Consider the following 136,248-nt stretch of genomic DNA (forward strand, 5'->3'; position numbering starts at 1 on the left):
TAAGTTATATATGTTTACCTTTGGAGTTCCTACCAGATTTATCATCCGGTTCTTTTGGATGGCGAGTTTATTAGATTGGTAAATTAAATAAATAGAAAAAATAAAAAAAAATTGGATAAAACAACTCCATCTTTTGGTATGGAGTCGTTTGGTTCGCGGTAATGTAGAAAGATTACCACGTATTACATGGTAATATAAAAATATTATCATGTTTGGCATTGCACCGGTGGTAATGTGGATGGTAATATCACATTACTAACTTATAAATATTACCAAGAAAGTGATAATCCTATTATCACCAAATTTGGTGTCTATCTTGGATAATACTTTTTATATTTTAACAAATTGATTACCATGACAACTAAACACAGTAATGAACTATTCCCGGTAATAAGAGTTCCTAACCAAACATGGTTATATTAAATTACCGCAATATTCCCAACCATATAACATTCTCACTAATATTATTATAGTAATCTCGTTACGTGGTAATATGTTATTACCACGAACAAACGACCTCTAAGTGCCATCCGCCCAAACACTCACGCACTAAAACTTAACCAGAGAGGGCATTTTTAAATTTTAAAAATATTACTTTGTTTTTCATCTTAATTATAATTATAACATAATTAAAATATAAGTATGAAATAGGTCATTTGATCTTTGTGTCACCCTCATGAGCCACGTAGCACAAATAAAGTTAGCTTTTTGACGCATATTATCACTAATAAAATAGTAATTTTATGGATGTATTATTCAAGGGTATGGCCACAAAATTATCTTGAAAAGCTTGCAAAATCATGTTTGAGTTGTAAAGTTATCTCAAATATAATGCAAGCTTTACAATAATGAGACCACTTCAACAAAGCTAGAGACTGACATGCAAGCTTTTTTAATTACCCGGTCAGTGATATTTGGGGTTGGTGAACAATAAAGGTCATGTGATTTTAATATGAACTTAAACTTAATGACATTTTCTCTTAAATGTTTTTTTTATCAGATTAATACACCATAATTAACTCTAGTGCTATTTTGAGAATGAGGGCTACGTGATTATCATATAATTTACTAATCTTTAGTTCAAGCCTCTCAACTTATAAATTCATATTAAATCATTTGTGAAAGTTATGCACTGTTTCTTTTCAAGCTTGTATCATAAAGAATTAATTTCTAGGAGGTCGTTAAAGCAAACAGTAACTAGTGTATTTTTGTATTTAAAAAAACTATAGTATTATTTTTTTAATAAATACTTTAAACTTATGCAAATATATAAATATATAACACGAGAATTATTTTTATTCTCTCGATTTTATATTTTATATCTTGAAACTAGTAACTGTATTATCAAAAGAGTAGTTAAAAAGACAACTTTTTCATGCAAGGCTTTTTCTTAATAGTTGTACATTTAGGATTGCCTTTTAAGGCTTTTATGCATGTGTCTGAGTGTCTCCTATCATAAGAAAAACTATTTTTATTCAGGGCCCGTTTGGATCAAAGAATAGGAATGGTAATGGTAATGGTAATGGGAAAAGTAATGGTAATGGGAATGGGAATGAGAAAAGTAATGGTAATGAAAAAGGTGTTTGGTTGAAAAGAATAAATATTGGGAATGGGAAAAGTGTGATAGAGATTATATGCAAATTACTTTAATGCCCCTAATATATAAAATAATTACATATAAATAAATATCTAGTCTCGGTAATTATTATAATTAAATTCTTTTATTAATTATTTTATTTAGTTAAATCTAAAAGGGCAAAAATGTCATTTTAATTTAATTATTATAATATAATAATTTTTTTTGTTAATTATTATTTTTAATTATTATAATATTTAAATGACACATTTTATGTTAAATATAATTTACTTTAATTATTATAATTAGTTATTTAAATTAATGATTATTATTTAATTAAATCTCAACTATGAGTAAAATTGTCATTTCCCAGTAATTTATTTAATTAAATATATACTGGGTAAAAGTGTCATTTCACTTTAATTACCATAATGAAATACTTTTATTGACTATTTTATTTAATTAAATCTTTATAAGGGCAAAAATGTCATTTCAATTTAATTATTATAATGTAATATGTATATTAAATAATTATTGTTAATTATTATTTATTTTAATTATTATAGTAATTAAATTACGTTAATTATAATTTATTTTAATTATTATGATTAGTTATATAAATTAATTATTATTATTTAACTAAATCTTATCTAGGGGCAAAAGTGTCAATTCACATTCAATAGTATTTATTCCCCTCCATTACCCCCAATTTTGGAGGTAATGAAAAACCTTTATTATATAGAATGATATTACCTATAGTACTCATTACCAAGTTAATAGTAATATATCCAAACATGGTTATAAATCACTATTTATAATCATTCCCATTCTAATAGTTTTCTAACCCCTAATCCAAACGCCTCCTCAGTTCGGTTTTGAGTTGTTATAACTCTTAATTTGTAATTACATTTTTTTTTAAGGTATACTTGTGATTTATCCACTTTAATACAATTTTTTTAAAAAAATATATATTTGTTAATATGCATATGTAAATAAACCCACGGTAAACTATATATATATTTTTCAAGACACTCTATGTTATTATACGAGATTAAATATAAAGATATAGTGGCATATTTTTAAAGTTTTCGTTGAATTTTTTTTTTTCCGAAAGCAATAAGGGCTAATAATGAATTAACAGCTATAAAAGTGCACCCGTAGTTTAATAATCTCCTGAGATGTACCATAAGTAATTTAAAAGATCATCTAGCTATATAATTATAGAAGGGATGGATGCGCCCGGAACTTATCCGAATCTAATAAACAGTACATAAGCCTGGAGCAATACATCAAAAGCACTACATCTAGCCAGTGTTTTTTTTTTTTAAATACAAATTAAATTCACCAATATTAGTATTTTGTTGGGTAATATTGTATAAGCTTTTGTTTTTGTGAAGGATTTAATTACGAGGGTTTTCAGGGTATGCATGCAAAACAGTCAAACCTTTTTGCGAAAAAAATTACAAAACAGTCCCTGGTTTAAAGAAGTCACACAGAGCTTGTCGTTTCTCGCTCTGCTCACGATTCCTCAACTTCCCCCCCCCAAATTTTTAGGGCGTCTTTCTCGCCATTTGCTCCCGATCCGCGAGCCCGAGGAAGCGATTCCGATTTCTCGAATTGGGTCTTCAACGGAGCTGGATCGGAGGAGGATTCGAAGGGTTTCGATCTATTTCGTCTAGATCCGGATGCGTCCTTCGCGTTTGGATTTCCAGGCCTTGTAATCGAGCTGAAGAGACGCCGGAGTTTGAGGCCTTCTTTGAAGGCTTCTCGGGCTCTGGGTGGGAGTTTTGGGATTTTGCTGCATTTTATGTGAAGAATGATGTTTTTTGGGTGTAATTTAGGTTTTGTAGGAGCTGAAACAGTGAAAATGTCGGTGCTTGTGTCATTTTTTCTGGTTCTAGGGTCTGGTCCGTAGCGGTTGGGTTTCTCTGGAGTAGTTTTAGGTCGGAGGGGAAATTTTTTTGGGAATTTGACGTTTTTGGGTGGGTTTGAAGGATTGGAGCTAGGTTATAGAACAGTTGTTGTAGGGCGGGGATTTTCTACATTGTAATGTTTAGCTTCGGTGGAGGTTTGAGATCTTCATGCTGCCGGAGGCTCTGCTCATCTGTAGCTTGTTGAGGCCTGTTGGTTCAGAGGAGTGCAAGAAGGAAAGATGATAGATCAGTTCATCAATTTTGTGATCCGACCTCCTAGGTATTGTTTTGTAATTTCTTTGTTTATGAAATATATTGTGGGGTTTTATTTCCTTTTTGAGGTGTTTTCTCCATTTTTTTGTATTTATGTATTTATTGAAGATAAAAAAAAAGTGAGTTTTGAAGATTTATTTTCTCTTAGATAGTTATTTTCATTTGAAATAGGAGTAAATAGAGGAAAGGAGATGAAAGTTTTGTGAATGCATCTAGTTTCATTGATTGTGATTTTTCATACAGTAAACAATAGCTTTAGATTGCCTTTTGATCTTAGTGTTACAGAACTCTAACCTTCCTATGTTGTGTGTGCACGTTTGTCTGGCTGTAATGGGCTCTATGAAGATTGGTTATTTCCTCCTTTTTTTTGTTTCCTCTGTATTTGGCTAGTGTCATGCTGTTAGTTTGGACATGTAGTTGGTCGCTGTGTACGGTGTACCTATTCAGTTGGTTATACAAATTGGTTATACACGTTACTCTCTCCGTTCCTTTTTATCTGTCGTGAATAACAGAATTTCACATACCTTAGGGGCCGTTTAGTTCGCGGTAATGTAGTAATCTGAAAATATTACCACGTTTGGCATTGCACCGGTGGTAATGTGGATTGTAATATCACATTACCAACTTATAAATATTACCAAGAAAGTAGTAATCCTATTACCATCAAATTTGGTGTCTATCTTGGATTACCATGGTAATCTTATAACTTTTTATATTTTAACAAATTGATTACCATGACAACCAAACACGGTAATGAACTATTCCCGGTAATAAGAGTTTTTAACCAAACATGGTTATATTAAATTACCGCAATATTCCCAACCATATAACATTCCCACTCATATTACCATGGTAATCTCGTTACGTGGTAATATGTCATTACTACGAACCAAACGACCCCTAAATTTAATTATTTCACAAACTTTTATAAAAAAATTTGTTCTCTTTTTAAAATTACCCCAAATTTATATTTTCACATTTATCTCTCATATTTAATTCCAAAAAGAAAATTGAATAAAGTGTTAGGGTAATTTTGGAAAAAAAATAACAAATACTTCTTGATATTAGAAAATGACAGATAAAAAAGAACATGGGTTTAAGACAGATAAAAAGGAAAGGAGGGAGTATTTATTACTCCCTATATTTTATATTAATTATCACATTTGAGCTTTGCACAAATATTAAGACTGTCATTAAAACTCTTTTAAAAAAATGTATGAAAAGACACTTCTATCCTTGTTAGAGTTATTTTCTCTTATTAATGTACACATCTCTTTTTAAACAAAAAGAAGAGCAAAATTGGAAAAAAAAAAAGATAATTAATGCTTATAGAACTCTTAAAGGTGACAAATAATTTGAAAAATGAAAATTTTCCAAATGTGACCGTTAATATGAGACGGAGGGAGTAGTTTATGAAGGATTCTTTAGCTGGTTGGGGTATTTAATGGGCAAAGTTAATTAGTTTGATGCACACTTTCCTTTCTCTTAATCATAAATTGTCAGTAAATTCATTTAAACTTTAAGGGTTTCTGGTCTATGCATGTTGTGCCACCTCATAGCTGGTTTGCAAAAATACTTTGCATAAACCTTATCTTTCCCGACTTAATGTACTTTTAGTGTATCCTGTTATATTCCATTTATTATTAAATCTATTTTTGTATTTAACAGAATGCGTTGCAAGATTGTATACCATGAGACTGCTATACTTTATTGGTACAAAACTACTGTTCAAACTCTTCTGAGACTAAAATTTTTAATTTATGAGCTACTTTAAAGGCATGGTCATTATACACTGTTAGTCTGTTACTTGCAATGTCTAGTAAACAAATTTTGTGTATTTCATTTTTTATCATGTCCTGCTTTCTTTTTCACAAGTATTTTGTGCACTATTTAACTTTTCATGCATATATGTCATGTTTATGTGGTGATTTACAGGGCTGAATATAATCCAGACCAGTATTTATGGGAATCAGAATTCACTCTTGCAGGCAGGAAATACAAACGTCAAGACCTGGAGGCAAGTAAGGAGATTAGTTATCGAGGTTTCTTCTGCTTTCTGGTCCTTCATAAGAATAGCAGATTTTTCTCTCCTAATATTTGCTGACTATGGGAATTGCTTTGTTGTTTTTAACAGCTCACAAATGGAAGGGGACATACCTTACAGTGTAGTCACTATGTTCCTTCCGTAATCCCAGAAAATACCACACTTCCTTGTGTTATTTATTGTCATGGGAATAGGTCTGCCATTCTTGCTTTGTATTTATTTATTATGACATCTTAAATTGCGTTATCATTTCTTCTTGTTTTCAAATGCATTCAATGCATAAACAGTATGCATTGTATTTCTTATGCTTGTCATCCTTTTTTCCATGAAGCTGAAACAACAATTTCTTTGTCAAATACAAATGCAGTGGATGTAGAGCTGATGCAAATGAAGCAGCTGTCATCCTTCTTCCTACAAATATTACTGTCTTTACACTTGACTTTTCAGGCTCAGGATTATCTGGTGGTGATTATGTTAGCCTTGGGTGGCATGAGGTATTTTGGTCTGTTGTTATGTGTGGTTTCACATAGTGCTACTAGAAATTTGACAGCTCGATGTTTCTAATGATGTGTTTTCCAGAAAGACGATCTTAAAATTGTGGTGTCTCATCTGCGAAGTAATAAGCAAGTTTCCTGCATTGGACTTTGGGGTCGATCGATGGGTGCTGTTACCAGGTATAACTTTAATGGCACACAGGCCACCTAATTAAACTCATCTTTTCCCTGATTGCTTCTTTATCATTTGTAATTTTCCTTTTCTTATTTGATATTCATTATTTTGTTTGGATCTCTATGTCCGCACTTTTTGACAGTTTAGGAAATATTCATGTATGTGTCTTTTATTAATCATATATAATTGAAAAGGTGGTTGCATTTTTGTAAAGTCATGTGCTGAATTTTAGTTGCATGATTTTCTTTATGTATTTGAGCTGATATGACCTAATTTGTTGACTGCTAACTCTTGTTTGTGCTGTAAAAGTAAGCTATAAGGATATTGGAAACTCGGGCAGTTATTTAGATGTTTGAGCCTTGCTCTTTCCTAATATTGCAGTGAGGTGGGGCTTATGGAATTTTTATGTTTCCAGTAGGAACTCCCGTCTTTGTATTACCTTGCATCTAGGTTGCTATTTTCCTCCTAGGGGATATTTTATTTTGTGCATTTAACTAGAATCTTAACATTATTTTACTTTTTAACTACATATAAAGTGCTAATTTATTGTGAAATAACAAAAATGCGTGCCCTTAATTTTTCAGGATATTTTCGTAAGAGGTTTTCTCCTGGCATTATAAAACTATTCCAATTGATGCTGTTCTTTGAAGAAGTGTCATGTTTCTGTAAGACTGTAATTGGAAACATGGTGTGGAACATTTCCCCATTTTAAAATTAACAATAGACGGATGTAGACATGTCATCTTTTTGTTATTTCTGTATTGTCAGAAGACTACATGTTGGACATCATTGTTTGTTGCAAGCATAACTGGATGTTTTCTCTTTATGAACACCACCTGCAGTGACCAACATTGATGTTTTTTGTTTGTAGTGCATAAAGTAATGTAGAAAATTAGTCTGTCACTCGAATTAGTTAATTTCTGTTCTTTACTGATGCTTTGCTTGTGAATTTTTCTCTTGATTATCAGTCTTCTTTATGGAGCAGAAGACCCTTCCATCGCAGGCATGGTGTTGGATAGTGCTTTCTCAAACTTATTTGATCTCATGATGGAGCTTGTTGATGTTTACAAAATCCGACTGCCAAAATTTACGGTATATAGCATTTGGTTTTTTGTTTTTCACTTTTCATGTATTATTGGTTCTGTCTCGCCCTGCCAAAATTGACAGTATACTGTTGAAGTAGTGGTCCTTTCATGTGCCTGCTAAATTTCACTTGTACTTTCTTAGTTTAAAAAGTGTATGATATATACACTTGGAACTAAAAAGGCTACCCTTTTTTAATATCTACTAAGACTCAGGAAGAAGCCCTTTAGAATAATGTTTCACATATGTTTATAATCTTAATGGTGTCTACGAAACTTATTTCTCAACAGGTCAAAATGGCTGTTCAATATATGCGCAGGGTCATCCAAAAGAAGGCTAAATTTGACATTATGGATCTTAATGTTATACAGGTTTATTCTTTCATCTATGCTTTTCTCATTCAACCATTTTCTGAAATATTAAGTTTTGTCACATCACTTGCTTTTGTTGATGTTGGAATATGAATATGAAAATTTTCCACTTATCACTGATAGAAGTGTGCCTGATCAAGGAAGAGTAAAGCTTAGACTTGTGGTAGCTCTCTAGTTATAATCATTTACCAAAATTTGCGAATTTTCTTTTATGCCTGCAGTTTTCACCAAAGACCTTTATTCCAGCTTTATTTGGACATGGTTCTGAGGACATATTTATTCAGCCTCATCACTCTGATCGAATTTTCAAGCTTTATGCGGTAAAGAAGCATTTTATTTCTGAATAATTAAACTCTTTGGCTTATCCTTGTTATTTTCTTCCGTGCATGTTTAATATTCTTAATTTTACTTGGAATAGCGTTTGGAATATATGAAATTGTACTATACATTAACCTGTATTTATTGTTTCATTTTTTTTAATCACACAGGGTGATAAGAACATTATCAAATTTGACGGTGATCACAACTCCCCAAGACCACAGTTTTATTATGATTCTGTTTCAATTTTCTTCTACAATGTCCTTCATCCTCCCCAAATTTCTTCAACGGTTCCAAGTAGGATAGAAAAATACTACGATTTGGGAGACCTGAAGGTTGGCAGTGGTATGGATGAGGTGATTTCCCAAAAACTTGATTGAATATTTTTGAGTGAAGTGGGCTTCTTAGTTCTTGGAAGTTTGAAAGACTTTTATTGATTCTGTGCTCTTTTTGACTATATATCTTTAATGTCTGTTCTGTCAGAGTTCTATATGATATATGTCTGTTTACCATAAGGTCCATACCACATAGAGGTCATGCAAGGTAAACTCAAGTTGTTCGGAATAATGTGTTGACATCTTTTGTCATCTGGTTTCAGAGTTTGTTATATGAGATCATTACTGGTATGCGGGCAAATGGTTCTGACACAGCGAGTTCCTCATCGGCTCCTCCTACTATTTCAAATGGTAAAGGAACCAGTTCTATGTGTTCTCTTGCTGGTATCTTTTTCAATATGTTCATAATTGTGGTTGGTTTCACAATAGGCCCTACTACAAAATCAGTAGTTGAATTGCTTTCTGAAAGTGTGGCTCAGATATCATTGGAGAATGATATGGTATGTTTGGCTAGTCCTTTTTTTTCCCTTGTTAAAAATTAATACTAATACCCCTGTTCTTTTCTGAAGTTGCAGGATTTCTTGCTTGATCATGACATTGCTGAAAAGGGTGGGAATGATAAGGAATTCCTTGTTCAGGTGAAATGTCTGTTTACTAGTACCTATTATTCATATCTAGTTTGACCTTCCCAATTAGCTAAATACTAATTCTATGATTATACATCTCTTCTCTACATTAAATTTTCATCCATGCTCCATGCAAGAGCATCTCAAAAGTCAATCCTCTCTTGACGAAGAAATAATTACAAACATCTTGGAACATTTAAGGATTTCCATCTTTAAGCTTCTAGTTATACGTGACCATGAATAAAGAACAAAATGAAGATGTATAAATATTTTGAAGGATGATGTGGGATAGGGTCTTGTTCAGCAGTGGAAATCAATGATGATATGTGGTAGGTCTTGGTCAGGGTGGAAATCAATGATGATGTGTGATGTGGTCTTGGTCAGTAGTTCAAATCAAAGATGGTGTTGGTGTGTGCAAACAGTTGTAACTTGTCTGTAAATGTATGTAGGGATTCAAATGTTGCTTGGCTAGCTGCCACTAACATTTTTTCCCCCTTAACTTCACCATCTAGTTTTATCCTATCAGAGGCTATAAGAAAGATAACAGATGTATGATAGTCTTCAGATTTATAGCACACATGAATAATTCTTCCATCTGTTTCTGGAAGACTATTTAGATGTAAATATTAGAATAAGTGGTTACTAGGAAATGGATACAGGTGTCGAGTATCAAAGTATTAATAAGCATCTGACATTTGAATTCAATGAAAACTATGGCCACAGCTGGCTATACGTATATGTATGTGTGTGTATAGATTTGTGAATCACCTTGTTTTCTAGAAGGGTGGTGAACATAGGACATGAGATTTAAAGCATTTTAAAATTTGAATTGAAGTAAAATAAAATTCTTAAAGTCATGAAAATTAATGAAAATCAGTATTAAAAAGATTAAGGAGATAAGAATCAATTTATAGAGATAAAAAAGGATAAGAAAAAAATTATGGAGTTTAAACAGATATGAAACAGAAAAGGTAATTCTAAAAAAAATGAACATTGAAATTGGAAATTAAAGAGATTCAGATGAAAAGTGGAATAAAAAAGGTGATAAGCTAAATCAAACCAAAGAACATGGAACTGGACAAGGGTATTATGGTGTATACGAAAAATTTCCTGAGATGGTAATGCTAAGGATAATTGTTTAATTTTCCATTTGGCAGTTTCAGCTTCTCTTGGATCACCTTTCAAAATTCTTATGTTTAATTTATTATACTTCTGCATTTTGTGCGCAAGTATTTGGCCTGTGAAGCTAAAGAGCTGATCACAGAAAAATTCAGTAACATTGAAACTTAGAATAAACAAATCCCCCTTGTTGTACCTAATTCTCAGATGTCATCTGCTTCTATATGCCATCCAGTGTGAATCTATGTTGGCTCTGAACCCATCTTAATTTCCAGGAAAAAGCAAATGCGCAGAATGAGGAATTCAACTCTTATTCAAGCTCAAACCGGGAGAGTTGGGGACGGTGTTCCTCTTTAGGTGCCAGCGAGGAATCATCCTCGGCAGAGTGCACTGTGACTTCCAAAAGCAAACACCAGGTCGCCTATTTTATTCACTAGTCATCACAGTAACCTATTACTCTTTCCGTCTTCTTTCTTCTGTCTCTCGGGTGGATCTTGATTAATCACTTCGTCTATGATTGCTAGATTACACACCGTGATCCATTAAGCCAAAATTTCTCCATTTTATACTTATAGCTATCTCTAGAATGCTAGTTTTTGCTAAAGGAGAAGCTTCAACTAATCCACAGATGACATTGAGAGCCCTAGCTACCCCACTGAGGCGGATACATCGACGATCCACAGCTCATACAAAGGACAAGAAGAAAGGTTTATCAATATCAAAGAAACCGGTGAATAATGACAAGGTGGAGAAAGCAGAGACACTCAGTCAGCGGTTGCGACGCAGCATTCTCAGGCGAGTCAACCACAAACGGCACCGATCATCTTAAACCTCAATCCAATTGCTCAACACATTTTCAATTCTCTACTGTGGCTGAAAACATGAGTCACAACTAAGCTAATCTAAACAATCTGATGGAGTGGAAGCAGCTCTGGCAGACATGCAAAAACTGGATTCTTGTCTGCTGATCTTATTTTGTTATCATGATGTATATTAGAACTTTCAGAACAGAAGAAAAATACTTTAATTCATGTAAAATGTTGGATTTTTTCATCCTATGATATTTCTTCGAGTTGTTCCTTTTTAACCTAAATTCACATTATTCACTCTTGGCAGGCTATTGGTAGTACTTTGTTGAGGAGGTTATTGTTTCTTTTTGTTTCTTTGTTCTCGTTGTGCTAAGGTGAAATTAATGGAAAAGGGGAAAAAAAATCTATTATCATAAATTTTCTTGTGTTTATCATTATTTTGGAATATATTTTGGAATATAATTTGGTAGACCATAATGAATTTAATAATGCATGAGTTATAACTCGTGTAATTATAAACGGTTAATTTTTAAATCACTAGGTCACCGATGGATTAACATCTTCATTGTATAATACATTTTTCTTTAAGTAAACTCAAAATTTCGATAACATAAGAAATAATGAAATACTAAATACAATCATCAGTTTTATGTATAGTTTCCATAGATTTCATTTTAATTTCGTAAAATGTTATTGGTTCAACTAACCTACATTTTTATATAAACATTAATTAACTGAAAAATCACATGCAATTTTTAGAAATGAAAAGTTGGCATCATCAATTAAATTAGTTTTTTAACTGAATCATGCATATATAAAAAGAGATTGTATATGTAATTATAAATTGAAATAAAATAAAATTTCAAAGTTCATCCTAGAAATCCGGAGTACACCACAGCACAATGCCATCTCTCAGCAAATTTTTCTAACTTTAGAAAATTAAATTAACAGAAAAAAAAATGAAAAATAAAAAATAAAAACAAACTCATTTCTCTCCCTTTCTGTTGGCTTCCCAATGCAATCTTGATTGAGAGAAAGAGAGAGATCAAAGAAAAACAGGCATGTCTTTCAATTCTTTCATTCATTTATTTATTTAGATTTAGATTTATTTATCTTTTATTTGCCACATTAAATTGAAAGCAATCTAGATTCTGTTTGTATTGAATTTGTGAAAAAAATTTTAGTGTATTATTGATGTTGTTATTATCATGGTTGATCCTGTTTTGTTCATCATCTTTTATCTGGTTTTCATATCTCATTGGACATTATTGATTGTAGAATAGAAAAAAAGTGTGTGTGTGTGTGTGTTCTTAAGATTGATGGAAAACAGATGAGGAATAAGAAGGAAAACAAATTGATAAGATTTCCTTTTTCCTTTTCCTTGTCATTAATTTTCATCCATTTCTTTTGTTAATCAGCTAAAGTTGTGATTTTGTTTTGTCATTTTCAGGGAAAAAATATTCATACATTGGAATTTTCTTGTTTAATTGAAAAGGAAAAATGGGTGGAGTATTGGGAAAGAGTGAATCACCAAGGCATAGTTTGCCAGAAACAAAGCTGGAGGCTAAGATGGTTGCAGCTGTGAGAAAAAGGGCATCACAAGGATGTGCAATGAAATCATTCAATAGCATCATCTTGAAATTTCCCAAGATTGATGAAAGTTTTACAAATTGCAAGACTATTTTCAAGCAATTTGGTCAGACATTTCTCTTCTTCATCTTCTTCATCTTCTTGAAATGCATGATAGAATAGCAATAAAAGGTTTAAAATTTTTCCAACTTTTATGGAAAATTTTTCATGGCTTTTTCATTCTGTATTATCTACAAACCATGTAGGATTTCAAGCAGTACTGAATTGAATTTCTGAAGTAGCTCTGTATGTTCTACTCTCTATTTTGTTACCCTTGTTTTGAATCTGTACATTGATTCCAAACAAGAATATCAATATATATTTGACCATGAAAACTCTTTCATTTTTCGTAGTCTCACCGAAGCTAGAGTTAATCTGTGTGCAACTCATGAGTGATTTTTTTTTTTCCTTCTCAGATGAGGATGCAAATGGGGCAATTGATCATGAAGAATTAAAGCGATGTTTCAATAAACTGGAAGTATCTTGTACAGAGGAAGAGTTCAATGATCTGTTTGAGGCCTGTGACATCAATGAGAATATGGGCATCAAATTTAATGAGTTCATAGTTCTTCTCTGCCTCGTTTATCTTCTTAAAGTGCCTGAACCTTCTCATGCAGTATCCTTACATCACTTGATTACTGTTGTTCATTAAGCTTTACTATTATTATCTTGATAGCATTGCCATGCTTTTTATACCTGTTAATTAATATAGCTAATCTATTAATTAATTTTGATTTCTGATGAATGAAGGTATTCGATCTAATATTATCTATATGTACTTACTGATATCATTTATCCATTCTATTCTCATAGTTTAATGTGTTATTCTCCATATCATAGTTGATTAATTTCAGTTGCTGATTAATTTTAAAATTATAATGATCGATATCACTATTTTTAGTCTCTTAGTCTAATGTCAATTGTAAGTCATTCTGTTTTGCATTGCATGAATGATCCATTTTGATTGGTGTCTAATGCTGTAATTTATTTCTTCGTACTGTCATGAATCAAACTTCATCAAACACTAGTAATTGATCAATAAACTCAAATGTATATATACATTGATTCATAGGATTGTGTTAAAAGTTCGAAAATGTTCCTTTTTTCCTTGATCTGGTTTTTAGAAATCACGAATCGGGTTACCGCACATTGAGTCAACTTTTGAGACTTTGGTTGATGCTTTTGTTTTTCTGGACAAGAACAAGGATGGATATGTCAGCAAAACTGAGATGATTCAAGCCATAAACGAGACGAGTAGCGGTGAACGCTCTTCCGGACGCATAGCCATGAAAAGATTTGGTTCAATTCTCTTATTCTCTTATACTTAATTTCCATATCATGTTCAAGAAATGATTTTTATCTGCTTATATAGATTACTTCTTGGAACAATTACTTCAACTGCAACAGAATTGATGTTTCAATGTATTTCATGCATCATTTTCTGTTGTTTTATAATGTCATGAACTCATCATGTTCTTGATGAAGATAAATAAAACTAATTAAATCTAATCGGGTCATCTGTTCTTATGAAAACATTAAGAAGAAAAACAAAATTTTAGGTGTAAGTTTGCAAGATTATGACAAAAGAGAACTTAAAATCATATGCTTGATATGATTGTTGCAGTACTTAATTCTTTACTGAAGTTTCTTCACATCATCTCATATTTATTATTTATATATATATTTATATCACACTATCAAATTTAAGTTGCCCTTTGTTACCTTTATTTCTTTTTATTTTAATTTATAATGTAGTTATGTATAGATCCTAAGATGATTTAGTGATCATTATTAGTATGTATCATAAGATGTGAATATTTTCCTGTTTTTCACCACCGGTGGATCTTGTACTTCTTCTGTTGTTTCTTGTTTTCTGTTTCGACTTGTTTTATTAAAATTATGGTTAATTCATTTTTTTTTAAAATGTAAATATTGAGAGTAATTTCTTTTTGGTGATTTTTGTGTGCATAAATGCAGAAGAGATGGACTGGGATAGAAATGGAACTGTGACTTTCAAAGAGTTTCTGTTTGCATTCACAAGTTGGGTTGGAATAGATGACAATGAAGAAGAAGAAGAAGAAGAAGAAGAAGAAGCTGGTGATAAGTGAATCAAATGTAATTTTTAATCTTTCATTTCATCATCCTTTTCCAAATTGGTATAAAGAACTCAAATGTGATATGGGTCTCTTTTTTTTTTATTGAATTTATTGTCATGTAAATAGAATATTTGTTGAGGAGGCATGGACATATAAACTTATTCATCTCTGTATGTTTTTCCAATTCTCTTCTGTTTGTTGTATAAAAATAAATTTACCATTTTGCCCCTTGAATAGAAAAGATAAAATCAACAACATAGAAAAGATAGAATGTGTCTACAGGCATTTCTGTTCATCAGAAGTGAAGTAAACAAGGGAAAATGGTACAAACCCAAACTTACTACAAACATACATTACTACATTGGTGAAGCATCATATATGCATCAGAAATTAACAAGCAAAGATAGGAAGTTGATGATCCTCTAAACGGGTGTACAGTATCTAAACTCTTCATCATCATATATCACTACCTGAAGCATTGGCAAACCGATCATCATCACCAGCCGATGTTCCTGATGAGTATATCGAGCATGGTTGGAGGAAATCCGAGGCTGAACTTGATTCAAATATGTGGTGTGCTAGTACCAACTCTGGTTTAGTTGGCTCGGAGCCGGTAGTTGCTCGTTGTCTCTTGGTTGGCCTGTTGTGGTTTGGGCTGTTGGACGGAGATGCATTGCGGCCACCGGAATCTGGTGTTAGCGGCTCACGACGGGAGGAGAAAGACTCGTCGTGAGAAAGGGACTTGAATAGGGTACTTGCACCTCCGGGGTCACTTGTAGCCTTGTCGGGAAGTGGAGATTCTGACGTTGGAGCAGGAGTTGATGGGTCAGTCTTGTCTGAGTCCTGGCATCGATCACCAGAACTGGGATCGCGGATACTAAGGCCAGGTGCATCAGCAAGCACGCCACTTAGCCTCTGCTGCTCCTCGATGATTTTCTTCAGATATTTGCCTTGAGCTTCAATCCTTAGTTGCAACTGCCTTTGGACCTATAAGATGCGAAAGAACAATTTCATTTAAGCTAAAACAGAGATAACTAACCACTGTACAAAGGATAAATTCCTCAAACAAGCAGCAAAGGTTAAGAGTAAATTGCCTCTAACTGTTCATGAAGTCGTTTTTGCACTTCCATTTGCAACTTAATTGCCTCAGTAATTTGCATACCCCTGCCAAACAAGAGTAAAGCTGTTCATAGAAGTCTTGTTGCATAGATTGTCTTTAATTCTTTCTTAACATCATAAGAAAAATACAGTTTTGCATCCACATCTCATAGTTATTTTCACTGGAGCCTTAGCAGATGACATCCTCAGTATAAGAAATCAACCCACATGCCCAATCCCATTAATAAAGCTAATGGGAATGCAAATTTGAAAAGAGTATGCATAACTATCAAAGAATCTGATAGAATAACATGATGCTGTCCTAGTCAAGGCTGGAGCCAGCTTAGTATTTTTGTGCATTGGACAACTTCATTCTAAATAAAAATAAATTCAAACCAAGGGGTAACAGAGAGCTGTGCTGGTGCTACCAACTTTGACAACACGTGTTAGGGATTGGCAATGTTTCTGGGGCAGGAGTGAGAAACGAGATGAAAAAGAAGAAAAAAACCAATAACAATAAACACTCATCATTTAGACCTTTGTCATTATTCAACAACCTAACCTATAATCACAGCATATTTAAAAACTGCTTCAAAAGAATCCAATAAGTTCTTGACAGATTTTAGCTTTCCTACATGTAAACAGTAATATCTTCTGAACAACAACAAGCAATTCCAGATTGTCAGACAATTTCTAAAACCAATCTTTGAAGACATTGTCCATCCTCTATTAACTATATTTTGGGTTAAGAACCATCTTTGCAAGCATTCCTGTCTCTATCATTTAACACAGGTCGTCTTAAATGTTTAAAGACTAGTTGCCCAGCAAACAAGAAATAAAACAATAATCACCACAATAGCTAAGCCAAAGAACTGACACTGTAAACATGCAAACAGAGAGCACTATTTAAAAAGTTTGATACTGCACTAATATTCATATAGTGAAAAGGGGTTTATTTGTTCTTACGAAGAGTTCTCAAGGCCTGAAAGGATGTCTCCTGAATCTTTCTTTTCAGCTTTTACACCTAAAAATGAGATTGTGTTAGTTTTTAGTTGCATGAAGTAGGTAAACATTTAGTAGTAATAGTGTATGAATTGTAATTTAAAAATAAAATAAAATTGAGACTTCAATCTTTCATAAAGCACACAAATGTCCCACCATCAGATGAAGAATCTGGAATATACTTTGCCAATCGATACTTCTGTAGGGAACAAATAGCATATTATATCAGGGTAGGAACAAAAGATAAAACAATATGAAACAATAACATAGAAAAATGTAACATGAGAGAAAATAGGTAGTTTTGACAAATCACCTGCAAGTGGCTTTTGACATGGTATATAGTCAGACCTTGTACACCCATGACTCTAAGGACACCTTTAGGGGTGGCTCCTGAAACATAGGAAATTATATTGAACAACATACATATACACTTTCAGGGGAAGATAAAAGTTTGCCTATATAAACCAAATACAGCTATTCTCAAATACTACATATGGAGTTCTTATGCTACAACAGTACTGAGGTTAAAAAGGGAAAAATTCTACACAGAGGACACATGGATCTAATAGAACCCTGACAAAATCAGCCCTTCCAACTTGCTGAGAAAGCCACATGAAGGCCACTCAAGCAAATTCCACCCAAAGCTAACATTCAATATTTTTGGAAATAACAATAAATAGGAGTGCCAATGCATACTGGAACTTATATAAGTTCTCCACGAGCTCACAAATTGCACGTCACTATAAAAAAGAAAAAAAGAAAAGAAAAATAAGACTACTCACTGTCTGGCCCACCAAGTTGTGTCACAGCATCCACAAATCGTTCATGAAGCTCATGTGTCCATCGCAAGCGTTGCCTTGAGGACACATTAGAATTAGAGTTGTTCAATCCATTATCAGGACCCAAGCTATTTCCACCCATTTCTAGGTGCTGATCATGAGGCATCAAGCTACTGTGTGCCGAATTCAAGCTAGAAATAGGCTTTGATTGATACATTTTTCATATCTGTAGAAGTAATTAACAGAAAAAATACACTTAGATGTCCTGCGTGATTGATGAGTTGATTCGTAGGAATAGTATTGATAATAACATACCAAACAAATATGATAAAAGCAGAGATGTATAGTTTTGAATTTAAAAACATGCCCTACACCTACCAAAAAGAAATTAAAGTTTGTATATCCGATCAGCCCTTTAAATACAGAATGTCTTAGCTTCATTTTTCTGGAATTCAAAATGTTTATCACCACCTACGCTAACAGCCTAACAGAGGTTCAGGATGGCAATTTTACAACAAATTTTATCAAACCTTCTCAAGTTTTAGCTTTTATCATCACAAATTACAACAAATAAGATATCTTTAAAAATTTCACATAGTAAAACTGTAAATTTCTATAAACTCAAACATTGCGGGGTACAAAACTACAACTCCGCAAGTAAAAACAACTAGGAAAAAAAATTATATCCGGTATCTGCATCCTCTCAAGTTGAACTAAAAAAATTTATAATTGCTGGAATAATCTTTTAAGATGTACAACACTAGAAGCAGGAACGGCCTTCCAAGGTTGGTGTCCTCTAAAAATGCAAACTTTCCAAGGACTCAAAAACATGACGATATCAGACAATATCTTGCATAGAGTCTGATCTAAAGTAACAGCAGCTACCATTGTGATAACCATTCTATGCCAACAACATGACAAATTCAACAATCACCAAGGAAGAAAAACCACAAATTCTAAAACTTAGATCAAGAGACTAACTGTGTTACTCAAAAAACTGGGCTGCCTAGCTAATATCATATATGAACAACAACCACTTAAAATGGTGATGAATATCAAATCAACACATAAAAGTCACTCAGGAACCATTAAATCCCTTAAAGCAACATACAAATTAAGAGCGCCCTAGCAAGAAAGGAATGTCAGAGTCTTCACTCAAAGCACCTAAGAAAACCCCAGTTCTAGGTTCCAATCTACATACTTCGGTTTTAGAATTCGTCGTCCGCGTGGATTTCTCTTCCCCTCCGCTTATCCAACTTCAAGTGTAACTCCTATAAAGAATGACCTAGGTTTCCTAAACGCAAGCTCTCGAGCCTCTAATCAAACACCATTTTCCTCAAACTAACACGAAAACACCAACAGGAACAAAATCAAGCCTCCAATTCCTCAAAAACATAACAAAATCAAGGCCAAGGAAGGAAAACCCATCCCAACACCAAAACTAGATAACCACGCAAACTCCAAACCTCATCCCATGGCAGCAAATTTACGTCGATTCAACCCCAGTGAATTGAACCCTTCAAAGGAACCAACTTTCAGATAGAATCCATAAAAACTCCAAAAATCATCAAAAAAACAACAAAAAGACATGAAATTGAACAAAAATACAAAGGGTCAAAGAAGAAGGGATTAGGTAAACGCAGATAGAGAAAACCCTAGAAACGTTTACTGCCAATTCGAGCTGATTCCCAGATCCAAAGGAACAAAGAGCGACAGTGACGAACCTGAGAAGCCCGGGAATCCAACGCGCTGGAGATTTCTCAGAAGAAATACCTGGAAAAAAAATGTGATTTTTCGGGGGGTTTTATTGCTAAAATTCCAAGGGATTCGTCGGAAGCCGCAGGCGATTCAGCCAATAAGAGAGAGAAAGAGAAGGACATAATTGCAAACACTCACAAACAAACGTAAGCACGTGGAGACGCATGTATCCACCGCATGATTGCCTCGAGATCTGTTCTTATCTGATCTCGAAGGAAATAGACGATTATTAGTTACTCAACGGTAGGTCCCACGGACTAGTGACGGAATATTAGCTGTAAGGATTCCGTCACCGTTAGTTGATATGCACGACCCTTCGAACTCGCGTGGAGATCTTCACGTCTCTTCGGTTTGTTCCGGACCGAACCGAACCGAACCAAATTTTTGGTTTAATTACTTATAGAAATTATCAAATTAATATGATAAAATGGTACTTAGATATACATCTTAAATTCACTTTTATTGTGAATCTGTGATGATTATCGACTGTTAATTTGTACTAAATTATTATTATTTTGGTTTGAAAATTGGCGGTTTAATTTTCAATTACATCTCATGACCTATCAGTATCACTCTTTGGCATGGCGGAGTAATTAATACTAATTAATTATGTTATCTTAATCCTTAGCATCTTCAGTTTGTCATTTATGTTAAATCAAATGTTTGTAGTAACATATTTATATAAAATTGTTTTGCATTTATACCCCTTAAGAATCACATAATACAAACACATCCCAGCCAGAAGTGTGGTTCTTATTTCTTCCACACAAAAAACAACAACAACAACAACAACAACAACAACAGTTTTCAGTGAAACAATGATGAAGACACAGTTAAATAGACACAATGGAATAGAATGGTGGTTCTAGATTACAATGTGGAAAGCTTTCTCAGGTGCATTTCCATCAATTTTAGAGTGATGAGGAAAATCAAGTGGCATTTCATCGGCACGAAGATTTGCCTCAGAGAAAACTCGCACAACTTCTTCATGAAGGACAGCATTGCCTTCCTGGGTCGGGTGCAAACCATCTCTATAAAAATATGAAGATAAAATGAAGTACATCATCAAATAACTGATAAATCTAGTCACTCAAAGCTGAGTTATTGAACAATTGAACCGAAACTTTTGATGTTGTTTGAAAATTCATGTTATTACTAACCTGAGGAACTTCTTCTGCCAACCTTCAGTTTCTTGCATTTTAGACCACAAATCAATGTATGGGAGGTGTAGTTCTTTAGCCAAATAAATAACCTCTTTTGCGTAGATCCCTGTGTTTTCATTTGTTCTTTCAGGAAGCTCTATCGGTTTGTTTTGAGATCTGGAAAACAAAATGAACAGTTGGTACTTATCATATAAAGATCAATGATTTACAAATAGGCCAAAATTGATAAATTTAACTTCATAAGTCTATTGGGTTAATACTAATCAGAGTTTAAGGAAGTACTAGACCGTGCAAATTCTAATCGGCCATCCTCATCAATAGGAGGTGGAGTGATCAAGACAATCAATACGCCGGGAAAAGAAACCTGCCAAATATATACAATGCATGATGTTGGACTAGAAGAAAACGGCGAGAAAATTTTGAAAATAAAAAATGAAGAAATTCTTAAAAACAGAACTGAATAGCATAATATCTTCATTGGATAATTACCGGTTAGCCAAATTAGTAATGCTCTTAGGGAAACTGCAATATTTTTATCATATTAAGAAGATAGAAAACATTTGAGTTCAATGACATTTGAATTGATCTTTAAAAGAAAAATTGTTGTGGAAATATTTGGATAAATTTTGATGGTTCTGGTTGTTTAATCCTCATCTGCCACAAAATCATTGAATTGAAATATGTAACAGGGGAGAAGGCCATGCAATGATAATAGATACTCTTAATATGTGCACAAGAAATATAGTTTTATTTTTCTTTTGAGAATTGTAAATAGAAGTGAGAAATAAGCCTAAGTGCATGAAAGCTGATATATTACAAGTCATTTTCTTCCTTCCAAATTGTTTTCTCTAAAATATTAGTTCTAATGATACAAGATAATATATGCAAGATAATTGCGACATTAGTTCTAATGAAATATTAGTTCTAAAATATATACAAGATAATTCTTATGTTGCCAAAGCAACAACAAGCATATGCTTTAGGTATTAGAGGGGAAGTTTTCACCATCAAAGCCGGTTATATTAGCAGTATCATTAGATGTAAATTTCAATAATCTTAATTTTGCCGAAAGTTATTAATAAGAGAAATTAATGCAGACATAATCATGGTCATACCAAGCTAACAAACATAATTTTGCCCAATCTTCTTAGCAAGAAGAGGGACAGTTTACCTTCATCTGATGAACTATTTTTTCCAGGTTACTCCTGAACTCTTCAATAGGAACATATTGTCGCTCACTTGTCCTTCCCGAGAGGGCTGCATCATTAGCACCAAAGAAAATTGTTGCAGCAGTAATTTGCATCGAAGAATTCTGAAAAAAAATAAAATCAAATGAAATAAAGGTGCATTAAATAATACCTGCAAAGATTTTGTAAAGATCCATAGACATGGATACACATCCGTACACTTCAATATGATTTATGTTAGCATAAGATTAGACAGATTAATTTTCAATACTAATAATGTAAATCTCACAGGAATACTTCATATAAGTATAACTCAAAATGTGTACAAGATTGATGAACTTCCCAAAAGAAAATTTCCAAACAAAAATCATCAACAGGGAAATGTAAATTAGATGATTATAAACATTTAACATCAAAATTCAAGATATGAAATAAATATCAAAAGATAATAGTTATTAATGATTAAACATCAATCAGGACACACATTTGTTCTTGCTTGATAGTCATACTGGGTGCATCAGTAAGTGATTAATCCAGAAGTACGTTGCATGATAATGTGAAGAATGGTGGTGATTTTGACATTATTCATGAAGAGGTTTATCTTTATGCTGTGGCACTCGTCTGTTAAATGTCACCTACAACAGCGAAAACCACAATATGGATGCTGAAGTTCAAAGTACACCATAATTCAGTGATAATTTCCTCGTTAGTCCAGACATCCGTGATATTTTGTAAATGGCTCCATGACACTAAAAGAAAAACAAAGAAATAACTTTGAACAATAACAAAGTGCAAAGAAAACCACAATTCAGTGGTAATTGCTCATTTCTCCAGAAGAACAGAAGCATACGGTATAAATTGCTGAAAAAACACTCTCAAAATAAAAAAGAAAGACATCATTTCGTGTAATAATAAAGCTGATCTATTGAATGCCAACAAAAACAGTAAAAAAATCACAGATATGGGTGGTAAAATGCACAAACAAAACCATAAAACCATGCTACAGTCTTAATTGCTCAGTTTCCAATTGATCAGAACGTACATTGTGTAAATTAATGCGTGACACTGGGAAACAAAATAAAAAAACCACTTTGAGCAAGAACAAAGCCCATGTAGAGAAGATCGACCATAACTCAGTAGTGATGATCGCTAATTTTATTTTGGATGCATGATCAGAATGTACTTCATATAAACTTTTCCATGAAACTTGAAAGGGAAAAGGATTAAAATTAAAAACAAAAAAGATCATTTTGAACAGAATCTAACCGGAGGAAAGAGCTCATCCAGCAAGAACAAGGCCCAGCGAGTGTTATACCCACCATAACCTCTCACAAGCACATCAGCCTGCAAAACAAAATCAAGCACTGAGCTCAGCTCAATCTACCACGAAATAAAACCACAAAAATAAAAAAATAAAAGAAAAGAAAAACTTTTCCACAAAATTAGGATAAAAAAACTGCAAATTAGGCACTGAAAATGAAGGAAATGGAGAAGAAACCTTGCGGGAATAGGTTTCGGCGAGTGCGGCAGCCCATCCGCCGTTCCTAAAGCCTTGCTCCGTGATTGAATCTCCAAAAAGAAGGAACCTTGGCCTGCTCATCGTCTCCCCGGCGACAACAAACGAACAGAGATACAGATCGATGCAAAAAAGACGCAACCTTTGTTAATCATTAGCTGTTTTAGTCCTTTTCTTTTTTCTTTTCTTTTTTCCATTTTAATTAAAAATAAAACTAGAAGTTTTTAACACGTGAAAATGATTTTTTTTGAGAAAAACGACAAAGTCACGGAACCTGCGGGCGAACACGTGAGAGAACGCCACCACCGAATCGCAGACTCACCTGCGCGAGATGGGAATCGAACTCGGGGAGCCCACGCTCGACACGCCGAGCGCGAACACCCCACGCTAGGTGACTCGATCGCCAATGACTCAAAATGGTCGTTGGCAAAATGATTCCATTAAAAAAAATTATTATTTATAAAATAAAAAATCATTATTTGTGTATTTTAAATTAATTGATTATAAAAAAAAGTTTAGGGTTATTTACTTATTTTGTTTATCAACTTCAAAATTTATCCTATTACTATTATTATTATTATTGTTTTGGAAAGTTGTTTTTGCTATCTTCACAAAAACAGTCTAATATTATTTTTGAAATTTCATTGTTTCTCACATATAATTCTTTGTATTTAAAAACAAACAATCATTATTTAGTATAGTTAAATGTTATAAAAAAATAATAAAATAGTAGACCCAGAGTCAAATTTCTGAGTCAATAGAACATTTACAGTTCATAAATCCTTTATAGAAAGATGTCATTTTTCTCCCTTTTAGAATTGTATGATAAATGTATATAATAGAACTTTAATCATTTTATGTGACCTCAACGCTTGTCGTCTTTATCTAAAATCACAACCAAAATAATACTTTTTGTGATCCTTCATATTATATTATTGAAAAAAAAAATTTAAGCAAGTAAAACATTTTATTAGTCTCGCTTTGAATGTTCAAGGTGTAATAATGTATGTAGAATACCAAGATGTGATAAAACAAAAATTAATTGCATCTTTATCTATTTTAATCAAAATTATTATAAAACTCAATGTTATTTAAAAAGCAAATGTTTAATATATATATATATATATATATATAAGTACCGGATAAAAACAACTTGTTTTTATTTGATTTCATTCATAAGTAAACACCTCTTAGACCAAGAAAAACTTAGAGAAGATTTATACAATAATAATTTTGAAAATGTTATTTAAATCTTTTTGTAACATTAAAAAAGATGAGTTTTAATATGCCAATAATTATGGAGAACTTGGCATGAAGTTGCAGTACATTTGAAGAGCATTACTTGTGGTCAATAAAAATGAGCACAAATGTAAGTCAAAATAAAATTATTAAATCTTCTTCATAAATAATCCTTGAGAGTTATGATGCATCTTATGGCCAGTATTAATCTAAAGATTATAGTGGATGGACAGCCACATGTTGCTATGTGTAAATATATATAATCAAATTCATATTGGTCATGCCGCATGTGCATAGTCGCATAGATCTATCGAAGGGTGGGCTATCAGCCCAAGCCCGAAGACCCATTTGAAAATTGAGAGAATTTGGATAAATATATGAGATCTAATAACCGAGTTTGGATAAAAATTTGGATAAATATATGAGATCCAATGACCGAGTTTTGGATAAAATATGAAGGTTGTTTTTAAAAGCGGACTTGGTTTAATTTTTACTGAGTTATATAATATATTTATTAATTAATTTTAAAAATAGTTTGAATTTTAATTATTGTGATTGAACAAAGATGTACATTTGGTATTTTGATTTTAATTTATTTTGTAGAATAATATTTGGTAGTATTCATAAATCAATATTATTATTAATTTTTATAACTTATTTATTATTTGATAAAAAAAATTATTTGGGCGGGTTTGGACAATCCGTGGTTAAAAGCCATAAAATTTAGATATGTTTTGGCAAGAGTGAATGCTCGAATTATTGGGCCGGGCCAAATTTGGCAGGCATGATTTTTTTTTTTAATTATGAGTTTCGCACGGCCCGAAACCAGCCCGTCTAAAATTTTGAAAAATAAGTGTAAAAAAGAAAGTTATCATCATCATCATAAAATATAGGGAAAATTACTGTTCACCCCTCGTAATTTTCAAAACTTCCCAAAAACCCCCTCCTACTTTTTGACACCCTGGGACAACCCTTCCAGTTAGTGTTTAACTTCCCTTTTACTCCCCTACCGCTCACTTCAAATGGGTCCATGTTGTGAAATTCCATTTTTGGCCCCGAAAAATGGTGGGAAAGGAAAGCGCCAAATCACATCATGTTCAACCTTTTCGAAGGGCTTTCACTTGGTTTAACGTTTAAATATTTTACTAACATGTTTAATAATTATCATATCCAGTGTAATACTTCCCATCTCCGCTTTAACGTTGTCTTTTACATGTATAACTATTCATATTAACGTCTAAATTCTCAAAGTCTCGCAGTAAAAGCGGTGATCTTTTTCGCTTTGATCCGAATTCTTTGGGCGGGTGGCACGTGGCGGGTGCAGAGGTTATGGTATCCCGTGCATAAGAATTAATGACGGATTAAAAATTTATGACGCGTGAACATAATTTTCCGAACACCCGCTCGTTCTCATCGATCGATGCTCGACCGACATGCGTTTAACTTTTTCTCGGATATGAAGAGTCACCGCTTGTGGAATTCACACCATAAATAACTGGGAAAGAACCCTCCCGATGGACAACCACTCCTCGTCGTCCTCATCATCCTCCTCCTCCTCCTCCTCCTCGTCCTCCTCTTCCCACTGGACTAACCACTCTATCCCGAAAAGGATGTTTTCGTGAACCTTCTTCCTTATCTTGAGAATCATTTAGCCGCAATCACGCAACAAGTTAAACTATCTTTTTCACGCTTGAGTCGAAAATGCTCTCATAATTGCATCGAATGCGGAGGATTCTTCGATCGGTGGATGACGGGCAAAGCAATTAGCTGAGCATTTCGACTTGGGTAAGAAAAGAAATTTTTTTCACGTATTTCGTGATTGCGGAGGATTCTCTAGAGGAGGAAGATCGAGAAACATCCTTTAAGACTGAGGGTTGATATTTATCACTTGAGACTTTCTCGCTACCATTTAAGAACATTACGTCGATGTACAACTATTACGTCTACGTGTTTAACTATCGAGTATCTTCGCTTTTAAGTCCCGACCAGCTGACACATCGCCCAATAGTCGTTTTCATGAATGTGTGTTGTTTAACCTTTTTAATGTTGTACGTTATGCGAGGTTCAAGTTGATGCGCATGTTATGCAACCACTGTGAGCATTCGAATGTCATGCACACTTGTTTTCGCTATATGAGGGTCGAGTCGTGAGTGTCCAAAGTCCGAGCGGACGTTGTAAATGTTGTAAATGTTGTAAATCTTTTATAAATAAAACGAAACAAGCTTATTTGATCGTGAACTTCGAAATTTAAACATAGACCTAGTAAAAAACAAACAATGTGGGAAACAAAAGAACGTCATTAGTAAACAATAGAAAATACGTAAATATGTTTAAACAGATGACAACGGTGTTTAAGAAAAAGTTACTCTTTAAACAATGACAACGGTGTAAACAATAGAAAAAAAGTTAAACACTACTGAAGTTACTCTTTTAAACAATGACAACGATGTTTAAGAAAAATACGTAAATATGTTTAAACAGATGACCCGAGAGGTACCCATCTTCAACGCGATGTCAGTGAAAGCATTCAATTTAAACAATAACATATTATTTAAATGATATAGACTTTAGTTTAACAATTAACCGCTTTTTTTAAACACTATATGTATCTGCTTTAAACATAAAAAAAGCTTGAGCGCTTTACGAGAGACTCATGTTGAGTTGAGAACTTTCATTCGAACGATGACAATATGTCTTCCTCGCGACGATGACATATATTTCCCTTTTTGCCCCTTGGGATGGAGGGAAAAAAATACCGCCCAATCACATCACGTCTAGTCTAACCTCTATGCATACAATCGCTGCACTTTTTTTGTTTGCCTTTTCGATCGATGTTTGTTCTTTACATCTTCTACTTCTTCTTCTTCGTCTTCTTTTTGTTCTTCATTTCATTTGGTTTGTACGATTTGGTTTTCGACCGATATATTATGGAGAGTTTTTGTGGTGTTGCTAGATTCAACGGGGAGGGAAGAGTGCTAATGTTCACGGCTCAGACTTCTTGGGAGTTGGTGTTAGCTTAGATATGCAAGCGGTCTGGTGATGGAGGCGCGCCTCTTGTAAGGATATGGCTCTTTGCTCAGCGACTTTTGTATGATGCATACAGAAAGCGTCCCATCACATCATCGATGACCATCTCCTTCCCCTCAAGCGCGTGTATAATCTGTCATGCGTGTAGTCGACAGTCGTCATTCTTCCACACGACGAGTCTTGAGGTTAAACGATAACAGATATAATAAGACCATATTGTAAGTATTTAAATGATATTATCAATTGTTACATGATATTATATATAATTAAACGATAACTAGAAAAACTTAAATGATAACATAAAAGGTATTAAACACTATTAGGAAATAGTTAAACACTATAAGAAACCCTTTAAACAATAACATAAAAAGCGTTACACTTACCCGTCCATAGAGCGGTTGAGGAAGATCCTCATCAACTCCTCGCTCAGTATTTGTTAAAGACGACTCGAGCCAACCCATTTCTTCTTCTTGAATAAAAAGCTTTCCGAGCCGTCCCGGTCCAATTTTTGATTGGCCTTGATCATCTCTCTCGTTGCTCGGTCGGGGTCTTCATCGAGATCTTCCTTCGATCGCGGGGGACGATGGCGACAACATCAACTGCGAACACATCCTTACATGGTTGTTCTTGTTGTGGGATTGTGTACGGCTTGGGCTGTCGATCTTGTCGGCCACGACCAGCGACCCAGCAGCAGCGGATCGGACGATCTTCTCAGACCGTGGCCATGACAGCGACATCGATTGGGAGACACACCCTAACTTATTCTTGATCTTGAGGGATTGTGTCCATCTTTGATCACGCAATCTCGGCGGCCGGGTTCCACGGGTCGGCGATTTCATCGAGAAGAGAGTCGGCGACCTTCCGACCCGTGCCAGCAGCCACATCATCTCGATGTCCTCCGCGTCAGTATCCATGTATCAGACGGCACCAGACTTCGATACTGACTGATCGGCCCGATGGTGTTGCTATTGTTTCATCGTCGGCCAGCGGTGGAGACAAAAGCGATATTGTTCTCCTCTTTTTCGCAAGTCTCTTGAATGTAGCGCCTTGGAATGACCTTCCCGATGATGTAAAGTCGTCGTCAAATTCCGGCGCCTCTCGTTCGTCCGGGTGCTCAGTTCTTTCGCGGGATGGCGCGGTCGGTTGTGAAACGTCCTTCCGACGCCTCCACGCGGCGACAAAGCCGAGAAACTTCGGTCGTCAATATCGGCGTACTGCGTAAGAGTTGCGGTGACATCTTAGCGATGTCACCGGTGGGAGATGTACCTGGTCAGTGGGGCTGCCATGGTCGGAGGGACCCTGTCGTTGATCGTGGTAGGGGGTTGTTGCAGATCTGCAGGGAGTGGGGGAGGGCTTCTCCGGTCGAGGAATGCGTGCTGGCGTGGTGGGGGTGGAAGTAGGAGAGCGGGCGTCCGGTAGCGCCGCGATAGAGTGCCCTCTCGTCCTGCCTTGAGCGAGTGGTTCGGGAGCGATGGCATCCAGTCCGTCGGTTGGCTGACAAATATTTCTTCTTGACGTTCACGAACCGACTCGAAACTAACATATATAAACCAGAACAATTTCAGTGAGATCATTCATTTTTAAACTATAAAAACTATATTTAAGCAGAGTGTTTATATATTTTAAAGCGTTATAGAATATAATTAAGCGGAGAACAAAAATATTTAAACCGGTATGAATAATAGTTAAGCGGTAAATACTAAAGTTAAAGCGCTAAATAAAATGTTTAAACATTAAAGACTTATGTTAGACATTGTCCATGATTTATTACCTCTTTTCCATCGACGATGACAAGCTCGTTTCTCTGCGTCGCTTGCTTCGATAAGTACTTTTCACGTAGTACGGCATCCTTGGGATCTTGCCGAAGCGGACTTTCTTCCCGTTCAGTGTCACTCGTAAAACCAGGGCGTTAAAGCGCGACCGAGCAACCCTTAATGTACCTGTGTTGGTCTTCTTTCCCGTGCGCATCTATCTTGCGCTCGAGCGTAGCTTGTGGAATATCCTCCATCCCAAGCCACGTGCGTCGCTGCGCCCGTGCGTGTCGCCCCATGGGTGAGTACGTCATCGGCGTAATCAGCGATCCGATTCGGAACCGAGCATGATGTATTTGGGAAGAAGGGTATCCCCATGAGTGCACCATCGGGGAGTTTGACAAAATTATCTTCTTCTCCCTCCGTCGAACAAGTTGCACGAGTGCTCTTGATGGAGTCTCTCGTGTCTCGTGGGTCTTTGATAGATACCGCCCTTGACGGCGACTGGTTTTCTTCTTCGAAAGACCAGCTGCGTCGCCATCGTAGCGCTGAGACCCGAGAACGAGGGCCACATCTTGAGGTCGCGAAACTCGGTGAGGCTTTCCCGATCCACGAATTTATTGAGTGCGACCATCGTCACCTTTGCAAAAGAGAATCAAGAAGGGCCCTCTCTTGGTATATGGCTTCCAGCTCGAGTGAACAGCTGCAAGCGGTGTCCTTCGAATAATTTCCGATGTCGAGGGGTCATGTTAACTTTCGATTCGATTAAGGTCTCCACAATGGGTGTCGAAATAACAAGCGCCCATTAACTAGGTTGACGCCCGTAATCACAAGCACTGCAATGATAACAACACATTCGACATGCGGTATTGACAAAAGTTTAGCGGAAATATAAGGTTTTAAGCGGTAAACTCTCGGTTATTAGAGGAGATATAAAATGTTACACGAGACCCATTTTGTTAAAGCAGAGGCGAGAATACTTAAAGCAGAGACAACAAATGTTAAAGCTGAACATCTCATTTCTTAAACGTCAACCTCATTTGTAAAAGCTGCAGACCATATCAAAGCGAAAGCGGAAATGTACATTATAAATATTACACAAATCATAACAATCGAAAAAACTATTTCGATAGTGTATACATACTGAAAATACAGAAACAAAACAAAACCCTAGCGAGAAATCTCCCTGCGGACTAACAAAACCCCGATCAGAAATCCCCACGCAAACTTCGATATCTTCCAACAAAAAGCAGGGAGCACTAAAGCAAAAACCCGAAAAAAATCTTTCTTTATGTGAGCAGGTTAACGTAAAAACCATACTCAATACCTTAGATTGCAAAGCGATGAAATGCCAACTAGTTCGCAGGGGGACTTCTCCTTCGAGATACTGGGTGGAAAGGGAAAAGGCGATGAAATGCCAATTCAGGAGGCTTCGCGGTGAGAGACAACTCGGAGACGACTGGAAATGGAAAAGTGAAGGCGTGAGTTGAGAAAAAAGCAATTAAAGCGGCTCGATAAATTGTCTCTCGGGGTTACCCTACGGAAAACCGCCCACTTCCTCTCAAATCGGCGAGATGCGTGCAGCCCACGACTCCCCATGCATGAGCATTTTCAGTCCAAAAAATTTGAAACTCACTCAGTTCGCATCCGATTCTGAGGGTTTGGGGGTTTGAAAAACATAGGACTTTTAAAAGGAGGGGTTTTTGGGGATTCAGAAACTATGAGGGTGTTTTTGGAAATTTTACAAACTTAAAGGGTTTTTTTGGCAATTTCCACTAAAATATATCATTAGAATATTAAAGTAGAGTTAATTATATGTTTAAATGATGTGATTATCATGGATTGACAGCAACATGTGCATTGAATGTGGTACAGGTCCAATATAATAAATAATATCTGCCATTGAATTTTGTATTTTTCAAACAGATTAACCAAAATATGACAATAAAGTTTCCATATATTAATTCTTATATATATATATAAATAGATACAATGTTATGTATTGAGAATAATAAATACACAAAAAAATGCTCTTTTGGGTAATTTCAAAAATAGTTGACTTGTGGTTTATTTTATTTTATTTTTAATGGAGGATCTATACATAAATAATCCTTCTTTTATATGCAAAAAAAATAATTTCATTTCAGTAAAGCCTAGATTTTTAATATTAAACAATGACTACACACATTAAATAATGAGGGAAAAAAAGAAAGAAAACTCTAAAATTACAAGGAAAAAATAACTTCTAAATGTTCTCTAAAAACACTATATTTTCAGTACCAACAGATAAAAAAAAAAGCAAAAGAAACCAGGAATCAAACAGAAACTAGTTCTTGCTAATTATCTAATATATAATCAATCAAAGATAAACAGGTATTACAAAGCTTTTTGTGACAAGATGTCAAGAACTTCACACAAAGAAAGTTACAAACAGACAATTTTCAGAATCCTTCCCTCTAAATCCCTCCAAATTTAGTCAGATTCAGAGAAACAGTTACAAGGTTCCGAATTGTCGATATCCACCTCAGAGAGTAGTACACATATGTGTCGAAACTATTTAGCATGCATTGCGTCGAAGTTCAGGGAACTTCTGATGAAAATAACGGCCGTCAGTGGCAGAGTGACCAGGGCTGTGCACGCTTATCCCGCCCATAGACAACTGGTTGAACGAAGACGGGCTCAGAGGGTCAGCCGGAATCATCACTCTGGTTACCATGTCAGTAAGGTCAGATGCAGCCGAGTTGAAACCAGATGCTGCGATTTGCTCAGTGGCGATTTTGCAAGCCTTTTCTAGTAAGGTGTCTATGTACTTCTGGTATGCGTCCATCCGAATTTGGACATGCTTCTGAACCTGATCATACAGTCGAGCATATATTTCATTAAAACTTAATGAAGGTCATAAGATTGTTTCCAAATATACCACAATGAATTAACTCGAGTTCGACATTTCAGGCAAGCAATGTGACAACAGAAACATTGATACTGAAGAATAGTAAAAATTTGAAAGACATAAATCTGCATTCTGCTGATAAGCCTAATCTGTATTCTGCTGATAAGCCTGATATGGCACTATCATTATGGAATTTTGAAACAAATTTATGTCACAATAGCTAATTTCCACAGCTAGTGTTATTTTTCCAGCTGTAAATGCTGATGTATGAATACGAACAATCAAAAGGAAGAGACTTACCTCAACTTGTTCATGCAGCCGTCGTTGAACTTCCATCTGTGCTCTCAGTGCCTCTTTGACTTCGTGGCCCCTAAAAGAAACATTCCAATTTTTGAGTAATATGTTGTTTTTGAATTGGAAGAGTATTATTCGAATATAAAGGTATGGTTTGTGCAAAAGTAACATTAAAAGTTTTACAAGAAAACAAGGATCTTACTCATTCACATCAGGAGTCGGCACTCTTGGAGATGAGATGCTACTGCTTGGTGCCTCTAAAAGGTAAGAAGCTGAGTTCCAGCATTTGACCATTAAAGTGTTTTTCATAGAATAGAAAATACAGCACTTCAAATGTTTCGAATTGGAAACACAAATATTCTATAACTTTTTTGTGCTTTACATTAACAATAATAAAGAAATGCTTGATGCAATTCACAACAATGAAGGAAAAATATAAATGAAGAATACTAAGCAGGCAAAAAGTATAAAACTAATAACATCGGAAAGCAAAAAGTAAAACAAAGAAAACTGATCATACCATCCTTTGGCTGCTCTGTCATTTCTTTTCCAGATTGTTTACCTAACCTGTATTTCTGACAAACACAAACTACAGTTTAAGCAATATCACATAACAAACTTCCCCATTACATTGGGTAATAAAAAGTAATAATCAGTAAGAGAAAAGGAGCTGTCATCAGTAGGGTATAAACACTGGATAATTAAGATCTCGCATGCGTACCTGCAGATGGCTCTTGAGGTGGAAAAGGGTAAGACCCTTCACGCCCATTGTCCGCATTATAGTCTTAGGGGTCGCCTCTGAAATACAATTTTTTAAAAAATATATAAATTTTTTTTATACAATCTTCCAAAGAGAACTCATAATGCACAAAACCATTAGATAATTGAGATAGTAGTAAATACTAACGGCATATAGCCAGGAATAACTTTTCATACTTTAAAATAAATGACCATCAACAGTAATGAACTGTAATCTATTAGTGCAGATGAACAACCTAAAATCATTATATATATAGAGAGAGAGAGAGAGATTGCAGAAGGAAAACAAGAAGAATCACAAGTACAAGACTACAAGCGCAAGAAATTCTTTAAAAGAGAAAGAAGACTTCTCACGAAGAACGAGCAACCAAAATGCTGCAACTAGTTCCACTTAAGTTTTAGAGAATACTGAGGATGGCAATCACTGTATATCAAATTAAGCAATTAAGAAAATGAGAGTACTTCAGAAAAGTGCTAATAAACCCAAAAGCATTTACTTTCTATACAGCTCATATTGACCAACATAGTGTAAAATTAATAAAATTCTTATATGCCATTATTAAAAAAATGGGATGGGGGAAAGATTACTGGCTTTAAATCCCTAAACTACCCTTATAAACATTTAGCAATATTGACTTAAATTATAAGATACATTGATGTGTTTTGGATGGTATGGAAACAATTACAAAATTTTGGGTCAAAAAGTATCCTAAAAACAACAAAATAACAGCTCAAGATCACTTAAAATAATGGAAAATGAGAGAATAAACCTTCATCGGTGATCACTAAAACTATTAAAAAGAAACTAAAACAGAGAATCTCAAAGCCAACTCTACACTTCAATGAGGAAACTTAACATGATGCCAATCTGATTGATTAGAAAAATGCTTCTGATTCTCTGGAGACAGCTATCAAGATGATCCAACCTACTAAAGATAGATTCATTTGAGAAATACAGATAATAAACTTCAACCAATCAAAATCAGCAGAATTTTTATTCTAAAAAAAAACACGCAAACCAGTTAAAAGGTAATTCAAAAGAAACATCAACTTTCAACCTGCATTAAAATCCTAAAAAGTACCAGAAGAAAGAATATATATATACACCCACATACATATATATATAGAGACACAAAATTTGATAAAAACAGGGCCAAATTCAGAAAGGGAGAAAACAAATTCAACACTTCACCAAATGTCAGAGAAACCACTTCTCTTTCAGACAAGAAGGGCAATTTTATCAAAACAACAACAAATACACATAACAAGAACACATTTTTACAATGAAAGAATCAACAATTTTAAAAAAATACGAACAAAGCACACTTCCGGTACTGTATACACATCAAATTCCAGCACACATTCATACTAAAAACTAAACCTAGCACTTGTCTGATCAAACAAAATTCAAAATCGCAGCAAAAGATGAGAAGGAATGGAGCAAAGGATCCACTGTCACTTCCTCAAGAAAAAAACCAATCATTTACTAACACAAAGGCAGTGATTTCACAGTAATCACAAAGAAATCATGCATCCACCCAAACCAATACATCCAACTCCAGCAGACATACAAAGTACCAAAAGGAGGACAGAAATAAACTGCAAATTTTTCATCAAGAATCTATCTTTAAAACACAAAGTCAACAACAAATCATGCATTCACTCGGGCAAACACATAAAGTTCCATCACATCCTCGCAAAACCGAACCGACCAAAAAACCAATCCAAACGACCAAAATCGCAGCAAGAAATGAAAAACATTGACAGAAAGGAAAGAACTTTTTAATCAAAAACCACACTACCCAAATACAAAGACAATGATTTCAACAACACTACACACGAATCATGCATCCACTCCGGAGGATACATCAAATTCCATCACACCCTCAAAGCACCGACCTGAATCACAATAATCATAAATGAGAAAGAACGAAAAGTAAGGAACCAACTTTCCATCCAAAACCGAACTCTCCAAACAAGAAGACAGCACACGAATCATGCATCCAATCCATCAAATACATAAAATTCCACCGCATCCCCACACTACCAACCCAAAAAAAAAACCCAAGATCACAGTCAATACCAAATCAAGCGAAAGAAAGAGAAAAAAGGGAGAAAGGAACCAACTTTCGGGGCCTCCAAGCTGCGCAACAGCGTCAACAAAACGCTCATGGAGATCCGCAGTCCAGCGGAGGCGGGGCTTGGGGTCGGCCGTGAGGACGAGACTGGGGCCATGGATCTCCTCCGAAGCTTCCTGCCTGTGGATCAGCCCCGAAAACATCCTCCCTTTTTCTCCCCAATTCCTCCCTAAAAGAGAGACCCCCACCCACACCAAAAAGCTCAAAGCTTTCCACCCAATTCCTCTCCCAAAGAGAGAGAAAGAGAGAAAGAGAAAGCCAAAGGTCCAAAGGCAAAGGCTTGGTGTTTTCTAAAGCCTTTTCCTTTTGGCTTCTTGCTCACTAGAGACCATACATGGTGTCATGCAATGGTGGGGTCTTCTTCTTCTTCTTCAAGCTCATGAATTTGGATCAATGACTTCTTTTTTTTTTTTTCTTTTCCTTTTTTTCAATTTGAGTGATTGGATTGGGAGAGAGAATTTGGTGGCAATGTGGAGATGTGGGTGGAGGTCACAAGAATTAGGGTTAGGGTTAGGGTTAGGGTTAGACAGGCCAAAGGCATGTGACACTGTCCTTTTCTTCTTTTTCTTTTTTTATTTATTATTTATTATTATTTATTATTATTATTATTATTATTATTATTTTAATGGATGGTGTTTGAGACTAGCTTTTGTTATCTCTAGCTCTATTTTATTATTTTTCTTTCTTTTTGTTTTTACACATATATCCCTATATAATCTTTAAATTTTTATCTTTAAAGTTGGAAAAATATATATATATATATATATCTATATATGCACACTATGGTCAAACAAATTTCAAATCAATGAGTTGTGTGCCTTTTGTGCACACATTAACATAAAAAAGAATCTTACCTTTTTGTCTTAATGAGGGTTATGTTATGTGTAAAGTCAATAACTTTATGAGGATAAAATATATATATTCTTTCCCATTTATTTGTAGTTGATGCTTGGTAAGAAAAAATGAAAATTAAACTGTTTTTAAGTCAAAATTATTTTATTATCAGTGTTATTATTGTAAAAAATATATATATTTTTTTTTTTCATTAGTAAGAGTGCCATCCTTGATTTTAGATTTGGCCCATTCCAAGATGGCAAGTGATTTTGAGTCCATTTTGGGCCTAGCCATGATTTGTTAATTTATTTATTTATTTGAGTCTATCATGTCTCTAACTTTGCATCATAATAAGGTTGGTAATGAGTCAATTTATGTAAATATTTTGTGTATTAAAAATTGATATGGTCCAATGTATTTATGTACTTGTATTCATCTAATGAAAAATAAAATTTTTATGTGCTTTTTTCTTCACAAAAATCAAATTATCAGAAAAATACTATTCTCACAATATTTAATAATGCTATTTGGTATATCTATAATTTTATTTAATTTGATAATATTAAAAGAAAAGTTATTCTATTTTACTACTCCAAACATTTGAGTAGAGAGACACTCCTTAAAACCTTTCATTTATCCAGCATATTAGTGCATTAACTATGCCCAAATTTTGAACTCTATTAAAAAAAAAGTAATTTGGTTGAAAAATTAGAAATACTTTTTTAATACAACAACAAGCGATTACATATATTGGCAGAAATAATTTTTGAATAAAAACTATATTGTTTATTTCTTGTAATTCATGAATTGTTTACATAGATACAGTGCAAATACATTTTCATATATATATATATATATATTCTTTGTCTCTCTTCCATTTTAAAAACTTAGGGATGTTCTACTGACGTTCCCAGTTGATGTTTCTTATATATATATATTAAAAATTTAATTTAGTTAAATATATATATGCTCGGAGAAAAAAAGCCCAAATTTTATGGTGAACAAAGGCCCATGTTTAGACTCTATCATAATAATGTTTTAATCCTCTAAAATATCATCTTGGAAAATAAAGCATCAATAACTAAATGAAGAAGGATCATGGATAAAATTTACGGAGTTTTATTGCTAGGAGATCTCACTGTGCAATTTAGAGAAAATTGAAGTTTCCGGCAATTTCACTGTTGGATAGAGTCCAAATTTTGACAAGACATTAATACATGGCTAATGCTTATTTGATTTCAATAATGGTGGTCAACTGGTCATGTTTGAATGTCTCTAACTTGTTCGTGGGAACTCTACTCTAGTATGATGATTTCATCTCCTATATATATATTATTGATTTCTTGGTTAATGTTGTTTTTAATGATTGTTTGTTTGTTAAAGTTATTTTCTCCCATTATTTGGTTTTATGATTTTAATTTACCCTTTGTCTCAAAAGGTTATCTATTTAAAATTATTGTAACTTATGGTTGATTGCTTTTGTGCTTTTCTTATGGTTGTACTTATTGTTGCTTGCTCTTAATAGGTTTAAGCAAGAGGGAGGAAAAGTCATTTTAGGTGCTTGCTTTTGTTGTTGTATCATACTTTGGTTGTTAGTTTGTGTTGATCACTTTTTTCTTTCAGGGAAAAAAAAAAAATCTATTAACTATAGATATAATTTTAAATTTTGTTTTTAAGAAATCAAATGGTTCAATTATTGTAAAATTTTTCTTACATATAAAGACAAACAAATAATTTGTACACAAAAAACTTCCACTCAATAACATTTTTAATCAATTTAATATAAAGTTGTTTGCAAATTTTCAACAATCTAAATAATCTATACACTTTTCAAAATAACATACAAATCATCCTTTCTTAAAAAAAAAATAATTATAACTCAAATGCATATTTTTTTCTTGGAAGGTGTGGAAACAAAGGTTTGTAGTTTTTTTTTTATTTTTTATTTTTTTTTAACAAAGAGTATAAAATAAATAAATAAATAAATAAAAAGTATAAAAAAACTTGGTAAAATATCTGAGTTAGACTCTCTATTATAGGCTTATAGCCACTTCTTCTTTTTGGTCTTTCTCTTACAAAAATTACTAATTTTATCCCTCTAGTTTTTAAATTGGGCAAATCAAGTCCCTCTACCAAATGGCTGCCAACTTCTCCGTTAAATTAGGCTTAAAATATTAACAAAAATTACTAAATATTATAAAACTTATAAAAAAATTATAGATAATTATTAAATATCATTAAAAAATTATAAAAAAAATTATTAAAGTTTAAAAAATATAAAGTTATTAAAATTATAAAAAAAATTAAAATTATAAAAATTATTAAAAATTATTAAAAAAATTAACTCCCTAGCCTATCTTCTTCTTCTCCAACCGTAATCTCGTCTGGGTTGAAAAAAATAATTAATACTTTTTAATATTTTTTTAACAATTTTATAATTATTAATATTTTTAAAAAAAATTAATTCTTTTTTTATACTGTTTAATACTTTTTTATAAAATAATTAATAGTTTTTAATTTTTTTATAATTTATTTTTATAAGAAATTAAAAAATATTAAAAATTATAAAGGAAATATTGAAAAATTTTAAAAAGTGTTAAGTCTGATGACATGGATTAGCATTAAATGACAAGCCGAGTAATGACATGGCAAGAGGAAGATGACGTGGGTATGATGACTCACCAAAGAAAGTGAAGACTAGGATGTTGATGTGGCAAAATGATGATGTCATGACATGTGAAGAAGATCAATGATGAAGATTGTGTTTAGTAGATATTCCTATCAATACAATTACTATTTTTGGAAAATGCATCAAGACTAAAGGATCTCTTCAAGAAAGACAAATTTTATTTAAAGTATGTTTATCTATCCTTGGTAAGATCCGGGATGTTATATCTTTGATAGAGAAAGATCTATTTTAAAAAGAGAGAAGAGTATCCTAACAAGAAGATCATGAAGATTGTGTGGAACTTTGTTTGGTAAGAGCTATTTGAAGACACAAATTAAAGAAGGTAAGAATATGTTTAGTTTGGTGTGAAAAGGTATCTAAAGACACAAACTAAATAAGGTAAGAAGAGACCATGGAGATTATCAAGACCATATTTAGCAACACAAATTGAAGGAAGATCCAAGAGCTATCTATGGGCGGAGCTATTCTAGGAGACTTATCATGTGTGGAGATTGATTGAAGATTACAAGAGATATGAATAGAGATTTGAAGATCCAAGCATGGATGATTGAATATCATACTTAAAGATATTGAACGCTAAACTTGGATGAAGATGAGATCAAGTTTAGTAACAATATTTCCATGAGCCAAACAAAGATCATTTGGGAAGACCAAACTTGGGCCAAGTTTGGAAAAAAGATCGGGAGATCTTCGGTGGCTATCTTTGGTGAGATGGTCACGTGTGCCTAGGTGGGCACGCCCCTTGGAAGAGGGAGACCTTTTGAAGTGACTAGAGGAAGGAAGCAAGTGCAGGCAGGAGGAGCTCGGGTCGAGTCAACTGCTACGAGGAGGACTGAAGGAACCTGGAGGTTGAAGGTCGCAGATTCAGGTGCATCTGGCTAGAACTCGGTCATGTTCAGTAAGGTGGGCCATGTTGCAACTAGGGTGTTGGAACATCTAACTTTGGAAGGTGTCCGAGTTAGGAAGCCGTGGAGAATTCTAAAAGAGGTAACTTTATTAGACGTCAGTGCGTCTATATAAGAGATCATGCTTGAAAATTTAGGATGAGCCAACAGGTGAAAGACTCTTCACTGAGAGTTGAGTGAGTGGCCATCGGGCAATCTAGAGAGGATATTCTTTGTATTGAGAGAGTGAGAGAGTGTTGTACTCCTTGTTCTTATACCTCTTTTAGTGGATTGTTTCTCCGGTCCTGGCCCCCAGATGTAGGCAAGGTTGTGCCGAACTGGGTTACCAATTTGCTTGTCTCCTTACTCTTGTTTGATTGTGTATGTGTGTGTTCAAACCTTGAGTGAGTTTTTGAGTGACTTTAGCACATCACACCCCCACCAAACCATCAAAAAGTATAAGTATTTTTTATAACCCGATCATGACCAGCACCACGTGGTTTGAAAAGATTAGGATTGAGCTCGGAGAAGATAGATTGGTGAGTTGGGGAGTTTCATATTCGGTAAAATGATGTGGCAACACGTGGCATAGACCGCATGATAGGTGACGGTCTTTTGATTTTCTAGTATTTTTTTTAATAATTTTTAATATTTTTTATAAATTTCTAAATTTTTTTATTTTTTTAATAATTTTTAATAATATTTTAAATATTTCTTACAATTTTTTTATATATTTTTTTATAATTTTATAATATTTTTATAATATTTTAAGCCACGTCAGTATGATTTAATAGAGATGCTAACGACCGTTGGGCAGAGGGACAATTTTTCCAATTGAAAAAATAGAAAAATAAAATTAGTAACATTTATAGAAGGATAAAAAAAAATAGTCTATACATATATTTAAAGTAGTTGTAAAATTTGATTTGAGGGGTTTCAAAGAAGATTTTTTTAACCCTTTTTAAGAATTCTTCAAAGTACATTTATGTGTTTGTTTTTATTTTTGAATTAAATGTGATATTAATTGTGAAAAATATTTAATTACATTTTATTTGTTTGCATTAAATGTTTTATTAGATATTTCAAATCAACTATAATTATTAATAATCTATTTTTATTTTGTGGGTAAAGTATTCCAACACAATTTGTTTTTTATTTGGAGAATAGTTATTGAAATCAGTCCAAATATCAAACTCTTCTAGGCTCGGGTCACAGGCAAATGCTTCTATTATCAAGTCCTTCTAGTAGATGCTAGGTTAACAAAAATATTTAAAATATTAATTTAAAATTATGAACTATTTTTTAATTATATGATGCTTAATATATGATATTTGTTAATTATAAAATAAATAATTTCAAGTGGAAAAATAGTAAATTGTTTATTATTCTTTTGTTTATATTAAATATGGCATTTATAATTTAAAAAAAATAATTTCACTTATTCATTTGTGCCTTAAATAACCACTCATTTGTTATTTGGTTGTCTTTCTCTTGTTACAAATATCACATATGTTTGATATATTCTTATTTGGATAAATTTATAAATATTGAAAAACTATGTAAGTGTTCTACCAAATATTTTTTAAATTTATTTTAACAAATTTAAAATATAAAAACTAAAGTTTTGCACTACTTTATATGCTGATTAAGAATGTGTATAAACAAAATTTCACAATTAGAATCAAGCTGTCAAACCTAGAATAGTAAGATGTTAGGATTATTTGATTCAAATTCCATGCAAATTATAGCTTTTGGCTTTTGTTTGAATAGATTTTGATGTAAGTGATTATAAAAAAATAAAAAATAAAAACTATGCTTTAACATCACTTAGTTTATCCCTTTGTATATTTCTTTAAACACAATAAAAGAAGCATACATTTTAATTTTTTATTTATTGTTACTAATTGTTGGGACACACATGATGATGTGTTTCATGTCCTTTAAGGAGGACTCGGGTTTAGTTAAATAGGGTTGCATGTGCTCACTTCAACCTTAATTGTGTGCTAACAAATTTAATGCAAATTATGTTATGCAGTTGGGAAATCTACAGGTATGCTGCATAATTCCAAATAGCCTAGTCGTACACACAATATATATTTAACCATAACTGTTTTGAATAAATAAGTTTTGATGACCATGGGCTATGACGACCAAGATCTTCCCATGGGAAGATTTTTCTTTCAGAACTTGATAAAGTAAACACTATTTTGTATTTTTTTGCTTCGTTATAAATAGAAATTATCATCAATATTCATTCCACATAAATATATATATTTTAAAACCATCGAAATTGCAAAACCTCTTAAGCAAAAGTAAAAAAATTATACTAGTGATTATATTAGAGGGACTATATCAGGGATTTTACCAAAAGACTTAGGAAACTTCAAGATTGTGAATCTTATTGAAATTTATTGGGGACCTATACATCATACATGTCCTTTTCCCTGCATTTAAACCACTAAATAAAACAAAAACTTGGACAAATTTCATATTTCATATTTTTAGAATTGAAACTCTTTTAAAGATGAGAAAACAACTGAGAACATGCAACTGCTCATTGGCACTTAAGTGATTGCCGACAAAGTGTCTGATGAAAGGCGCCAAACAAGAAGTTAAAATTAGACTGCCAAAAAAACAACAACGACAAATCAGTGAGTATGGGTTTGATTTAATATGGTTTCAGTGTCATGAGTTTGGTGATATCATGAATTGCATGAAAACGGAGCAAAACATTCACATGGACAACAACTGCTTGTGTTTTTTTGCCCTGCCGGGCACGGCCGCACGGCTTCTTGATGTGGTGATGTTAATGCATGCATCTTTCTACTAATTATTCTTCCCATTTATTAATTTACTTCTTCTCTACGTATTTATGGGATAAGTATTCGTTAGTATCTTTATCGGCTGCGAGCCAGTCAACTAAGGAGTGTGCATGTGTGAGTTATTGTCTTAAATACGATCCCCCACACGAGATATTGCCTCGAACGAGTCTGTCAAGGGGTGTGCGCACGTGAGTTATTGACTTGAATGCGCACCCATCTCATGGGTGCATGAGTAGGGGTGCAACATCACATGTGAGTTCATTCTTCCAATGAAAATTTAAACTCTTATCATTCCGCAAGTCACACGAGGGACCTATGTTAGTGCCACTAACCACGTGAACCAAGTGGCTTTGACTATTACCAAGCTATTTTATTCAATTTATTTAAAATTAGATTTTTATATATTTAAATATATATTTTTGATAATTTTAAATATGTCAACATTAACATGGTTTAGTGGTAAGCGACCACTCATCCCACAGAGGACCCACATGAAAATTTGAACACTCGATCACGACGTGCCTAGAGTATTGTAGAAGTATTGCATGCTCATTAGGATTGATACTATAAAGCACTGTTTACTCACTGTGTGATTCCTCTAAGGGAGGAGTTGTATTGTCCACCTCTCGAAAGTTGCATAGCAAGAGAAATTTACTATCATGGGGTTATGGTTCCTAATATATTATCTTGGTCGTATGTACCATGTCTTCGTTGCCGAGCATGTTAGCTCACCTCATGGTAAATCCCCTAGGGAGCTATTAAGTTATTATAACTAGTGCACCTCCATACTTGTTATTCTTTTGACATCTTTGTAAGTATAGGGAGTGGGGCATTTGTTGTTATTTGTCAATAATAATAATAATAATAATAATAAATCTAAAAAAAATTTGCTAGTTCTTCTTCGTTACTTGTTTATGTATTTTGGTCTTTAGAAGCACAAATTGAGCTTAACGTTTATATATTCTAATACAAAAATACAGCCCAGCCCTTAGTTTTTACCGGTGAAATCTTAATTTATTTCATTATTATTATTATTATTATTATTATTATTATTATTATAAAGGACATTTTAGTCAGTCTGTAGATATCGTGAATTTTCATAATTCAATATTCTTTGCCATGTATTGTAATTTGTAAATATATGCACTGAACCTGCAGCTGGTTGTTGGATCTAAATCCGAGTACTGTTCATGTGATTGAAACATTGTGGATTTCATGGTTTGTCTTTTGTTCAACTATTATATTTGCTAAAAATTGACCTGATTTTGACTTAAATTAGTATTATATCTAATAGTATAGTTATATATATATAACAATGTAATTTAGAATTTTTTTAAATAACTATGTACAATTACACTATTGTGTGAAAGCTACGTAACAATACGATAGTTGGTATTTTATTTATTTTCAACTAAAAAGTTAAACGTTAAATCTTACTGTAATGAATTTCTCAATGGAATTCAGAATCAATGCACAATTACTCCCACTAAGAGCTCCCAGCTCATTTTGACATTAAATCAAACAACTTATGAGCAAGTTTCAACAAGAAAACAACCAAAGATAGTATAGATCCTTAGATCTCTAATTTCTTAACAAACATTCAGAATAAGCAGAGAAAAAACATTCAAGTCTCAAGAGTCTAATTCTCCCACAATTATTAGCATAACAAGAGAAGAAAATAACCTCTGATCATCCAAGATGAACCAATGTCCTCATCCCTCTTCACAGCAGGGCCTCACTTCTGATCTACTTCTTCGATAGCCCTAATTCTCCCCCATCTCCTCATCTTAGGGAGCGTTTGGTTGGATGTAATTTAAATCGCATGGATTTCCAGGTTACAAATGTATCGAAAATACTTGATTTCAAAATACTGGTCATGATCAAATCTTGTGTTTGGTTAAATGTAACTGGAATTCTCGTATTATAAGATTTTTATGTTTGTTTGGAAAGATTTATAAATTTGGAATTGAAAAACACATGTGTATATATGCATATATGTATATGAGTATATATATATATATATATATAAGTATATGTATATATGTGTATATATGCATATATATATACATACATGTGTATGCATATATATATATATGCATATATACAAACACATACATATACATATGTGTACATATGTAAAAATATCTATGTATGTTTATATGCATATATATATACATGTATATGAGTATATGTATATGTGTGTATATGCATATATACATATATATATACATAGATGTATATGAGTATATGTATATTTGTGTATAGATGCATATATATATACACATACATGTATCTGTGTGTTTATATGCATATATGCATACGTATATATATGTTATACATATGTAAAAATACCTATGTATGTTTATATAAATATATAAATGCCTATGTATATATATGTGTGTGTATAACTATATGTATGTGTGTATAATACATATGTGTATATGTATATATTTCTGTATATGTATGTATGCCTATGTGTATGTGTGTATGTATATAATTTTGTGTATGTATGTATGTATGTATGTATGTATATGTATATACATTATATGTGTGTGCATATGTATATACATGTATATATATATATATATCACTTAAAGATTTTCAACTCCCAGGATTTCGATTTATGCTCAATTTGGACGTAAATCCAAATACATCCATTGGAGTATTTGGTTTTACCTTGGTATTTTAAAATCCCTCAAACCAAACAAAGGATTTTTTGGATGTGGGATTTAAAGTTACATTGTAACTTCAAATACTTCCAAACAAACACTACCTTATATGCCTTCCTTTTCCTGTGAGAACATACCCCTCCAAACGAGTACTCAATTGCCTTTCTCTCATCGCTCGTCCCCCTCTTGTATCAACCGTTGATGCTGTAACAACTTCATTCATCTGGCCTTCCACGTGTCCATTTGGAAATGACTCTCCACATCCAATTGGCTGATCACCCACTCTTGAGTCTCCACCTGGCCACTCCCCATTCCATCTCCCTGATTCTCCATTAGCCTATCTTGGATGTCCATGTGGCCATTGCAAATCAAATCTTCATTATCCTCATTCACCTTCGCCTTGCCTTTCACCTGTAATTTCCATTCAATTAAATGTGGAAACATAACACTTACATAGTTCTTTCTTTTTTTTATTATTTTTTATTTTTTAAAATATTTTTAAAAATATTATCAATAAAGTTACACATGTAAATATTTATATAAAGAATAATTATATTGTCACCGTAATAATAGTCTAACTGAAAGACATTTGGTTATGACGTGGGAGATCGAAGATTTGAATCTTTCATAATGCATGGTTGATATGTAATAATAAAAAAAATATATGCGTGGCATGTTGCTCGGTATTATTGTAAAAAAATAAAAATTATGTTTTGTTATATAAATTCAAATAGATATATGGAAAGGTTTTGAAAATATAAAATTACCACTGAAGAAATATACGGTTCAGTTGCACAGTTGCACTTGTGCTACAATATAAGCAAAAGAATCGAACATTAACAACAACACCATGACTTTTAGGAACATTGTTATTTTTTTTTATAAATATAGATAAATCATTTGTAGGATTCGAAAATTCGGAGATAAATATTTTTTTTTAATAAAGGTAATCAAAATATACCTTAATGAAGGGGTGGTTAATTCTGCTTATTAATCTTATTGAAATTGAATGCATCCACTTTTGTATGCTCATAATTTTATGCCCATATTGAATTAATTAATGTTTAATTAACTGATCATCAGGCTGTGAATTTGTTTTACATCTTCCTCTTGAGCAGTAAACAAACTAATGTCATGTAGATAATGGAGAGTACTGGAAGTGAAGAAGAAAACAAAAGCATAACATTCAAAGATGGCAGAAAAATGTGGTTCATTTCAAAGAGAGATGCAAATGCTGTCTGCATGCATGGATGCATAACATTTAAAGATGGCAGAAAAATGTGGATCATTTCATCTTTTTCTACAACTTTCTTAGTATTGTCAAAAAACACATTGAATGCTACAGCATGGGAGAAACAGTGGTTTGCACTTTGCACCTCCATCATTTATATATATCTCTCTAGATTTATTTTTCAAAATTTTACCATAGTGATTATCCATGCTTAATAACTTTTTTTTTTTAACAAAATACGGAGACAAGTCATGTAAAGAGTGCGCGAATTTATAGAGTTAATATTTCAATCCTTTTGTGTACTTATTTTTCGAATTCATCTCTTAAGCGAGAACATGAATATTTTGGACATAGGACTTAATGCCAATTGATCAAGAGATCATTGGCCAGTGCTTATTATTTTTTTTAACATGATTATATATATATATATATATATATATAGCAATGGTAAAACTGCGTTGTTAGTGATCGTTGCTATAATAGACGAAAGATAATGTGATTAATTAACTCCTATGCAAAAAATAGAAGGTTCTAGTCTTTCCCAAAGTATAGTTGAGAATATAGGAAAAAAAAAAGATATAGGGGTGGGTGTGATTTGTCTATACTATAAAATAAAAAACTTTAAATAATAAAATGACTAGTAAAATTATTTATTCATAAATACTATGTGAACGAAAATGTAAGGTATCTTGAATCAATTCCTCAGTGAGGGAAGAGCTCTCACAACACTAGCAAAGTTACTAATTCGGTAACTCCTCTAATTATATTAATTTATATATATATATATATATATTTAAAATCCAATTTATAGAAAAACTTATCATTTTTAAAATATTTCTAAAATACCTAAGTAAGGAATCTAGATTCCTAAGCTCCACTAAGATTCTTAATGAAGAAAGCTAGCAAATTAATCAAGATAACCAATAAAATAGATTGCTATTTTTAACATACAAAAGGAAACATAAAAAGAGAAAGATAAAAAAAAAAAAAAAAAAAAAAATGCAAGGTCATTTTCACCTGTTTTTGTTTGTTTTGTTAACAAATTAATTATTGATTGGTGGTGGGAGGGAGGAGAGTCCAAATTGCCATAGGATAGATCAGTAACATTATAAAAGCTTGGGTGGAGAGAAGCTCTTGAAGTTCAAGAGTGCAGAAGAATAATAGTGAGCAAAGCTCATCACCAATATTAATCATCAATGGAGGTGCTTCATGAGTTCACAAAACCACAAACTCCAGACAAGATGATAGGTATTATATATTCTTACCACCTTTTATTTAATTACTTCAATTTTAATAATTTCATATAAATATATATGAAGTAGTCTTACTGTTGTATAGAGAGAGGAGATCAGAGCTAAGCTTTGTCTTTCTAGCTAGATCTTGTTCTTATAATATTTGTGCTTAGGGAGAATATCAAAATACTAGTCTAATGTATAATAATTTTGCATGTCTGTGTATTATTTTTTTTTCTGCATCTATATATGTATATATACATAGACATGCTTTGCAATTTTTTTTTTCAATATATATTGTATGTATGTATACAAACACTTTACAAATATGTTTGGAAGGTGTTATAAGGATAATATAAATAAAGATGAAAATATTTATTTATTTTTAAATAAAAATAGTTAAACCATAATTTTGTTTCTATCAAGACATTTAGGTCCTAGAAATTAGCATAGTCAATATTATAGATTCTCGATCACGTATCAATTAATACAGACAAAATTAATTTAAAAAAAAATGACCGAAAGTTTTATGAGTGTTGAAAGAAAAATGATATTCATTGTGGAGAATTATTTGCATGTTTATCATTTTTCTTAATGAATTTATATATATAAAAAAATGTTATTATTAGATTGTGAAAAACGAAGTTAAGCTTTGGAAATAGGCACAAGATTGATTCTTGCCTTCCCATATGGAGTATAATTTTTTAAGCTTTGGAGATAGTGCTAGGAAAAACTTTGGATATAATTAGTCACAAGTACTATGTATATATATATATATATATTTTAAATATGAACGCAAAAAAATATTTTCAGAGTAGTGAGGAAAAAGAACTCTTTTTACAGGTTATTGAATTCCAATAAAACACCAACAGAAAAAATTTTCTCTTTTAGTTAATGGCTTATAAATAGTACTTAAAAGTAACATATATATATATATATATATATAAATAGTGTTGTGAATCATAAATAGTAGCAATTATGGTTAGGCAATGCCTTGTATATAAGAAAGTATAATTAAAAGGTATTAGTTGTCACATCCACCCAGCTGATCATCACAACTAACGGCCATTACTTTTGCACCTATTCATTACACATGTAATATGTTCATGAGAAATCAAGAAGCTACAAAGCTTTCTTTTTCACATCTTTCATTAAAAATATGATCAAATCATTATTTTTAAGAAAATCAGGACATAATAATATAAAATAATGATCTTATCAAGGTTGGTAACACCAATTATTTAGCATGAGCTGTTGAGGGATTAAATCATAATTTTAAAATAAAATATTTATAATAATATTAATTATAACATAAATAATTTATGTAAATTTTTTTAACCCGTCACAAATTATTTCTCTTGCTAAATAAGAGGTTGAGGTATTAACTCTCACAACGTTAGTTGAGATTAATAACTTATTAATTTTATCTGGGGAAAACATGCCAAAAATAAAGATATACAAGTAATGAAAATATGGAGATATTTAGAATTAGTAATATAAAAATTAATCATCTCTTTTATGAGGAGGAAGGAGCTGGGTGGATAGAATTTCCTCATACAAATTACAAAATTTCCATAAAATTCAGGAAATAAATAAATAAATAAATAACAGAAGTATAAAGACAGATCTGCCCTCATTCATTATGATAGAACCACACATGTGCATACATGTGATAAGGGTACTTTAGTCATTTAAAGATCACAGTCAAGTCATTAAACTAAAACGCATGATAACAGTATATATATACACATACATATATGAGACAACAAAGGATTTGATTAGAATATCTGTGAGGACATATTTGCAAGCAAAACATTTAGTCTTCAGCACAAATACAAAAATGGAAGAGAACAAAATGCGTAGTCAAGAGATTCTCACATGCTTTGTATTTGGAGGAGACTAGAGTTGAAATACAAAATACACAATAAATCTCTTATAGAATTTATCCCTAAGAGATTATTCAAGTCATTGTAATTATGCATTACTATACTTGCATGTTCTTTGACAAGTGAAAAACGTTTTCGTCTATTCATAGATAATAAAAATTAAAAACTAGTGAAACTCACAGATTGAATTTAGTCTGCTTGGTCAAACAATGTGCAGAGGAGGTTAATGACAGTCCAATTGAAGAAGTTCGACTCACCGTTCCAATCACTGATGATCCAACATTGCCTTGCCTGACATTCAGAACATGGACCATAGGTCTAACAGCATGTGTGTTGCTCTCCTTTGTGAACATATTCTTCGGTTATCGCCAGAATCCGATCAGTATATCATCGGTCTGTGTTCAGATAGTGAGCTTACCAATTGGGAAACTGATGGCAACCTCACTGCCAACCAAGCTTGTAAGAATTCCGCTCACAAACTGGTCCTTCTCGCTCAACCCCGGACCGTTCAGCTTGAAAGAACATGTCCTTATTACACTCTTTGCGAATGCCGGTGCCAGCGGACCTTTTGCACTCGACATTGTCACCCTTATGAAGGCCTTTTATCATCGACGTATCAATCCAGTTGCTGCTTTATTGCTATCCCATTCAACACAAGTGAGTCATGAGTGACTGTTAATTTTCATATAAAAAATCTCAGACACTAAGATAACAACAAGGATTGCTTGTGTTTGAAATTTCAGTTACTGGGATATGGATTTGCTGGAATGTTTAGGAAGTACCTTGTGGACTCTCCTTACATGTGGTGGCCGGGAAACCTTGTAGCGGTCTCACTCTTCAGGTAGATACATGAGATCGCATTTGATTAATTTGGTGTTTCTCATGTGATTACCAATACATGCAGGGCACTGAATGAGGAGGAGAAGAGGCCAAAAGGCCGCCTCTCAAGACTGCAGTTCTTCATGATAGTCCTCATCTCGAGCTTCGCCTACTACATTGTCCCCGGCTATTTCTTCCCTTCAATAAGTGCTCTCTCCTTTGTCTGCTGGATATGGAAGAATTCCATCACGGCGCAGCAAATTGGCTCTGGCTACAACGGGTTTGGAATCGGCTCCTTCGGACTTGACTGGACTACCGTGTCAGGCTTCCTCGGGAGCCCATTGGCAAATCCTGCATTCGCCATCATCAACAAAATGGCAGGGTTTATACTTGTAGCATATGTCATAATTCCAATTGCCTACTACACAAATGCATACAATGCCAAGCGATATCCTATATTTACTTCCAACGTCTATGATTCTAAAGGGCACCCCTACAACATTACTCGTGTCCTCAACAACAAGACTTTCTCAATAGATTATGATGCATATGACAGTTATGGCAAGATGAATGTCAGTATGTTCTTTGCCTACAGATATGGGTTCGCATTTGCCACACTTATGGCTTCTCTCACTCATGTTGCACTCTTCTACGGCAGGTGAATTGCCATCATATCCAGTTATTTTTTCCCATTTGCTTTGGTTTCATGACCTGCATATCAAACATCTGAGAAATGACAGGACAATCTGGGATTTGTGGCGGAAGGCTGCGGCGACAACTCAAGATAAGTTTTTGGATGTCCATGGAAGAATTATGAAGAGAAACTATGAACAAGTGCCACAATGGTGGTTTATGACCATCTTGGTCTTAACTCTGGGTCTCTCCTTCTTCACCTGTGAAGGATTCAATAGACAGTTGCAGCTACCATACTGGGGGATCTTGTTTGCATGCGCCATGGCTCTGTTTTTTATGCTTCCTATAGCAGTGCTAATAGCCACAACAAACCAGGTCCGTAGTCCTAATGAACAAGAAGAAAAATAAAAAATAACGGCTAAAGTTTTACTCTTAAAGAAAGTAATAAGAAATCTTCAGAATTACTGAGAGAGTGAGAGCGCGGTAAGATACAAAAACACGAAGACTAGACAGTACTTTTAAATCTTATTCAATGAAATTGAGAACTAGATTCAATAAGATGAAGACCAGATATTGCTCTCGAATCCTATTTCATTAAATTGAGAACTATATTTCTATGTTTTTAATAATTCTGTTAACCGTGCAGGGATCTGGGATAGGAGTCATCACAGAGATGATTTTTGGGTACCTATACCCCGGGAGACCTTTGGCCAATTTGACGTTCAGGTGCTATGGAGTTACTGCCATGGGACAAGCTCTATGGTTCATAAGCGACTTCAAGTTAGGCTACTACATGAAAATCCCACCAAAATCCATGTTCATCATGCAGGTACTCCTTCAAGTTAACCACCATGGACATGCATAGTTTTGGGCATATTTAAAATTTTACAATTAACTGTTTTCTCAACATTTCAGTTAGCCGGGACGATAGTTGCATCCACTGTCTCGTTTGGCACGGCATGGTGGCTATTAACCAACATCAAAGATATATGTCATGCAGATTTGTTACCTGCAGGAAGCCCATGGACATGTCCTGGGGAAGATATGTCCTACAATATAAGTATCATTTGGGGTGTTGTTGGACCAAACAGAATTTTTGGCTCCCGGGGACTCTACACAAAAATGAATTGGTTCTTTCTAGTTGGTCTTTTTGCCCCAGTGCTGGTGTGGTTGTTAGCTTGGGCATTCCCTAAGAAGAAGTGGATCGCACTTATCAACATGCCGGTAATCTTTGAGGCAATATTGCCCATGCCCGCAGCCAAATCAGTGCACTACATATCTTGGTGCATTGTTGGGATATTCTTCAACTCATTCATATATCGAAAATATAAGAATTGGTGGGCAAGGCATACCTATGTGTTGTCTGCTGGTCTAGATGCAGGTGTTGCCTTTTTGGCTGTGCTTGCCTTCTTCGGTTTGCAGAACTACAAGATATATGGGTTGCAATGGTGGGGAAATCAAAGTAACGACCACTGCCCTTTGGCAGCATGCCCAACTGCTCCAGGAATAGTAGTCAAGGGTTGTCCAACTTTTTAAGGTACAGAATCACACCAGTTCTCCTTCTTTCTTCCTATTTTTAGATCCTGACAAATCTTATCTACAATAAAAGCAGCAAATATAAGTAAGCATTACAGATTACTTGGTTTACTTGAAGATTCTCATGCATAACTGACGTGTGATTCTTGTTCTCTTGGCAAATTGGAATCAAACTATTAAAAAAATAAATAAAGAGAAACATGACATCAATCTTTAACACCAGATTTCAGCAGCTTTGTTTTGATCAAACATGGCCAACCAAATAAACCCTAAACAGAACAGAATCAAGACAAGCAAATAATAAACCCTTAAACAGAACAAAATCAAGACAAGCAAATAAATGCTCAAGGGGCAGGTTCTTCAGTCCTTTTATCTCTGTTATTTGATATATTTTAAAAAATCATACATTCAAAGACAGATACAAATGCTACATATGCACTAGGAACAAAGGAACAAACAATTTACAAAAAAATGTTTTTTTTTTCCTCTATGTAATTGAATATCAAAAATATAAACTTATAAAAGACACAAAAAAAAGACTCACTATTACTCTTTTTTATAAGGCACAATCAGTCAAAAATCCTAGGAGTTCATGTTCGCTTTCAATCTGCTGTCCGCAACCAACAAAGACCTTAATCACTAGAAAATAAAGATAAACATATTAATACAATCCAAAATAAGCAAACAAACAATTTAAAAAAAATTGCTACATTGGAACTGAATGATTAGCCTTTCATACTAAAATATAATTGAAGCACAACTCCACCTCAAAGATGTTGATACCGTTTATACTTTAAGCATATATTACTATCACTCCAAAAATAAAATAAAATAAAATAAAATAAAATAAAATAAAATAAAAAATAGAGCCTAATAAAATATATATTTAATCATCACAAATGCTCTCTAGACCAAGCAAAACCAAAGAGATGAGGCAGAATAGATATAGACTCTAGATGGCAAAGGTAACAACTAGACCCAAACCAAGACAAGAAAAGTATAAACTTTTCACACATAAGTTAGGCTTAATCCAAAAATAGCAATTCAAGAAGGACACTAATAATAAAAAAGTAACCTTCCAAGTTCAAGAAGACTCTTAGCTTGTGAAGTTGAGCATTTGGCCTCAATTCTTTTGTTTGGAAGATGCAAATGGAACATTCTCTCTCTTTGCAAAACAGGAGCTTTTCCACCAGAAATTTTTGAATTATCACAAAACATACTGAAGATAGAACAAGCCCTGAAATGAACAAAGAGAATTTCAGATACTAATTTAACTCCAAACATGCGAATCAAATCGCATCATGCAAAATTGATTCTAGACTCAAGAAAACCACAATGAATTCAAGCACTACTCATCCAAAAGAGAAAGAGAAAAAAAAAAATCACTTTCGCTCCAGGAATTGCCGGAAACCCTAATTTGGCCGGCCGAAAGATGATATTTCAAAATTAAGTCTCAAGAAAATGGATCTGTAAATATATAATTTAATTCTTGCTCAATTTATGATTTTAAAATTACAAAATTTGCAACTGGTCTTTAAAACTTAATATAAAATATATAAAAATAACAAGAAAATTGAAAATAAAACTCCTAAAAACGGGGAAATGGCCTATTTCTTTATTAGTACTCATAATTTATTTCAAACAAAAAAAGCCTTTTCTTATTAAAAAAAAAAAAAAAGAGAAACAAAGGTTTACAGTTTTATAGGTTGAAAGATACAATATTAAAACTAAACAAAGGGAATAATAAAACCAAAGATCACACTACTTCAAAATGATAAATTTAAAGACTATTAAAAACAATAACAATTCTAAGGACTATCTAAACCATTTGAAAACATTATTGACTTTAATACATCATGCAAATTTTTTTAAATTAATTTTTATCCAATTTGATTGATCTTATTTTGGCAAAAAAGAAAAGTTGTGGTCTCACATATAATTATTAAAGAAATTAATTTGGAGCCACATGAAATTAACTAGTTTTAAAAGTTGAATGTAAGAAATATGAAAGAGATGAATACCATTTGGCTAATAAGTAACTTGTCTTTGTTTATGATCTCTATTACGCCCCCAAAAAGCATCACACAAAAAGAACGGACAATATTAATTAGATTAAACAAATTATAAAATGTTTATTAATATATTTAAATAAAAAACAATATACTAATCATCCATATGGAGCCATCTCGTATAGGTTTGGAATGACCCTTATTTGTTTAAATTTTTGTTTTTCCATCAATTGTTTTGTTACTCCAATATCTTAGGAGTACAGGGGTAAAAGACCTACTAAATAAAGATATGAAAATTTTGATTTATTAGAGTTTTTAAAATAATAATGATTATAATAAAAATATCCTCTATCTCCTAGAAGAGGATACAATTTTTGAGCACTGCCCAAAAAAAAAATGAAAGATTAAATTTAGGTATATGACGTTTAGTCCTAAATTAATACCCACTAAAAATAATAAAATAATAATCATTCATAATGTATTTTACAGATAGATGCTATTTCAAAAAAAAAAGAAGTATATAATTAATTAATTAATTTCATAATGGTAATTAAAAAATTATAAGAATTTTTTTTAATACATACATATAATATTAGATGACAGGATATGTAGTTTGGCATCCAAAATGATTCCACCAAGAATAACTTTCAATGAATGTAGACGAAGAGAGGATGAAGATGAAGATGAAAGTCCAAGGCTCTCTTTTCATTTCTTTATTTTAGAGTGAATGAAGGAGAAGAGTTCAAAGGCATGCAGAATGCAACAACTGGTTAAGGCTATAAAAAGTATATGAAATACCACAAATCCCTCATTGAATTGTCCATGTTATTCTAATTAGCTATGCATGAAACAAGCATGAAACATTAAGCTTGAAGAAGAGAGATGGGGGACTCTACCAAAGATGGTCTTCATTCTATTGAGTTGTCTGAGTTCACTAAAGAACCACCTTCTGTGAAAATTATAGGTATCAATCATGAATCACAACTACTCTCATTATACGTCTATGCATGAAGTTCAAATTGTTTCATTAATACTTAGAACCTTATTTCTATGACTCTTATATAAATAGATGCACGGTATAATAAACTGAGATGAAATTTTAAATATCATAGTTGGTTAGTTAGAGACAATGGCAACTAACATAGTCTTCATGCATGGCAAGCAATCTACTACCTGATGCACGCATAATGCGTATATCTAATTCTCACAGGACGGTTGCAGGGAGTTTGTCATCTATTTCATAAGAATTCATAAACATAAGTATAATGCATAAGGACATATATATATATATATATATCATGAATTGCATTGAAGAAAGATAACAAAGATATGCACGCAGACCATGTGCTATATATATATATATCATGAATTGCATTGAAGAAAGATAACTAAGATAAGCACGCAGACCATGTGCTTAAGCTTATTTAACCACCTCTAACCAAACATCTTAAGTTTGGGTAAGAATTCTTCCACCAATTTTTTTTTTTTAAAATCATATTTACTTGTTAATTATAAATATTGAAAAATGTTTATTATATATATATATATATAACACAAAAATAAACTATGCAAAGAGTGAATCAAGCATTGAATTACCTGTGCAAAAAAAATGTTGCGCAGAGGAGGTTAATGACAGTCCAATCGAAGAAGTTCGCCTAATCGTGCCAATCACCGATGACCCTAATATACCATGCTTAACATTCAGGACATGGGTCATAGGACTCACGTCATGCATGTTACTTGCATTTGTAAATCAGTTCTTCAGTTATCGCCAGAATCCGATCGGTGTATCATCAGTCTGTATTCAGTTAGTGAGTTTGCCAATTGGGAAACTGATGGCAGCCACATTGCCAACAAAGCTCATAAGAGTTCCACTTACAAACTGGTCTTTTTCACTGAACCCTGGACCGTTCAGCCTGAAAGAGCATGTACTTATCACTCTCTTTGCCGGTGCTGGTTATGGTGGCTTTGCACTTGACATTGTAACACTGATGAAGGCTTTCTATCACCGACGACTCAACCCGATAGCAGCCATGTTGCTTGCTCAAACAACTCAGGTACCTGACTGACAATTTTCCCATTGAAACACTCAAAACACAAGTTTTAGATTCATGTATGAATGATAAAAAACAAGTAATTGCTGCTTTAAATCAGTAGAATGATATTATTCTTTGTTCAAATTGCAGTTGCTTGGATATGGATTTGCTGGCATGTTTAGGAAGCTCCTAGTGGACTCACCTTATATGTGGTGGCCGGGGAACCTAGTAGGAGTCTCCCTTTTCAGGTGCATGATCTCATTTTTGATGCTGCATTTAAAAGAATATCTACTTAGATTGAGAAATTTGAATATTCACCAGATTGCTTGACAACACATAAAATGCAGGGCACTGAATGAGGATGAGAAGAGACCTAAGGGTCATTTGTCCAGGTTGCAGTTCTTCATAGTAGTCCTTGTCTCCAGTTTTGCCTACTACATCGTCCCCGGCTATTTCTTCCCTTCCATAAGTGCACTTTCCTTTGTTTGCTGGATATGGAAGAATTCTGTAACAGCACAGCAGATTGGCTCTGGCTTTAGTGGGTTTGGCATTGGCTCATTTGGACTCGACTGGACGACTGTGTCTGGCTTCCTTGGGAGTCCATTAGCAAACCCAGCATTTTCCATCTTCAACACAATGGCAGGATTTGTCCTTGTTGTATATGTGCTAGTGCCCATTGCCTACTATACAAATGCCTACAATGCCAAACGGTACCCTATATTTACTTCCAATGTCTATGACTCTGCCGGGAATCAGTATAACATAACTCGCATCCTTGATGATAAGACATTTACAATAGACTATGCTGCATATGATAGTTATGACAGAATGAATGTCAGTATGTTCTTCGCTTATAGATATGGGTTTGCATTTGCATCTCTAATGTCTTCCCTGACACATGTTGTGCTTTTCTACGGCAGGTAGTCCTCTTTCCACTCTTTCATAAGTCTAAGATTTTACAACTACGTTGACTAACCATTTGATATTTTGCTCTACTTTTGTTAGCACCATCTTGGATTTGTGGCGCAAGGCTTCAGTAACAGCTGAAGATAAGTTTCTGGATGTCCATGGAAGAATTATGAAGAGAAACTATGAGCCCGTCCCGCAATGGTGGTTTGCCACCATCTTGGTAATAAGTTTATGTCTGTCCTTCTTCACCTGTCAAGGATTCAATGGACAGCTGCAGCTACCATACTGGGGGATCATTTTAGCATGTGCCATGGCTTTATTTTTCCTGTTCCCTGTAGCAGTTCTAGTAGCCACTACAAATCAGGTCTGTGCTTTTTAAATAACAGCAACAAAAGAAACTATAACACTAAAGGGGAAACTGGTCTAGGGAGATTAAACAGAAATCTCCATAAATGTTCTGATCATGAAGACATAACAAAGAAATACAGGAGAACCATTACAGAAATTCCAATTACATAACCATTATTAAAAAGAATGACACACAAGCCTTCTTTTATTAGTTAAATAACTTTTGCATAGTATACTTCTGAACTTCCATGTCTTACAATGCTAAGTGCAACACGATTTCAAAATATTAACCATCAGAATTTTACACAAGGACAGAGTAGCTATGCAATTCCAGAAATGAAAATTCCTAAATATATATTCTTTCCATTATTTCAGAACTATCTTCCATAATCTGGTAGTAGTCATTTAACCACAGATCACAATGATTACTTTAGCTCCCCAAAAAAATCTTTTTTCTCTAGAAGAAATCTCACTTGACTGCTAAGTTTATTCAATCCTAACATCAAATAAGGAGCATTCTTCATTTGTTTGGTCCAGAGAAGTGAGATCTATGAAGTAAGAAATGGAGGTCAGCCAAAATTGCTATGTTTTAAGATTATTTTGCTTGTGGCACAGGGAGCTGGAATAGGTGTTATCACGGAGATGATTTTTGGATACTTGTACCCTGGGCGACCTTTAGCCAATATGGTGTTCAGGTGCTATGGAGTTACAGGCATGGGGCAAGCTCTATGGTTCATCTCTGACTTTAAGTTGGGCCACTACATGAAAATCCCACCAAAATCAATGTTTATTATGCAGGTACTACTTCATATAAAAAGAACATTATGAATTCTATTTACTTTCATAAAATATTAAAAAATAAATAAAGCTTCACATTATTGATAGTCAAGAGTCATCATTGAGCCTACTTGAATTACTTATGAGGCATCGTGAGATTGAGATTCCATATGCTTCTGTCATGACAATGGCAATATACAAGATAGGCTATGCTCCCCAGAAAGCATTTATGATCCCTAGAAAAATCAGTCAAAAAGAACACCATTACTCTTGCTGCAAAAATGTTAGTCATGCTTTCAAAAAATGATTTCCTATATGAGAAACTTTGACCAAGTGGCTTACATAATGCAGCATAGTTTTGCCTTCTAATTCTGATTATGCCATTATACAATTCTGACTTTCCAGCCTAAAAAGTTCAGTTTCTTCAAATAAGCATTATTATCATGGAATCCAGACCAAAAATAAAAAATAAAAAAAATGAAAGCAGTTGACATGTTGAAATTTTATATAGGGTAGGAGAAATTCATGATTTATTTAAACTAGTTGCTAGAATAACATTCTCCGGTTTGATGGTATTCCAGCTGGCTGGGACAATAGCTGCATCCACAGTCTCCTTTGCAACAGCATGGTGGATATTAACGAACATTGAAAATATATGCCATGCAAATTTGTTACCTGCAGGAAGCCCATGGACATGCCCAGGGGAAGATGTCTCCTATAACATAACCATAATTTGGGGGGTCGTTGGACCGAACCGAATTTTCGGCTCCCGTGGACTATACACAAAAATGAATTGGTTCTTTCTAATCGGTCTTTTGGCCCCGGTGCCAGTGTGGTTGCTAGCTCGGGCATTCCCTAAGAAGAAATGGATCCCACTCATCAATATGCCAGTCATTTTTGGATCAATAATGGCCATGCCAGCTGCCAAGTCAGTGCACTACATTACCTGGTGCATTGTTGGGATATTCTTCAACTACTTCGTCTATCGCAGGTATAAGAACTGGTGGGCAAGACACACCTATGTGTTATCTGCAGGTCTAGATGCTGGTGTTGCCTTCATGGGTGTAATTGCTTTCTTTGCTCTCCAAAACTATGAAATTTATGGAGTGAACTGGTGGGGACAACAAAGCAATGACCACTGTCCATTGGCTGCATGTCCCACAGCTCCAGGGATAGTAAAAGAGGGCTGCCCAACTTTCTGAGATATACTCTCACACCAGTTCTCTTTCTCCACTTAAATAAATAGTATAAAATAATGAATGTGTGATTCTTCTTAGTTAATGCATGTGGTTTCTTCCTGTGCCCAGATATATATTTAAATTTATAAAGTGACCCTCTAAGTTGAGAGTGGAAAAGTGCGGAGGTATCACACTTAAACCTTCAAGAAGTCTAAGATCCAATGGCTCAACCATCTCAAGACTTCTTGATCAAAATGAGTTCACCCACACCAAGACTCATACCGTTAAAGCTAACTATCTCCATACCTTAACAACATAGAAATACCCGTCCTGATTGGAAAATAAAATAGGAAAACCTCATGGAATTTTAAAGTTCAAAAGAAAAACCTTCTCTGAGAATGCACATCAGTAAGGAGGAACCAGTCACCAGTCTGCAGAAAATTACCTTGTCTCTGATGGCCCCCTAACCATCTAAAGTAGAAATGGGCAGGTCAAAGGACTAGACACCTGGCACTCGTTGTCATCTCTCATCCCATTTGATTCCTCCAATGTTTCATTTAGAGCTTTATTTTTGTCAATGGGGTTTTCAAAAGTCGTATAACAGCACATACAGAAATTAGTTAATGATTCAAATTGATCCCATTTTTTTTTCCTCACTAGTGAGGTAATTCGCTCGCAAATTGACGAAAAGTATTTAAATGTTTGATGCCACATGCACTGAATGAGCAGGACCATGATAAAAGGAATCATTTCTAAGTCTAAACGAGATGCCCCTGAACTTATTAAAAGATACATCAAACTCTCAAGTCTTAATTATCTCAAATATATCTTTGTGAAATTTTCAAGCATCTACAATTAGCTTTCTTCAAAGGTTAAGGCTCCCAATCCATGGTTTACTCACATTTCTCAAAATAAATAAATAAATAAATAAATAAATAAAAATAAAGCTTCCTATGATTAAACTAACAACATGGATGAGGGAGAATGGGAATATACTCTCAATGGAGGCACTGAATATTTTCCTTCTCAGCTTATCAAAATATATATAGAAAAGGAATCAAATAGTAACCAAGGAAAGGGGAATATAAGTAGCAATACGTAGATAACGCTTAAAAATATTTTGATAGGTACAAACAAAGTCATGGAAGATTAACATCTGGAGTTTAGGTTTTTTTTTAAAATTGGTTAGCTTGGAGAGACATTGAATGGCAAATCTTTTCTTCCCTGCATCTCAGGAACTATTTTCAGTTGAAATTGCTATAATATCACAAGAGAAACAAGATAGAACAAGAACTCCCAAATCAATTCAGCAAACAAGATTATAAAACAAGCTACATGTTAATTTAGCCAAGATTAAAAATCAACAATACCATAACATAAAAGGTGTCTGGGCCTCTAGCATTTGGAATTCATCAACAAACAACAGATTAACACAGGAATTAAAGTAAAGAAGATACATACCAAATGCGATCAAATCCAAAAATACTACTTGGTGGATAAATACTGAATGACAAGAAAAACTAACGAATCCAAACCAAACTATAATATAGAACAAAAAGAATCACCTCAGCTCCGAGAATCTCCGGCAAGCCTTCAACTCGGAAACCCTAACGCGATGAGAGAGAGAGAGAGAAAGAGAAATAGATAGAGGGAGGGAAATTTGAACATAATAACAATATTTAAGGAAATAAATCCCAACGGATTTTTACATATCACCCTCTAAAAGGTATAAAATTACTGATCACCTCACTTTTCCTTAAAAAAATTATTTGCCTTTAATTCTCTACATATATCATGTATGGCAGTATGTATATATATATATACCCACAATAACTCAAAATTTTAGTGTGTAAAACATATAAAAATATATACATATATGTAAGAATCTTAGTTTTGGAGGGGTAATGTGCAATTATGAACTTTAGAATGCTATATATGGAAAATTTGAGACTTTCTCTAAACAAATAAAACTAATTTTGATATACTTCAGGGGCTAAAAAAAAATAAGCAACTAAGTTTTTGCAAATATCACCCTCTACTATCCATTTATTAAAATAATACAGGCCCTGTTTGAAGAACACCAGTCATTTACTACCTTTTCACACAGGAAAAATAAAATAAAATAAAGATAGCAAAGAACAAGTATGAAATAAAAACATAGCGGTACAAAAGCTCACAATAATAGGAAAAATTACAAGTCTATTGACTCAATGGAATCCATTGAAGCTCCATATCTAATTCTCCACATTCCACTCTTTGTAGCCTTAGAGAGACCTCTTGTATCACCTTTCCATCAATAATGTTTACAAGACTATCATTTATGAGTGCATTGTCATCTGATTTCAACCACTTGCCAATCTGCATGTCTGCAAGCAGGTCAGGATCTCCAAAGGCCATAGCTCCGGCAATCATCGGCTGGAGGTCTACCTCTGCTTCGCCCATTATATCATCCGAGGAGATTACATCATGATCAAATACTTGCTGCTCGGAGAATGAATGAAAAGGATAAGATATCAGAACATTTGAAAAGTTGAGAAATAAAAAACCTGTTAAGGCATTACTTACAACTTTTAAAGCCCCATAAGATTCAGGAACAGATAAATTAAGCTCCTCATTCCAAACTGGATTCAAATTGCTTTTTATCACTGACGTTTGAGCCTTCTGCAAGTTGTAACAGGATCAAATTTTAGAAGTTTGAGTTCTGACAGAGAGTAGTGCTTCAGAGCAATATATATTTGCATTATTGAAAAATAACACACCTGCTGCCCCAAAGTCAAAACAACATAAGGATCACTACTCAACATATCTCTGATAGCTAAATTTCTGCCTTTTATAACTTTAACCTTCAATATTCCAATAAATTCTACCATGCCTGCCTGCTGACACATACAAAATGACATGATTTTGGGAGATGAAATTCATGTATGGCAAATTGCTGAAAGATAAATACTAAATTTGCAATTGGTCCAAATACTGTATAAATTAAGAAAGCGCGTTAGTTTTAGTCAATAGAACTCTGCAATTGCTAAGTCAAACAACATTGCTCAGTGTCATTGATGCTACCAAATCACAAAGTGCCAAAGTTGTGGGAAATAGAAGACTAACTGCATTTGCTGGACTGTTGAAGGAAGAACTGCTATGTTTATCCTTTCCAGAATCACTTGAAAGGTGTGAACTCTTTGAAGAGACGATGCGCAAGCTTGGCTTCAAAAATTCTTGCAGCTCATATTTAGACCTGAAAAACAAAAGATGAAATTTCACATGAACTTCCATCAATATCATGGTGAGAACCCATCAGCTTCATTTGGCATATATCTTTATAACCAACCTGATGAACTCAGCCCTTTCATCATAAGTTGAGTTGGGGTTGGGTTTTAAATACCCGGCAGGCAAAAAGGCCTCATAAATTGAATTTGCATAAGAGTTTCCACCAACCTCAAGCATGGAGTCAATTTGGTCATCAGACCATTCATCCAATGTCACTGACATAACCTGTGCGCCAAAGATTAGAAGCCAGAAGAGAGAATCAAGCAGCCAATTGAATGTTATCATGGCTAGGGTTTGTGCTGGTGATTTCCCTATAAGTTTGGCTTAATAATGAAGGGCAACTTACAAATAAAAAGGGTATAAGTTTAATGGTCTCACACCTTTCAGGTTAGTGTCTCCCTTTAACAAGTGACAGCTAAATATCCCAGGTGTGCACCATGACAAACATATAACACTACACTCATGTCAACAAATTAACCATATGGACCCTGGCTTTAAAAAGCCAAGGTGAATTTAAGACCTAGTTAGCCAAAGAGTTTACTGTGAAAAAATAAACCAAACAAAGAAAATATAATGGCAGCAAACAAGTGAGACAAACATCACATGAGTTACCTTTGAGATATGTGTACCAAGACTTCTATGTACACCAGAACACTTTAAGCAGATGAAAACACCAATATTACTTGACCTGTAAAAGTAAGAGAGGAATTTCTAAAATAAATTGTTACTCAAATAAGAATGAAAGAAGCATTTGGATGAGAATAAATTTAATCGATGTTTTCCAATAAATCACCACATAAATCTCAGGAGCAGTATGTATATTCTATAATCTTGGGATAGGTCGCCCAAAAATTTCTGGACTTTACCGCATATCTAAGTGTAGTGTGCTCAACATCAATTTCGCCAAACATATGAGATATGGAAATAATAATAAAATGATGCTCAGGTTCTGAGCAAGAAATATTGATACATATATGCGGCAAAGAATAGTTCTTACGCCCATTTGGGATCTACAGCACCACAATCAGCACAAATGCGATTATCACTTTTAAGCAATAAATCCTTCAGTTTCCTCAATTTCTCTGCAGAAAACAGCACTAAAATTGGTAAACAAGGAATGACAATTAAACTTGTAGCAAAAACAACACTCAAATTTTTACTTAACGCTATAGTAGTCCGCCGCATCAGATAGACATACATAGCAGCATCATATATCATAAACACAAGGTGAGCTAAAAGAAATCTCTATTCTCTGTTCATGAAAGTTTCAAGTACACAGATGGGCCACTATATGCTTTATCAGTTGAAACAATTTGTATAAGTTATTATCTTAAAAGTTCATATTCAAGTGAACAACTTGTTTAGCTGTTCTCCAGAGATTTCAAAGATATGATGAACACTTACATCAGATTCTTTAACAACAATCTGAAAAAAACAGAGAAATTTTCGTAAGGAAGCATAGCCTTCTAATAAAGTGTTTAAAAAAAGCCCACACTAACTATTTGCCAGTAAGAATGATTTAACACGTATTCCACCACCAAAATAAAATATAATTCAAAACAAGTATATATTCCTTCAGCAAGCTCAGAAAATATTCTTTGATAGTAGATACAAAAAAAAAACCATGAAATACTAAACAGATTTCTACCTATGTACTTAACACTATGAAATACTAAACAGATTTCTGCCTATGTACTTAACAAAGATAATATCAATACATTAACAGAAAACTATTCACCACATATGAAATTAAGCACACGTAATTATGTACCCGGTGAAGCCTTCCCATGTCCACTGCTGCAACTCATTTTTTGGTAACTGTGATCACCAGACCAAGCCTATCCGAATTCTACAGACACAAAATTCAAGAAAATAATAAAAGCTCACAACAGTTATTAATAAAAAATCTCATATGCAACGCAAACAAGCTAATCTCCGACGCACAAACAATCCATACGAATATTTAGAATAGCAAATTAAAACACAGAATAGTTGTCAAAATTTTCCTCAAAACAAAAAAAAAGCTTGAATATTAACCATTGGATAGCTCAATAGTATGAAACCAAAGTGTAAAGAGGGAGGTCATGGGTTCAAATCCCTCCCTCAGCAGTACTGTTCATCCCGGGATTTTTATATTATTTTTGTAGCATCCGGACTCTAATACTGTTTATATTCATAAAAAAATATTATTAAAAAAAAAACTTGAATAAAACAAAATGTCTGATCTATTGAAGAACTTGATTTACTACGAGTGAAGTTGGATCGAGAGAAAATAGAGCAATAGAGAAGAATGGAAAATGACAATACAGAAAGAAGAGAAAATGATATCGAAAATTTATTTCATTTACTCATCTGCGTTATACTCTATTATTTAACCAGGCACAGGAATATAATTTTTCTTGATGTTTTCTTTTGATTTCTTCTATTTTCCCTCAATCAAGCACACAATGGAACCACAGAAGCTCAATTGACAATGCACATCTCTTGCAGACTACACATCAAAAAAGCACATTCTGAGTACTCCTCAATCGAGATATATGCCTCTACCAACAACACCAAGTCACAACGTAAGTACCAATCAAACTCCCAACCAATAAAACCACCAACATAACATCAAGAGTAATAAAAATCCAAGAACAATTAGAATGAGAGAGAAAACCCCTTTCAATATATTTCTAATAATTCATTATCAAGAAAATGCAACAAAGAATGGATCTTTCTCCTCCCAAAAACAGCGATTGAGTTCCAAAACGACCAAGAACCCATTTTTGAGGAATAAAACCAACAGAAACCAATAAATAAAATCAGATCTAAAAAAAAAATCAGTGATTAAAACACACACACAAACAATCATTTGAATTAGAAAAATCTTACGGAAAATGACGAATTATCCGGGAACAAAATTGCTACAATGGTAACAAAGAATGATCTGGTGAACAAACTGGATCAAAATCAATCAAAATAAAACTGAATTTTACCAGAGATTTCAGCAATTTGATTGAAACTTTCTTCCGATCCTCCCTTTCTCGATTGATGCTTCGAAAAGGTCGGATGTCACAAATCTACCGTTGCCCATTAATATATTTTTTTTTATTTTATAGTTATTTTATATATATAACCCTATAAAAAAATTAAATCAAAATTGCATGAATTTTTGCATTAATACCTCTATAAATAATTTCCAAGGTGGTATTTGTTAAAATCCCAGTGATTTAGATAAACAATAATCTTAACAGCCAAATCTCAGTTCAAAGTTCAAACTCTGCGAACTTCCTTCAAATGTCGACGAGAATTCAAACAAACACCTTGCGAGCGCTTCAATGGCGGCCGAATCGATCGAGTCTCCGCCCGTGGAGATCCTCATGGAGCCCGAGAACCACCAGGAATCCTTCTTCTCCTCCCGCACTCTCACTAGCCTTGCCGAGATCTCTCGTAGTCCTGGCCACAACCTCCTCCTTCAACTGTGGCAAAGAGACGAACACCTCTCAGGCTATCGCGTCGCCGTGCGAGAACTCCAGCTCGAGAACTTCAAGCGCGAGGTTTTCCACCTATGCTGCCTCTTCTTCGCTTTCCACTTCTTCTTTCTGGCGCTATTGTTTACCTCCTCCTCCTGGGCGCATCGCCACCGCGACCGGTGCGCGCGGTGGTGGGTTCCCTTCGCGCTCTCGCTGATCACTTCGAGTGCCTTGGTCTCTGCGGTGCAGATGAGATTGTTCGGGGTCCAGAGAGTGAAGAAGCTGCTGAAGACTGACAAAGGCTCTGACCGCGCGCTGACAATGTGCGTGCAGGAGCTCAGGCTTAAAGGCGCGAGCTTTGATCTGTCCATGGAGCCACTGAATGTCTCGAGTATGAAGAGCACCAGTGTTGCCATCCAGCTGCGGCTGCTGCGGTGGTGCTCGAGGAATCTCATCACTTTGTGCCTCGCCGGAGTCTCTGTGATCTTGATTCCAGCTTCCAGACTCTTACTTTGTAGCTGAGAGATGGAAGGTATTGATCTTGTTTTGTTGTTTTCTAATCATATTAAGTGTTTGTAGTGATCTAATCACAGTACAAAAATGAATAATTTATCTGCAGAATATGAGCATTGTGGTGGTATATCAATGATATCATCACCAATCAAGATGAGATTTTTTTTTTTTTTTAACAGTGTAGATGATGTTGAGTGATTCTCATGCAGTTTTGATCAGTAATGTGTTTGTGTTTGGATTGAGGGGAAATGAGTTATCAATACATTTTCATTTTTTTTTTTTCTTTTTTTCCTTTTTGAGCAATCCATTTTATCTTCTTCATTCAACTAAAAATAGACCTTCTTTTATTCTTACTACACAAAATAAATCATTTTTGTTCAGGACCTGCGTACTGGAGTATATCATCAGTTCAGATGAGATATTTTTTTAAAATTTCTTTTCGGTATGCGTTTTATCATATATATATATATGATTTAATAATTTTGAGTGATTCTTTTATGCATTTTCATCACTATTGGCTGTGTTTTGATTGGGGCAAGGATAGGTAAAGAAGTTATCTAGTTTTTCGCTATTCTTTTCCTCTATTTTGTTTTATGGTAGTGCTTTTTAGACAGAATGTGATATATTGAACAGATAGGTACTAGAATGAGAGAATGGTTTGCCTTCAATTTTTTCCTCGACAACGAACTTCATTGATTTCAAAAGAAGAATTTTACAAAATACTAGCATTTTTAGAAATCACATACATATAAATAGCTTGTTTTTCTCCTAATATTTCTGTTTGAATTCTCTTTCGGGCATAAATGAATTATTGAATAGTCACTATTAGAAATGATCCACCATTACCCTGGTGTTCTTTTGTATCTTGTTTCAGATGATGAGTTTCATTGGTCTTAAATGAAAAAGTTTTTTTAGGAATTACGTAGCATAAATAGTAAAGGCATTTCATTTTATTGTTTTGTTTTTACTTTTGTTTTTTTTATTTTTAAGGCATCATTTTTATCTTTTGAAGTTTCACTAATTGAAAATTGCCTTTGATCTTTCAGATGAGGGGTGGTGAATTGGGCATTAAAGAAAGAGCGTGCAACCATTGAACCAAGTTTTTGTAGGACAGTGCGCTGTGATGGAGTGTTATTAATTTGCAACTGTTTATAAATTAGACCAGTACTTTTACAAGAACATGGCTCATGTTCCAGTCAGTTGTGTTAAAACATCATTTACTTTGCTTCTCTTCATCAGCAAATAAAGAAATCTATTCCGAGTTTTTGCTCATTTAAGAGCATTGTGATGAAGATGAATATTGGAGATGAAATTTGTTCTCATGTTTCATTTAATTAAAATGTTCTGATAGATTTTTACAAACAATATGAAAGCAGACTTTGGCTTTAACTCTTGTATATCAAATGCAGTAAAATTCAGATGTGCCCGAGACGATGAATGCATGGATACTCAAGGCTTGCTCAGCTCAGTTTAATAGAAGAATAAAGAACAAGAATTGAGAGATTGAAATTTTATCTTTGTTGCATGAATATTACTTGCAGAATAAACTTAACCGAGAATTATTGTAAACATATATAGTAACTTAGTTCATCTCAATGTCAATCTGACAAAACATTCAGCAAGTAAATTTAGGTGTCTTAAATAGTTTTCAGAAATGTGAAAAATATATATTGTATGTTATATTTCTTCAACTGCATGACTTTTTCGTCCACAATCTAAACTTCACTGTTATATTTCTACTCCACTGTGATCCTCTCTGTACGTATTTGGAGTTTCTTCATGCATATTCCCTATTTAGAAATGCTCTAAAAGATAACAAAGATCTACTCAAACTATTAAAAACGAGTGCAGAACCTTGAAGTAATTACTCCATGTTGTTGGTGTTGTCATCCAGCCTTGCGTTTAGGAAGACAAGCAAGTGCTTCAATCCGGGCCTCGTGTTGAGGAAAACAAGCTACAAGCCATTTTCTAGAACATATGGCTGGAAAGAAACAATCGTATTTTTAATTACAAGTTTCCGTCTCCAGTCTCTATTATGTTTAAAATTATTCATTTGTTACTTGTTTGGATTTTTGTAGCTAAAGACCGCTTTATCAACTTCCTACCAATTCCATTGAAATCGTTAAGCGCTCTCTTGATTTCCTAAGCTCCTAATCAGCCGATCTCGCCAGCAGCACGACACCTCTGCACCCCTGGGAGTGATCCTCTGTTGCCTAATTGAGAAGATCTCTGTTGCTTTCAGGTGGACTTCGTCGTATCAGTTGCCAGTTGTCTTGTCCATTTTTATTTGTTGTCCTAGGTGTACATCATCCTTAGTGATGCCCTCCTAGTTTCTTGTTTTTTCTGAGCCTGTTTTTCCTTATATGTTTTTCATACTTTTGTTCCTTTTTTTTTGTGCTTGTTCGTGTTTGTTTTGTTCTCGTTTAGTTTTTTTTTAATAAATTTATAGTTCATCTACTTTATTTATTTTTTAAAAAAACTTCTTGGCGGACAATTGGCATTGGAATTGATCGAGCTCTTAGCAGTAATAAAATAAAAAAAAGGAAAAAATCATGCCTTAGTAAACAAACTTGTAAGTCTAGGACATGGATTTAGAAAGAATTCAGCATTTGGTTATTATGACTATGATTTTAACTCCAATTTTTTCTTAAAGTTCATACTGTAATTAAATTTTAAATTGCTTTGAGGAGCTTGCACAAACATGTTGTTCCTAGTGTACATACTATAACATTTTTTGATCATATGATAAATTGTTGAAATTACTTAAATTTTTTTTTTTACCCTTTATGGAGTTTTCATTTGCTTCATAAATATATAAAATGATGAAATCTACCTTATTAAAAAAAAAATTTAAGAGTCTAGAAATTATTTAAAATGAGCTTGCAAGTCCCATTTTACAAGATCAATTTAAGTTATGCACATAAAATGCTAAATTTCTTAAGTTTAAGCAATGACAAATGAAGTAATTAGTCTAAATTCAAAATTTTTGTTTTTTTTTGGGTATTGTTACAAAATCACAAATGTTTTTGTAATTTGGTAAATGTTTAAGGGCTTCTCTGAGAATTTAGATCTGAATCAATGATGCTGCCAAATGGACGGCTGTAATTAAAACAGCCGGAACTCTGAAATCACAGTAGGTTTCGAATTCAAGGAGGTTCCTCTACGCTCTCGATTCATCACCTCCTCCTCCTCTCCTCTTCTCCAAACCCTAACCCTAAATCTCTTCTCCCGTAGCCTCGGATTCCAAAACCATAACCCTAATCCTGGTGAGCCTCTCTCTCTCTCTCTCTCTCTTTTTATTTCTGTACTTCTGTGCGTTTTGTTCATATGTTCCTTCGTTTTATTAGTGCTGAATCTGCTGATTGGATTGATCTCTAGAACTAGGATTTGTTGTTTAATTTTTAAGCTTTTTAGTCAGTGAAATCATTGTTTTCTTTTTTTGGTATAAGTGAAGCTCTGATGGCTCTCATTGTGGTCTATAAGGGCTGCGATTGTTGTTACGTGCGGTGAGTTCGGGTTTTTGTTGATGTGTATGTGAAGCGCTTTTCATGTGCGTTTAGATTTTTATAATGATGGATCTTTTATAGTCTGATCTCTGATTCGGGATGTTTTTACCAAGTTTGGGATTATTGGTTGAAATGCCTGTTCTTTTTATTGATTAGTCAGGATTTTGTTTTTCATTCAGGTTTTCAGTGTAATTTAGCTGGTTGCATGGGCCGCAATTGCTTTTGACATCTGAGAAATTTGGATTTGTTGATGTATATGTGAAACAGTCTTGTGGGAATCAGATTGTTTCATTCTTCTCTGGGTTTATGGATGAATGGTAGAATACACCTTGTTGGACTTAGGTTTTTGCTTTGTTTTTTATGGTTTTGGATGATTATCTTTAGTCACTGTTTATAATATCATATTTTGGATTCTGATTTTTTTTTCCTTTTAGCTTATAAATGACTCTTAATCAGGTTTTGGGTTTACTATGCCTGGTCATATGGCTGCATTTGTTTTTAATTGCTGAAAGTTTGGGCTTTGTTGGTGTATATGTGAAATACTTTTTATCTGCAATCAGGTTTTCGGATTCTTTTCCTGGTATATGGATAGCAATGTTTGGGTTGTTTTGATTATGTTGCAAGTTGTATAAATAGTCAGACTTGTGATCTCTGTGCTTTGAATATTGATGTGAGATATGATTATGGGGTTTGAGTTTGTTATTAACTAGTATTTTTCCTATCAAATTACTAGTATTGTAATATGTTGTTTGTGTCTTAGGTATGGTTTGCTAGTATACAGTTTGTGAGCATTGTATCTCATGATACATTTTTCATGTTTCTAGATGGCAAAGGGAGGAGGTTCGAGAGATGTATCTCGTAGAGATTTTGACCTTAGATTTGAAGAGAGAGGGCGCTCATCTGGGTGGGGTGTTGCCCCTCCATCAAGGCACCTATGGGTAGGGAACCTGAGTCCTGAGGTGTCACCTAGTGTCCTTTCAGATCAATTTTTGAAGTTCGGGCATCTTGAGGACATTTCTTATGTCCCTGGTCGAAGCTATGCATTTGTCAACTACATGAAGAAAGATGATGCGGCCCATGCAATGAGAGCTCTTCAAGGTGCCATTATTGAAGGGATGCCTCTTAGGATCGAGTTTGCCAAGGGGGTTAGTTATGTTGACCTTTGTTTGCTGCCATATTGTTTCGCATTGTTGATTTATCATTGTTACTGTACTAATATTTTATTACATTATCTTCAGCTCCTGAGTAAGTTAATTCTAGCATAGGGTACACATCTGCCCTAATATGTGCTTATACTATGAACTAACTCCATTAATCAGGAACACCAATCTGTAAATAATGATTCAGTTATTTAAACGAGATCTTTAACTAATCATATGCAAGGTTGAAATTTACAATGGAGTATTCAAATTAATTTCAAGGAATGCTTCAAATTCAAGCAGAATTGTGGTTTTGATTAACTTTTGAGAACTACCAATGATAAGCAGGAATCTGATTAGCTGAAACATATCCTTAACAAATTCAAAGAAAGATCTATTGTTATTGGAGTTCTTCAGTTATTCTTGAGGAATGGTACACAACTGCATTGTGTTTTAATTATGAAATAAGGCCACTAATGAGATCTTCAAATAATAGGTTAACATCTAATGGACATACTCATCAGTTACCATCGAAATCACTCACTTAGGTGTTTGAGAGTATTTTCTTTCAGCAATGCAGGGAAGTTCTGTAATGTATAGCATAAATCTGGACACAAAATAGATCGTATTTGAACTATTTTGGCCATTCTCTCTATGGGGAGTTTTTGCAGTTCACGTGATTCCGCGTTGGTAAATGGCTAAATGGTACTATTTTGTTTCAATTGCCCTTATCTCCGAAATAAGAAAATTAGATAATGTAAACGTAACAGTTTAAAAATGTATCAACGCAATGCAGTGTATAATCATAGTGTTTCTTTCAGCATTCAAACATCTACATGTCTTTGAGACTACTTTGTCATCTCACCTATGCGCATGTTACTTCATGACTAACAGTTGTGTGGTACAATGGCCACGACTTAGTTTAATGAGAATGCATAATGATTGAGTCATTCAGAAGTAAAATGAGAATTTTGTTTTCCCAAAATACCTTTGTATTCTCTTATAATGATCAGTTTCATGGTGTGGGCACTGGGCACAATCATCTGGATTTTAGGTGACCTCACACTAATGTTATAGCACCTGATGACACTGTGTTTTTTTATTTTTAAATCATGTGCATATCTGTTAAAATAAGGCAAAGCGTTCCTTCTTCCTAGTCTTTAAGGTTGGGAAATTTACATTTCACAGCATATTTGTCAAATGTCTTTAGAGGAGAAATCACAAGTTAAAGAGCATATGGGGAAAAAGAAGAGAGGAGAAAACCATGAGCAGAAGGTTTAGTTATGGGGTATGAAAAAAGAAAGAGAGAGAAGATAACTTGAGACCAAGAAGTGAATTGTTTTTTTCATCTAATGACATCGGGCTATGCATAGTTTGACGTTTGCCTTTTATTTTTCATACACAACATTGAGTAATCTTTTTCTCTACATTCGGACACAAAAGTCAATTGTTTTACACAAAAACAAACCTTTTCAAAGTGTGAACTAATAATGATTTTCTTGTTTACAAATTGTTGTTGATATAAATCTTAGGATTTCCTTTTGCCTTGTCTATTATCAAATCCAACATGCTAAAGGGATATAGCATCTTTTCCCATAGATTGCACATGGCATCCTTTGTTTCTTATACACAATTTGAGGTTCTCCAAATGCTGTTTACAAAAATCACATGAAAGCAAAATCCGAAAACTTTTGAAAGATAGTGCCTTTCTATTGACGTGCCACTGTGCAAATATGTAACTGGAAGTCACACCTGTTGTTAATCACAAGACAGCATACACAAAGTTTATACTTGAGAAATTTTTGAGTGTATTGTAGCTTTTGAAAATAACTGACTAATGCCCATTTGACATTAACAAGCCACAATCAAATAAACACCAGGTTAATGCTGCCAGGTGCAAGAAGAACATCAATGCTGCACACCAGGAGAAGAAATAATTACCCTAGTATATTGTCCCATCAATACCAAATGGTGAATTCGTATCCTTGATAATACGGAATCTATTGAACCAATTCTTTTGTTCAAAACATGAATAAGATGCTAAATCCAACAATAACTTAACTTGTCAATTAAGTATTTATTTATTTATTTATTGGCAAATACTTCCTTGAAATCATCTGTATGTCTATAGCTTTCTGAAATCTTCACTTTATGTGCAAAAACTTACTTGGATTAAAATTATTTTGTTGGGAGTATGGCATATGACATGAACGATTTTTAAAACTTTAACTCCATTTGTTATGATTTATTTCTTCCCTAAATTTCCTTCTTCTTCCTTCTCCGCTATACCTGGAGTCAAGCAACCTACAATTACAAAGCAATTTTAGAGTCATGCGTATGTGAATACATAGAAATCATTTACACATGTTTTAACAAAATGCATTGTTTGCAATCTACAAAAAGATTCTGATTAGGAGCATCCAAATTAAAGATGGTACAGAGGGAATTTTCTCACAGCTGCTTAATGACAAGGTCCTAAATGGAATTGAATAATTAATGGAATTTTAGTGTTATATGTTTTCTTATGTTCAAATATACCAAGATTGATTAGCATTGGTATCCAGTTGCATCCTTGATATTTATTTATTTATTTTTGGGAGGTATGCACTATGCAGTATGCACAAATGAACCTCCACGATTCAGTTGGTTATGTATCTACTGCTAAAACGCACAAGAATAGCAATACGATATTGCTAATATATGTTTCTCGAGCTGGCTCTGGAACTCTTCCATTGTTATATTTGTTTGGAAGACTTTCTATCCTTAAATTACTTCAATTAGAGGAATTTCTCCACAATGTCAACAGATTGTTGAGATGGTATTTTTGTGTTCATTAATTTATTCAGAGGCACAGGGGTCCTTGTATTTGCAATCTTTAACCCCTGGCTGTTAAGTGTGAGTTTGAAGGTAAATTCTGTTGACTTGGCAGGAGTGTTTTTTTCCCCAAAATAATTTAGTTTGAAAAGCAGGGAAAGACCTTGATGAGAATTGATTATTTTGTTCAAGGGAGAACAATTACTTCATGAGAAAAGTAACTTCATGAGGTTTGATTGCACAAATTTATGAGCTTGCTACTGGTTTGAGAATATCTTTCAACATTCTAATCGCCCATGAACATTTGTAGCTGCAGATATCAATTAGTGTCATAGTTACCTCACATAATTTCTGTATTGCATATGTCTAGTGCTTCATATCATATATAGCCATGCTGTCAGGAATAAACTTTCAGTCTTTGTATAATTCCTTTCGTAGGTTTTGAATTTCTTGTCTCAGTCAACATAAAAATATCTTCTTGTCATTCCTCCACTGTTAACTCAGATTTCTTTGTAGCAGTTATCAGCATCCACTGCTTTCTTATATATATACTCATATACATCTTTACCTGACTTCGTGTATTTCTTTGATATGGGAAACTTTCATTACTATACATGGATTCTTTTGAATTACATGGTCCTCGGAAGTAAGCAAGGGATATATGTTGCCTAAAAATTCTGAAGAAATTCCACTCTATTTCAGTTAATCGGTTTGCTTCAACCAGTTTTGGTTACTTGGTTCTTGTCCTAGTATATCAATTCATTGTCACTTATGAACAGCTCTGGGCCCAAGCATGGCTAGGAATATTGGAACTTTTTTATTTCCTTGCTGTCCTTTAAAATTTTTAGATGACTTCATACACAAACAACCCTAAGTTGTAAGTCTCTCATCATTTTATTGCATATCAAATTGGTTGAGTTTCATTTTCCTGTTTGTGGGAGTTAGCTCTTGTTGGCATAACAGAAAATGGATTTTAAAGAGTTATGTTCCTGCATCACCCCTGTACTCTTGATTGCTCCCATTTTTTTTGGCTGGCCATGATGTGCATTTAAAATTATAATGGCATGTGCGTGTGTGTGTGATTGATTATTTTGTTCAAGGGAGAACAATTACTTTATGAGAAAAGTAACTTCATGAGTTTTGATTGCACAAATTTATGAGCTCGCCTACTAGTTTGAGAAAATCTTTCAACATTCTGATCACCCATGAACATTTGTAGCTGCAGATATCAATTAGTGTCATAGTTACCTCACATAATTTCTGTATTGCATATGTTTAGTGCTTCATATCATATATAGCCATGCTGTCAGGAATAAACTTTCAGTCTTTGTATAATTCCTTTCGTAGGTTTTGAATTTCTTGTCTCAGTCAACATAAAAATATCTTCTTGTCATTCCTCCACTGTTAACTCAGATTTCTTTGTAGCAGTTATCAGCATCCACTGCATTCTTATATATATACTCATATACATCTTTACCTGACTTCGTGTATTTCTTTGATATGGGAAACTTTCATTACTATACATGGATTCTTTTGAATTACATGGTCCTTGGAAGTAAGCAAGGGATATATGTTGCCCAAAAATTCTGAAGAAATTCCACTCCATTTCAGTTAATCGGTTTGCTTCAACCAGTATGGTTACTTGGTTCTTGTCCTGGTATAATCAATTCATTGTCACTTATGAACAGCTCTGGGCCCAAGCATGGCTAGGAATATTGGAACTTTTTTATTTCCTTACTGTTCTTTAAAATTTTTAGATGACTTTTCACGCAAATGACCCTAAGTTGTAAGTCTCTCATCATTTTATTGCATATCAAATTGGTTGAGTTTCATTTTCCTGTTTGTGGGAGTTAGCTACTTGCTGGCATAACAGAAAATGAATTTCAAAGAGTTATGTTCCTGCATCATCCCTGTACTCTTGATTGCTCCCATTTTTTTTTGGTTGGCCATGACGTGCATTTAATATTATATTGGCATGTGCGTGTGTGTGTGTGGTCTTTTAGGATTAAAATGCCTCATGGATCTTTTATTACCTTTTTTGCGGAATCGAACTTATTGTTGGGCTTTATTTCCTCATCAAAATAAAGTGCAAAATTGCCTTGTCTATTGACTGAACCAGTTCTTTTGTGTGATTTATTCATTATAAGTATTTTTCTTGAATGAGCTTATAATGAGATGGTCTTCTTGCGAGGAAGCTTATGTGCTACCAATTATAATTGAAGCACATTTTTCTAGAGTTGGTTGATTACTAGGACATGTACTGTGACTTGTTTTGCTTGAAGCTTGAAATATTGATGCCCACATAATTTTTTTATCCAAATTCACTTGATCAACATCTAAATTTCAGGAGAAACCTCCATTATCATCACAGGATAAGGAATATCAAAGGTATGACAATGAAAGGCATTCACATAAGCATGGAGATGCAAGGCCAATTCAATCTGGAAAGTCATATGACAATTTTAAGGGGAATAAAGATGCAGAGCCAAGTGAAATATTATGGATAGGGTTTCCTTTGCCCATGAATATTGATGAATCAGTTTTAAGGAGGGCCTTTTCACCTTTTGGTGAAATTGAAAGAATTACAACATTTCCTGGTCGCTCATATGCTTTTGTTCAGTACAGGAGTGTGACATCAGCTTGCAGAGCTAAGGAAGCCCTTCATGGAAAGTTGTTGGATAATCCACGTATAAGGGTTTGCTTCGCTAAGGGTGATGTTCCTCCTGATCAAGGGAGGAGTTTGTCTAATGTTCCTCATCCTCCACGTTTCAGGTCTAATATTCATCCTGGCCCTAGTGGAAGAACCCTTGAGGCTTTCCACGGGGAAAGAGGCTTTGAAAGTCCTACTTCAGGATTTCAAGTTTCGTCTCCACCATTCATTCCAAACTTTGAGAGGATGCATGGAGATTCTGGTGCTGTTGGTTCTGGTAGAACTGGTACTGTACAAGCAGGTTTGGGCCCAGGATGCAATCCTGGTGCTCCCTTTGAGCACATTAGGCTGCAGGAGTTTGGCTCACATAGGTTGCCAGGGGACACTTACGAACGCTATCAGAATAGTCCTAGGAGGGACTGGGATGCACAGTGGGATAATCCCCCTCTCGAGAGGCATCAAAGAAGTCCATTTTCTGAGGATTCCTGGGTGGTAGGAGATGCCAATTTTCCTTCAGTGAAAAAACTGAAGACCGACTCATTCACTGATAGAGAATTACCTGAGTATCCATTCACTGAGTTTGAAAAAAATAAGCATGATTCCATCCCAAAAAGGTCATATCCTAGCATGCATGAACCTCATAGTTTTAATGGAAACACTGACTCTTTACCATTTGGCTTGAAAGGCCTTCTTAATCATCCAAGAAATTTACCTTGTCCACCCGCTGAAAATGATGATTCTTGGAGGAGCTCTGATGCATTTAATGCAGGTCCTGCTCTGCCACCTTTGGGTTCAAGTAAATTGCAAAACTTGAGCAGTGAGTATCATCAATCTGCTCCACTTGAATTGTGGAAATGGGAAGGTACAATAGCTAAGGGTGGCGCACCAATTTGTCGTGCCCGTTGCTTTCCAGTTGGGAAAGTCTTGGACTTTATGCTGTAAGTCTCTCTTTGCATATCGTGCATGAATAATATACATATCATCTGACAAGGGGTACCATCTAAATGGTATAAATAACTTTTAATCTGTGAATGTATGTTCATTTTGATGATGGAGCAAGCTCATGACAGATGCAATTTTTCTTTTCCTTTTTCTTGTTTTGTTGAATGAACTCAATTTAGGCGGTACCAATTATGTCATAAATGATGCAGTAATCATGTTAAGATTTTTTTCATGTTGTATGATAAGCTGAAGGAACAATCTGAACTTAGACTTGTTTTTCTCCAAAGAATCTTTTGTAGCTCCATCATTTCAATTTTTTTTTGGCCTAGCATTCTCTTTCATTTTTAGCATGTGCTGCTTTAAATAGCTCATCTATTCTTTGTACCTTTTGTACCATGGTAATCTTTTCTCTATATCGCTTATTTGCCTAGTTGAGAGTAACTCATACTTCATAGTTCAGAGGCTTATTGGTGAAATTATTGCTATCTTCTTCCTGAGAAGTGCTCATTTTGCAGGCCGGAGTTCTTAGATTGCACAGCAAGGACGGGGCTTGACATGCTGGCCAAACATTATTATCAAGCAGCTGGCACATGGGTTGTGTTTTTTGTTCCAGAAACTGATGCTGATATTGTTTTCTACAATGAACTCTTGCATTATTTGAGTGAAAAGCAGCGAGCAGCTGTTGCTAAACTGGGTGACAAGATCTCCTTGTTTCTTGTGCCGCCTTCTGAATTTTCTGAGCACGTATTGAAAGTACCTGGCAAAATGAGCATCTCTGGGTTAATTTTGAAGTTTCAGCATTCTGATTCTTGTTCCAGCTCTTTTCATTATCCAATGGATGCGATGGAATTCAAACTCCCAACTCTGATGGCCCGACCATCTGATGGAACTAATCTTCGTGAAGATGCATCATTCATCAAGCCAAGTTCCCCCATCTCCCGGACATCCTTGGGAAATTTAGCACCACACAATTTAGGTGACAGTCTTCCTTATTTGGGGGCCATTCATCCAAGGGAAATGCAACCTGAATTTAATATGGAGATCAGGCATGGCCAACCTCAACAGCCTCAGAAGCCTCAACAACAGCTAAATCCTGCTTTGAAACTGAGCTGGCCAAGTGACATGCACATCCCAAATCCCAGCATTGTCAGCTTTCCACCCCTTCCTCCAAATGCTGCTTCACATTCAGTTGGAAATTCCATGGAGGAGAAATATCCAATAGCAAATCCAAGGTTAGCACCAGAAACATCTTCTGGGAATTATATCCCTGAAACATCTGGCATTATTCATTTTCCCAACAGCAAGCTCCCTCAGCTGCAGGAAACTAAACAGTCTTCATCCTTGCCAATGCCTCTGCAACCTGAGCAACTTGCACAGCTTGCTGCTTTTCTTGGACAGCACAAACAAGGTGGCCGAGAGTTTGTTTCATCTACAGATGCAAGCCTGTCAAGCAATCCTGGCTTGATTTCTCATGCTTCTGTGTCTTCTGGCCCTGCTGGGCCTCAGACTGTCTATCCTCCTCTTCCTTCTATCCCTCAGGCTATTCATCCTCCTCTTCCTTCTATGCCACCAAGGCCCCATGTTGCTCATGCTTCTATTTCTCCTGGTATGATGGTGGACCGTATCACGAATGCTTCTTTGCCTTTGAACTCTGCTGAACCCCAGCTTAGCCAGGCTGGAAGTTTCCAGCTTCATCTTCCTCAAGATGTTACTGGTGGCCAGGGAAATCCTGCTCTGCCAAATATTCAACAGGCACCAAATAGAACAATGGAAGAGGGCGAGCCAGATCCCCAGAAGCGTCTGCAAGCAACATTGCAGTTGGCTGCATCTCTACTGCAACAGATCCAGCAACAATCAAAGACTTGATTGCCTGAATTATGCAGGGGTAAAGTATGATTTCCTTCTATGTTTTCATGTTCCTTGGTTATGTTGCATTTAGCAGCTTGTTCAGCTTGTTCTGGCATTCTAATATACACAAACCAGAGAGTAGAACCCGAGGCTAAATCTTCAAAATCTATTAATTTAATAAAATTAAACCATTGGATTACGGCACTAAGCTTTATTTCTTATAGATAGTTGTCCAAGTTGTGATTCTAATCTTGCTACATACAAAGTTGGATCTCTTTTGAAGTTGTATATATTCTAAGGATGCAAGTGATAGTGGACTAGCAGTTGATAGGACCCCACTTATGCTGTCTTTTTATTTTGAAATTCTTTTTCTATTGTCACATTCACGGGTAATTTTCTTGGTTGAGTACTAACCTTTGGTCATATATCAATTTGAGCACTAACATTCAAAACGTATCAAAATTAGCACTAACATTTAATTTGGTTACACTGGTGAGGATATTGGGGTTTTCTGGTGAGAATTCAGTCATGTGGACACCAGACTCTACCTCATCTTCACTCGTGAATGCTGCCACATCAACAAGTAGGGGCGAAAAGGGGAAAAAGATGATCAGAACAGAGGATGAAGAGGCTGATGTGGCAGCTGACATGGAGGAGAAGTGCACATATGGAGAAATTACTGATGTGGCATCCTCCGAGGGTGAAGATGATGTGGAGTCCGACGTCCACGTCACTGAATTCTCGCTGGAAAACCCCAATAATCTCACCAATGTAACCAAATTAAATGTTAATGCTCGTTTTGGTACGTTTTGAATGTTGGTGCTCAAATTGAAATATGACCAAAGGTTAGTGCTCAACCAAGAAAATTACCCTCACATTCACTAGTTATACATAATTGGATAGTTTTAATTTCTTGATACTTGGTGGGAAAAAAACACAAATAAAAACTTAATATGTGTGAAGCAGATAGACTTCCTGAAATCATAATAATGAGCCAAATTTTGCATAAGATAATTCTTGCTTTTGCTTACACCTGTAGTACTCTCCAAACAAATATATATGTTGTTGCTCAGTGGCGAAAAATCATTATCTTTTTCTAGAATAGAACCTACTTATGAAACAATTTATCACAACTTGTTATAAGACATTTCTCTTAGTTTACCTATTCCATTGGATGCAGTGTTATGTGCTGCTGACGGTGGAAGCATCAATCTGGCCATAGCTTTAAACTCAATGTTCTGAACAGCAGGATCTATTATCAAAGAAATCCACCTTCCCTTGCTTGTAACAATATTCCCAGTGAATCTTTGGATTTCTTTCATTGTATGTGTCTGCGGTGTGTTTTCCTCTTACTGCTTTCACCATATGTAGAACTTAAGAGACTGCCACCCAGTTTTTGATGTAAAATTTTTTAGTATTTCAGAAGTGGTTTGACTCTTTATTCTAATTATTTCCCTTTCTGCGAGTATTTTCCTATTTTCTGTGCCTTTTATGAGAAGTGGGGAGCCTATGAACAGCGTATATATTGATCCATACTTAATTCTGAATGTGATCATAGTTTGTAACAGCTAAATGATTTTTTTTTTCTAAATACAATATGGCGTAGAGTACGTGAAATTGCACATTGTCTGTAGGGTTTGAAATTTTTTATATATTCCTACAGAGCACATGTATCTGTATACTCAGCAATAAATGGCAAAGACATTGGTGTGAATATTTAGACGCTGTTTGTGGCATATTTGTAATTGCGTATTTTACACTGGTATTTATGTAGTTATCATACTGCTTTGCTTTAGGTGACTCTTATCTGTGAAAAAAATACTGAACCTAATGCTATTTAAACAAAATAACCCTACCAAAACAACTTTCAATTTTCTTTTAGAAACATCACCATCTGAAGATTTGTTGTGTGAAGTCAATTTGATAAAAATACAGTACCGAAAATTTACAATGAAAATATGCCGCAAAACATAGCATAAGCAACTTTATTTTTTCCTTGATAGAAAAAAAAATACAATTAATAACAGATTATAATACATAGCAACTATGAAAGAATCAAATACATGTATAGAAGTGGCACATCAAGCTACAACAATTCACTTTCAGCAAAGAATCGATCTTGCTTCGATCACTGATCGAGGTGGATCCAAATCCTTGTCTTGAATTGAATTCCCCAGCAAAGTTTGCAATTCCGAGGCGAAAAGATCATCAAGGACCTGCCACATTATTTGATTTTTGTTCAACTTCAGTTCATGACTCTAGGTTAGTATATCACAACTTTTTCTTATAATTCAATGGAACAGTATTTAGCTTACCCCGAGAGCATACTCAGATCCTCTGTACCAATTCCTGTTTTCTTTTCTGCTTTCCAGAAACTTCAACACAATCTACTCAAAACACAAAATGATTACTTTCATCACACCAAATCCACAGAATATATATATATATATATATATATATTGTTTTAATATACCTGTCCCATGCGGTCCCAGAATTGTCGGCAAATAGCCACGAATATCCTGCTTGAGAATACACCATGTAGATTCTGTATAGAGTCTGTGAGCTGCATTGAAAGGGCTTGCATTCTCTCACGGATCTCTGCTTCGCCTTCTGCTTCTTTCGTATCTTCAAGTATTCTTTTAAGCCTTGTAGTTCGGTTTGTTTGTGTCTGAAAACAAACATAGAAGTTATTGATTCTGCAAACAACAGATTTTGGAAACAATGTTGCTGGAGTTACTGACATTGCTGATGAGTTTCTCCACAATTGCTTCCACATACTTCTTGTATTTTTTTCTCAGTAACACAACAATTCCATTCATCTGCTCTCCAAAAACTGGATTTCCATCTCTAACAAGTGTCAGATAGGAAGCCCATGATTTTAGCTTCTCCTCAACTCTGGTATGTAACACATCAAGCATTCTTTTCACAGTGTTGAGGAAAGTTCCCAACTGCACAGTTAAACAGAAATACTTTCAGTGTTGTCAATCCTCTCTCTCAAATAATAGGTATACATTATTATAATGAACTTACCTGATTAGGTACTGCATAAACCTGAGTTGATTGTCGTCTTGTAAATTTCTGCACTTGTTTTTCAAGCATCTTTGGGATTCCATCTCTCAAAGGTATCAGTATATCATTGTATTGTTTCTCTATTGCTTTCATAATTGCTCGTTCTACATCAGCGACAACCTATGAAAATGGCAGACGATAACTAAACATAGGTAGAACTAGGGATTGATTCTATGCTAACTGTTTATAGAGAGAAAAGAAGGAATTACTTACATTTTCTAAACTCAATAGATATTGAGGCCATCTGTTAATTACTACCTCGTACTCATTCAAATCATCTCTGATATGATCATACATAGTCTCGACAAATGGTGATGTAGAATAATTTGTTAGTATTCCACAGCATGGAACCTGTGAAAAGTAATTCCCAATGTTGGTACGAGCTTAGGAAACAATGCAGGTGAATTTCTCCTTGAGAATGACAAAGAGATAGAGATAGATAAAACCTTTTCCATCTTGCATAGATTGAGTAAGCCAAGCTGTGTATCTTGAATCCATACCATTATGTAATTGTGGAACAAGTCCCTCGACACTACGCCTCCAATTACTGGCCTGAAGATATAAAGATGATAAAATATCTAAGTATCAAAATACCTATAACTTCTCTTTGATGAAGATCGATCGGTAACAGTTGTTTCTTACATTATTTTCCATGAATCGAGATGGCGTTCAAATTCAGAAGTAGCAATTAATAATTCAGAAACATGTGGTGAGGGCTTGCATGGAGGGCAAGCTGCAAGAAAACCTCTGAGTCTTTTGTTTAGTTGAGAGCTGTAAATTGATGCTGCTATGTTTGGCAGATCTATTGAACTGCAAGAAAGATTGATTGAAATCTAATACTTGAGAAGAACATACAAGTTTTGCATTGGAAAGTGTGGTGAAATTTAATACCTGGGTAGTATATGCTCATTGTGGATCTTCATATCTGCCTGAATCTCATTGCTTATGTTTGCACAAAGTGACTTCATTTTCAGATATGCTGTAGAAATTGTCATAGGGTCTGTCAGAAATCCATCGCCATTGTTTGACATGAACTCATCGGTTTCCACCATATGCCGTCTGCATCTTTTTGCTGCCGCATTCTGCAAACAGATGAAATTATTCCTTTTGAACAAATTCTAGCAAAGAAGAGCATACTTAGGGTACATTACCTGCAAATAATTCCTCAATACACTTTGAGCTTCCTGGGACAATACATCATAAAGTAATGTAAATATCTGCACAGCAGGAACTAATGCCGGTGCAGCAGTGTCTTGTATTGGGAATAGCATGTCAGTTAGTCCTTCTGGTGAGGATTCATCTAAAGACTTGTAGTTTTCGAAAGTGGTCGCTAACAGGGCCTTGATTTGCTCTTCACAGTCCAAAAATATGCTTCTCTGTGAATGAAACCAGGAAGATGTTCAAGTAAATTCATTGGTTGCTCATATTCTTAGTGGGAATTAAATCAATTTATTTGTTTGAAAATGAAAGGCTTGGGGAAGCAATCCATAAGATCAAGTTACTGAAATAAAGATTTATCTGAAATGAAAACAGAATGACTATGAATATGCTTCTCTGTGAATGAAACCTGGAAGAATTCTTGTCAGATTATGACATGTTATTTTATTTATTTATTTATTTATTATTATTAGCAGTAGTTTTTGAAATGATATGTTATCTGCTTACTGAATAATTTACAAGGCTCTGCAGATGTTAAGGACTGATTGGTATTTTAATCAGTTTTGTTTTGTTTGAAAGATGTAAACCCTAATGATGCTAAGGGGGAATAAATGATTGCCATATCTGTAATATGGTGTGTGGAATGAAAATAGAATTACCTCTTGTCTGTTTAAACTTTTATCACTCCGAGCCTTGATGACCGGCAAAAGAAGATTGTATATAAGGTCTAAACAATCCTTTGTGGGTGTCGCAATTGCCATGACACATGAAAGGTACCTTAGAGTAAAGAATTCGGCACATCAGTAAGGCCTTTTTAATCATTGGAGCTGTTATTTAGTATGATATTTTAGGTACCTCAGCTTTGTATATGCATCAGATACTCCATAGTAGTCAGAAAATTCGTGTAGTAGCCATTCCCATATCCCACATATATGTAGATTTTTTGTGTTAAAATGGAGAGCTCGCAGCGCTGCTTCCAGTACAAGATCGTATATTAGAGTTTCAACAACAAGACCACCCTGGAATGCAGAGATCATAAGTTATCAGCTATCAGGTTCTAAAACTGATTGAAGGAAATTAAGAATCAAAATGCAGGACAAAAACCTTTAGAGAGTTCATCCTGTCAGATATGCTACAAATGCTGATGATAAGTTGAACTTTCCCGATACATCCATCATCGCCATGGTGCAACGGCCACCACCTAACTATCTCGCTTTGCTTTATTTACATATACATGTTGACTATGGGTAAGAGCAGAAAAAAGTTTTATAGATTTCTGCAGATAATGAAATTCTACTTTTAATTGTATACCTCACTATCAGCCAATGATGAAATGTCAATGTTGGCTTGACCCAGGTTCATTTTATTGTTATCTTGAACTTCTAATGAAAGACAATCTCCATTGCTCTCCGGGCAACTGAAAACAAGCATGAAAATTACTGTTTTCTTTTGAACAAATTGTTAGAACAATATGATTAGGTTTTCTGCAGAATGACTTACAACACATGAGAATCACCACTTCCAGGAATCAAACAAGTCGGTGAATCATTAACCGCTTCTCCACTTGAGCTTTTGAGTTGCAAGAAGCATGACAGATTTTCTGCAATACGAAAAAGCATCAGCAGTAGCAGCAGCAATCAGTTTTTCTGCAGATATAACACAAAGATCTTGCTTGAATTACCAATACATACCTTCAGGGGTGGCTTGATACGATGCCAATTTCAACGTGTTCATCTGATTCTTCAGCATCAAAGAAACATGTCGAACATACTCTGCTCCCATTTGCATGTATATAGCCCTTTGAGAATAGGTGCTGCGAAGCTTTCTTCTTCTCGGAATTATCCGAACTTTTTTCACTATAAAAAACACAAGATTGATGATTTTCATTATAGAAAACTGTTGATCAGTGTGAAAAAGGTGAGAAAATGTCACCTTCAACTTCAATTTGTTTAATTACTTTCCTTCCTTTACTGCAAACCCCCTCTTTACTGTCAACAAGCAGACTTCCAGACCCCTGGATTTGGCCTTTTGGTTGCAATAAATATTTCTGCAATCTATACACTCAAAACAGCCAAATTCCTCAGTAAAAATAAACAACATTTATATATGCAGTAAACTGCCGTTGTTATCAGTGAGCATACCCAAATGCATTGCGGAGAACTACACATTCATCTCGAAGAAATTCAGGAGCTTCCATGCAGTTTCTTGCCCATGCATTTAAACATAATCGGAAACAGGCGTCATATGCTACAAATGTTTGCCATGCACTCTGAACACTATTAGATCGAAACTCATGCTTAGAGTCATGAAATTGAAATTAAAAAAAATAAAAAATCAACTAGATTTCAGAATCAAAATACCTGGTAGTGAAACATGGAATTTCATCCACCATACTGTTCTTCCAAGCAGGAATCTGAGCTTCACCATCTCCAGGATCACATCTGAATTCAAATCACACACATTTGAAAGAATGCAATGGAAATTAGATGAATGAAATGCATGCTAATACCTTGGCAGTGGCTCATTAGTGTTTTGTGTCTCTCCAGCTATATCCGATGACACATCGAAGCATTCATAGACGACACCCGTATCATCTGCTGAATAAGATCATAACGTAAATTTGGTTGATTGTATCAACTGTTGAATTCTTTTGAATACTTACCCTCTACATCTAAACAATGTCCTCTTCTTTTTCTGAGTATCGGAGGTGCGCTTGGAGGAGTTTGTAACTCTTCAAACTTCAAATGCATGAACTCAGTACGAAGATGACCCTGCTGTGCAACCAGATTGAAAGATTAAAATTACTGATCATAAACTGAAGATTCTATCAATCTATCGTACCGGCACTAAAGTATCATCAGCAGCAATAGAGTTTACAACATTTGTGCGCATGAATCTTGCTTCAACATCAACCATAAGATTCTCCTTGGACTGTCCTCGAACCAAAGTTCGCTTGGAGGAACCATCTGATTTTTTTACTGACTCATGGCTTGTTTTCGTATTCATTTCATCATTGGAAATTCTACTTTTTGGCCTCTCAAACAGTTCGGAGTCACTAGAGATCAAACTTTCCTCACCTAATGTGTCATAATGGTCAGTATAAAAACCTTCAGGAACAGAAGCTACACTCTCATCCTGTTCATCCTCTGAATCTAATGAAATGTTAGCATGAGGCACTAGCAAACCCGAATAGAATTTCACCGGTGGCAATCTTTTCGGCGATAAGAAACTATTTGTTTTGCAAACCAAGGGTGAGTTCGGAGCAGGATCAAGGGGGAACTTCTCTATTAATGGTGGACGTGCTGTTTGTTCAACCTCTGAACCCTGCATACATGTTAATATAGTGAAACTTTAACACAAACAATTCTTGAGAGATCAATTTATTGATTATAATTGAAAATTGTTATGTTTGTTTTAGTGATGCATTGAGTTCTTGATTGATAATTTCAATCAAGAAAGTGATAAATGATTCATATCCAATTCAAGAAACATAAACATAAAAGTTTTCAAATCAAAAGGAAGTAAGGAACTCAAATGAAGTTGCAGAGGAATCAAATCAAGCACAATGAAAGAACTAGAGTGCTTCAAACAATATTATATTTAATTCAAGAACCATAAATATACAAAAGACTTGAATCAGTAGGAACTCAAATGGAATTACAGCACATCAAAACCAAAAAGATTCAAAGAAGAACTACTCATTTAAATTCTTTCATTAATAAATCAAAATCTTGAAAGAGAATCCAAAGCAAGACCCAAACAAAGAAACACAAGATGAAATAAGAAAAAATTAATAAGCTCAAAACTACTCAAAAAAGAACACCAAAAAAAGAAGAAAGAAAAAAAAACTGAATATAAAAGACCAAAATTTGCAGAAATTTATAGATTATTCAGCTCACTTGTTTGATCCAGCTGATGGCCTTCTCATCCAATCCCTCTGTAAACATCTTTGCTTTCAGGGTCTCTAGTTCTTCTCAATGTTCAGAAAGAAGAAGAAGAAGAAGGAGGAGGAGGAGGAGGAGTGGGGAACGTGAAGCTGAGGAGCGGGCGGAAGTAACGGCTAGTTGGGATTTTGAATATCTGGGGACTTTTTGCAAATAACTCCCTTTCTATTTATTGCAAATATACCCTTTCAAAAGTTTTTTAAAAAATTTTCATAATTAGAGCCTCCCAAAACCACACTTTTATAGAATCCGAAGTAGGGCAGAAATAATGAAATAAAAAAAACATTTTTTTTTTATATGCCAGAGAATATAAAACAAGAGAATATTTTTAAAATTTTAAAATTTATAAAAAAAATTATTATGAGAAGTTATTTCCACACATATTTATTGGGTTGTATTCTTCTACACAAATTACCCTTCCAAAAACAGTTATTCTTAATATATAGATATATGATGAACTAATTTATTCTGATTATATAGAATATTTGACTAAAGAGCTCATACATCAGTATTATCGGCTCTATTGTGAAAATAAATATGAAAAATTTAAAAAATTTTGTATTCGAGTTTTGTTGGATGCAGCGTTGGTAACAAATAGTTTTGTTGGATGCAGTGATAGTAACAGATCCCCAATTGTGAGTGTGAATTTACTGTCCAAATCCTATATTGCCAGATCAAAATATTCAAGCGGGATGATCAATTTTAAGTTCATATGCATGCTCCTAATATATATATCTCTTTTCGTTTTGGTTTATATATACATTAAAATGTTCCAATAATAAATATATGATTAAATATTACAAGATCAACAAAAATACATCTACATGTCAAAATAGCCAACAGTTATGTCAACCTTCATTTCCTAAAATACCCCTATTACATGGGCATCATGATTACTTCAAATAGAGAGTCAATGTAACTAATGTATAGTAAAAATATAACTTCTTTTTCTTTTTGACTGCACTGGTTTATGCAGATGTCTCAGAGCTTCATGTCAGTCTCTGTTTTTTTTTTATCATCCACTTTGAAAAAGAGAAATAAGAAGAGAAAGTAATAAATAAATAAATAAATAAATAAAAGAAGAAAAAAAAACATGGTTTTGCTGCCAACTCAGTATGTGGGTTGAAATGGGGGCAGCAAAGCCACCATGCCATGATACCATCTCAAACGTTTCAAATTCAATGCCACCTTTTTCTCTCTTTCAATTAATTAATTATGTTATTTTTTACATGTACACCTTTTATAGAAATTTTGTACTACACTTATCAGCACCCTATAAATTGACATTGAAAATTGGGGGATTTTGAGATTTTGTAAAATATAAATTAAAAAAATCTTAAATTTTGGTTTATTTTACCCATGTAGGTAATATATATTACATGTATAATATTTGAGTTAAAGTTGAAGTCCCTCTTCAGAAAGAGTCTAACAAATTTTTGAGTCAAAGTTGAAACCGTACCGCCGGTGGATCGGTGGCCGATGGCTGAATCGAAAAAGAGAGAGATTATTTACAATGAGAAAATATTCCATTTTTGGTTTATTTTACCCATGTAGGTAATATGTATTGCATGTATAATATTTGAGTTGAAGTTGAAGCCCTCTTTAGAAAGAGTCTAACAATTTTTTGAGTCAAAGTTGAAACCGTACCGCCGGTGGATCGGTGGCCGATGGCTGAATCGAAAAAGAGAGAGATTATTTACAATGAGAAAATATTCCATTCTTAATAGAATATTTTTTTTAAGCCATAATACCTATATTATGTCATAATTTTATACTTTAAAATAAAGACCCAAACAATCTATATAGCATAATTATCAGATAATGTTAAATTATGACATATTGTATGAATTATTATGCCATAATTTTGGTCTTTCGAAACATGCCCCTAAATTAGAATAGCTTTGTATAAATGTAGGAACCTTAAATTTATATGTTATGTCAAAATTTTTTTGGAGATATATTTATTTAGTTGAATTGCTTTTATGGAAATGTAATAGGAATTCACTTTTAAAATAAAAGCAAAAATTATTAAAAGATGGCCTACAGGCTTCATATATGTACAATAAGTAGAGGAAATTAAATATGCCATGTGAATCAACAAATCAGGCCCGGGATTGACTCAAATTTGTCTCATTTTCTTACTATGTCTATAAATAAAAAGTCATCATTTTTGTCAACTTAGTCATGATCATTATTATTATTATTGTTATTTTACCAAATATCAAAAGTAATTGTGAGAGACTTGCATAAGAATGGAGCAAGCTCAACAAATATTTATGCCTTTACTTTACATGGACTTTAGGATTTAATTTTGAATTCTCTCCAAAATGAATATCATACGTGTGAAATTTGGTACTAATAGACTAAAAAACTGTTGATTATTATTATTATTATTATTTTTTTCATATATAGTTTAAAAACTTATAATTATATATATATACATATATATATATATATATATATATATATATATATATATATATCGGACTGATATACATTGAAGGGTCTTATAAAATTTGTAAATAAAATCTTTAAAGATTTTGAAAACATTTCAATTAATCTTGAAATCTTCATAAGTTTCATGTAATTTCAAAAGTTACCATTTTTGAAAGAGTTCCAAACAAAAAAGACAACAAATAATTAATATGGAAGATAATAACTTGTTATACAGTTTTTATTTTTTAATATATTTGACTTTTAGGAAAGTGTATTATTAGTTTTTAAAATCATCACTAAATGTAATAAATGAAAAAAAAAAGAAGGTAAAAGTAAAATTTCAAGGTAATTATAACTTGGGGCAAAGCAAATGAAGCCATTTATAGAACTAGAAAGGGATCACAAACTCAAGAAAGAGACAAACATAAAACACACAAACCCTAGGTTCAACCATCACTAATCATGCAAATTATTGCACAAGAACTTTGATTCCTGAAAGCACCACATGACCAAATCATATGATTAAATTTATTTCATTAAATCAATAATACAAAGGTCGTTAATTGTTTAGCTTGATCATAAAACTAAACTTAAGATTAAGACAAAGACCGAAAGTAATTTACAATTAAAGATGGAGCAACTAACTTCTTTTTAATAACTAAGACAAATAAATAATTGAGAATGAGTATAACCATATATTAATTTGTGGTGATTGTTTAAAAAAATAAAAATATAAATTTTGGTTGGTAGATAAACCAAAGAAAAACTTTATAAATTCAAAATATTCATTTTATTTTATATTAATTTTACAGAATATAAGAAAGCCATTTTGAAGATATACATAGTATGAAAGTAATACCTTAATACACTTATGCCCTGATTTTGTGTGATCTGAAATTTAAATAAAAACATCTTATGCGGGAGATTTGGTGTCTCTGATTTTGTGTGAGCTAAGATTTTTAAGATTTCAATAAAAGGACCATATGCAGGACTCTATGTGAGCTAAGATTTTTAAGATTTCAATAAAAGGACCATATGCAAGAGATTTGGAGATTTGATGTAAATAGATTAAGAGGTTGGTCATTAACTATGTATTCATTTATTTAGATAATTGAACTGAAAAGTCTCTCAAATATCAAAGAGAAGACTTCTTGAGAAGAGGATTCAAATAAAAAATCTCTGTAAGTTGGAGAAGTTGATACATCAAAAGCTCTGCATGGCAACAGCCCAACAACAGTCATTTGAACGACAAATAAATAAATAAATAAACAAGAAAAAGGAGAGAGAGATAACTTGCAGTTGAGAATAATGGAATGGGGACAACTTTTGCAGTAAAAAGAAAAAAAGAAAAAGAGGAAAAGTTGGCAATTTTTTATGGGTACACAAGAATAAAGCAAAGAACAAGAGAACACACCACACCACAAAACAAGCAGAGAAGAGCAGAGAAGAGAAGAATCTCTGTGTTTTCTTCTCTTTTTCCAAGCATAAGAACAGCAAAACAATTCTAGAAAGAAGTGGTTGCAAAAAATGGGAGGAAGATGGGCTTCAAGATGGAGAAGAGCTGCAAACAAGATTGGACTTCCATGTGTTTCATTCTCTTCTACAAATCATGCTCCTCATCTTCAACAACAACCCAAAACTGTATCTTCTTCTTCTTCTTCTTCTTCTTCTCTGTCTCTTTGCTCTGTTCTACATTGTGATGTATGCTGTGCATTGTTCTCTAATTATTGTTTTCCTTTCTTTGTTTTTGTTTTCCATTCTCACATGTTCTCTGTTCTACATTCTTTTCTTTCATTCTATGAATGTTGCATTTTTTTTTTAAAAAAAAAAATTTATGTCTCTTATGTTCTGTTCTACATTATCTTCTTCATGTTTGAGAAAGAGAAAAAAGTTTTTATCATTAAAATTTATGTGTCACTGTGCATTGTTCAGATCTCAAGTTCTGTAGTTTCAAAGGATGCAGAAACCAGTGGACTGTCTGCTAACAAGGCATGCTCTCAACCATTTCTTTTCTTTTTGTCTATTTGTTTGTTTTTTTATATTATTTTTTTAATTTTCAACACCACATAATATTTTACTATATTTAGAGAAACTTCTAAATTGGTGGTATTTATTTATTCTTGGAATTTGAATTTAAAAAAGGTGCACAAAAATGAAGAACACTAAAAATGAGTACAAAACTTTCATAACATGTTTTCTTCTAGACTATACACATGGCTAGCCTTTTTTATTGCATTTTTTTTTTCATGTGTTCTAATTACATATATACATACCAATATAAAGGTGTATTTGCAATTAAATTAGGTTATGTAAAAAAGAAATCCAAAAAATAATTAAAAAAAAAATAAAAGGAAGAGAAATGGCGAGAATGGGGACCAAGTAAGATGGGAATGATGGACCCATCTGACTCTTTGGTGGTGTGCAGTGTGCACTACTCCAAAGTAAAAGGACCCACAAAAAGACTTTGGCATGCATTGTCTTTGTTTTTGGACTGCATCCACATATTCTTCTCAATTCAAACATTTACAATCCCCTTCCATCTTCCCTTTTTATTTTTATTTATTTATTTTCATTGTAGTATAATTATTAATATTTTCAAATGAATGATGAATGAATGCATATCTAGATTTGATGGTGGATGTTATTGGTACAAATTAAACTTGTTTAGCTTGTTTTTGTCTAATCATTTGTAGTAAATTTTAAATAAATTCACGGAAATACGCAGAATTTATGTGCGATATGTCTAGAGCCACTACGAGCTAGCGGAGACGGAGATGATAGTGGTGGTGGTGGTGGTGGTGGCGGTGGTGGCGAAAGCGGAGCCACGGTATTCACCGCGCAATGTTGGCACTCATTTCACTTCACATGCATTGCATCAAATGTGAGACATGGTAACATGACATGTCCAATTTGCCGGGCTCATTGGCCTAATCTTCCCCGGGGTCTTGCACCGCCATGCCATCGGAATGATCCGATACTTCGTATTCTTGATGACTCTATTGCCACATCTCGTGTCAACCGCCGCACCTCCCTCCGGTCCACTCGATACAATGATGATGACCCTGTCGAGCCTGACATTAGCCCACCGGGTCCACATCTTGACTTTGCTCTGATACCATGTCCAGTGTCATTAAACACCTCACCAAACTGTCTGAACCAGAACAGGTTTTACCTGTCGGTTAGACTTGCTCATCAGCAGGCTATGGACATTGTGTTAGTAGCAAGTCCAAATGGTCCTCATTTACGGCTCCTCAAACAGGCCATGGCATTGGTTATATTTTCACTTCGATCGGTTGATCGATTAGCCATTGTGACATACTCATCGTCAGCGAGCCGAGCTTTTGCCTTGAGGCGAATGACGGCTCACGGAAAACGGACCGCATTGCAAGCCATTGACAGGTTGTTCTACATGGGTGAAGCAGATCCTGTTGAGGGTCTAAGTAAAGGTGTTAAGATTTTGGAAGATAGGAGTCACCAGAATCCTTTAGCTTGCATTATACACCTTTCGGATAGTCCGACGAGAGCCTATGCCAATGATGAACTCATGGTTCATTTCCCGGTCCATCGGTTTCATATCGGGTTTGGGTACGGGCTGTCCAATGGGTTTGTGATGCATGAGTTTGAAGAGTTCTTAGCAAAGTTGCTTGGGGGTGTTGTAAAGGAGGTTCAGCTGATGATTGGAGACAATGCAGGTTGGATAAGGCTAGGGGAGCTACGTGGAGGCGAAGAACGAAGGATTCCGGTGGATGTGATGAGTAATGACTGCATGTTTGTTTGTGTTGGATATAGTTTCATTGAAGGAGGAGGAGATGAAGAGAGAATGAGGGCCGGAGAGGTGGTGGTGGAGGTTGGAGAAAAGAGTGAAAGAGGCTGCAGAGTATGTGGGGTCAGAGACCGGGAATTGATCGACGAGGGAAGTGCCCAGGGCCGTCTAAGTAATGTGCATCGACGGGACTATCTTGATCCATTCATGGCACGACGGTGGGCAAAACATTTGCATGGTTATAGGGCTTGATGTTATGCATAGTGTTCATTCAAAGACTCATCATACAAAGTTCATCCCAGGTAAGACCATCATCCTGTTCATTCATATACGCTCTCTTCACCATCTTGTGTTCTACCTGTTGAGTGTGGATCATTTGATGTCCATTTGTAACAAAATTTTATTGCTATGTTAAAGATACATTACAAGTCAATCATCTTCTCAGAAAGAAAAGAGCATTCATATTCAAGCAGTTTGACGAATCTGTTCATTTGACAAAAGAGAGCAGCTTCCTTACTCTGCAGCGTTATGTGATGTCTGGTATCATATTAGCTGCTCTCGAAACCGAATATTCGAAATACTCCTGTGATTTGCATTCAGTATGTTAAAATCATGCCAAATCCATTTGGATTGGTTATTAGTTAAACAAACTTCGTGTGAGCAGGTAGGTACCTTCGTCATTCTGATACTTATTCTTGTCATCACCAGCATAAGCGAGCAAGTTATATTTTGGATTCCACTCCACGCTATTCATAGGAGATTTGCATGCAATCTGATGAGCTGTTCGACCGGTCTGCACGTTGGTCTGGCAAAACAAGAGGATCACAATACAAGTAAAAATCCCCTAGCACATAAATTGCAGATTAATGAACATGCATAGGTTATAAGTCCATTCGTAAATACAATTTCAACGAAGGTGTCTTCACTCGCTGACGCAAGATACTCTCCAGTGTAATTGAAGCTCACTGTTCTAACAGGCCATCTGCACAAAAGTCAAAACTGAAGAGTTAAGCATTACCTATTAAAACATTTTTGTGTTACGAATCAATGTTCACCCAACTTAGTTGAACTATAATATCTTACATCCACATGGAATAGGTTATCATCTTTGAAAGGATGCATGACATAAATAAATCAGATGCATGTAAAGCTTACTCAAGTTTTGTGAATGTCCGAACGCACAGCATCTCCTTTATATCCCAAAGGCTGACCAGAGAATCAGCACTGCCGACAGCAAAAAATCTGCAATTGTCAAAAGTAAACAAAGTGTTGTGTCATGTCTTGATGAAAGTTCAGACAACTTAAGATGCTTAAGTCATGTTTCACAACTCTCTTTTCTTTTTCGGTTCATAAATACCAGGCTAACTGAAACAACAATAATCAAACAAATTAGACAATCCAGACAAGCAAACTTATTAATAAGACACTAGTGACATCTTGGTATCTTAGAAATTCCTTGAGAAACAACACTTGGCGTCACCTATATGTTCACATAATTTTACTTTCTTTTACCTAACAAGCTGCAAACTAGATGGGTCAAGTCACAGCACCCCAAACAGAGAGTACATTGTAAATTTCTGGAGAATCTGCTTCTGTAATTACGAGAAACTAGACAGGTACAGTCCAGGGTTATTTTGTTTATACCGAAGCTATCTAGTAACTAGAAGAAAAGGGTTATATGAAAACACCTGCAAAAGTCTGAATTTTACAAGAATGCTGTTTCGTCATTCCTTTTTATTAGCGAATCTACCACTTTCCTGGTACCCAGAAACAAACCAGAAAGAAAGAAAATAGCAATAAGTTCATTCAAAGTTATTCAAGTCACCTTCCAGTGGGATCCATAGCAATACAGTAGCAACCCGCTGTATGAGCCATTAAAGTATGAAGCACATTAAGTGATGGATAAGACTGTACTTCCACAGTACCTGCAGAACCAGTAAGAATTATTCATTCTGTACGCTTTTGAAGGAAATTGATTGAAGGCTGTCATTATGAGAATAAGTCCTGGGGACTAGGTTGATATTTGGACAATATATCGAGCTTGAACATCATTCTTGATTTAAAAAAAAAAAGTTTAAAACATTGATTCTTACCATTCCCTGTGGTGATAAAAAATAGGTCTCCAGTAATGTTCCAAGCTATCTCATTTATCTGTGGAAACAGCCATAAGGTGTCAGAGGAGCACTAAGTAAATGGAAGAAAATTTTCTGATCACAGACATTAAAGCAGCGGTAAAGAATAATGCTTCAAATTAATAAACTTATGCAGTAAATGGAATTTATTTTTATATATTGAAGTATAAGTATAAACTCGATCATGAATATCTGATAGTCAAAAATGGTCCAATCACAATGCAACATTTCAAAGAAAGAAATCTGGTTACGTTAAGATTGATTAAATGGCAGAATAAGAATTTGATCAGGATATTATTCATCAAGCAAAGTCATAAAAACTAAGAAAAGTGTATCATATAGTGTTAAACTAAATAAGATAGGACATTGATAGAGTTTGTAATGGAGTCGCTATTTCAATCAAAATTACCTCATAATTAAATTTGCGTCTATGTATTGGTTTGAACTTACGCACATCCAGTATAGTTAGTTCATCCTCCTGCAATAAAACTAATTAGCATCAATAAACACTTCGATCATATTTAGTACAGTTTAGAAATCAACAATTTAACATAGACAAGTATCATAAATACAAATATGAAAAAAAAAAGGCAATAAACTAGGGATGATTTCACTTCACTGGTTGATGACCAGAACAAAATTTGGCTGGTGTTCTTTTTATGATAATCAGATGAAGAGAGAGATTGAAAAGGGTAAACCAATTTCTTTATAATTAGGTTATTGTGTTAAAGTCTATTCATTAAATTAAGTTAACAGCAAATTGAACATAAGCTAAATCAACATAATAATGGTTGCATTCTCCTGATAGGATTTTAAAGACAAGTTTATATAAGAAAGTTACCAAACACAAGAAGCAATAGCAATACCAAAAGTAAGCTGCTCTCTTGTTTTTGTACGCACATGAAAGACAGACTGCATGTCTTGAGAGACATTATAATACAACTAGTCTCCAATAGCAATGTGGAATTTTTGTGTACCTTGTTTCCAACAGCCAAGTGTGTCCCATCTGGGTTGTATGTGATATTGATGTTTTCTCCACTAAGCTCAGCTTGTTGAGAGCACCTTCCAGCTAGTAAATCAGATGTTAGTAGACATAGGGAAACTAATAACAATCCATCTACTTGGATTGAGCAATTGGTAGATGATTGATAGGGAAAAGATACTGAGACATTCACAATCATGTGAACTACACAATATTTCAAAGAAAATTTGTGCAATTAAACAACTAATTAGAAGGCATGGATCCAACACACTTACTACGAGCATCCCAAAGACGAACAGTCTTGTCCCCAGCTGCAGTTGCAACTAAATCAGCATGCTTAGGATCCCAACACAGCTGATCAACACTGTCTGTGTGCCCTTTCAATTCAATATCTTTAACTTTTCCCTACACACAAAAGCAAGCGAGTCAATGAAATCCAAAAACTCATTGCAGCGCTTCATTGATTTATTTTAACATTATACTATCTAAAATAACATCTTTAAACCTCAGATGTGATCCAATTTTCACTACAAAAAAAAAAGAAATAGGCACCTAAAACAAATACAATGGAAGACAAGAGTTCATCTTTTTCGCTTTCTTTTAAAAATTACACATTTTTATCTTAAAATAAAGAGAATCAAAACTTTACATGGCCATGGGGATCAATGTTCCAAACGCGAGCAGTGTGATCAATGGAACCAGAAGCGAGCTTTGTGCCAGTGATGTTCCACGCCACAGAATGTACCTTCATCCGCACAATTTCACCATCAAATCAATCTCAAAACTCCTCATAAAAATTCAAATAAAATCGCAAACTTTGCTTCCTAAAACCCTAAATTAAGCAACACAACCATACTAATTCCAACTTTAAATCCAAAAAAAAAAAAAAGGAGAAGAAAAAGAAGAAAAGGCACCTTCTTCTTGTGGCCTTGGTACTCTCTAGAGACGAGATTCTTGAAATTTATAGGCTTCTCCTCCATTCTTCTTCTCTACCATTGCCCTCATTTTCAGATGATATAAACCGGAACTGAAGCTCCACTGCCGTTTCCCCGAAACGTAGAGTCCGCGTTTCCCTTCAAAGCCCTAATTTTATAAATAAAAATAATAAGAAAATAGATTTTTCTTGAAATTAAAGTGGAGAAATAAATATTTTTTTATTAATAAAATTACCCAAAATTTAAATAAAAACTTATTTTATAGAGCCCTAATTTAGCCGATAAGCAACGGTCCAGATTTAAAGCCCTAAACTCATCGAACGGCTGAGTCGGAATATCTCTATCTACGGATTCTGGAACCCTAGAGGGCGCTCTCTTGATCTCTCTCTCTCTTTCGATCGGGATGAAGCTTGTCAGGTGATTATCATCTCTCTAATGGAGGTTTTGGTCTTTGGATTCAATGGTGCCGTGATGGTATTGATTTGAAAGGCTATTCTTTTTGTGCATTTTAATGTTTTTATTTTATTTTTTTGGTAGGTTTCGATGAGGCTGAACAATGAGACGGTGACGATTGAACTGAAGAACAGAATCATTGTTCTTGGCAATATCGAAGGTATTCTTGCAATGATTTTTCCTTTTTGCAGTGATTCTTGTTCTAATTTTTCGGAATCAGTGATTTTTCTTTTGGTGTAGCATCTTAATGTAGTGCATTTATAAGATTTTTTTTTATTCTTATTTATGCAAAATCAATGTTTATGATAGCATTGGCTGCTTATGTAGTGTTATTTTTACAAATTAGGTTTACAAAATAGGCTTTTTAACTCATTATTAATTTTAAGAAAAATCAATGGATATCAAAAAGTTTGTGGCAAATCTAGTTCCTAAGAATGACATTATTCTTGGTTTTTCTTTGGAGGTTGTGGTTTTTTTAAGGAAGTATTTAATGTTTTTGATTAGTGGATTTTGTTGTGCCTACACATTGTTTGGTTGTTTGCAATCATCCTTGTAAGTGTTCTTTCATTATAAAATTTGTGGTTTATATCTTCCACTTTAGTAAAAAAAAAAAATCAAATTGTTTGGTGGGGAGAAGTTTTTAGATGTGTTTCTACAGTTGTTTTTGTTGATGAAGTGCTCTAAATTACTGCAAGCTCATTCCAATATTGTTCTCTTTTATATGGAAAATGCAAGAATAAAGAGAATTCATTAATGAGATTTCTAGCATGACTTTTCGATGATTTCCTTGTCTTCTTTAGGTAAAGGAAAGCTTTTAAGGTATCCATTTGAGAAGGCTGTTTTCTTTCTAATTGAGTTCCTCTTCGGGAATCATTTACAGAATTTGATGAGTAAAAAATTATTAGGGACTAATGAATTTTCAATCAATCTCTCTCATGCAAATGTTGCACAGAAAGAGAGAAAAAAATGACACTAGTACATTACATTGACTGCTATAGGACTTCTCACAAAGTGCTTCCCGTCAGACCATATGAGCTTTCCAAACACATACCCTACACCAAGACTAGCCTTTCCTGCCGTCAAACTAACCTCAAACTCTCTCTCTTCACCAACCCTATCAAACCTAAGAACCTCTGGCTTCACGCTCACATATATGCCCATCGGAGCCTTAAACCTAACCCTATATGTCCCTGGAGATCCAACATTCCTCAATTTCCTTCGCACTACCATCTTCTTGATGAGATTGGGAGCGGCAATTGAAGGGTAGTTCAAGTCCTCAAGTTTCATTTGTTTTTTAGGGCAAGTGTATGGCTTCTTGTTAAAAATGGGCAGTGAGCTTGAATTGTACCCCAGTGCACATAAGAAATCCAAGTAGTTATTGATTGTTATATCATAAACCAAGCCAGGATCCATGGCTCTGTTTGGCCTGATATGCCCTGAACCATAGGTCAGTGGATCTGCTTCTATTAAGGTGTAGTCTTTGATTGGCTTGCCAGTGTTGTCTCTTGTTCTTGCTGCAAATGTTCATTCTGTGAGATTTAATACCTTCTATTTGAGTAGTTTTAATAAATTGAAGAAGTTTTTTTTTTTAGTGTTTACCAGTTGTCATGATAGCTGATTTTAATGCTGCAGGACTCCAGTCTGGGTGTAATGCTCTCAGAAGGCCAACAAGGCCAGAGACATGGGGGCAGGCCATCGATGTTCCATATAGAAGATTGAATGGAACATGGCGTTTGTCATAGTTCAAACCAGTTGGGCTTATGGCTTGAGGCCAGGCAGCAAGAACAGCAACACCTGGTGCAGTTATATCAGGCTAAAAATGGATAGCGAATCAGTTAGCAGGTAAAAAACACTTCAAGTTTTTTTTTTCAATGTTTATTGCATTTGTCTGACCTTGAGGATTTGTGGTGTGATGAGACTTGGCCCTCTTGATGTGAAGTCTGCCATTAGCGGTGCAGGTTTCACTCCATACTGTGTTTTTGGAGCAGAAATTTGACCCACAGGTGATCTGTCATGAATTTAAATTATATTTTGCACATTCTTTCAGTAATAATCACTATACTTTCAATTTGTGGAAGTGGTTCTATTATGAGAGCAACAAATCTATATAAGGTTCAACATATGGAATTAGTGATGTTGAGAACGAGAATTATGTTGCCATTAAACCCTATTTTCTAGGTGCATAACAGTAGCAAAAACATTGGCATAAAAAGTAATATTTAACTGATTCTTTTGGGTTAATTGGAGATATGTTAGAATGAGAACTACTGTGCTGTCATATCTAATGTCAAGGTGTCTTTGAATGTGGTATTTTATGTGACCGATTTTTTTCCTCAGTTAATTGCAGATACTTATAGTAAGAATTAAGTCTAAAATATAGTCTTACTTGGTTGATTTAATGTAAGAATGAAGAACAGTGCCGGCGTTGTAGGTAATATGCGTGGCTGGAAGGAAGTGTGGGTCAACTCTAATGTTGTCTCCAAAGTTCTCATCGTTGACAACAACCATACCAACGCCACCGGCCTCGAGAACAGAAATACCCATGGCGACTCTGTAGTCACCGTCATCACGAAGGCAAATCACAATCTTCCCTTTAACCTTCTTCGGATCAAGTGAGTCTGGACTGCATGTCATGCTGCATCAACAAACTCGTGTATAAGATACTGACATTGAGGAGAGTTTGATTCTTATTGAACAGATTGATTTGCAGCTTTGTAATTGCGAGTGTTTTCTTTTTCTTAGTGAATTCAGGATGATTGATTGAGGATTAAAACTGAAGATAAATGATTACAATGAATAATCAATCATCTTTATTCACAAATTATGAATAGATTCTATGTGATTCATTGAGGATAAAAATTCAAGAAAGGAGTCTTCATGCATTCTATGTAGAAACATTGATTTGTTAGGGTGAATTGCAGTACTGTGCTGTGATGAACCAAACGTCTATTTTCATTTATACATTATGTTTGCCCTGTTTTTTTTTCCCTAAGATTAATTCAGGAATAAATGATGAAAAAAAATTGGAAGAAAAATGAAATTCTTACGCATCATATTCAGAAGCATTAGCATGCTTTCCATCCTCCCCATAAATTAAAGGATTTGATTTGTTCCGTGGTAGTGTATTTGATGATGCGCTTCTCCCTAAAAGATAAATAATAAAAACAATATTTATTTATAATATCAGAAAGAATCTCTATGTCCAATAATTTTATTCTCTATTTTTCCATATAAATAGTTTTTCTCTTTAAATATAGACCTCTACGAAAGTTGTATACTTGAAAAGCAAAGAATTTCCATGTTTTTTTTTTTGGCATATGTACCCTTGCAAGATCTGTAATTTCATATGTACCCCTAGATTAGCTCTATTTGCATGTGCATCCCCTTAAACCTAGATTCTCTCTTTAATAAGCACACATATAGGGTGTATAATTTGCTACAAAATTAGAAGTTATTGCATATACACTTGTAGGGTGTATATGCAAATTTTATTCACATTTTTCTGTATATCAATAGTCTTTTTGTTTTTCCAATATACACCCTGGGCAAAATCTCATATTTTAATATACACCCCTGAAAAAGTTATGACTGTATTCATACTCTTCTAAAACTAATATTCTCAGGTAAATTCCACCTACAAGGTAAAATTATAATTGTGAGATTAATTTTATAGGGGTCAACATATAAAAAGATGAGTTTTTCATACCAAACCTTCCCTCCAAATCTCAATATGAATGCTTGTGTAACAGCAATAAGGAGAACAAGAAACAAACCTTGATCTTCTTGTTGTTTCCAAGTATGAGGAAAGACCAAACATCTCTATCCGTACTACTACCTCCTACTGTAATTATCCATGGTGCATCATTGCTCAAACTCCCGGGCACTGGACCTGAGTTTCCGGCCGAACAGATCACCGGAATCCCTGCTAAACCAGCATGAAATGCGCCGATTGCCACCGGGTCTGATGTATAGTCATAAGCAACTCCTCCAAGTGAAACTGAGATCACATCAACTCCATCATGTATTGCCTCTTCGAAGCCATAGAGAATATCAGCAGCAGAACATCCTGCCCAGCATACTTTGTAGGCGGCAACACGGGCAGAGGGGGAGCCTCCTTTTGCCGTCCCATTGGCTAGACCAAATAAGTTTGCGCCCGGGACAAACCGTCCTCCGGCTGTGGAGAGTGTGTGAGTACCATGTCCAATGATGTCCCGTGCTGAATCTCCGACTTTGAGTTCTTGATGATCATGTTTATGTAGCATTTTTTCGACCATTATTCCTTTGTTGAAGTACTTTGCTCCGATAAGTTTTCTAATTTTTTGTTAATGAATTTTAGTGTCAAATTTATCTAATATGGCATCAGTGCTAATTGATTTACCTATTGCAAAGAACTCCTTCTTTTGTGTTATTCTGACATGATCCTTTCCATTTTGATGGAATCGGCCCCATTCCTTCGTCATTGAAGCTCTCGGATTCAGGCCAAACACCTTTGCACAAGATTGTGAGAAGGAAATCAATAAAGTTTTCAATAAAGATTGATAGATTATATATATGTTGAATACAAACCGGTGTCGAGGTTTCCAATTATGACATTTTCGCCTAGTTTTGACTGGCCCCATATAGACTTTGGAGGAACTCTTCCATTCCTCTCCATCTCAAGCATGGTCCATGATCTTGTTGTGTGTAGTTCTAGTATTTTGTCTTGGAAAACCGATACAACCCGAGGATGCTCTAATTAAGAACAACACAAAAATCACATGATCAAACAAGAAACAATTAAAACTCTAAGTTTTTAAGAGTATTGTTAGAAATCTCACTTTTAATCTTCAATGCATCTTCTTCATCCAAAATGGCAGCAAAGCCATTGATGTATCTTGAATATGAATAAAAGATGTTTCTCTTTGCTTTATGCTTACTATACATACAAAACAAATATTAATCATCGATCTAGTTGGAATGAAAATTTAAGAACAAAAGAGTTAGTAACATGGATATTAAGATGATCGCGCGATCACCTGCCCAAAAAATTTCCTAAGAACTGATAATGAGACTGAGTTGCAGATTTATAATCTTGCAAAGAAGCTCCATTAAAGCCATGAGAATGTCCTCCAAGATAAACAATATAAGACTGTAAAGAAAAACCAAATCAAACAAAGAAATCAGACAATAAATATTTAGAACAATATTAAAACAAACAGAAGTTCACCTTTTTGGTTGCCGAGACAAGACCAAATGATACAGAAAGAAAGAAAATGAAAAGAAGTTGAATTCTTAAACAAATCTTCATCTAAATGAAATTGTGATATATATATATATATAATTGATGATTAATTGTTTGTTTGTTCTTGTAAAAGAGAAGATGAAGATGAAGATGAAGATGGGTAAGTAAAGAGTTAGAGAGTGAATGATTGTGAGGAAGTGTTTTAATGTGTTTGATTTGAAGAAATTAATGTGAAGAGGGACTGATTCTCTCAACGTACATCTCGCGGGTAACCTTCGAAAACCGTTGTAGACTTCTTCTCTCTCTTTTCTCTCTCTCTCTCTCTCTCTCTCTCTATATATATATATATATATATACTTACAATTTTTTTTAATAAGTATTAATTTTCAATGAATTGTGGCCAAGTGACCAAAGTGTTGCATCTCTGTTATATTATTTTATGATTTCCAACAATTAGAATTAAATCTTCACAAAATTGAAAGTACTAATAAAAACCCAACAAATATATATAATTGGGTCAACCAGATTCGAACTTTTTTACTATTCTAAAATTATATAGCAGCCGTTTGTCGTCTATTCATTAAAAATAATAGATATATGATTGGGATTTTCTTTCAAATTAGCCTTAATTGTTTTTTATAATTGTCACAATAATTGTTTGGTGATTTTACCATAAAAAAATGACTTTTGGACTTTAAAAAATGGCTTTGGACTTTTGAAAAATAAAACTTAAAAACTTATTTTCTTTTAATAAACATGGACAGTTTTTTAATAATAATAATATTTTATTAAAATAAGTGGATAATCCATGAATTCATTAATTAAAAAAAAAAAATGAAATACAACAACCTAAAACAAGACAACAAAAGACAAGAGCGAAAAAGAGGCTACCACTAGGGGATGAAAGGGTGGATGATGAGACAACAAAAAATCAAGTTCCTGGGTAACAAAAGCCCAAATAGACCAATAAATCCCTCCTTGTTTTAATTAGTCAAATTCAAAATCTCACTCTGTTTTTGCTTTTATAACCCCATTTTTTAAATAATATTGATTTTAAAAAAATTTATTAATTTTTATCTCTTTAGAAAACCTATTCGTTTTCTGAAAATTATTATTTTTATTTTAAAACGGCATCCACTCTTACTTATTTTAAAACTTTGTGTTTTAATTTGTTTAAAACAAATATATATTTTTTAAAATTTCGTAAACCTATTCACTCATGATTCTTTTTTTAAAATTTTTACAGAACCATACTTGAGTTTCATATACATATTCATAAATATTTTTAAAGTGAATTAACTTTATTATTTAATATTGGATAGAGAGTAAATTAGTTCATTATAAATATAAATGTTATATATTTATTTTTTACATATTTTATTTTTACATTTTGGTTTTTAATTATTTTTAAAATTAAATTTTTACTTTTAAAAATATATACTTTAAGATTTCTTAGTTGTTTTCCTCAAGATGTTATTTTTATTTTTATTTTTATTTTTGGTACCGGGCCCCTTCCTATTTAGGCCTTAACAGATTGATTAATATATATTTATTTATATTAAAATTATTAGTATTATTATTATATAATATTTATTAAATTTTTTAAGAAAATTTTAGTTATTATCTTTTAATTAATTTTTCGACATATGCTAAGTTGAGATTATATATGCATGTATGTAAATATTCAATAATATAGATATATATAAAATAATTTAAAAGATCAAATTGCATATGCATATTTTTTTTTTCCTAATTATAAAATAAAAATCCCCTAAAATCCACTGTTGAGAATATAAACGCATCCCAAATATTTATTATTATAAAATACATTTACATTTATCTTTATTTAAATTAATAACTAATTAGGTAGTTGAAATTAAAAAAAAAATGAACTAATCCTAATAGACTGGTGAACCAATTAATTTAAGCTTTTTTATATTATCAATTTCCAATAAATCGGAATAGTTTATTTTATTTATTTATTATTATTATTTTGACTTGTGGGGCTTGTTCTTCCATTGCCATATGCCTTAACCATTGAATTAAGCAAAGGGTTGGCTTTTTATTTATCTCTCCAAAAATGTTATAAATTGTTTTTGGAATTACATTATTAATTAAGGAATTCCATGCATGTCTGTTTGGAGATACATTTAAACTCAATCAAACCCTAATTTTTACTTAATAAAAAACCTTACAATATATATGTGGAGCAAGAACATAATGCCATTGCTCATGGCATTTAAATTATTCACATAATTGCAAGAATTACTAAATAATCTTGTTGCAAATGATTAAGAAACATGCATTCAAACAAAAACTAAGAAACTAGAGAAATATTAAAAAGACTAAATAAATAAATTATTGATTTCTTTCCATCATCATGTTTATTTAATTACTAAACCTAAAAAAGAATTAAAACAAGAACACAACTAACCTATATTATTTCCCGCCAAATTAACACTAACTAATTTTCAAATGTAAACTACCAAAGGACTTCTCACATGGTGAATTCCATCAGACCATTTAAGACTTCCAAATGTAAAGCCTTTAACTGGTTCAGCTTCATTTGCCTCCATTGTCACCTGAAACTGTTGCTCCTTGCCGAACTCTTCGAACTCGAGCTCTGCTGGCTCCACAGTCACCGATACACCCTTTGGCGCGAATACGGTGGCGTTGTACTTGCTCGGAGGCCCAACATTTTTCAGCGTCCGGGTAACCGTCACAGTGCCATTGAGTGAAGCGATAGAGATGGAAGGATAGTTCAAATCTTCGGCTTTGATTGTTTTCGAAGGACATGAAAATTCACCACTGAATATTCCCATCATTGTTTTGTTGTAGCCAAGAGAACACAAGAAGTTCAAGTAGTCTTTAGGAGTGATATCATACACCAATCCAGGATCTACTAAAGCTTTAGTCTTTACATGTCCAGCTCCATAACTGAATGGTGTGGCTGTTTCATTGAATGCATCCTTGATGGGTTCCATAGTGTTATCAAGAGTCGTCGCTGAAAAAACGTAAAAAATGATTCAGTGAAGGAGTTTAAATATATATAGTTAGCACTTGGAAAAGAAAGTTTTCATTATATATATACCAGTTGTCATGATTGCTGACTTGATCATAGCAGGACTCCAACTGGGGTTAAGGGTTTTGAGAAGGCCAACAATGCCACCAATATGAGGGCAAGACATTGATGTGCCAGACAAGAAGACGAAAGGAGTTCGGCGAGTGTCATAGTCCAGATCAGAAGGGTTGGCAACCTCTGAAAAGGCGGCAAGAACATTGACTCCTGGTGCAGTAATATCAGGCTGCATTTCATAAAATTCATTATTTATAAGAAATATGACTAACAATAATAAAAGAAGAAGAAATTTCATTGGCATATAATTTTATGACCTTGAGGATTTCTTGATTGATAACATTTGGACCTAGTGATGAGAATGGGGCTATTGTCGGTGAAGGTCTCTTGCCGAACTTTGTTCTTCCACATAAAATATAGCCCTTCGATGACCTACAAATTTTCAAGAACAAGAAAAATTAACCATTGTACTGATGATCAGTATGTGATCTTTGTTAGGTAGGAAATTGTGTCTACTAATATATATATATATATATATATATATATATATATATATATTTTCTTTTATTTACTTGGAAGAATTGAGGTAGGAGTAGAGCTCAAGGCCGTCAGAATAACCGATATTAATGGCAGGAATGAAGTGGGCATCGCCTTCGATATCATCTGCATAATGTTCATCATTTGCAATGATCATTCCGGCACCGCCAGCCTTTTGAACTACAAAGCCCTTGAGCATTCTTTCGATTTTGCCCCTGAGACATACAACTATCTTGCCTTTCACCTTCTCAGGATCAAGAGAATTCACCATGCAAAGATTACTGCAAATTAAGAGAAGGAATTGATCAGCTCAATAAGAGCAAACATTAATTCAAGAAGTTGTATATATGTAGTCAATATCGTGTAATTAATTTGAAGTTTAAATCATTCTCACGCAGCATGTTCTGTTGCATTTTTAGCTTTTGCATTTACTGAATTGATCATAGGATAAGGCCTTGGTCTTGGAAGACCCTTGGAAAAGGTCATTCCCTGACAAATTGAAGAACAAATTAGATAATTAAAATCAATTAATGAATAATTAATAAATTCAACAAAGAAATTAAACTAATTAATGTGTATGATTGAATCACCAACCTTGACAAATTTTCCATTGTAGACAAGATATGAAGGGTAATATCTATCAAGAGTGCTTGCTCCGACGGTGAAAATCCACGGCGCCACATTCGACACGGTCCCTAGTAATGGGCCATCATTTCCACCTGAACAAGCAACTATAATCCCTTTCTTGACAGCATGAAATGATCCAATGGCAATAGAATCCTGGTAATAATCCAAAGGTGGACCTCCAACTGACATTGAGATAACATCAACACCATCATGTATCGCTGCGTCGAATGCTGCAAGTATATCGGCATCCATGCAGCCACCTACATCAGAGGGCCAACATATTTTGTAGGTGGCAACACGGGCTCGCGATGAGCCACCTTTCGCTGTGCCATTGGCGTAACCATAATAGCTTGCACCGGGGACGAAGGCCCCTGCCGCGGTTGAGAGTGTGTGGCTGCCATGGCCTTCAGTGTCACGGGGGGTATCGGTGATGTTTGCAGACGTATCACCAGCTTCTTTGAAGCCTTTGTTAAAGTATCTTGCTCCGATCAGCTTCCTGCATTCGCCATGAGATCCAATGGAATCACAAAAACCAGTTAGGGTTTCAGTTGTGCATGCATTGGTGATAGCTATACACTGTAATTGACAGTTATTTCAGTTGACATAAATTAGGGTTTCAGTAATTATAAGTGATCTCCCTTGAGATGTATAAATGTTCATGCATGCTTGATGTTCTTGCAAGAAATAAGAAAACTAATTAAGAAGTAATTCAAACAAAGAAATTACTTGTTGCAATTGAATGTTTTATCGATTCCATTGTCACAAACACCCTTCCATCTTGAAGGAATTGGACCCATGTCATCTTCTCTAAAGCTCTGAGATTCAGGCCAAACACCTGCAAATTAACAGATCAAAAATTCAAGATTGTGGCAATGACTTCAATGAAGAATTTGAATGATAATATAAGATAGAAGATTACCGGTGTCAAGGGTTCCTATGATCACATCTTCTCCAAACCTCGCCTTCTTCCACAAGGATGAGTCCGGGATCTCGCCGGAGTAGAACTTCTGAAGTCCAAGGAATTCCCATGTATGTGTTGTGTGAAGCTTCAGTGCTTTATTTGGAAACACTGATACAACACTTGGATGCTCTAAACAACAAAAACCAATTGTGTATGTACATATTAAAGTAAACTATATATAAAAAAGACAGAAATAAGCTTAATTAATTGAAATTATGAGTACTTGAGAGCTCATTGGCTTCATTCTCATCCATGTTTGCAGCAAATCCATTGATTTCCTTTGTATATGAGTAGAAGATTGCATCTCTGGCCTTCTCCTTGCTATAACATACATGCATGCATGCATGCATAAAGATAAGTACATATGTATATATAATTTGTAAATATATGTATATGTAATAATGGTATTAAAATAAGAGATTGCAAATTATATATACATATATATCTGATACCTTTTCAAGATTGATCCTAAAATTTCATGGTGAGAATTCACAGCAACCTCCTCCCTTGTGTTTGGGGAGTGAGCACCAAGATAAACAACGTAAGACTGCATGCAAATAAAGATGATAAATTAATTTGAAAATGAAGAAGTATTGATAACCATAGAGAAAATATAGAGTTTTTGGTTACCTTTTTGGCTGCTAATGTTTGAGTTGGAAGAAGAACAGTGAATGAGAACAAAATTAGAAGAGAAACTAGAGTTCTCATCTTGATGTCCGTCTCTCTTCTTTCTGTCTGCGATCTCTCTTGAGAAAGAGAGAGAGAGAAAGTTGGCAGTGGCCTATGTATAATTTCTTTTGTTGTTATCTAACATGAAATAAATAATGCAGTTTAAAATTAATTTGAATTTTTTTACATTGATAAGTGTTAAAAGTATTATTATTCAACCATGGTTTATGTACATCTTAACACTTTGATTTTTTTGTTGAATTTTGGATAAGATTATTCAATCAAAATTAACAAATTATTATCTTTGATATGGTAAGTAAGTAACCATTATAGTTTCAAGGTGAATGAGAATTTTTAATCATTAATTACATTTTAAAAATTATTTTCATCCTTAACACAAAAACTGATCATGCATTTAGTCGTCATCAACTACACCCATATATATATATATATATATATATATATATATATAATCTTTCTGTCTAACTCCTTTTCATACTGACACACTTTGCCACATCAAGTAATGCATATATTAAATTTCAAAAAAGTAATGCATATATTATAAAAATATTTAACTTTAAAAAATTGATATAATAGATGATATATATGGCTCTAATATCAAGTCTTAAAATGGCATAGTATTTATCTGTGCTAGGTACTTTTTAAAAAATTATATTTTTTTTAAAAGGCATGGTCTCAGTGATACACTGATATATCAATTTTTAATATATTTAAAAAACATTTAACTTTTTAAATTCTGTTAAAGATGAAAATCTTATGTCATCTTAACTTAAAATGAATTAGAAAAAATCTATTTAAAAAATATAAATTAAAAAAATTATGGGGTATATGCGTTGAGAAAAGACGCTATTAAACCTTTTTCTGTTTCTTCATGCTTCTTTGTTGTATTTTTTGTTTTTTGTTTCTCTTTAGTTTGTTCGTGTCTGTTTGTCTGTGTTTCGGTTTTGTTTTTTAATTAATCTATGATTAATTTACTTTATTTAAAAAAAGGCGCTATTATGTTCCCTCATAATTTTTTTTTTTAAAAAGTATAAATCACTCCTGTAAATTTCCTCATATGAGTCCCCTCGTTAGATTTAATTAAAATACTGATTTCCATATATATTATATATATAGATATATATTAAAAAAAATCAAAATTATGCATATGGTTTTTTAATAAATGATGTATTTGTATATACACCCTTCATAAATATCAAAATAATAAAGTTAGCATGGTATACACGTAAAAGTATTACATTCATATGTATACATCCAAAGATAATTTTCTTTGAGATATACACATAATTGTAGTTTTTGTTAAGAAGCTAAAAATTCACCTTTTGTGTAGGGATATATATCAATGATTGTGATCCTACCTCCATTCAGAATTTTTTTAATGATTCAAATAAAAAAAATTGGGTAAATTTTTCCAGTAAGTATCTAAGTTTGGCCTTATATCAGTTTGAGAACTAATTTTCAATTTGTATCAAAATGAATATCAAATTTTAATTTCATTTTTTCAACAGGGTAATTGGGGATTTTCGGTGGATTTTTGGTGACGTGGACGCTGGAAAACTTTTGTGGATGCCCTGGGTGCACGTCACTAGGGCTACAGTATTCTGGAGAGAGAGAAAAATAAAACGATGACGGGAGAGAAGCTAACGTGTACGTCCTACGTGGACAAAAAAACCACATTGATTAAATGGCTGAGTTGGTGAGTCAGTGACGTGGACCCAGGGCATCCACGCAAGCTTTCCGTCCACATCACAAAAAATTCACCGGAAATCCCCAATTACCCAGCTGGAGAGATGAAATTAAAATTTAATGCTCATTTTGATACAAATTGAAAGTTAGTGCTCAAATTAATATAAGACCAAACTTAAGTACTTGCTGGAAAAAAATTAAAAGACAAAATTGGGAGTGCCACGAGTGCCTTAACCGAATGTGTCACTTCTAAGTGCTCTGCCACATCAGCATTACCTAAATGAGTTAGGCCAATGTAAGTGTAGGGGATGAAGGTGTGTAATTTTTTTCCAACCAAAATGATTTTAAGTTTTGGGTAATCAATGCTTGGGAATGTTAATTATTAAATAATCCAATAGTTTGACACTTAAGTGGAAAAAAATTACATAAGGGTTCAAATTCCTCTCCTGTAATATTGTTTTATACTATTTCATATACTATACATTTTGACTAGTACTATTTTTGTGCTATTCATGAGTCTGGATATGGGTCCTCTGTGAGAGAAACAATAGTTTCACACTTTCAAGTTCCAGGTAAAGAGATTTTATTAGGAGGTCAATAAACCACCGTAAATATTAGGGATAAAAATAAAAATAAATTATAAAATTGATAAACTATATTTATTTAAAATTGGAAGAGAGTACTCGAAGTCTGAGTTTCAAAAAATATATATATATAACTGATAATCCATATTTATTTGAAGTCTGAGTTAAAAAAAGGTCAGAACTTCTCTATAAAAAATACAATAATTCAATATCTAATTTTACATAGTTATTCTGATGTTGTTTGTTATTAAACCAATTAAATATAACAATAAAAATGAAATTAGAACATTGATGCAAATAAGTGCACACTATAAAAGGATAGTTAAATATTTTTTATTTTTAGTGAAAAAGTATTTTTCAGATATGATTTTCTAAGTTGTTAATACATAATTGGATATGGTAATTCAAATTGGGAAGTTATTTGAATTTTTATTTCTAACAAGTTTTCTTTATTAAAGATTATATAAACTGATTCTAAACATATTTTAATTCTTGTTTGAAAAAATAATTTAAAATTTTTTTAGAAAATATTCTAAAAAAAAAATAATCTTTTCTTGTAAATTACTCTCAAATGCTTATGCGAGAAGGAATTTTTCCTTTTTTTTTAAGTTTACTACTGGCTAGATGTTCATTCTGTTGTTGCACATCTAATAGTAGGAAGCCTTCTCTTAGCAGCTATTCATATTTTTATTTTTATTTTTATTTTTTTGCTTTTGGTTTTGCACATATTTCTGTTTTGGAACTTCTGTTAGTGGTGTTATTTTTTGTTATAATCTGAGTTCCACTTTTGGTCAACGTCTTCGGTTTGTATTTTGTTTGCTCCCAATTTATTGGCTTGTACTCTGTTGCTATGTTTTTTTTATAGCATTTTATAGTTTTATACACTTTATCATAAAATATAAATATATAAAAAATACTGTTGCATAAACTTTGGAAGTATAAAAGAAAACTAAATTCCACCTTTTTCAAAAACTAAATAAACTAAATAAATTCAAGCTAAACTAATCATCATCATCATCATCATCATCATCATCATCATCATCATCTAACACTAAACTAAAAGGAACTAACTAATTTCTCAAATGTAAACTACCAAAGGACTTCTCACATGGCGTATTCCATCAGTCCATTCAAGCTTTCCAAACGAGAAGCCACTGAATGGTTCATCTGCATTCACCTCCATTGACACCTCAAAGCTTTTCTCTTCTCCAAACTTCTCAAACTCAAGCTCCGACGGTTTGACAGTGACCGATGCGCCCTTCGGATCAAAGACAATGACCTTGTACTTGCCCGGAGGCCCGACATTGGTCACCGTTCTGGTTACCGTTATCGTACTATTGAGCAAAGGGATGGAGATGGAAGGATAGTTCAAGTCTTCAAATTTCATCGGTTTTGAAGGGCATGAGTACTCATCAGTGAATAAATTCATTACTGTTTTATTGTAACCAAAAGAGCACAAGAAGTTGAAGTAATCTTTAAGAGTGATATCATAGACCAGTCCAGGATCTGTTAAACTGTTTGATTTTACATGCCCAGATCCATAACTAAATGGTGTCGCCGTTTGGTAGAAGGAATTCTTAATGGACTGCATCCTGTTATCTAGTGTCGTTGCTGCAAAAATACAAAATAATTTAAGGTTAATTAATTAGTAGTTCGACATGTTTTTTTTTTTTGAATAATAGACGACAAACGTCCTTTTTTATGAATATAAACAGTAGTTCGACATGTTAATCATATATATATGCATGCATTTATGTGTGTGTATATATATATATACCGGTTGTCATGATTGCTGACTTGATCATGGCAGGACTCCAATCAGGGTTTAGGGTTTTGAGAAGACCGACGAGACCAGCAACGTGAGGGCAAGACATTGATGTGCCTGATAAAAGAGCGTAAGAAGTCCGACGAGTATTTGACCACTCGTCGGTTGGATTTGCAACCTCTGGATAGGCAGCAAGAATATCGACACCAGGTGCAGTGACATCTGGCTGCATTGATTTACATAATTCAGTTCTATGAATCAAGAAGAAGAAAATTAAACAACAACAACAACAGTTACTAATTAGTTATATATATAATGCTATACTGACCTTGATGATCTCTTGATTGATGATGTTTGGCCCTAGAGATGAGAACTCGGCTATTACCGGTGCTATCTTCTTGCCAAGGCTTGTTTTACCACATGAAATATAACCTTTTGGAGACCTACAAATCATTAATTGAATGCATGAATAACATTACTGATCAACTAGTATATATATGTGATCATAGTAACAAAAGAAGAGTGATCATTGAGTCATGAAGTTAATTTTATTAGAAATTTACTTGGTAGAATTTAGGTAGGAGTATAGCTTGTTTGCGTCCGAATAACCGATATTGATGGCAGGAAGGAAATGTGGATCAGGTATGGGTTCATCACCATAGAGTTCATCATTTGCTAGGACCATTCCAACACCTCCTGCATTTTTCACTACAAGGCCCTTTTGAATTCTATCATTCACGCCTATCAGACATACAACAATCTTGCCTTTCACCTTCTTTGGGTCTAAAGAACCCACCAAGCAATGCCTCCTGATGATTCAACCAAGAATTAAATTCACCTCAGTTAAAACAAACAATGTCTGAATACTTATATATGATCATATGTGTTCAAAACATAATTCTCACGCATAATCTTCTGTTGCATTTTTAGCTTGTGCATCTACTGAATTGATCATTGGGTATAATTTTTGGTCCAGATAGCTATCAGAATAGCTCGCTCCCTGATAAATATTTTTGAGGAAAATTTAAATTAGTCAAGAGATTAAAGAATTGAACAAGGAAATTAATTAAAATGAGTGTTAAGATCATCAACCATGACGCGTGTTCGATTGTATAAAAGATATGAAGGGAATTCTCTATCGACGGTGCTTGCTCCAACAGTGAGAATCCACGGTGCCACATTTGTCACACTCCCCGGGAATGGACCATCATTTCCGGCTGAACAAACAACTGGGATACCCTTCAAGACGGCATGAAATGCTCCAATGGCAAGTGAATCTTCAAAGTAATCCCTCTGCATACCGCCGAGAGACAAAGAAAGTACATCGACACGGTCATGTATGGCTTTGTCAAATGCAGCAAGAACATCAGATTCGTCGCATCCATTCATATAACACACTTTATAGGCGGCGACACGGGCTCGTGGTGAGCCTCCCTTTGCAGTGCCATTAGCATAGCCAAAGTAACTTGCATTGGTGACAAAGGCCCCGGCCGCGGTGGAGAGTGTGTGGCTGCCATGGCCTATGTTGTCACGGGGACTTTTGATGATGTCCCCACTAAAGTTTTGAGAATGTGCTAAGTAGCCTTTGTAGAAGTACCTTGCACCTATTAGCTTCCTGCACTCACCGAAATGACAATAACTCATTAGGTTTTCAGTGGTCATGCATTGCTTATCTGATGTAATGACAGTTATTTCAGTTGAGATGTGTGTGCATCCATGATGTTCTTGCATGAAATAAAAACCATAAAGAATCAATTCAAAGAAATTAAGAAAGAAAGATAATTACTTGTTGCAATTGAACGTTTCATCGCTGCCATTGTCACAGATTCCTTTCCATCTTGATGGAATTGGACCCATGCCGTCATCTCTAAAGCTCTTAGATTCAGGCCAAACACCTGCAAATTAACAGATCAAAATTAAATTCATGGTTGTGGCAATGGCTTCAATGAATTAAGAAGTTGAAAAGATTACCTGTGTCAATGGTTCCTATGATCACATCTTCTCCGAACCTCGCCTTTTTCCACAAGGATGAGTCTGGGATCTCGCTAGAGTCACCCCTCTCAAGCCCAAGGAATTGCCATGTATGAGTTGTGTGAAGCTTGAGAGTTTTACTTGGAAACACTGATACAACACTTGGATGCACTAAACAGCAAAAACGAAAGATATATACATATTTTAAGTAATATATATATATATATATATATATATAATAGAAAGAAATAAGCTTGATTATATAATTGAAATTATGAGTACTTGATAGCTCATTGGCTTCATGCTCATCCATGTTTGCAGCAAATCCATTGATTTCCTTTGTGTATGAGTAGTAGATTGCATCTTTGGCCTTCTCCTTGCTATAATTAACATAAGTGAATGCATGCATGCATAAAGATAAGCATATATATATATATATATATATATATAATTATGGGATTAAAATAAGAGAAGATAAATTATTATGAGTTAATTACCTTTTCAAGATTGATCCTAAGAGCTCATGGTGAGAATTTACAGCAACCTCATCCGTTGTGTTTGAGGAGTGAGCACCAAGATAAACAATATAAGGCTGCATGAAAAGAAAGAAGAAGTAGATGATGATGATGAGATCATTAATTAAGGACTTGAAAGCAGAGAATTATTGGCAGCCAGAGAGAGAAAATTTAGAGTTTTGATTACCTTTTTGGCTGCAAATGCTTGAGTTGAGAGAAGAACAGTGAATATAAACAAGACTAGAAGAGAAATTAGAGTTCTCATCTTGAACTCCATCTCTCCTTTTTCTCTGTCTGATGATCTCTTATGGGGCAGTCGGTCGTTTATATGGTGTTTGCCTGTAGTTATCTAAAAATTTAAATACTGAAAGTTAAAACTATTTTGAATGTTGCATGATGAGTATTAAAATAGCCCTTTTTTTTAAATGCTGAATTACTAATTTGGCATCCATATCATTCTTAATTTCTGATAAGTTTTTCTACTTTAATGTAAACCGTTTACAATTAGAGATAAGAGCTTAAGATTTAGGGTTTAGTGATTAGGATTTAGGGCTTAGAATTTAAGTTATAGGTTTTTAAAATCTTGGGTATAAGATTTAAGAGAATTAGAGTTTAGAGTTTCATATAAATCCTTAAAATTTAAAAATCATAAACTATTAAGGGTTTAGATTATAAAAAAATTTATTATTTTTTAAATATAGAGAGATAAAGAATAACGTAGATGCTAACATAGATGCCAACTTGGTATTCACGTTATTCAAACTATCAATTGGCCTATCAATTCAGGCTAAATAACATTATTCGATTTAAAAACATCTAAATCTAAATATAGGCTTAGGCTTTTGACCCGTAGTAATTGGTCATTAACATTGTTGATTATATTTTGAATTTGAAAGTAATATAAACATGTTTATTATCTTAATAAATAAAAGTCAAATTAGGGATATGATTCTATAATTTTGAATTGAGTATCTTAAAAAATAAAAAAATAAAAAAAATAAATCATAGATATTTTTATGAATTTATAGATAGATTTCAATATACATTTTTTGAAAAAAAGATATTTTTTTTAATAAAGTCGATAAACTAAAAGAAGAAGAAAAATTTGCGCAAATATAATTAACATATACAGAGCTTGAATTAAAGAATATTTTTATTATTTTTTATACTTCAAAATTTGAATCGTTCCTGTATTTTTAAAATTTTTTAATAAAAATAAATAAATCACTCTTTTATTAAAAATAAATGTGTATAAATATTTTTATTGTAATATATTGTGGGCCCCATCATATTTTTTAAATCCTAATGTTAAATTTTCCGGTTATGTTTTTTTATTTTTTATTTTTAATTTTATACTTTATGTTTCAGTTATTTTTTTCAAACCCTACCCTTATTTCTACTCTTTTTTATGATTGTTGTTACATGATTCTAGTTAGGGTTAGGGTTTGGTGAGAATGTTGAATTGTTTTCTTGGAGGATAATATTTAGGAATTTTCAGTTAGCATAGTAGTGATCTCTTTAATTTTGGGAGACCTTGAGACAGAATTTGGAAAAGATCAAAATAGAAAAATTGTAAATTGAGGTCTTATTTAGCTTACTGCCAAATTTTAGATTTTTTGCACAAGTATGCTGTAAGTTATAAGCTTTAAACTTAGGTAGCATGGTCAGGACTTCTGTGCAGCCTTGATCCTTTTTTATTTATTTTATGATTGTAAGTTCTTATTTAGATTTAGATTTATGTAATAAAGTTGTAGAAAATAACTTTATCTTTGTCTTTGCCAAATTTTAAAATTTTTACCCTTGTAATTTGTTAGATATGATTAGATTTATGTAGATGTGCTGAATGGCATGAAGATTGATCAGAGAATTTGATAATCTTAGAAGTTGAATCAGGAATCATGTTTAATGTGAACGTTATATATCTTGATGTTACCTAAAAGTCTGTTAAATTTCAAATTTTATACGCCTGTATTTTATGAGATATGATTTTATTAGTAAACTATATCTCGGATGGGATGTATGTGCTAAACATCAAGATTGATGGGTATTTTTTATAGTCATAAAGATTGAATTGGGTAAGGCGATAAATAGAAAAATTGTTTATTATTAAGTTATATGATTTTTTGAAAAATATCTCTAATTTTGGAGTTATATATTGAGATATATATGAATGTTTAATAGGGGTATGTCGGAATTGCAAGTCTGTAGGAATAGCCGGACATTCAAATAAATGTTATGCATTGAGTAGTGCTCTAAACCATGTGAATTTTGGATATATCATAGATTTTTTTTGTCTAATATTCTTAGAATTTATAATTTGGTGATTTGGGAAAAGATAGATAAACTTATGTCTGATTTAGTACTCATGGATCATGATAGAATTTTTAATTTGACCATTAAGAGTGGTTAAATGCTATTATACCCTTAGAAATAACCAATATTTGGGAGAGCAAAGAGATAGCTTGACCTTTTTGCATTTGTATCCTTCTTTCAATTTTTTTGACTTATGTGAAATAGGTTTTTGATATCCTTGGAAATTATTCTCAAATATAAGGTATTTTGAGGAAACTTGTTCGATTTGGGATTTGGAGTTTTGGGTACCCACATATAAATTATACTATATGCATAAACTCGAAAAGTTTTGGTTTTTCCGTACTCTGAAAGTGCCAAAAAAAAAAAAGAAATTATTATGGAAATAATTTTAGTGAAATCGGGATCATTTGAACCTTGGTATTTCGAATTTATTAAATGTTTGGATAGGAAATATTTTGACACAGTACTCGTAGTCCTCAGATTAACTTTGCAATAACCCTCTCATTGGGGATAAACACTGACCATGTCGACTTGTATTTTGATCTAAAAACTATAGTTTCTCACCTCTTTCTGTTGTTAAAGAATAACGACTTTTAATAATTCTGGCTCGGGTCACTGAGGGTAAACAAATGAGTTATGATATTTTGGCTCAGGTCATCGAGGATAAATACATGAATTTTTTGGAAATAGTTGTTTGTGGACCTATATGCTCAGTTTTTGACATATGTGTTTATTTGAAATAAATTTGATTACTGATTTTTGAATTTGATAAATTATCATTTTTGTAAATGATCCTTATATTTTAAGTGAGTGCTTACTGAGCTGTCAAGCTCATTATCTCTTTTCAAATCAAGAGTAGAGTTGGATAGCTTAGTGGGGATCGTTGGGCAATCGCCGAATAATTAGTTTGTAATAAGTTCCGTTTATTGTGGGCCTAGGTTTTATTTGAACAAGTTTGTATTGTTTTTACAAAGCACTCCATCTGTTTCTTTGTTATGTTTTGAATTAGGTTTTGAGGTTTGTCTACTTGGCTTCTGCCTTGTAGGTGTACGGTCGTTTGTCGGCGTCTAGGGTCCATTGAGCTGGGTTCGGAGCGTGACATATATTTAATTTAAATTAATCAAAGGATTTTGAGGGTAAATGGACATACCCAGGGTTGAAACTCTGGATCTGTAATACTATTACAATATTGTATGTATACTGTGAAATACTGTATAATTACTGTTCATGATCCACTATTTACAAATAGTACTATAGGAGGATATCTTTTCCCTTCTTTTGAAGATTATATGATAGAGAGATTTATTAACTCGATTTCTTTAGACGTGCACACGGTAGGTGTCTAGCCGAAATTAATAATTCCGTAGAAGGCCTTTAAGCCATCGTAACTGATGCACTATTGTACCTCCTACGTCTTCTTTAACACCCTCTTGTGGGGGAGTGCTTGTACCCTTTATTAGAAAGACAGTAATTAATTATAATGGCATATATATACTATTATGAAAGTTTGCATATTTTTATTAACTTTTGAATTGTTAATTAATATATGTTTATATAACACCTCTTGTTTATGTGTTTGTTTCACGCTTTTTTATTTTTTTACCGTATTTTCTTTAGTAAATTAGTGGTTTATCAAATTTTTTTTAAAAAAAAACACTCTCCTAATCCCTATGTTAGACATTAAATAGATATATCATAAACTTTAAAACTAGAGGTGACAAATTGATTCATATATATTAACCTCTATTCACATACCAGAAATTAATGTTTATGGCCATTATCAGTGCCTTATGAACTCTTTGACTTAATATATTTATAACAAAATAAATAAAAGAAAATAAACAAACAACAATTAGAGAAATATTATTTATTCAATCCTTCTTGCGAAAACAAAATTCAAACTAATTTAATTAACTCAATGTTCTTTGATTTAAAAGAACTAAATAAAATAAGATTTGATCTCTAAATTAAGTTATCTAGCTACATGAAACACAATTCAGGATCCTAGACTTCTTACAAAAAGAGACCAAGAGAGGACTTGCTACCCTGTGCTTTCTTTCCATCAGACCATACAAGTCTTCCGAAAACAGCATGAGCATTTGTTTTAATTGTCTTGAATGTTACTTCATAACTTTTCTTCTCACCATATTTTGAGAATTTGAGAACCTTTGGCTTCACCGTCACAGATACGTCTTTAGGCTCCTCAACTGAGACTGTGTACTCACTAGAGGCTCCAACATTGGTCAATGTTCGAGTTACCGTCAAATTACCTTGCAAAAAAGGGACACTTATGGACGGAATGTTTAAGTCCTCCCAGGTACAGGCTTTGCAGGGCATGAGAATGTCTCGTTGATGAAGACTATGAGGTCCGTTGAGTTGAAGACATAGTTACATAAGAAGTTCAAGTAGTCTCTTGTAGATATATCATAGACAAGACCAGGATTCATGGCACGGTTTGGTGCAATATGTCCTGCACCATATTGGAGTGGATTGGCGGCCGTCCGATTTGATGAAGTCTTGAGCAGCTTCCCCTAGTTATCATACATTTCAGCTGTAAAATAATTAATCATTAATGTAGAGATTGATTATATTAATTAGAGAGATATTAAAGAGATATATAGATATAGTTTAATTGATGTCATATATATATGTATACCTGTTGTCATGATTGCTGATTTGATCATAGCTGGGCTCCAAGAAGCATGAAGAGTTTTGAGGAGTCCAACAACACCGGCAACATGAGTGCAAGACATAGATGTGCCTGACATGGTGTTGAAGGCAACCCGACGAGTATCATTTTTTGTTGGCCCAACACCTTCGGTGAAAGCAGCAAGAACATTGACTCCTGGTGCTGTGATATCAGGCTGCATGCAAACATATACTTATATGTATAAATGAGAACAATCAATATTTTCAATTAACAAAAAGCAGAAAATTAAGTTAATTTGTTGAAATGGTAATAATTATTAACCTTGAGTATCTCTTTGCTAATAGGGCTAGGTCCTCGAGAAGAAAATGCCGCCATCATCGGTGCAGGTTTCACATTGTACTTCATCTTAGGGAGGGAAATAGTCCCAACCGGTGCTCTACAAAGCATAATATATGTATACATAGACACAAGGAATAATTAATGTTAAGTGTAGTCACTAAGAATTAAAATGCATGATATGTATATATTGTTGTATATATGTAATATGTAACTTGGTAGTATTGAGGTAGGAGTACAACTTCAGACCATCAGAGTACCCCGAAGACATACAACTATCTTGCCCTTCACTTTATTAGGATCCAAAGCATTCAAAAGGAAAATCTGGTTGAAAATTTAATGAAGTAATTAATTATATCTAGCTAGTTATATATGATCAACATCAATGAACAAGCTAGCTAGTGTGATAAATTAATTAATTCTCTTACGTACGCTTTTCTTTGTGTTGAATTTGGAGTTATAGCATCTATAGCAATATTGATAACTTGGGATAGTACTTATTTGAAAGCCCATTGTGAGATAAGCTGCCACCTTTGATAACTTGGTTATTGAATGAAACATAAGATGGAAACTCTCTATCCATGGTGCTTGCTCCGACGGTGATGACCCAAGGGTAATAATTTACGACGGTACCTTTAGTTGGACCGTTATTGCCAGCCGAAGCCACTACACTGATGCCTTTCGCTGCGGCATGGAAACATGCAATGGACATCTCGTCATATATATAAAGGTCGGGAAATCCTTCCGAACCAATAGATATCGATATCACATCGACATTATCATTTATGGCCATATCAAAGACTTGTGTGATATCAGAAAGAAAGCAACCATGATCTGCCCAACACACTTTGTAGGTGGCGACACGAGCATGAGGTTGTTGGGTATTTGAGGATCACTCTACTCACCGTTCACGGGAGAAGAAGCTCTGCTTGAGTGCATAGACTCAGCACTCTCACCAAACACACATACAGCACACACAGGGCCGCTCTAAACACACACTTCATTCAACTAGTCAAAAAGCATAATATAAGCTTACAACTGAAAAGTAAAACATTCAAAAGCAAAGAGAACTAGGATAAGATAACTTGTGCCACCATGACACATTTGCTCATGCAGCAATAACTGCACAGACTATTTTCATGCAAACATGAATCTTCACGTACACTGTGATCTTCGGCAGACTCCTTCTTCAAGTTGTGTATCTTCTCAATAACCTGCGCCATGTACGAACCTATCCTTTCATTAAACTGGCGCCCGACAACACATACAAGCTTTAATCACATCCGGACATACCCTCCTTTGATTCAAGCTTGGTGACACCAAGCATAGCTCTGAACTTTTCATGCTTCTCCACAGGTAGAGCTTTTGTAAAAATGTCTGCCACTTGGTTCAGAGTGTCACAATGCTGGAGAGTGATCACACCATCAGCTATCAACCCTCGTATGAAATGATACCTTATATCTATGTGTTTTGTCCTCCCATGGAGAGTAGGATGCTTGGCAATCGAAATTGCCGATTGATTATCGCACCAAATTGTAACAGGATTAGAAACAATTATCTCTAGATCTGATAGCATTCTCTTGAGCCATACGGCCTGACACGCAGCTGTAGTAGCTGCGATGTATTCGGCCTCCGTAGTCGACAAGGCCACAATATCTTGTTTCTTAGATCCCCACACAATTGCACTAGCACCAAGTAAAAAGGCCATTCCAGATGTGCTCTTCCGATCATTCTTGGAGCTACCCCAATCACTGTCCGTGAAACCCTCCAAGACTCCATTTGACTCTTGTGGAAACCATAACCCAAACGTTGTTGTGCCTCCCAAATATCTCACTATGCGTTTCACAGCGCACATGTGATGCTTGCTCGGATTAGAAAGAAATCTTGACAGCATATTCACTGCAAAGCATATATCAGGTCTGGTGTGTGTAATGTATAACATCTTACCAATTATGCTTCAATATGATGATGAATCTGCCTTCTCAGCACCTTCTTCAAATATATGCTGATCATTCGTGCACATAGGTGTTCCAACTGGGTTACACTTCTCCATTCCCAACTGTGCAACAAGATCACACACATACTTCTTTTGAGTAATGAAAATTCCACTTGCCAACTGCTTCACTTCAAGCCCCAAAAAATAATTAACCAAACCCAAATCAGACATGTCAAAGGTGCTAGTCATCTCTCTCTTGAATTCATCAATCATCTCAGCTAAGGAACTGGTATACAGTATGTCATCAACGTAGAGACTTAATAGCAGAATTTCGCCACCTCGAACCATTTTATACATGGTATGCTCATTTTCACTTCTTGCATACCCACATTGCTTGAAATGCAAATCTATCTTGATGTACCAGGCTCTAGGAGCCTGCTTCAACCTATACAAGGCTTTCCTTAATTTATAGACCATGTGCTCCTTTCCTCTTACCTCGTACCCCTCTGGTTGATCAACAAAGACTTCTTCCATGATCTCACCATTTAGGAAGGCTGAACGAACATCGAAGTGATACACCGGCCAACCATTCCTAGCTGCAAGAGCAAGGAGTATCCTTACGGTTTCCATCCTCGCAACCGGTGAGAAAACTTCTTCATAATCCACTCCGTGTTGTTGTGTGTACCCACGAGCAACTAACCTTGCTTTGTGCTTCTCCACCTATCCATCAGCTCTAAATTTTGTCTTGTATATCCATTTGATGCCTACTGCTTTCTTGTTAGGTGGTAAATCAGTGAGCTCCCAGGTGTTGTTGCTTTGAATAGCAATCATCTCTGCAGCCATGGCATCTTTCCATTCTTTTCCATTCTTTGCATTTAATTGCTTCGCTGAAGCATGATGGGTCAGTGACGTTCAATGCAAAGATGCATGAGTTATAGATCTCTGCAATGGATTTTGTCCTCCTGGGAGGGAAACCATCCGTTGGAGCTACCTCTTGCCTCATTATTTCTCTTGCTTCCTCTGAGTTTGACCACCCTGATTCTTCTGTTGACACAAACGATTCTTCAGCAGACACAAGTGTTGTATTGACATTAGTGGGTAGTTCTTCATTAACATTGACCGTTGACTCTTCAACGACAATAACTGCCTCCCTTTCCTCACTTTTACTCCAATCCCAACGCTTGTTTTCGTGGAATACCACGTCTCTACAAATCACCACCTTACTCATTAATGGATTGTAGAGCTTATAGGCCTTCGTCTCTGAACTATAACCCATGAATATGCACTTCTCCGACTTCTCACTCAATTTTGACAACTTCTGTGATGGTATTAGGGCAAATGCAATGCTACCAAACACTCTAAGATGTCCAACTCGTGGCTTTGCTCCATGCCACACCTCGAATGGAGTCTTGTTCAGAATTGCTTGAGTAGGCGATCTGTTTATCAGGTATACGGAGGTAGCGACAGCCTCTGCCCAGAATCTTGTGGGCACTTCGCTACTCTTGAGTAAACTTCGGGTCATCTCCACCACTGTTCGGTTTTTTCTCTCCACCACACCGTTTTGTTGAGGGGTGTAAGGTGCCGTTAGTTCCCGTCTAATACCAAGGTTGCTGCAATAGTCCTTGAAATCATTAGACAGAAACTCACCTCCACGATCACTCCGCAAAGCCTTGAGCTTCTTCCCGGTCTCTCGTTCAACTAATGGATGAAACCTCCGAAAATAGTTGAATGTATCTGCCTTGCACTTAACGAAATACACCCAGCACATCCTGATGTATTTATTACCTCCTATTGATTCAGTCCTCATAGGCCCGCACAAGTCTGCATGGACAAGTTGGAGACATGATGATGCTCTCCATGCCTTCTCTTCAGGAAATGGCCTTCGTGATTGTTTAGCTACCACGCACTCTTCGCATTGCGTTTCTCCTTTCAAAGTGGGCATTCCGTGCACCATGTTCTTCACTGCTAGAGTTCTCAAGCTCTTGTAGTTCAGATGCCCATACCGTATGTGCCATAACCTGGTTACATTAGGTTGCTCAATGGCTACACATGCTCTTCCTATCTTAGAGATGTCGACTGGAAACATGTTATTGGGAGTGCGAGGGATAGAGATGATTAGCTTCCCTGATTTTTCATCCTTGATGATACGGTTGTTACCTTCAAACCGCACCGAGTACCCCTTTAAGAGCAATTGCCCCACACTAAGCAAGTTGTGTGCGAGTCCAGGGACATATTGGACATCATGCAAGTGTTTTGGGCTCCCATCAGAGGAACAAACTGTCACTGTGCCCACTCCTTCTACCTTGATCTCCTTGTCATCGCCCAAACGTACATTCTCCTTCATTGAGTCATTTAGTCGACTGAACAACTGCCTTTCTCCGGTCAAATGACTAGAGCATCCACTGTCTACTAGCCATATAGACTTAGTTACAGCTACGGGTTGCCTGCAAGCCATGAACAAGTTGTTAGTTTCACTGTCTTCAGTTGCTAGATTGGCTTCTTTCTCTGGAAGTTTTCTCTTAGCCAAACACTCTGACTTGTAGTGCCCGTATCTCTTACAGTTAAAGCATTGTACGTTGCTTCTTGACTCATTACTTCTTCCTCTTCCACGAGAGAAGCCTCTCCCTCTTCCGCGAGAGAAACCTCTCCCTCTTCCTCTGGTGTTGTTCCAAGTAGGAGTTGTGCTTGTGCTTCTTCTTTCACCAGAACCTTGAGCAGCTCCCTCAATCTTCACATGAAGTGCTCTTTCAGCTAGTCTATCCACAACACGATTTACTCTCATTTCATGAGCTTGTAGAGAACCATTCAGCTCATCTAGTGTCAACTTTGATATGTCGTGAGACTCCTCGATGGCCACTGCAACGTAGTCGAACTTAGGAGCAAGACTCCTAAGAACCTTTGAGACAACCTCAACCTCAGTTAGGTCATACCCCATGCCTTTTATTTGGTTAACAATAGTTATAACCCTTGCACTGTATGCCTGAATACTCTCATCATCTTGCATTTGCAAGGTCTCGAAGCTCTGTCTCAATGCTTGTCGACGAACTGACACAATTTGGGAAGTGCTGTGATACTGTTTCTTGATCATTTCCCAAGCCTCGTGTGCTGTTGCGGCCTCTGCAATCCGGTCGAGAATATCTTCATCAACCGCCTGTTGAATGAGACAGAGAGCCTTTGCATCCTTCTTCTTGTTTTCTCTCTGCCTTCCTTCATCCTCGGACTCTGCTACTCCCTTCTCCACCAACTCCCAAAGTTCATGTGAACGGAAAACTGTCTTTATCCTCAGGCTCCACCTGCCATAGCTTTCACCTTTGAAAACCGGCACACAAGGTTGTGACAAACACACTGGGTTTGCATTTGCAGCCATGAGATATGTGACAACCTCAGCTCTGATACCACAATGTTGGGTATTTGAGGATCACTCTACTCACCGTTCACTGGAGAAGAAGCTCTGCTTGAGTGCATAGACTCAGCACTCTCACCAAACACACATACAGCACACACAGGGCCGCTCTAAACACACACTTCATTCAACAAGTCAAAAAGCATAATATAAGCTTACAACTGAAAAGTAAAACATTCAAAAGCAAAGAGAACTAGGATAAGATAACTTGTGCCACCATGACACATTTGCTCATGCAGCAATAACTGCACAGACTATTTTCATGCAAACATGAATCTTCACGTACACTGTGATCTTCGGCAGACTCCTTCTTCAAGTTGTGTATCTTCTCAATAACCTGCGCCATGTACGAACCTATCCTTTCATTAAACTGGCGCCCGACAACACACACAAGCTTTAATCACATCCGGACAGAGGTGATCCACCTTTGGCAATCCCCCTCACCATAGCCAAAGATACTAGCTTTAATTTGGAGACAAAGCTCCCTCCGGCAGTGGATAAGGTGTGTGAACCATGACCTACCATGTCCCGGGGACTATTAGAAATTTCATTATCTATTGGAATTGACTGAATAAGGCCACTGGAGAAGAACCTTGCTCGGATCAACTTCCTAGAATTCAATAAATTATTACAAATAATTAACTTTAGATTTTATATATAAATTTATCTTTATAAGTATATATACCTGTCCCAACTCAAGGATATTGTGTTGCTTGTCCATGTTTATTAAAAAAAATGAAATGGAGAAATTAAGACTATGCCTGTTGCAATATTTGAAATGCTTGTCATCACCATTCTGGCAAATTCCTTTCCATTTTGATGGAATTGGACCGAAGCCTTCATCATTGAAGCTTGGAGATTCAGGCCATACACCTGATTATGCATGCAAGCATGTATAAATTTAAAGACAAGGTTCGCATTCTAATACTTAACTGCTTCATTAATAAGGATATGAAATTGTACGTACGTGGCAATTGAGACCTATAATATATTTATGTATATGGACAGTACCAGTGTCTAAGTTTGCAATGATTACGCCTTCTCCGAACTTGGCTGTCGTCCATAGTGATGTCTTTGGGATGTCGTGAGAATTCTCAAGACCAAGGAATTGCCATGAATGTGTTGTGTGAAGCTTGAAAGCTTTGTCAGGGATCACTGATCTAACACTCGGATGCCCTAAACATGCAAAAAAATAAAAAATAAAATAATTATAATAATTATAATAATAATAATAATAATAATCAAGTGAGTACAAGTTATGATATTTTATAAATGATATATATATTGAAAAAAAAAATGGAATAATTCTATGAATATATACTTGAGAGCACTTTTGCTGTTTCTTCATCCAATGTGGCTGCAAAGCCATTAATGTGGTGTGTGTTGTAGTAAAAGATTGAAGCTTTGGCTTTCTCTTTGCCGCAAGATTGAAAAAATTTTATGAATAAGTTTTTCACAGGAGAGATGAATGAAGGTGTGCATGCATGAAAATTAAATTAATTACTCCTTCAAGATTGAGCCTAAGAGTTCATTGTGAGCATCCACAACAACCTCTTCATTTGGGTTGGGGCCATGAGCACCAAGATAAACAATATAAGACTGCATAAAAAGAAGAAGAATATGACGAAAACTTTGATCATTTGATATAGAACTCAAAAGTATGAGGCTTTGGTTGTTACCTTTGTATCTGCAAATACAGAAGTTTGGAGAAAAATGAACAAGGAAAAGAGAAGGAGAATTGAAAGATTAGTTCTCTTCTTGTGAGCCATTAAATGCTTTTCTCTCCCTCCAAAGTGATTCAATCGGAATGCATGATTACATAGTCCACACACACACACACACACATATATATATATATATAAAGATGACATTCTCTACGTTAATTATTATTATGTAAAATTTTCTCTCTAATTTTATCAAAGATGACAGGGCCGGAAGATTATAACCATCAATCCGGCCAATAAAAATAAATAAACAAGTTAGCAAATAGATAATAACAATAATGCATGTGGGCGGTTTAACAATGGGGTTTAACTTTCTTTTTTTTTTTTTCAATAAAGTGAATAAACCACAGATTTATTAAAAAGGAGAGAAGGTAACAGAGAACATCAAGTACAAAAGAAAATTAAAGTACCAGACATAAGATAATATAAAAGACTGTTTTCCTCACCATGGATGAGGAAAACAAATCAGAACTGAAAGAAAAAAACAGAAAAGACAAGGAGAAAAGATAACAAGCCGGACCGGCGAAGTCAACCGAGAGACACAGGCCTGTCGAGAGCGGATTACTCCTGACCAGAGGTATGCACCGAATCACCAGAGGGATCAGTTGATCTAGAGCTCAGGAAGTTAAGGGATCGTTTAATCCTCTGAACAGCATCTAAGGGTTCCTGCTGGTGGGTCTCTGCATCTGCAGAAATCCAAGAGAGAAGCAAATTAGTTGTTTTGTAGAGAGTAGAAGAAATGGGAGACTGAATTTGGTTAAAAAAACGGTTGTTGCGTTTCAGCCAGATATTCAGTGGCTCTAGAACAGAGATCCCAGATAATCTTAGAAATAGGATTCAAAGAGGAGATCCAAGTGGTCCAGATAATATTAGAAACAGAGGATAGAAGAGTATCAATATCTAATAAACATTTAAAGTAAGACTATATTCTTTCTGAGAAAATACAATCAAGGTGGTCCACTGTTTTTGAGTTGTTATGACATAGTATACATGTGTCAATTGCATTTGGATTACAACTTTTTTTAAAAACATTCTAACAACATTTTTGTTAAGGAAAAAGATTTGTAATGATATGAGAATAAAAAAGTGCATTGTATTAAAAAGAAAATTATTTAACAATTATAACTGTTGAACAAGACTAATGTATTTTTATTAAAAAAAATTCTTACATACCCCAATAAAAGAAGTAATTGTTAATATATTATTCTTTAAAGATATACTTGTTTATATATTATCACATGGACACAAAAGCAAGCAGGAAGGATTTGTAGCATATATAACATGAAAAACTGTGGTTTTTATATAAGTATATATATTAGTGTATTAGTAATTTACCATTTGTTGAAGAAAAAGAGGGAAAAGAAAAGTAAAACCTCTAATTTATATATTTGTAATTATATAAAATAATAATAATAAAATCTTTACTTTATTAGCTCCTAATTATAGCTTAATTGAAAAAAAAAATGCACTAACAAATAACAACAATTATTTTTGTTATACTTTGTAACAAATATTATAGTTTCGATGGCTTGAAAATATAACTTGTTATTTGTTGTTAAATTTGAATCTACAACAATAAAAAAACAGAAATATAACAATTTGTTTTAATATAAGTAATTTTCTTAATTTAATTGTTAAAGGTTAGGTGAAATATTATGATATGAAATCTTGATTTGCCTTAAAAAAAAACAATTTAGTTGTATCGTGATTTAAAATGGTAATTTTTTTCAAAATAAAGTCTTATATGATATATATATATATATATAATTGGTATTCATGATAAATTAATATTTTTAAAATATGAAAGACATAAAAAGCTTGGTTCTTCAACTAATTAAATTATGTAACATTTTTTTTAAAAAAAAGCAAATAAATAACTTAAATATGTTAAGAGAAAAAAAGGTACAAGTAATTAACAAAATCTGGAGCACTTAAATAAACTTCTAAAACTTTAAAAATTAACAAAATCAATTAATGTACGAATTGTTACACCAATGAAAGAGGTATTGTTAATATATTATTCATGACCATCAATCCGGCCAATTAAAATAAATAAACAAGTTAGCAAATAGATAACAACAATAATGCGTGTGGGCGGCTTAATAATGAGGTTTAACTTTCTAACAACATTAGTGTATTATTTTTTTTTTCTTGAAATGATGTGAGAATAAAAAAAAAGTGCATTTTATTAAAAAAAAATTACTTAACAATTATAACTGTTGAACAAGATTGATGTATTTTTATTAAAAAAAAAATTCTTACGTATCCCAATGAAAGAGATAATTGTTAATATATTATTCATAAAAGATATACTTGTTTATACTCTATACATTATCACATGGACACAAAAGCAAGTAGGAAGGATTTGTAGCATATATAATATGAAAAACTATGGTTTTTATATAAGTGTATATATATGTATATATATTAGTGTATTAGTAATTTACCATTTGTTGAAGAAAAAAAGAAGAAAAAAAAAGAAGTAAAACCTCTAATTTATATACTTGTAATTATATAAAATAATAATATAAAATCTTTACTTTATTAGCTCCTACCTATCGCTTATTTGAAAAAAAAAAAAGTACTAACAAATAACAACAATTATTTTTTGTTGTACTTTGTAACAATATTATAGTTTGGATGGCTTAAAAATATAACTTGTTATTTGTTGTTAAATTTGAATCTATAACAATAATAATAAAAAAAAAAACCATTTGTTCTAATATAAGTAATTTTTTTAATTTTAATTGTTAAAGGTTAGATGAAATATTGTGATTTGAAATCTTGATTTACCTCAGAAAAACAGTTCTGTTGTATCTTGATTTGGAAATGGTAATTCAAAACTTGACTCCGACTGGGCAGGTGTATGGTGCCAATGTTCTTGGCCAGCCTAGCTGTTGTTTATCTTTTCTATTAAACTGTGTTTAATCCACATTTATTTCAAAAAAAAAAATTTATCTAAATATATATATATATATATATAATTGGTACACATGATAAATTAGTATTTTAAAAATATGAAAGACGTAAAAAGCTTGGTTCTTCAACTGATTAAATTATGTAACATTTAAAAAAAAATAAATAAATAAATAACTTACATATGTTAAGAGAAAAAAAGGTAAAAGTAATTAACAAAATCAATAAAATTTGAGTTTTTTTTGTCTTTATACTTATGAAAATTTGACTAATTATATATATATATATATATATATCAATAAAATCAAATATCATATATAGCTCTCGAGAAAATTGGTTATAAACCCCTCAAAAGTTCTATAATTACATATTTACCATCAGAAAAATCATAATTGTTTATATACCGAAAATTATAAGTAATTGCGGATATGCCCCTACGTTAGATTCCGTTAATAGAAGTTAATCAAACTTTATTATAACTTTGATTAAAATATACAAAAAGTCCAAAATAACCCTCGCACAACTTCATTTTACAATAAAAAAAAAAACTTTTCAAAGGGTATAATGGTCATATTATGTATCTATTGTTTGTTAACGAATTGTTTTTCAACTAATTTGAACCCCAAGGGTATATATACAATTATATGTAGTATTCAGGGTATGTATACAATTATCTTTTGCAAATATACAATTTTAAAATTATTCAGAGGTACATCTGCAAAAAGCCCTACATATATATATATATATATCATATATATATATATCTATATATATATATATATATATACACACACACCATTTTGCCCATATACATTTTTAAAATATATTATAAATCATAAGAATATTAATTTTTATAATAATGAAAGCTAAATTTAATTTAAATTTAAATTCTTAAACTACTATTATCAGTATTAATTTTTATTTAGTTGTGAGGGATCATGCAAACTTAAGTCCCTTTATAGAAATATATATATATATATATATATATATATATGTATAGATATTTATATACTATTGAATGAACAGTGCAATATGTAAATATATATATACACGTAAAGATGTTTTTTTTTTATTTTTTATTTTTGAAATGTGGATAAACCACATTCATAAAAAAAAAAAAAACAAAATAAGATACAACAACAGTCTACTAGCTGTGAAAACGTCCAGATGTTTTGATATATATTTTGTTATATGTAAAATTTTTTATATTTTTTAAAATAAAAAAAATGATTTATCCATTTTATAGAATAGTTTACCAAACTCGTAATTCAATTTGAAGGCATTAATTGAAACCAAACATGTTTATTAAAAAAAATAACAAAAGAAACTAATAGAAGATTAGATCCCTATACAGGAAGTTCAACCCTTAATAATAATTTTGCTTGCAAGACAGAAATTGAAAACATCACCAACTAACGAATCGGATGACCCACAACTACTGGAATGATCACATTATGCTTACCATCTGACCATGCAATGTTTCCAAATTCAAAGTAGCTACTCGTATTCACCAACTTGAGTGTTGCATGATACTGCTGCTGTTCACCAACCTTAGAGAAGTTAAGAGTTGGCGGAGTTATTGTCACTGAAACCCCTGATGGTTCTTGAACGGAGACTTTGTACTGACCGGGCGTTCCGACATTGGTCAGTGTTCGAGTTGCAGTCATTGTATTATTGAACATATCAAGAAACGTCATGATGACTGGGTAATTCAAGTCCTCAATCTTTACAACTGGAGATGGGCATGCGTATGGAGCGTCATTGAAGGATTTGAGATCATCAGGGCCATAGAAATTGCACAAGAAGTTCAAGTAGCCATTGGTTGTGATATCATACACAAGACCAGGATCCATGGCACGGTTTGGTGAAACTTGTCCGGCACCGTAAGAAAATGGTGTGGCAGTTTTCATTGTGTAGTTCTTGATTAAGGTTCCATTGTTATCATGAACTTCAGCTGAATTGAATTCAAATCCATGCATGCGTGTAAAAATAAATTAAACACAATATATAGAGGTGAAAACAAATATATATATATATATATATATATATATATATACCAGTAGTCATGATTGCTGATTTGATCATGGCAGGAGACCAAGTGGGATTGGCAGATTTGAGGAGTGCAACAACACCGGCAATGTGTGGGCAAGACATGGAGGTGCCGGACAGTACATTGAAGGAGACTCGGCGAGTATCGAAGCCGAACAATGTTGGACTAGTGGCATTGGTGAAGGAAGCAAGAATGCTCTCTCCTGGTGCTGTGATATCAGGCTGAAAAAACATATAGAATCAAAAGAGATGATGATGATGATGATGATGATAAAGTAGTACTGTTGTTAGTTAATTTATGTCATGTATCAACCTTGAGGATCTGAAGAGTTAGGGGATTCGGTCCTTGAGAAGAGAATGAGGCCATTACAGGTGCCGGTTTCAGGTTCAGCGTTGTTTGAGGAAGAGAAATATAACCTGTAGGTGTCCTACGTACAAAACCAACATCAAATGCTTTAGAAATATAAAACAATTAGGGTTGGTTGAATATATAAAAAGGAAATTAAGAAAGTAGATTAAAACTTACTTGGTGTTATGGAGATAGTTTAACAATTGATAAGAATCATTGACGGATATTTCGGTGGCAGGGAGGACATGAGGAACAGGGAATATTTCAGGCACTCGAGTGGACGCGGAAGGGTCATAATAGATTACCATTCCAGCGCCGCCAGCATCAAGCACAGCCTTACCCATTTGGGCTCTGTACACTTCTCCTCCACCCAAACATACTACTATCTTACCTTGCACCTTCTTGGGGTCCAAAGTATTTGGATAACAATAATACCTATAATTATTAAGTCAAATTATCAATGAAAAACAATATATATATATATATATATATATGTATGTTTGAGTCTCTTATATACCCAAGTGATATTGATGAATTTAGACGCCCATCTCCTGCAAGAATTATGGGATACTCATTCTTCCCCGGAAGGGCCTTCTCAGACAAGCTCTTACCCTGATCATAAACTTCAATATATATGATAATGAAAATGGTTTATTTATTTTTACATGCATATATATATATATATATATATATAGAACCTGAAGGGTGATATTGTTGAAAGACAAAGTGGCAGTAAAATCTCTATCCATTGAGCTAGCAGCAACGGTGAAGATCCAGGGGGCAACATTGCCAACAGAAAATGGCACAGGGCCTGCATTTCCAGCTGAGCATACAACAAAGATGCCGTTCTTTATTGCGTGGAAGGAGCCGACGGCGATAGCATCATTGAGATATGGCATCGGCATGCCCCCAAGTGATATTGATATTACATCAACACCATCATGTATCGCATCATCAAATGCAGCCACCACATCGGCATTGGAACACCCTCGATCCCAGCACACCTTGTAGGCGGCGACACGGGCCCGAGGTGCCCCGCCTTTTGCCACGCCTGCACCGTAGCCAAAGAGACTAGCATTAGGCACAAAACTTCCTCCGGCCGTCGATAAAGTGTGTGTGCCATGCCCTTCGCTGTCACGGGGACTGTCGTAGTATGTCTCATTGCTCATGCCACCTTTATTATAGTATCTTGCGCCGATCAGCTTCCTGTACTCACCCAAAGAAGAAGTTACTTAGTTTAAGTATTCTTAAAACTATATGATAAAAAAAAGAACGTGGAGATCATATATGTATGTGCCTGTTGCATTTGAAATCCTTGTCTTTGTCATTCTGACAAATTCCCTTCCATTTTGATGGAATGGGACCTAAGCCATCATCGTTGAAGCTTGCAGATTCCGGCCATACACCTAATTACAAACATGAATGTACACACACAAAATTCAAATTCCACTCAATTTATTTCGATCAGTTGAAAATTGTCATGTGTGTGTGTGTGTATATATATATAGTACCGGTGTCTAAGTTTGCAATGATAACATCTTCTCCATAATTTGCCTGTTCCCATAACGAAGATGTAGAGCCGCCGGGGGTGGAATTGAGACCGAGGAATTCCCATGAATGTGTTGTGTGAAGCTGGCTAAATGTGTTTGGAATCACGGATACAACTTTGGGATGCTCTGAAGATATCAATATTTGTGTAACGTTAATTAACAGCATGTTAGATATTTAATTTGTATACTGTGATAGAATATATATATATTATATACTTGAGAGTTGTTTTGCTGTCTCTTCATCCAAATTTGCTGCAAAGCCATTGATAGAGTATGTGTAGTAATAGAAGATTGAAGCTTTGGCTTTCTCTTTGCTGCAAGATTGAAACAAATGGAATAAGTTCGTCAAATAAAAGAGATGAACGGTGTAGATGAAGAAGAATGTGAGTTAATCATAATTAATTTAAATTACTCTTTCAAGATTGATCC

At 34.1% G+C, this 136,248-nt stretch overlaps 17 protein-coding genes and 2 long non-coding RNA genes across 36 annotated transcripts in view; 7 read left to right on the forward strand and 12 right to left on the reverse strand.

Moving 5' to 3' along the window:
• The first annotated feature begins 3,074 nt into the window (after positions 1-3,074).
• On the forward strand, positions 3,075-11,480 carry LOC120261225. Of its 4 annotated transcripts, none has more exons than XM_039269015.1 (14): positions 3,075-3,769; positions 5,698-5,779; positions 5,897-6,000; positions 6,174-6,300; positions 6,386-6,480; positions 7,444-7,567; positions 7,849-7,929; positions 8,151-8,249; positions 8,418-8,603; positions 8,846-8,933; positions 9,012-9,082; positions 9,152-9,220; positions 10,603-10,743; positions 10,956-11,480. In XM_039269015.1, exons 1-14 carry the CDS (start codon positions 3,729-3,731, stop codon positions 11,154-11,156), a joined length of 1,509 nt encoding a protein of 502 aa, XP_039124949.1. In that variant the 5' UTR covers positions 3,075-3,728; the 3' UTR covers positions 11,157-11,480. The 4 variants fall into 4 exon arrangements, with proteins under 4 accessions (XP_039124949.1, XP_039124950.1, XP_039124952.1 ...); XM_039269016.1 differs by having other exon boundaries at positions 9,158-9,220; XM_039269018.1 differs by lacking the exon at positions 3,075-3,769 and having other exon boundaries at positions 5,698-5,804.
• Positions 11,481-12,594: 1,114 nt separating this feature from the next.
• LOC120261387 (probable calcium-binding protein CML21) lies at positions 12,595-14,938 on the forward strand. Its single transcript, XM_039269261.1, has 4 exons — positions 12,595-12,832; positions 13,182-13,381; positions 13,890-14,064; positions 14,743-14,938. Exons 1-4 carry the CDS (start codon positions 12,637-12,639, stop codon positions 14,871-14,873), a joined length of 702 nt encoding a protein of 233 aa, XP_039125195.1. The 5' UTR covers positions 12,595-12,636; the 3' UTR covers positions 14,874-14,938.
• Positions 14,939-15,090: 152 nt separating this feature from the next.
• LOC120261388 (myb family transcription factor PHL7) lies at positions 15,091-19,607 on the reverse strand. Of its 2 annotated transcripts, none has more exons than XM_039269262.1 (7): positions 19,465-19,607; positions 17,744-17,966; positions 17,275-17,351; positions 17,118-17,160; positions 16,926-16,983; positions 15,956-16,025; positions 15,091-15,848 (listed from the first exon to the last, which is right to left on the reverse strand). In XM_039269262.1, exons 2-7 carry the CDS (start codon positions 17,955-17,957, stop codon positions 15,318-15,320), a joined length of 993 nt encoding a protein of 330 aa, XP_039125196.1. In that variant the 5' UTR covers positions 17,958-17,966; positions 19,465-19,607; the 3' UTR covers positions 15,091-15,317. The 2 variants fall into 2 exon arrangements, with proteins under 2 accessions (XP_039125196.1, XP_039125197.1); XM_039269263.1 differs by lacking the exon at positions 19,465-19,607 and adding an exon at positions 19,410-19,429.
• A 567-nt stretch (positions 19,608-20,174) lies between these two features.
• On the reverse strand, positions 20,175-23,518 carry LOC120260527 (GDSL esterase/lipase At5g62930-like). The gene is made up of 6 exons (XM_039268016.1): positions 23,347-23,518; positions 23,115-23,192; positions 21,833-21,973; positions 20,949-21,025; positions 20,659-20,817; positions 20,175-20,529 (listed from the first exon to the last, which is right to left on the reverse strand). The coding sequence occupies exons 1-6, from the start codon at positions 23,446-23,448 to the stop codon at positions 20,364-20,366; spliced, it is 723 nt and encodes a 240-aa protein (XP_039123950.1). The 5' UTR covers positions 23,449-23,518; the 3' UTR covers positions 20,175-20,363.
• An 8,248-nt stretch (positions 23,519-31,766) lies between these two features.
• LOC120261614 (protein PHR1-LIKE 2-like) lies at positions 31,767-35,929 on the reverse strand. Of its 2 annotated transcripts, none has more exons than XM_039269562.1 (6): positions 35,452-35,929; positions 33,287-33,363; positions 33,086-33,140; positions 32,768-32,822; positions 32,572-32,641; positions 31,767-32,232 (listed from the first exon to the last, which is right to left on the reverse strand). In XM_039269562.1, exons 1-6 carry the CDS (start codon positions 35,603-35,605, stop codon positions 31,939-31,941), a joined length of 705 nt encoding a protein of 234 aa, XP_039125496.1. In that variant the 5' UTR covers positions 35,606-35,929; the 3' UTR covers positions 31,767-31,938. The 2 variants fall into 2 exon arrangements, with proteins under 2 accessions (XP_039125496.1, XP_039125495.1); XM_039269561.1 differs by having other exon boundaries at positions 32,768-32,837; positions 35,452-35,924.
• An 11,820-nt stretch (positions 35,930-47,749) lies between these two features.
• On the forward strand, positions 47,750-52,799 carry LOC120261724 (oligopeptide transporter 5-like). The gene is made up of 7 exons (XM_039269708.1): positions 47,750-47,839; positions 49,927-50,366; positions 50,453-50,550; positions 50,614-51,186; positions 51,269-51,536; positions 51,808-51,990; positions 52,077-52,799. The coding sequence occupies exons 1-7, from the start codon at positions 47,788-47,790 to the stop codon at positions 52,695-52,697; spliced, it is 2,235 nt and encodes a 744-aa protein (XP_039125642.1). The 5' UTR covers positions 47,750-47,787; the 3' UTR covers positions 52,698-52,799.
• LOC120261725 lies at positions 52,673-56,389 on the reverse strand. The gene is made up of 3 exons (XR_005536627.1): positions 56,303-56,389; positions 53,773-53,934; positions 52,673-52,758 (listed from the first exon to the last, which is right to left on the reverse strand). It is a non-coding gene; the product is annotated as an uncharacterized LOC120261725 (long non-coding RNA).
• LOC120261723 (oligopeptide transporter 1-like) lies at positions 55,536-60,077 on the forward strand. The gene is made up of 7 exons (XM_039269707.1): positions 55,536-55,670; positions 56,327-56,763; positions 56,893-56,990; positions 57,090-57,662; positions 57,748-58,015; positions 58,615-58,797; positions 59,358-60,077. Exons 1-7 carry the CDS (start codon positions 55,589-55,591, stop codon positions 59,976-59,978), a joined length of 2,262 nt encoding a protein of 753 aa, XP_039125641.1. The 5' UTR covers positions 55,536-55,588; the 3' UTR covers positions 59,979-60,077.
• Positions 57,861-61,576, reverse strand: LOC120261726. The gene is made up of 3 exons (XR_005536628.1): positions 61,520-61,576; positions 58,908-59,012; positions 57,861-57,994 (listed from the first exon to the last, which is right to left on the reverse strand). It is a non-coding gene; the product is annotated as an uncharacterized LOC120261726 (long non-coding RNA).
• Positions 61,577-62,140: 564 nt separating this feature from the next.
• Positions 62,141-66,289, reverse strand: LOC120262262 (ADP-ribosylation factor GTPase-activating protein AGD12-like). Of its 4 annotated transcripts, none has more exons than XM_039270346.1 (9): positions 66,200-66,289; positions 64,993-65,070; positions 64,219-64,303; positions 63,834-63,909; positions 63,283-63,446; positions 63,060-63,189; positions 62,714-62,830; positions 62,520-62,615; positions 62,141-62,435 (listed from the first exon to the last, which is right to left on the reverse strand). In XM_039270346.1, the coding sequence occupies exons 2-9, from the start codon at positions 65,027-65,029 to the stop codon at positions 62,154-62,156; spliced, it is 987 nt and encodes a 328-aa protein (XP_039126280.1). In that variant the 5' UTR covers positions 65,030-65,070; positions 66,200-66,289; the 3' UTR covers positions 62,141-62,153. The 4 variants fall into 4 exon arrangements, with proteins under 4 accessions (XP_039126280.1, XP_039126278.1, XP_039126279.1 ...); XM_039270344.1 differs by having other exon boundaries at positions 62,714-62,833; XM_039270345.1 differs by having other exon boundaries at positions 62,714-62,833; positions 64,993-65,059; positions 66,200-66,273.
• A 36-nt stretch (positions 66,290-66,325) lies between these two features.
• Positions 66,326-68,438, forward strand: LOC120262263. Of its 3 annotated transcripts, none has more exons than XR_005536735.1 (3): positions 66,326-67,208; positions 67,571-67,631; positions 68,236-68,438. XR_005536735.1 is itself a non-coding variant. In XM_039270350.1 (3 exons), the coding sequence occupies exons 1-2, from the start codon at positions 66,542-66,544 to the stop codon at positions 67,196-67,198; spliced, it is 492 nt and encodes a 163-aa protein (XP_039126284.1). In that variant the 5' UTR covers positions 66,326-66,541; the 3' UTR covers positions 67,199-67,208; positions 68,236-68,438. The 3 variants fall into 3 exon arrangements, 2 of the variants coding, with proteins under 2 accessions (XP_039126284.1, XP_039126283.1); XM_039270350.1 differs by lacking the exon at positions 67,571-67,631 and having other exon boundaries at positions 66,326-66,760; positions 66,926-67,208; XM_039270349.1 differs by lacking the exon at positions 67,571-67,631.
• A 1,879-nt stretch (positions 68,439-70,317) lies between these two features.
• LOC120260736 (flowering time control protein FPA) lies at positions 70,318-81,556 on the forward strand. Of its 3 annotated transcripts, none has more exons than XM_039268294.1 (5): positions 70,318-70,455; positions 71,520-71,840; positions 76,996-78,236; positions 78,756-80,130; positions 81,269-81,556. In XM_039268294.1, exons 2-4 carry the CDS (start codon positions 71,520-71,522, stop codon positions 80,104-80,106), a joined length of 2,913 nt encoding a protein of 970 aa, XP_039124228.1. In that variant the 5' UTR covers positions 70,318-70,455; the 3' UTR covers positions 80,107-80,130; positions 81,269-81,556. The 3 variants fall into 3 exon arrangements, with proteins under 3 accessions (XP_039124228.1, XP_039124227.1, XP_039124229.1); XM_039268293.1 differs by having other exon boundaries at positions 78,756-80,125; XM_039268295.1 differs by having other exon boundaries at positions 77,020-78,236; positions 78,756-80,125.
• Positions 81,557-81,982: 426 nt separating this feature from the next.
• Positions 81,983-88,363, reverse strand: LOC120260571. Of its 6 annotated transcripts, none has more exons than XM_039268077.1 (23): positions 88,215-88,363; positions 87,196-87,639; positions 86,978-87,086; positions 86,825-86,912; positions 86,676-86,756; positions 86,457-86,591; positions 86,248-86,369; positions 86,007-86,171; positions 85,816-85,915; positions 85,627-85,732; positions 85,420-85,533; positions 85,171-85,334; positions 84,975-85,092; positions 84,309-84,533; positions 84,049-84,239; positions 83,800-83,967; positions 83,604-83,709; positions 83,371-83,508; positions 83,119-83,277; positions 82,830-83,036; positions 82,562-82,756; positions 82,404-82,475; positions 81,983-82,304 (listed from the first exon to the last, which is right to left on the reverse strand). In XM_039268077.1, the coding sequence occupies exons 1-23, from the start codon at positions 88,260-88,262 to the stop codon at positions 82,191-82,193; spliced, it is 3,369 nt and encodes a 1,122-aa protein (XP_039124011.1). In that variant the 5' UTR covers positions 88,263-88,363; the 3' UTR covers positions 81,983-82,190. The 6 variants fall into 6 exon arrangements, with proteins under 6 accessions (XP_039124011.1, XP_039124007.1, XP_039124012.1 ...); XM_039268073.1 differs by having other exon boundaries at positions 86,978-87,089; positions 87,157-87,639; XM_039268078.1 differs by having other exon boundaries at positions 81,984-82,304; positions 86,825-86,909.
• A 3,702-nt stretch (positions 88,364-92,065) lies between these two features.
• LOC120262158 (E3 ubiquitin-protein ligase WAV3-like) lies at positions 92,066-94,911 on the forward strand. The gene is made up of 3 exons (XM_039270230.1): positions 92,066-92,336; positions 92,628-92,684; positions 93,421-94,911. Exons 1-3 carry the CDS (start codon positions 92,223-92,225, stop codon positions 94,708-94,710), a joined length of 1,461 nt encoding a protein of 486 aa, XP_039126164.1. The 5' UTR covers positions 92,066-92,222; the 3' UTR covers positions 94,711-94,911.
• On the reverse strand, positions 94,904-98,610 carry LOC120262159 (THO complex subunit 3). Its single transcript, XM_039270231.1, has 11 exons — positions 98,487-98,610; positions 98,222-98,317; positions 97,848-97,977; positions 97,568-97,659; positions 97,000-97,068; positions 96,552-96,609; positions 96,284-96,383; positions 95,614-95,700; positions 95,362-95,440; positions 95,131-95,263; positions 94,904-95,041 (listed from the first exon to the last, which is right to left on the reverse strand). The coding sequence occupies exons 1-11, from the start codon at positions 98,550-98,552 to the stop codon at positions 95,007-95,009; spliced, it is 945 nt and encodes a 314-aa protein (XP_039126165.1). The 5' UTR covers positions 98,553-98,610; the 3' UTR covers positions 94,904-95,006.
• An 881-nt stretch (positions 98,611-99,491) lies between these two features.
• LOC120260284 (subtilisin-like protease SBT5.4) lies at positions 99,492-104,247 on the reverse strand. Its single transcript, XM_039267721.1, has 10 exons — positions 104,167-104,247; positions 103,976-104,088; positions 103,778-103,875; positions 103,527-103,691; positions 103,339-103,447; positions 102,734-103,271; positions 101,347-101,600; positions 100,854-100,968; positions 100,560-100,773; positions 99,492-100,474 (listed from the first exon to the last, which is right to left on the reverse strand). Exons 1-10 carry the CDS (start codon positions 104,245-104,247, stop codon positions 99,933-99,935), a joined length of 2,229 nt encoding a protein of 742 aa, XP_039123655.1. The 3' UTR covers positions 99,492-99,932.
• A 2,364-nt stretch (positions 104,248-106,611) lies between these two features.
• Positions 106,612-110,143, reverse strand: LOC120262006 (subtilisin-like protease SBT5.3). The gene is made up of 11 exons (XM_039270042.1): positions 110,013-110,143; positions 109,835-109,929; positions 109,606-109,703; positions 109,341-109,511; positions 109,148-109,256; positions 108,389-108,917; positions 108,189-108,283; positions 107,830-108,075; positions 107,575-107,689; positions 107,273-107,486; positions 106,612-107,185 (listed from the first exon to the last, which is right to left on the reverse strand). Exons 1-11 carry the CDS (start codon positions 110,088-110,090, stop codon positions 106,653-106,655), a joined length of 2,283 nt encoding a protein of 760 aa, XP_039125976.1. The 5' UTR covers positions 110,091-110,143; the 3' UTR covers positions 106,612-106,652.
• A 3,202-nt stretch (positions 110,144-113,345) lies between these two features.
• Positions 113,346-116,870, reverse strand: LOC120260285 (subtilisin-like protease SBT5.3). Its single transcript, XM_039267722.1, has 11 exons — positions 116,781-116,870; positions 116,576-116,670; positions 116,361-116,458; positions 116,079-116,249; positions 115,894-116,002; positions 115,200-115,722; positions 115,013-115,107; positions 114,671-114,916; positions 114,436-114,550; positions 114,120-114,333; positions 113,346-113,953 (listed from the first exon to the last, which is right to left on the reverse strand). Exons 1-11 carry the CDS (start codon positions 116,868-116,870, stop codon positions 113,421-113,423), a joined length of 2,289 nt encoding a protein of 762 aa, XP_039123656.1. The 3' UTR covers positions 113,346-113,420.
• A 12,646-nt stretch (positions 116,871-129,516) lies between these two features.
• LOC120260286 (subtilisin-like protease SBT5.3) overlaps positions 129,517-136,248 on the reverse strand; it is a 21,588-nt gene continuing 14,856 nt past the window's right edge. The window contains exons 2-12 of the mRNA XM_039267723.1: positions 136,232-136,242; positions 136,036-136,133; positions 135,781-135,945; positions 135,567-135,675; positions 134,968-135,475; positions 134,787-134,881; positions 134,447-134,704; positions 134,234-134,348; positions 133,929-134,142; positions 133,289-133,825; positions 129,517-129,755 (exon numbers count right to left, since the gene is read on the reverse strand). Of these exons, the coding sequence (XP_039123657.1) occupies positions 129,517-129,755; positions 133,289-133,825; positions 133,929-134,142; positions 134,234-134,348; positions 134,447-134,704; positions 134,787-134,881; positions 134,968-135,475; positions 135,567-135,675; positions 135,781-135,945; positions 136,036-136,133; positions 136,232-136,242 (2,349 nt within the window). The remainder of the gene's footprint in view (positions 129,756-133,288; positions 133,826-133,928; positions 134,143-134,233; positions 134,349-134,446; positions 134,705-134,786; positions 134,882-134,967; positions 135,476-135,566; positions 135,676-135,780; positions 135,946-136,035; positions 136,134-136,231; positions 136,243-136,248) is intronic.

Source organism: Dioscorea cayenensis, chromosome 5 (assembly GCF_009730915.1).
Source record: "Dioscorea cayenensis subsp. rotundata cultivar TDr96_F1 chromosome 5, TDr96_F1_v2_PseudoChromosome.rev07_lg8_w22 25.fasta, whole genome shotgun sequence".
Classification (NCBI taxonomy): domain Eukaryota; kingdom Viridiplantae; phylum Streptophyta; class Magnoliopsida; order Dioscoreales; family Dioscoreaceae; genus Dioscorea; species Dioscorea cayenensis.

Bases quoted from the DNA above. Each gene is read 5' to 3' on its own strand.
- LOC120261614 (XM_039269561.1), bottom strand. From the start codon at position 35,605: ATGTTTTCGGGGCTGATCCACAGGCAGGAAGCTTCGGAGGAGATCCAT. The intron at 33,364-35,451 runs GTTGGTTCCTTT...ATTGTATTTCAG, and splicing joins GCAGCTTGGAGGCCCCGAAA to AGGCGACCCCTAAGACTATA. The intron at 32,233-32,571 runs GTAAGTCTCTTC...CTGTATGATCAG, and splicing joins GGCTGCATGAACAAGTTGAG to GTTCAGAAGCATGTCCAAAT.
- LOC120261723 (XM_039269707.1), top strand. From the start codon at position 55,589: ATGGGGGACTCTACCAAAGATGGTCTTCATTCTATTGAGTTGTCTGAG. The intron at 55,671-56,326 runs GTATCAATCATG...AATGTTGCGCAG, and splicing joins ACCTTCTGTGAAAATTATAG to AGGAGGTTAATGACAGTCCA. The intron at 58,016-58,614 runs GTCTGTGCTTTT...CTTGTGGCACAG, and splicing joins TAGTAGCCACTACAAATCAG to GGAGCTGGAATAGGTGTTAT.
- LOC120261225 (XM_039269015.1), top strand. From the start codon at position 3,729: ATGATAGATCAGTTCATCAATTTTGTGATCCGACCTCCTAG. The intron at 6,481-7,443 runs GTATAACTTTAA...CTTGATTATCAG, and splicing joins TCGATGGGTGCTGTTACCAG to TCTTCTTTATGGAGCAGAAG. The intron at 9,221-10,602 runs GTGAAATGTCTG...CTTAATTTCCAG, and splicing joins ATAAGGAATTCCTTGTTCAG to GAAAAAGCAAATGCGCAGAA.
- LOC120260571 (XM_039268073.1), bottom strand. From the start codon at position 88,262: ATGTTTACAGAGGGATTGGATGAGAAGGCCATCAGCTGGATCAAACAA. The intron at 86,757-86,824 runs GTATTAGCATGC...ATTTGAATTCAG, and splicing joins ACTAATGAGCCACTGCCAAG to ATGTGATCCTGGAGATGGTG. The intron at 83,278-83,370 runs GTAAGTAATTCC...CCATTTTCATAG, and splicing joins ATCTATTGAGTTTAGAAAAT to GTTGTCGCTGATGTAGAACG.
- LOC120261387 (XM_039269261.1), top strand. From the start codon at position 12,637: ATGGGTGGAGTATTGGGAAAGAGTGAATCACCAAGGCATAGTTTGCCA. The intron at 12,833-13,181 runs GTCAGACATTTC...TTTCCTTCTCAG, and splicing joins GACTATTTTCAAGCAATTTG to ATGAGGATGCAAATGGGGCA. The intron at 13,382-13,889 runs GTATCCTTACAT...TCTGGTTTTTAG, and splicing joins TGCCTGAACCTTCTCATGCA to AAATCACGAATCGGGTTACC.
- LOC120260527 (XM_039268016.1), bottom strand. From the start codon at position 23,448: ATGAGCAGGCCAAGGTTCCTTCTTTTTGGAGATTCAATCACGGAGCAA. The intron at 21,974-23,114 runs GTTAGATTCTGT...ATTTTTTTTCAG, and splicing joins TGGATGAGCTCTTTCCTCCG to AATTCTTCGATGCAAATTAC. The intron at 21,026-21,832 runs GTAAACTGTCCC...TATATTTGGCAG, and splicing joins AAATAGTTCATCAGATGAAG to GTTTCTTTTCCCGGCGTATT.
- LOC120260285 (XM_039267722.1), bottom strand. From the start codon at position 116,870: ATGGAGTTCAAGATGAGAACTCTAATTTCTCTTCTAGTCTTGTTTATA. The intron at 116,459-116,575 runs GTAATTAACTCA...TGTTAATTATAG, and splicing joins TTAGGATCAATCTTGAAAAG to CAAGGAGAAGGCCAAAGATG. The intron at 114,334-114,435 runs GTCAGTATAGCA...AAATCAATGCAG, and splicing joins TCAATCAAGAGATCATCAAG to CCAGATGTCACTGCACCTGG.
- LOC120262006 (XM_039270042.1), bottom strand. From the start codon at position 110,090: ATGAGAACTCTAGTTTCTCTTCTAATTTTGTTCTCATTCACTGTTCTT. The intron at 109,512-109,605 runs GTACTCATAATT...TTTGTTGTTTAG, and splicing joins TGAAGCCAATGAGCTCTCAA to AGCATCCAAGTGTTGTATCA. The intron at 107,487-107,574 runs GTCATAAAATTA...TATGAAATGCAG, and splicing joins TCAATCAAGAAATCCTCAAG to CCTGATATTACTGCACCAGG.
- LOC120262263 (XM_039270349.1), top strand. From the start codon at position 66,542: ATGGCGGCCGAATCGATCGAGTCTCCGCCCGTGGAGATCCTCATGGAG.
- LOC120262159 (XM_039270231.1), bottom strand. From the start codon at position 98,552: ATGGAGGAGAAGCCTATAAATTTCAAGAATCTCGTCTCTAGAGAGTAC. The intron at 97,978-98,221 runs GTAAAGTTTTGA...TTTTGTGTGTAG, and splicing joins ACATTGATCCCCATGGCCAT to GGAAAAGTTAAAGATATTGA. The intron at 97,069-97,567 runs GTACACAAAAAT...GTTTTATTGCAG, and splicing joins ACTTGGCTGTTGGAAACAAG to GAGGATGAACTAACTATACT.
- LOC120262158 (XM_039270230.1), top strand. From the start codon at position 92,223: ATGGGAGGAAGATGGGCTTCAAGATGGAGAAGAGCTGCAAACAAGATT. The intron at 92,337-92,627 runs GTATCTTCTTCT...TGCATTGTTCAG, and splicing joins TTCAACAACAACCCAAAACT to ATCTCAAGTTCTGTAGTTTC. The intron at 92,685-93,420 runs GCATGCTCTCAA...GGAAATACGCAG, and splicing joins GTGGACTGTCTGCTAACAAG to AATTTATGTGCGATATGTCT.
- LOC120261724 (XM_039269708.1), top strand. From the start codon at position 47,788: ATGGAGGTGCTTCATGAGTTCACAAAACCACAAACTCCAGACAAGATG. The intron at 50,551-50,613 runs GTAGATACATGA...CAATACATGCAG, and splicing joins GTAGCGGTCTCACTCTTCAG to GGCACTGAATGAGGAGGAGA. The intron at 51,187-51,268 runs GTGAATTGCCAT...GAGAAATGACAG, and splicing joins GTTGCACTCTTCTACGGCAG to GACAATCTGGGATTTGTGGC.
- LOC120261388 (XM_039269262.1), bottom strand. From the start codon at position 17,957: ATGTATCAATCAAAGCCTATTTCTAGCTTGAATTCGGCACACAGTAGC. The intron at 17,161-17,274 runs GTGATTTGTCAA...TGTTCCCTACAG, and splicing joins ATGTCAAAAGCCACTTGCAG to AAGTATCGATTGGCAAAGTA. The intron at 16,984-17,117 runs GTGGGACATTTG...TCTCATTTTTAG, and splicing joins TCCAGATTCTTCATCTGATG to GTGTAAAAGCTGAAAAGAAA.
- LOC120260284 (XM_039267721.1), bottom strand. From the start codon at position 104,247: ATGAAGATTTGTTTAAGAATTCAACTTCTTTTCATTTTCTTTCTTTCT. The intron at 103,692-103,777 runs GTGAGATTTCTA...GTTCTTAATTAG, and splicing joins AGATGCATTGAAGATTAAAA to AGCATCCTCGGGTTGTATCG. The intron at 103,272-103,338 runs GTAAATCAATTA...ACAAAAAATTAG, and splicing joins GAAGGAGTTCTTTGCAATAG to AAAACTTATCGGAGCAAAGT.
- LOC120262262 (XM_039270344.1), bottom strand. From the start codon at position 65,029: ATGAGTTGCAGCAGTGGACATGGGAAGGCTTCACCGG. The intron at 62,834-63,059 runs GTTAGTCTTCTA...TGTATGTGTCAG, and splicing joins TCAACAGTCCAGCAAATGCA to CAGGCAGGCATGGTAGAATT. The intron at 62,616-62,713 runs GTGTGTTATTTT...TACAACTTGCAG, and splicing joins TTTTGACTTTGGGGCAGCAG to AAGGCTCAAACGTCAGTGAT.
- LOC120260736 (XM_039268294.1), top strand. From the start codon at position 71,520: ATGGCAAAGGGAGGAGGTTCGAGAGATGTATCTCGTAGAGATTTTGAC. The intron at 71,841-76,995 runs GTTAGTTATGTT...TCTAAATTTCAG, and splicing joins GGATCGAGTTTGCCAAGGGG to GAGAAACCTCCATTATCATC. The intron at 78,237-78,755 runs GTAAGTCTCTCT...CTCATTTTGCAG, and splicing joins AAAGTCTTGGACTTTATGCT to GCCGGAGTTCTTAGATTGCA.